Below are 116164 nucleotides of genomic sequence, written 5' to 3'. Positions count from 1 at the left end.
CTGATAAGAGAATTACTGTTCCTTATGAGTTTTTATAAGTGAGAGCATGTTGTGCTTTTTGCCGGTGGATCCATGTACTTTTATATAACCTCTGTCAGTGTTCCTTGTAAGCCTAATACTGTGCAGGTAATAGAAAGTGATACAAATAAAACCGGCAAAGTCAACTTGAACCAAAACAATAACAGTTTACCTATAAAGCTGAACATCAGCAGGTGCGATATGATGTGTTTATGTGTGTGTGTGTTTGTGTGTGCTTGTGCCTTAATGCAAACCCCACCCCTCATATTGTTTGCAAAACATACACACGCACACACGGTCACACACAACACGCTGCCGTCTGGTCTCTCTTATTTCTCATTTAAACACACTCTGGTTTCTCTCATCTTTCATTTCCATTTTTTTGGGCCAGTGGTAGATCAAAGAGAAGATGGTTAAATGCTATGTTTGCTGTTTTCAGTTTATTTCTAAAGGTTTTTTTTTTATGCAGCACCTATAGAGACGGCAGGTATGTAGAAATCCCAGCAGTGATTAACACACACCATTTCCTGTTTTCTAATATATCTGCTATGACTGTCAAATCTGTCAGCTGTGGTTGCACCTATTTGGATCAAGAGTAACTGCTCTTGGCCCTAATGTGTGGGGAGTGCCTACTGTTGTGAATACACTTCTGTCAATATGCAGACTGAATGAGTCACTGAACCTGCAGTGACCTTTTGTCTTGAATACACAAAACACCTGCTCAGAGGAGAATAACAAACATCAGGAGAAAATAGAGCAGCTATGAATGCTTTGTTTTATTTTTACCCCTAACAGTGTGTTTAATGTTAATCAAAAGCCCCCCTCCTACACACACTCCTCCCTGGACATCTCTGCACTGGCCCTGACTCACAGGTGTTTAGGGAAAAGAGAGATTGAGAAGGATAGATAGAAAGGTAGTTTTACCCTGATGAATCATCTTTGAGAGAATAGACGATCTTTGTCAGTGAAGGAGGGGACCGCCGTCTCCTAGCAACCAGCTGCAACAAACTACAAAGAGCCCGGCGCTAGCTTCGAGCTAACCAGCTATGCCTACAAGGAAAAGCAGCAACACTTTGTAATTTTCTTTTTTTTCAGCGGAAAAATGGTGAAACAGACGATACATATATTTGGTCGCATTAAACCCACTAAGAAAACTACGTCGGTAAGCAGACAGCTAAAACAACATTTAAACACACCTCAGTGGATAATGAATGCTAACGTCAGAGAGTATGCTTATTTAAGCTAGCTAATGTTGGCGTTATATCAACGGGGCCTCTCCAAAAACATTGCCTGCTGGGTTACATTCTCACCACGCCAAGTATCACAGGTTACAACGACATTTTAACACAAAACAAGACTGACTAACATAATACTAACGTTACTCAAATTGTGTTGACATTTTCTACACGTACCATAACTTTCACAACGGACAGTTGGGCTTGTCATAGCAGGGATAGCACAGGTGTAACTAATGACATTAATGGGCTGATTATGGCACCCTTCTTTTAAGCGTCCCAATAAATCAATCACATCAAGAGGTTACAATACAGCACCCAGGCCCTGGAGCTGGCACACCTGAGTGGAATGCAATTATTATTTTTAATTATACAGATGCTCATCTTGCTATGACATGAAAAAATAAAATGGGGGCCAGTATCAGTTTTAAGGTGTGTGAGTTAAAGATGCCAACAGCTAGTATTTTGTGCTGATGTTCAGTGCCTTTACATGTGACTGTTTAGGAGGAGGATTATATATGTAGCAATGAGAAGTATGAAAGTAGTATGTAAAAATAGAAAAAATAAAAATATGTGCATTATGTTACAATGTTTAACATTTAAAAAATATATCTGAGGTATGCCAAGTATGGAAGATGTGTAAGATAATAAAATATGTGCCCTATGCTACATTGCCAGGGTATGAAATTAACAAAATATTTTGGGGGCAATTTTGGCCCCCACAGTCTAAAAAATGGGGGCATTTTCAAAATGTTTGGGGGCCATCAAAAAATTGTAATTATGTTCTAACAATAAGCACATGAAAAGCAAAACCAACTAAGATAGTGTCTTCACCCTTCAGTAGAAACCACTATAAATGAAATAAATAATGGGTTACATAAAGTTATGGTTGCAAAATATCACTCAGATTTCCTATAATTCAACCAGTTTAAATGTGATGATTTAACCATTAATCTACTGATAGCAGTACTAATGTTTCACCACATTAGTTACTTTTACTGTTAAAAAGGCCAAATTACTATAAATTCCTTAGATGCAAACCTGGAAGTAAGTTAATTTAAAATTTAACATTCATTCTACCTTAATTTTTCATTAATTTGTCATTGTGTTGACACAGATCACCCAAGAAATGGTTAATTTAAACTTATGGTACAGCAAAGCCCCCTCCCCTTCTCTGTCAGATTACTCTCACGTAATCAGTGCAATCTCGTTGATCGTGTCTGGAAAATGAGTTGTAGACGTGACAGTAAATTAATTTAATGAAAATAAAATTATACTTTAATGTCAGATTGTAATACTGTTAAAAATATAAATACATATAGTTGTTTTGAAAACTTGGGGGCAATTTTGGCCCCTGGAACATGGCTTTTGGGGGCATTCTTGGATAAATTGCGGGCCAAATGGCCCGTGGCCCTTGCTAATTTCTGACACTGTACATTGCAGTGCAGAAAACTAGTATATGAAGTTTTAGAAATACTACAATGTGTGTATTATGCTACAGTATACAACACAATACAAAATAGAAAAAAGAATAAGACACATATATATAATATGTGAACCATATTATTAAATATACATTTAAGAGTGGTGCTGGTAAGAATAAATTAGTATACTGGAGAATATTGCACAGTTGAATAACTGCATTGAGTATTGCTGTAGTTGAATTATTGCACCAATTATATCACAGTTAAGACAGTGTTACAAACAGTTATTGTACCTTTAAGTCATTTGGCACAGTTGAAATATATTAAGTAAAATATATTATTCAATTATATGATACCAAAGATATTATATGTTTTAATAAATAAAAAAATATAGCATGTATTCTATAAACTGTATCATATCATCAAGGTGACATATCAATAAAGTTTAAAAAAAAATCAATTCCCCAACTCCTGGTAGGTTACTTAGATTTTTATTTCTTTTTTTTGCAATGAAGTAATGTGTTCACATGCTTCTAAGGGCCGTAATATACTTGCTGCTTGATCGAACGTACGCATACACAATGCGTACACAACGCACAACCACGGCGCGTTGTGTACGCAGCACTATGCAGCCAAAATGCACAATACTGGCGGTCACCACTTGGGACAGACAACAAAAATATAACCCGGAAATCGTGAAGAATCTCATGAGAAGAAGAAGGGTCTGGTCTGATCATCCGGTCGGGTCATTGTGCATTCACACCAGTGCCTCTAGCGGTTATACAAATATTGTATCTCGCGCGCACGTCGCTGTACCTTGTGTGGAGATGTGCATTCGACGCGTCAAACGAATGCAGATCACGTGTGGCAGCCATGATGCGGTCGCGTTGTTTGCAGCAAATATAATACGGCCCTTAGTCGTAATGTGGAAACAACATGGAGACTAAAATGAAGATGTGTTTTACTTTACTGCTCAGAGTGTTTAACATCCAAGTGAAGATTTCTGTTACTATCCAAGTGTGCTGAATCAGTTTTAAGCTTTATATCACAAAGTAATTTTATCCCAGACTTGTTGCTGCACCAGTACGTTCCCTAAAACCACTAAAATATTGCCTCTCCTTTGTTATCAGGGTTAATGCTAAAATCTTTTCTAAATAGTCTAGGTCACTCAACGTGGACAACAGCTACTGGTTACAACAAAATACTACAATGTAAATTACATGTGAGCAAAATTGAATATGCAGGATGTGAATTATCAAATTTTCTTATCATCAACCACACATTTACTTTTGTCCTCCATGTCTCTGCCTAATATGACGTCAACTTGCAATTCGTGTACCCAAATTTTCACTGACTTTCAGAGTTGTTAAATTTTCCAATGAGGAACCCATTTTTCTGATTATTCTGACAGCACATGAATGCAGGTTATGCTACACACATGCGTACTAATGTTCAGCTCCTATCAGATGGGCCTTCTTTATTGGATGCACATGTACAAAAACAAAAGTCAATTTCCATGAGAAACACCCCTGGCAGCACTTTACTCTCCCTAAAACCCTATTTATTGTGTGAGCACAACAGCTGATGGAAGAGATGATCAGATTACTTTGAGGGTTTCTGTGGCACTTTAGCTTGAGCTGACAATATCCAGCAAAATGAAATGAGCACAGCTACCTCCTTGGGGCTTTTTGAGCGTCTGCACATGTCCACGTGAAGACAGCAAAACAGTGGCGGTCAGGAGGCGATGCTGCAGGCAGAGCGACAGTGAAAAACAATCCAATCATTTAGGTCTTATCTTTTATACCTGAAACCCCGGAGACTTGTAATTGCATCGTCGTGTCCATTGGAAACATATGCCAGAACATATGTTGAAGCTGAAAACCCGAGGGTGGGGGTGTTTAGATTGACCCAGCCAGCCTCAATTTAAATGTCCTCTTCTGCTAGAGCTCAATCTATATTGGTTTAATGTTCCACAGTTTTTCTTTTCTCCCCTGGGGTGAAATTGCAGAACTTGCCTACACTGTACACTGATCATGATTGCTTGTTCAGTTCTGTTGCTTTCCACAAAATAAATGCTTCATAAACTCCATCTTTTTATTTCAGGGCTCGCATTTCCCCAACCACAAGTGGACAAACTTATATTTTAAACCTCACATAATGAATTGTCTTTGTATTTAAATTGGGCTGTATGTATGGCACCACATACCATAACATTATACAAGTAATAGAAACATAGCAGACTGATCTTTCAAAACAGTAGACGAATGCCTTTGTAGCTTCTTTTAAATACTCTCAAGATTTTCTCTTGTGGTAAATTTCCAAGCCCACAAGTCCATTGCCCTGTGATAAAAACAGTAGTGTGTAAGCCTTGTGCCACTGTAGGACTGACTCTACTGTTGTCTCTGGCTCCCTCAGGTGTACTCTGTGGACAATGAAGATCAGACAGGTGCTTCATTGGAGTTTGTGGTGCCCAGGGATTTGGCTGATGGTTTTGTTAACAACAAGAGGGAGTGCTACAAGTTCAGGTAGTTATATCTTTGTCTTTTCCATCTGCTTAGTTTAATTCCTCAGTCAGCCAACTAATTTGCCGTACAGACCAGTTCAGACCAAAGATTTGTGACAAGACGAAACTGTTGCAGAGAAAAGTTGCAGAGGTGTGTAAATTGCCTGGTCTGAGCTTGACTCAAGCTGGCTGATGGTGTCACCTGCAGCTCATCTGGTCAAATCGCCGGCAGCTGGTTTTAGAACGCAAATCAAGTCATCGGTTTCAACAGCCAATCGACTTGTAGTGGAGTCCACTGGTCAAGTCAATATGGTCAAAATGACCACAGGCGGCTTGTTCGCTTGCTGCGACAGGTGCTTTGTCTTGCCAAGCCCTCTATTTCTGTCCTCATGGTGTGAGGTCCCATTGACTGATTATTTGGCGCTGGTTATTTATGTATTTTCATTTCATCTCTACAAATTCAGCTGAAGCCAGTATCTCACTATCACTATCCTCATTTATATATTTTAAGAAGCTAGAAATTATATTGAGCCACAAAGTAAGTCTGAAAAACTGGAAATCAGAACAGAAGTACAAAGAGTTGTTGCCTAGTGATGATACACCGTCTCATCTTGTCACATTGGTGTGAACCAGCAGGTTTTTAGAACGTTTCAGAACAGCACGTTGCAAGTAGTTGCCTATTTCAACTCATCTCATCACACATCTTTGGTCTGAACCTGGCTTTACAAAACTGGTGGAGTCTTTGAATTCCACCATAATAATTTATACCCTTTTTATATCTACTAATGGTTATACGAAACTCTATCATTGACACTGTAGAGTAGTTTGAACTTGTAGGCAGTGAAAGCTTTATATTTGTTGCTCTAAATACCTTAGACTCTCTTTCCTGTGACCAGTCTCTGATCTGTTTTGTCCTGTATGTTAAAGCAACAGCAGTTTTGTTTATAGAAATAGAAATTAGATTAATAAGAAGTATCAGAACAATTAGTTACGGTCTTACGTGAGTGCAGAACATCAAAACAAGGACCACCTGTTTTATATATATATCTAAAACTGGGAAAAGCAAGAATATTGTAGATGACCACTTTAACTGTTGATTTTAATTATGGTCACAGGGACAGAACACCCCAAAATACATAATTTTCCTACCACCCATAGTGCTGTTTATCAGTCGTTTGTTGAGTTGGTATGTGTTGCCAAGTGTTTAAGATACCGGCTGTAAAGATGTCTGCCTTAGCCTTAGCTTGTGGTGTTTAAGGTGCCAAAAAATGCATTTGAATAACTCAACAGCAATGTCTCTTTCCAAAAATCATGACACGGTTACACGGGATAATCCACAGAACCTTGTTGTGAGCAGTTTCATGTAGGAACTATTTTTTTTTTTATTGAACTACACCTGCTAACCGTATCACCACATATAAATAAGTGTGTATCTTCTGCTAGCTCACTTAGCACCACTGAGCTAGCTAAAGGTACAGCTCAGCTGAGGAGCACGCCATTAATGTTTACATCTCGTGCTGTCACATGCACAAGCCTCTCGTCCATGAGTAGATGCACACTCCCTTCTGCGAGGTGATATGGTTCGATATGATATGGTTTGATTTTCATGCAGTTCTTTTAAATAACAAAACGCTGAAGCATAATATTTATGACCTATGATATGGTAGCCTGATAATCATTAAATATGCTCTGTGTGGGAAGCTCTCTCAGTAATAATAGGCGCAGTAAACCGCTGCAGCTTCCACACTCACTGCTCCTCCTGGTGGATAGACAGACCATTGCAACTGGTTTCTACAAATTAAACTTAGAGGCGTTACCAGTCGGCCCATATGTTCGACGTCATCGGTGACGACAGGGACCTGTCATGGATCGGTCAGGGCTCTACCATGAGCCAAACGGAAATTTGAAGTGGCTGCATCTGTAGTTCCATTTTATTCAAGAAAAGGCAGACATCTCTACGCCCAATATCTCAAACACTTGGCAATTAATACTAGAATGATCTAAACTAATAAATAATACTACAGGTGAGAGGAAAAATATGTAATTTTGATTTTGGGATGAACTGTCCCTTAAAGCTCATTTGAAATCAAGAGCTGAATCAATCATCTTACGTGTTCTTGCTTTTCCCAGTTTTACCAAACATAACAGGTGGTCATTGTTTTGATGTTCTACATTCACTTAAGCCTGTAGCTATTACACTTGCTTAGTTATGTTTAAGAGTGACTAGTGTTCAGAGTGAATAGAGATAACATACAGTGTAGAGGAAGGTGTGTTGCCCACCAGAATTTACACTCTCCAGGTTACATAAGAACTTTTCCCGTGAATAATTCATTCACCAGTTCTGTCAGTGCAGAGCCAGAACATCTGTTTAACGCTGGTGGTGAAAGCTGCAGCCTTATATACCCTCTGGGCAGGGCCCATGCCACGCTTCCAAGCCCTAAATTCACAGTTGGGGAGTCAGACAGCAGTGGACACTGAGAGCCCTCGAAAACCACAGAGTCTTTTAATAGCCTGTGGAGGTTCCCTTGTGCCCTTATAGAAATAAAATTTCCACATTTAACAATCTTCCTGGGCGGATTCCTCTCACATCACTCTCATCTTTCTGTGGGATAAAACATGATGGGCTGAGACTGCTTTAGAAAACAGAATGACTAAACTCCTCCTCATCCACTGGGGAAATTAAATAGACTGCTTTTTGTGCTTATTCACTCCTGCTGTGGGTAATTGTGTTGAGCCCTGAATGTTTGAGATAAAGCAGTGACATCCATTTTTACTGTTTGTTTTGGTGTCTTTGTTCTTCTCACTTTGATCCAGGTTCCTAAAGGTGTTTGATCAATCTGCCAGACAAGAAGAGATATTTGAAAACATAGCCAAACCAGTTGCAGACAGGTAAAATCTATCAGTTTTGAAAGTTGATGTCATGCATTTAAACTCCTTGTCAACCCTTAAAATTGCAACCTTTGATTATCCCGTTCACGAATGATCACTGCTCACCTGTCCCCAGCGATGCTCATCTCTCCACGTTGTAGGTCGGGCCACACAGGCTTCAGCCATCCTTGTTGACAGGAAGTCAGTAAAGCTCAGCTTTCTTTAAGATGGAAATGGAGGGTGTCTGTGAGTTTTGGCATGCTTTGCATACTTAAACCACTAAGTGGACTGAACTGGCAGGCAAGATGGCAAACTGTGCCATCGTGAGTGTGAGAACATTTTCAAGCCACAACACAGAGATATACTGTAGCTGCCTACTCATTTTGAGCTGTTCTTTAATTAGTCATGCATGAGGACCACATTCATTAGAGTAACCTGCTGAAAAATCGGGCCCTCAAGATCAACAACACAAGTCATTTGTCAGTGCTATTTAATTTAATGGATGGATTCACTTGGGCCTGTTTAAAATGTACAATGTTTGATGTATTTTGAATATTGATATGCCAAATATATCTGGAAAATTTGTTCAGCATAAGCATGTGTTGTCATTCATTGCCAATAGACTAGACCACAATTTTTAACCAATTTTTAGCCATTTTTTGATCAATAAAGTCAATAATTAATGAATAGTTGATCACTGAGTATGATGATCGAACAAAGCAGATTTCTTTTTATATTTTGGTTTGGCAACAGTGTGACCACCAGGAGTTTACTGTGAAGGTTTTAAAGGTCCTGTGACATTCTATACCTTTGATCCTCTTAGTTTTGGTTTCACATTGTAATTATGCAAGCACACTAAAGATTTATACCTGACATACCTATGCCCTGTCATTGTCGCCTATGCAAGCTGCAATCTCCCTATACTTGACACTGATAGGTCTGTAGACAGACTCTCCTTTCCTTTTACATCCGCTCTATCTCATCATCTGAGGAAATGATTGAACAGTGGCAGAGTTTTTCCAACCGACATCATTTTATGTAGCACTGTTTATGGACAAACTGAAACCTACACTGTACATTCACTAGCACTTGAAATCTACTGCTAGTTTCTCCTCTGCTCCGATCGCCAACACCTGTTTGCTCTGACCATCACTAAACCACACACTACACACTGAGGTACTACACTACCCTTATCACTTAACGATAGCTGGCCAAAACTTCTGTATTGGTCTGAAAGTCTGATTCATCCAAAAACCAGGAATGAACCAAACTATGCTTCAGTTTGATCTGGACTGAGGCAACTTCTTTTTGTCAAACCAAGCTTTGGCTATTTGGTTCAGACTGTGGTCTGGGGGAGATTTCACACCTGTAATTTTGGTTCTGATCAAACTGAAAAGTCCAAAAGTCCGACCAAATGAGGTAGGTGTGAAAAGTGCCCTGATGTAAGAAAAACAACTCCACTGGTGGAAGTTGAACCTAAAGGTTTACAGTTGGATATCAGCAAATATTTCAAGGTCATGCATCTCTACCAGATTTTTCTAGATGAATCTCATCTGGTTTTAATTTTGTTTTAATTCGTAGTAACTATAGATCCAACATGTTCATAATATAAGCACAACACCTCTCGTTTTGCATTTACATTTGTTTTCAATCTTCCAGGTAGCACAACAGCGAATTTTGTTTTGGTTCTTTACCTCTAAGATACCTCTACACACACATTTTCCCTCCATTCCAACAAAGGGGAACTCTTACAGTGTCTGTGAGAGCTTTAGCCTTGCCTTGACTTCATGTTAAATTAGACTGACTTCCAAAAGAGACAGCGGCCAAGAGGAGAGGGAATTCACTTGGAATTTCCTGTGATCAAATGTTGGTTGTGTTGTTGTTATGTGAGCGAGGTTCTTCCTCCCCTTCTCCAAACTCTGTCCTCCTGCCTCGATTTAGCCCTACCACCCCAGGATTCTGAGTCACAATAGGGGCTATTTTAGGAATCCAGCAAGTGCTTTGCATTATCTTTGCTATTAGAAGACATATAAACAACAGGGTGAGACGTCTGGATTGTCTGACTAAGGACTTGTGATGTTTTTGACCTGACTCACACAGGTTCACCGACTTGGGTATTAGGTTGTCCTCCCCAGCCAACCTTTTAACAGTTCCCCCTTTGTTGTGGCAGATGGCAAACATCAGATTAAAAAGTTTCAGTCACAACCAGGTCTTACCATATCATTTTGTGCCTTTTAGTCTTTGGTTTAACTATAACGTCTGCAGCCTAGGGGACACTAGTCATCCTGTCTGGCCATGACCATTCTGTCTCTCCAATCAGACATTTCTAAGTCCACTGTCAGTTCCTTGCCACCTCTGCAGGATGCATGTTAACACACTGAATGTTCTGAATTCCACAAAGTTTGAGCCCTTCAAATCCAGTCTCACCACACTGAGTAAAAGACATGGGGGTATGCAGGAAATAATTCTGCCTGTTCAACCCCCATTTCCTACTGAAATATGTTGCCTTCAGACACAATCACAGGAATAGGCTGAGACCTAGGCCTCATATCCTTGCTACAAAAAATATTACACGATACTGAAAGGCACTTTATCTGGGACCAATGTAGACTAAGCTTTGGGTGCTGATAACTATGAAGCTTATGTTGATGTTGACGTGGTCCCAGTTTCAGAAGCACGTCTGGTCACAGTAATCACAAACAGAATCAAATTTGGACTGACAGACTGTTTTTCCTAAAGCCCCTGTAGTCAGGAAACATTTATTCAGGTTTAGTCGGGAGTCACTTTGAATCGCAGCAGTTTCGCTGTCACCGCACTTAAACTCAGTTTCATGCACGCAGGCGCCTATCCTCTCAGCTAGCAATAACTGTCAGGTTGATGTTTTGGTTGGTACTCTGTCATACTTGGCGCACATCACGTTCAGCCAAAAGCTCTAACTCGTTTACTTGCACACTAGTCTCTGTCTCTACTGTGGTGTAACCGAAACCAGTCATTTCAACCCCAACACAGTAGTTTAAAAACAAACCAGCATTAATAGCTCCAGGAGAGGAAGAGCCAACGTAATGATGTTGGGCTGGCAAGGAAAACCCTCTATCTGCGCTGTAATCCCATTTCACAAGGCTGTGAAACCTGTAGCCCGAGTTCAAAGAGGAACAGGGGTCTGTTCAGTTTTATACTTAAACCTATTACATCAAAAGATTGGACCTACTGTACTGCTGCCTAGAAAAAGAACAGAAAGAGCAAGGATCTTCTGGATGATGACTTGCCAATCTCCAGGAAAGCTGAGGTGTAAACAGGAACAAGCATTGGGAAACGCCCAAGCCTCAGCGGCGTGGCTGAGGCCGCATCATTAGCACTGACATTAAACTAAACACAGAGCCTGTGTCTTTTCTCTCCTCTGCCAATCGTCTGCCATGACTCACGCCAGATTAAATGGATGCCCAATGGCCGTCCAGCAGACTAACCAACCACCATTCTCATGAGTGGACGCAGTGTTTTATATAAACTGACATGCAGTTTTTTCCCTTACCCTTCTTATGCAGGGCGTGGAATTATACAGCACACAAGAAGGGAAACCCACACACTGCTCTAATACTGGGTTGGCAGTTCCATTAGAATAAGTGAGAGGCTTAACTTTGTTTATAATTCATCTTGATAAATATAGTGTCACAGTATCCCTTTTTCTTGCAATTGGCAAGTCAGAGAGCATATAGTTTATCCTTACCTTTGATCCAAGCTCATGTATCAGAGGTCCCTCTGTCATTTTACTATTTCTTGCTGGTTTATTTCCAAGGCTACAGAACAGACATTTTTTGACAATTTATTTTACCTCATGAATAGCACCTCTTTGGATGTTCATTTCATTCAAATAGAACCAGATACTGTTGGTTTCCATGGCCCTGTGCACGTGCAGAAGGGCAGTTTGATGCCAAACCAAAATTTACCAGGCCCTGCCTAGTTGAATGGGTTTTGGGCCTTTTCCTTCACTCATAACTGCGAGACATTCCTCCCTCACCGGCAGATGTCTGTCGCCATAGCAGTTCTCCAGTCACTGCCATCTTTTCCTGTGGATTTAAAGTGTCAGATTCAATTCAGTCAGACTTTTGGTGTCTGCTTAGGGATATACTTGACAGTCCCTTGCACCCTTTCAAATTTAAAATAGTGGTGAAGGAGGCACACTGCTAATTATTTACTGACAAACAGATGAATTCTGATTTTTGTAGGTCATAGCATGTTCACGTCAGAGAAACTGTATTTTTAAGGACAAAATAGCTTTACTTTCCACTGTTAACGCTCAGTTAAGGTCTGTTTTGTTGTTTGGCTGCATATAATTAGCCCTCTAGATCACAGCAGTAAGCAAACACTGTTTAATTGCTATCATTTGTTCTTATGTTCACATAAACTTACAGTAGCATAGTTGTCCATAACCCTAGTGCCCTTACAAGAGTATCTACTCTACTGTAAAATGTGCTTGTCCTGCCACTTAAAGTGAATTTGCCAGTGTGAACACACTGGATGTGAAAGGAGCGCCTTGGTATCTGAATAAGCACAATATCGTCGGTTCAGTTCCAGACAAAAAAACCTTTGTTGCATTTCACACCCCTCCTGCACCCCCCATTTCCTGTCCACTTCTTCTCTATCGTCTATCCAATAAAGGCCCAGAAAATAATCTTTAAAAAGATGGATGTGGAGGAAATGAAATTTTGTATTAAATCTTCTTATCTACTTGATGTACAAAATGGAAAATAAGTACCACATGCTGTCTATTGTTGGTGTCCTTGGTATTACCATAGACTTTTTGTTTGTGATTTTTAAATTGTCAGCTGGGTAGCTATGTTCATGTATTTATCCTGGGGCTGGGTGATTTGGAGAATTTCAAATATCGCAATATATTTGACAAAATAGCTTGATATAGGTATTATGCTGACATTGTAGGGTTGACTATTGGTGCTTTCATGAGATATTTAGAAAATGAAATTTTTGTCATCAGTAACGTGGCAAAATGACATCACTTTACTGTAATGCAGCCTTTAAAACCAGGAAAAGACTAAGACAATGTCTGGTCTCATGTCATATGATATTGATGTAATATCAATATAATGCCCTAATTTGTCCATTCTAATAATTTGTTTTGTCATAATGTTTGTTGCATTCGTGGAAGTGCAACTTAAGTTAGTGTCCACAAAAGGAGCACAGTAATAGTAATTTGAAAAAAACCTGCAACTCATCACAAAACAACTGCTGGAATAAGCTTGACACCCAATTACATATTTATAGTGTGAGGCTCCTAATTGATAAGATTACATTAGATACTGTGCTGTTACTAAAGGTCAAGCACTGATCTCAGGCGTGTGCTTCTACCTTGAAAGCTTTTGTGAATAATGACCTTTGTATTTGTTGTGTGTGTGTGTGCGCAGTGTGTTGGCTGGCTATAATGGCACCATATTCGCCTATGGCCAGACAGGCAGCGGAAAGACCTTCACCATCACAGGAGGGGCCGAGCGCTACAGTGATCGTGGCATCATTCCCCGCACGCTTTCCTACCTGTACGAACGCTTCTCCCAGGTCAGCACAGCAGGGTTTGCCATGTTTTTTAAACATTTATTTAAGGTATCAGTTTCACTGGTACATGAAGGCCACACACACTGAAAATGTAAAATAGTATCCTACAGCCTCTCTCTACCATCATTAATTTCCCTGTACTGCAAAGCATCTAAATTTAATTGTTTGCTTTTGCCAATTGTCAGAAAGACTAAGATTTCCATCTTTATGCATCCAGTTTAATTTTACATACTATATGTTATGCTCCACAGGACAGCAGTATGGTTTACACCACACACATCTCCTACTTGGAGATATACAACGAGATGGGATACGACCTTCTGGACTCCCGCCATGAAGCATCTCGACTGGAGGATCTACCGTCAGTGTTCTTTTTGTTTTTTTAAGTTGTGCTACACTGATGCTATAGACATTTGAAAATGCAAAATTACAATCATATAGTGTATATTTAGCTTTGAGAACATGCACTTCTAGGGAATAGATGAAAAAATTTTAAAGCTGAAAAGACCAATCATCTCCTGGTTCCATTATTCTCTTAAACACTTGTGGGTTTAGTCAAGCCTTATTCCTGAACAGCCATTTGTCTGCCTGGCCTAGAGTTGGTGTGTGGTGAAATATGGAGACTCAAGTATTTACCACCTCACTGCGAACTGCCAACTGACATAATGAGACTGCAGGACAGCAATGGATGTGGTCAACCTGGCTGTAGACTCTGCCACTGGAGTTGAGAGCAAGAGGGTCATGTGGACAAACTGTTTTTCAGAGCTAGTCACTGCTGCAGCTGGTCTGGGAGGAATTCTTTTTTGTGTCCATCTGCATCTGTCTTCTCACTCTCTGTCTGTTGCTTCCCTCTCTGCCCTGCTCTATCTTTGAAAGACTGTTCACCATGTTCAATCCTGTTTCATTTTTTCTTTGTCTATATCCATCTTTCTTTGTAATTATAAATTCCATCTGTCTGAAAGTTTGTCTGTGTGTGATCTTATTTTTCTTTTTTTTTTACCTTTTTTGTCATACTCAATACTTACTCATCCCAAACTAGACTCTGGACTTCCTGGCGCAACATCGTCTTGGTACATCATTTTGGTGTTTGTCTTGTATTTTCTTGTACTAGTTCGATTTAAGTTTCTTCCCTCCTTTCACAGAGGATCCAGCTCAAGGTTTAGATACCCACAAATCACAGTCTTCTGGAAATAGACAGTGCCCGTTGTTAACCATGCTGTGGCCACACTTGCTGATTCAAGAAGAAGCTGTGGCACTAACAAATTTCTCTCTTTAACTGTTGGCCTTTCTTTTCTTTCTGACATTCTTGTACTTATTTTCTTCTGCATTATTTTCATCATGCTTTCAACAGTCCACCTTCTAAATGCTTGAAGTCCTTCTCCACTCAAATATGTATTTTTCTTATGTTTATGTTCCCTAAAATGTCTGACCTTAACTGACTTGTGTCTGTGCTAAGTTTGTCACTAGAGAGGTGTTTTACATTCCTGTACTGAGGGGCCACTTTCTAAAATCTGAGATTCACACATACATTTTCTACAACCATTAATGCTGCGTCAGCAAGCGAACAAACAGCAAAAATAAACTCAAATTACGGCCTCGCACTTGTATGCCTCTTTGAACCTGTGAAGTTGCAGTTACAGTCTATATCCATGTCAGTGAAAACATGGATGCGTCATGCACATCTTCCCCCTGGCAGCACAGAAGATCTATACAGTCAGCAGTTTCAAAGTGGGCACCCACGACTAGTGTCACCAATTCAGTATGTGACCAAGTGTCTCCACTTCTGTTTCTGAGTTATGATGAGTAATGGTCAGAAAAGTGTTTTCGCAAAAAAATTTGATGTCACAGTGAAACTGGCCTTTGACCTTTCAGATATAATATGTCACCACTTCATCATTTTATCCTATTAGACATTTGTGTGAAATTTTGTCTTTATTAGTATTCCATTGAATTCTAGTTATGGTCCAAAACCTGTTTTGTTAGGGTACAGTGATCTTGACCTTTGACCTTTAGCCATAAAATTCTTATAAGTACTAATACTAGGTCTAATTAGTAATAATTAGTACTTTCCTGAATTCAAGTGGATGTTTGTGCCAAATTTGAGAAAATTCCCTCAAGGCCTTCTTGAGATATTGTCTTCATGAAATAAGACAGAAGCAAGGTCACAGTGACCTCAACCTTTGACCACCAAATTCTAATAAGTTTGTGCCAATTTTGAAGAAATGTCTTGAAGGTGTTCTTGAGATATCGCCTAAACAAGAATGAGACGGATGCAAGGTCACGGTGGCGTTGACCTTTGACGTTTGTCTACCAAAACCTAATCGATCATTCTTGAGTCCAAGTGGATTTTTGTGCCAAATTTTAAAAAAAATCTCTTTCAAGTCATTCTTGAGATATTGCATTCACAAGAATAAGATGGATGGGCAGATGGACAGACAACTTGGAAACATAATGCCTCAAGCCACAGCTATCGCCAGCGGAGAAGCATTAAGATGCCAACCACACTTACCATTCTGATACGTCTGCTGTTGGTGCACAACAGACTCCTCTTCTGAGCCTGGGTCTGACTGAGGCACAGATGTGTATGGCTTAATCTCTCAGATGTATCCTGTAACGCAGATGCTAGCCATCTTGATGCGCACTGCTCTTTCACCAGTTAACCTAGCATGAGCAGCACTGGAGAAAGTGAAACTTACTGCAAGCAGATTTCTCAGTAAGAGAGAACGATAAGATCTGCTTCAAGGTCTTTTATTTTTTTAACTATTATGTGGGAAAACCATGTTAAACAAAATATAGGTATTAGTATATTTTTTAGGGACTTTAAAAGTCTCTAAATTGTCAACAACTATATCCTATTTTTATATTTGTGTAAAATACAATAATCAAATCCTTTTGATTTTGAGTTGGTGAGGCTGTTAAGGAAAATAACCCCGCCAGGGTACAGGCCTTTAATCACAGTAAGATGAATACTGTTTTATCAAACTACTTCAATTACCTACACATGTTAACATAATTATCCTCATGTGTTCTCCAGGCAGTCTCCCCTCTTTGACATCTCAATCCAGTAGCTATACTGTCACAACCCTGGCGGAGTGATGGAAATGATACGTTAAGATCACTAGAGTCATTTCAGCCCCATCTGTCTAAGCACACTTTGTTTCAAAGTGCTTGATGTGGGCAAGAACCAATCACCTGTTTGTTTTTAAAAGCAAGCCCTGTCTGTTATCAAGTTATGAACCCCCCGGTTAGATAAAGCACGTGTCAGACTGGGTCGCAGCCCACACTGACTTGCAGATGTGGTTTGTTTGGATTTCGATCTGAGTGAGGCCAAGGCGATGGGAGGGAAATGGATGACATAACTGACATAATTAGTTTTTCATAATTGCTTCAGTGTTGGATTATTTGGGTTCCAAATGGTTTTGTCCCGCTTTGTCATTTTTTATTCACTATTTCAGGTTATTTATTATGCTGGAATTTTCTTTAATGACATTTTTTTTCTTTTACAGAAGAGTAATGATCATGGAAGATCCAGACCAGAACATCCATCTCAGGAACCTGTCCATGCAACAGTCAGCAAACGAGGAGGAGGCTCTGAATCTGCTCTTCCTGGGTGACACCAATCGTATGATTGCAGAGGTAAGAAAGAGGGACACGCATGCTTCACCGCAAAGAGAAATGTACGATATGACTTCATCTTTGTAATTTACACACCATACATGCAGTGTTCTTTGTAAGAATTGTAGTCAGTAAGCAAAAATACATGACCACTCCCTCGATAAGTGGCATAAATGGTATTTTTTGTTCACAAATGCAATATGCACTCTACCTTAAGACCCTTCTAAAATATTATTTTGGTCCCCTGTGGTCCCTTTTACCATGTTTTTTTCCCAGTAAAACTAAGCATTCTCTCTGTAATTTCTGTTTATGTTGTGGTGGTTCTTTTCTACACTCAGACACCCAGACTCCCCACACGGTGGGTCAGCTTTTGCTTTGCAACCTGAGGTTTAGAGCAAAGGGCTGATCTCACCTTGTTTACTCTTGTTGCTAGTTTGTAAGTAAATAACTGTCAGTAAAAGTGAACTTGATAATCAGGTTTCAGTCAGAGACTTGCTTTTCATTTTTGCAGAGAATTTCAAAGTCAGTTTTTGATGTGGCCAGGTGTCGTTCATGAAACAAAACCGATCCAAAGGAAATAGTTATGGGATCCAAGATGGAATTTCTCCGGAACTCGGAACTGGGTTTAGTAGCTAGTACAGTCACATACCTTTTGTATGAGAAAATGTGCCTACAATACACATATTCCAGTGAACATACACTCTTAGAAATAAGGGTTCCAAAAGGGTTCTTCCTGAGCGGCTGAGGTTCCTCCCAGAACCATTTGCTTCTGAAGATGGTGTTAAAAGATCCTCACCCTCAAATATTTAAATGTTTACCCATGTGTCAGTTGATTCAGTTCATTTTATTTGTGTTTTGCCATGGTTGATATCCTTACCATTATTTCATGCCATACAAAAGTTAATTGCGAATCTGTATTGAACAGACTCTATGTTTATTGTTTAACAGGCGGAGATACTGTCCACTCTGCCAATATTCATCCTGGTAGCGTTGAGTTTCACTCCACCACTGAAATAGTAAAGGCTCGAGTGGTAGTTGTTTCTCCACCTCCTAAAAACATAATTGTAAACCATGAGTGTTGTGATTTGACCTGGGCCAAATCCACCCCTGTCCTTTAGGAGCCTAATGAATCCCAAGGCTGCTGAATTTGATTTTCTTGGCCCCAGGTTGAACTGTTAAACTAAAACCATGATTAGTGGAACAAAAAAAGGATTCTTGGTAGAAACCCCTTGGTGGTTCCTAGATTTACTCTTGTAATATCAAAAAGGTTTCATGGTAGAACCTCCTCAGTAGGTTCTAGGTGAAATCCTTTTGATATAGAGAGGGTTTTTGCTGAGGGCAATGGTAACTGTCTCAGAAAGTATTGTGGTTTCACAGTGGTATTACAGAATGTATATTATTATCAGTCAGAATGATGCTAAAAGGATTGAAAACATAAGGGTTATTTTTGGTTGAACAAATGTTTTATTGCTATGATTGAAACTTGAAACAATTTTGTTAATGGAAGTATGTGTAAAAAGTCTCCCCTTTGAAAGTAACTAAAATAAAGGAGAGATTCTCCATCCAGTTGCATTTTTTCCCAGTATTGTAGATAAGCAAATGTACACAGTATGATAACTGTCAACTTTTATATCAACAAAGCTATTCTCAGTAGACCATCCTGGAAGGGTTCTCAGAAGCTGTGAAGGTTCTGGAAAGAACACCCCCCCACACACACACACACACACTCCAGAGAGGGTTCTGGGTGGAGCCATTATACCACAAAAGGATCCTTTGTGGAACCTCTCACAGGGGGTTGAACCTTTTACAGATGGTTCTAGGTATAACTCTTTATGTTGGGTCCTAGGCAGAACCCTCCTACGGTGTTCCAGGTGAGAACTACCGGGAACTAAAAAGGGTTCTTCTTTCAGGACAGAACCCTATATGGTTCTAGTTGGCGCTTTTATATCTAAGAGTGAAGCCTATTGCCAAAACAATATTGCATTTGTTTTTTATCTACCTTGAGAACACACTCCCAGTGTCCATTGCTGTAAAACCTGGGGGTATATTTCAGTGGAAACACATTCTTGGATGTTACATTAGTGTGTTGATGAGGCAATCGAGATGTTTCACAGTTCAGAGGGGAGACCACATTACAGTCCACCCACACAAAGACTTTTGTGAACTCACCCTCTATGGGACTTCCCCATAAGAAAGTTTCTCTTGAACCCCGAGCAAACAAAGAACCATCAACATAGTCAATTTGTCACTGCCAGAATAATCCCAGAGGTCCTTGCTCCACATAGACTTCAAATAAAGTTAACACTAACGCTTTCTTTCTTCTCTTGCTCGGAGCCATGTGGATAAAAGATGACACATCCATTCAAGCCACACTCAGCAGACCATGAGCTCACTTACTTTGAGACTTGGCAATCCCCTCTACTCTTTCATTGGACAGGAAATAAAATACACCTTCTCAACTCCTCACCCTTTCTTCAACCTCACCGGGAAACATTTCCTCTCATCTGGTCTTTTTATTTTTTCTTTGTCCCTGTTTCCCTTCCCTTCACATGTGGGGATGCAGGGCCTGGATCTTTTCTCCCCTTTCTACATCCTCCTGAACTTGTGGGGGTGAGTAGGGTGCGTAGCAGGTGGTCCAAATGAAACTTCACTTTTAATCTTTTGAATCAGCAATCTTTAAGTGTTTCAGGGCTTGCAGCACCAGATCACCACTTTATGCTGACCCACTGCAGCACTGCGTGTGGTCAGCATGTGGTGCATGTAAGATCAACATGTGGTCAATTGAGAACACAGGAGAATAAAGGAAGTGACTCCAATGAGATTGCATTGTCCTGCTGTGTTTTCTCACAACTAAGACATTTTAATGCCCCTGTGTGGACACTATTTCCTCTGTGGACATGAACGCACAGTCTGTAACCATTTAAATATTCATCTGTACTTGATGTGCTTCTGTTCATACTCTTTAACTCTAAGAGTTGTTCAAGGACTTCTACAGAAACGTTTATATAACATCTGGTGATATCCAAATGAAGTTGTTATCTTGCACAATGCACGCACGTTGAAGGCTACACAAACAGTCTCTTGATTAATGCCACTGTAAGGACACAGTAACAACCAGAGATAAGAGCCAACAGTCACGTCTTATCTATTCACAGCTGCTACTGTGTTTGATTACTTTAAACTGTCATCCATGAGTGCTGCTATGGATTTTTACCATAGTATTTGCATTCACAGTCACATATGACACACTTAACTGAAATTCATGCAGCCCACGACAGCAGCCCTCCAATAAATTCCACCTTCATGAAAGTTAAAATGTTCAGTTTTTGTTGAAACTCTTTTAGAGAGGTGTTGATTCAATTCTATAGTAATTTTAAAGGATGTAGTTTGTGGTGCTGTTGAAGTGTATTTCATTATACAGAGTTGTTTCTTGTTTATCAACCCACCCACACCGATATAAATGTAGTTGATGCAATAAGAGAGCCACCCGTCTGTATAATTCAGTAAAGTTCAACATCACCAAAAGCTGAAACTTTAATTCATGAACTGCTTCAGCCATCAAAAATATAATTCAGTGTTTTTACTGTCCAAATTGCGAGTGGGCTCAAACTAGAGTAAAACCACGCTGATGCGGCACAGTAGCAAAAGTTGAACTTGACCTTGTTGCTTCAAGGCCACAGTGTTAAAGGAATACTTCACCTACAAAAGGACTCTTTTGTATATCAGTTGCTCACCTATTACCTTAAATTCATGAAAAAAGCTTTTTTTCCTGCTTGCCTCCACAGTGAATGAAGAATCCACAAAAAGGCGAACACTCATTCATAAATTAAACGGGAATGCATTTGACAGCAGCAAACCTATATCCAAACATTTGATTACAAACTCTCACACAACTTGTGCATTATAATCCAAGTCTCATTTATTCAGTCTTATGCTCATTACTTGCCAAACACATGCATCTTCTTAAAAGCATCAAGATTTAAAGCATGTCAGTACAAACAGTTTTATGGAACGGCTTGGTAGTGTGCTTGGACACGCACATGCATTTGAACTCTGGTCAATCGGAGCTCATACGTTCAAGTGCTTGGGCACACTCAGGGCGCGCTACTCAAAAGAGGAAGTGTTATATATTGTAACTTTTTAGTGAAAATGCACATGTTTAAGATGTACTGAGCATACAACTGGATCAATGAGACTTAGATTATACTGCACAAGTTGTGTGAGAGTTTGTAAAAGGACATTGTGAAATAGAAAACTTTGATTTTGTCACATAACTCCATGGTGAACAAAGAATCCAAAAAAGGCGAACATTCCTCATGAATTGAAGTCATTGGGATCCATGTTTAACCACAGCAAAACTATATCAAAGGGTGCATCTGTTTGGCAAATACTGAGCACAAGACTGGATAAATGAGACTTGTTGTGTGAGACTTTATAAACGGATGTTTTGGTATAAATTTGCTGTTGTAAAACATGTTACTATAATTCATCTGGAATGTTTGCCTATTTTGAATCAGTCATTCTCCGTGGAGGCCTTTGAGGAAAAGAAAGTTTTCTTTATGAGTTTAAGGTAATTGACAAATTGATGTGGAGTACATATTTCCACCAGCAGCAGGAGGCAGACTTCCTTGCATGCCATGCTGACAAGTTCTTGATGTGCACTTGCCATGACTTGACAATTGCTGCATCCACAACTGGATCCTGTAATGATATCACAGACTCCGCAGGCATCTGCCGCAGAACTTCTTCTGCAGATCTTTCACCACATCCTTGCTCACTGTCTTGGTGAACTTTGTGGCCTGGCAGAAGTCGTCAGTGATAGTGAGTCCCTCCATTGTCTGGTTGAGGGTGACACTTGGTCATCACTCTCATCATCAGCAGGGAAGCAGACAACCTAAGGTGGTTCAAGACATGCAGTGTAGATGTGTTTAATAGCTTTAACATTAATCTGCTCAAGTGTGTTCTTTTTTTCAAATATTTTAACTATATCTGGCCTAATGCCTAATGTCTTGTGTTCTCAGCTTTTTTTGCTGCAAGCTGAAATTGAATTGCACCAACACATTATCTTTAGATGCATTAAGAGGAAACTCTGAGAGTGGAAAGTGATTGGAATAGCAAGTACTGACAAGGAGAGTCCAAAAACGCCTGCTGGCTGTGGAGAATTTAACAAAACTTAGAGTACAGGCCAGTTATCAAGGACTGGCCAGCATTTGTTTGGTGTTGGTTGCTATGGAAAATAGCTGCCAGTGGTGAGACTGTAAAACTAATTCTTTAACATGGGACACTCTATCCTCACCCTTGACCCTCTGCTCAATCCTATTAGGTATGTGATCCCTTTTCAACATCTCAGGGCTGTTTCATATTACTTATAGGGATACCCTGAGGAGCAAACATGGTCGTGTGCAGAGTGAAGAGAATTTGGACTGAGGAAAGACATGACAGCAATGGGTTAAGATAGTGAAAGATCTGTGGCGAGCTGTCATGACCCTAACGGACAGGTGTTGGCACATTTACGCCAACAACAAGTCAGGGTCAGAGCACCTTTTAAGATTGAATGATCTGGTATGTCTGTGATGATGTTTTCAAGCAGAGAGGAAAAAAAGTCATGCCCATATCTCATATCAATGACCATTCCACGAAAGGAAAAGAATTTCAGACTTGATCAGAAGCTAATTCAAGTCAGGATGTACTATATCATCAACTCCTGGTGCTAATTAAAAGCTGTTATTTTAAAACACCATCATGTGTCCAGGCTGTCTTTGTGTTAAGGCACAAACAAGTAAACAGAAAGAAGTCTGTGATCAGCACTATGTCATTGAATGTCCATTTCCTGTGTTTATCCTCTCATGAGGAGGACCCATCCTCCTCTAGTTAATAAACCTTGTTTATGCACAGTGACTCATACTCTATTTCTGTCTCCTCCTGGTCTCAACCTGCCTTCTGCTATTCCAGTGACCATCTGAAAGCCAACCTCAGCTTTTGTAGCTGCCACCATGTGTTTACTGCTCATCGGTTACACATGGTGTGGCTTTGATCTCCAAACCAGCGGGAGCAAGAAAAAATAAGAATCAAAGGAAACATGTTTTTTTGTTGTTTCAAAGTGGAAAGCACCGCAGATGGAGATTAAAATTCCCTTTTTCTTCCTTTTTTTGTGTGTCCGCCATCTGCACCAATTTTGGAGGTTTTTTAGAATTCTCTCGCACAAGCTGAAAAACATTGCAGCATTTTCAAAATATTCTGGCACCACTCTTTTCTTCTCTCCTCTGCAGACTCCGATGAACCAGGCATCCACACGTTCCCACTGCATTTTCACTGTGTACTTGTGCAGGCGTGAGCCGGGCTCAGCCACTGTGCGGCGCTCCAAGCTCCACCTGGTGGACTTGGCCGGATCAGATCGAGTTAGCAAGACTGGCCTGAATGGGCAGCTGCTTACTGAGGCCAAGTACATCAACCTCTCCCTCCACTACTTGGAGCAGGTAGCCACTGTTGATACATATTTACTTATTACTTCTGCCAAAAAGGTTATGTTTTTGTTCTGTTTGTTTTTGTGTCTGTTAGTAGGATTACGGAAAAACTACCAGCCCAATTTTAATGAATGTAGTGCTGTGGACTTTGTCATTAATTTTTGCGGATTTCATGCCCCTGCTCTCCAAACATAATGTTTGTATGTTACGATTGGACAAACAACATTTCAGGCTGTAGCCAATCCCAGCACAGTAGTGTAGAGACTTGTCTCTTCCCTTATTTGCATAATGAAAAAGAAAATGTGTTAAGACAATAATACAGAATACATAAGACTGGGGAAATATTTTTTTTAGGGGGGAGATAAAGAGAAAAAAATAAATAAATACATTTAAAGTAAATAAATACATGGAAAAATAAATAAATACATAAAAAATTTATAAAAAAATAAATGAAAGGAAAAACTAAATGAAGTAGATAAAGTAAATAAAGATGCAAATTTAAACAGGTATGTCAATTTATGGCTTTTATCACTTAATTAATGCCTACATTTATTTTTTATATTATTTTTTTACATTTAAAAGCATTTTTTTTTTTTTTTTTGTATGTCATTTAGCCATTTATCTATTCATTTATGATTTTGGCAGCTTCTGTTCTCCATAAAAAGCCGGTGGAGGATGGTAAAGTTCAGTAGAGACAAAACACAGCCAGTTGTGTTATAACGCAATCCACATTCATGAGTACCAGTAATCCTCTGGGGCAGCCTACACATTTAGTTGCTCAAACTTCAGACAGAAAGCAGTTGTTATCATTTGACATAATTCTAGTAGTTTTGAAAATATATTCTGACATATAGTGGTTGCAGAAATTTGCACATCATAAAAGACTGGAATGGGGCGGCATGGTGGTGTGGTGGTTAGCACTGTCGCATCACAGCAAGAGGGTTGCCGGTTCGATCCCGGGTGTGGGAGCCCTTCTGTGCGGAGTTTGCATGTTCTCCCCGTGTCAGCGTGGGTTCTCTCCGGGCACTCCGGATTCCTCCCACAGTCCAAAGACATGCAGATTGGGGACTAGGTTAATTGATAACTCTAAATTGTCCGTAGGTGTGAATGTGAGTGTGAATGGTTGTCTGTCTCTATGTGTCAGCCCTGCGATAGTCTGGCGACCTGTCCAGGGTGTACCCTGCCTCTCGTCCAATGTCAGCTGGGATAGGTTCCAGCCCTCAAGAGGATGAATGAATGAATGAATGAATGAAAAGACTGGACTGTTGGCTTTGGCAGAGGTCTGCGCTCTCCACTTGCCCTTCCCAGTTTAAAATAATATATTGGACAAATTGTTTAATATTCAAAATATATTTGGTGCTGTTTATTAAATACACTTTGGCACAGAATACATTTTATTTGCTTCATTTACCGTGTGTGATTTGGCACAGCAAGTTTAATGCTTTCAACTATGAGAAACAAAAATAGTGTGTTTTGCTGATTCAGGCTACTTTATTTGTTCAGTCTACAATAACTTTCATTAATTTCATGTCAGACACTTGACATTGATTAATGGCCATCCTGTATAAACAGTTATGACCCACAAAGTTAGAGTGAGTAATGAAATTTCCTTTCAGGCATCATGTTACAATCAGGCATTTAATTTCCTACCTTCATCTCTGTCTTGCATGTCGGCCCTGTTCTCTTCAGGTGATCATAGCTTTGTCAGAGAAGAACCGCTCCCATATTCCCTACAGGAACTCCATGTTGACGTCTGTGCTGAGGGACAGCCTTGGGGGCAACTGCATGACGACCATGATTGCCACTATGGCAGTGGACAAGAGGAACCTTGATGTAAGGATGATGTGCCCATTGTAAGGCCATGTTCAGATAGAATAATCTGTGATATGCCAAAAAAAGAGGAGAAAGAAGGTTCTTGAGTAAATAATGTTAGAGCTACTCTACAAATCAAGTTAGCTTTGTCGATAGTGACTTGAAGTTTCTCTCCTGAAACATCCTCTTGGTGCTCTGGGTATTTAAACATTTTCAGACATTAAATACTTGGCATGTCATACAGTGTATCATGCTTCACAAAGACTGATAAAAAGCTGTGCTCTGTAAAGAATGTATAGATTATGAACATTTTATCATCTCTGTTGAGTCCTTGCATGCATGTGTCAAGTGAGTATTAAATGAAAGACTAACTGTTTTTTTTAGGAGTCCATCTCTACATGTCGCTTCGCTCAGCGCGTGGCTCTCATCAAGAACGAGGCAATATTGAATGAAGAACTGGATCCTGCCCTGGTGAGACAGCCAGACACTCGCTGCACTTCTCCACTCACTACAAATACCATAGCTTCACCACACAATCACACCACAGAAGCATGACTTAATGTGCTGTTTCATTATGGCCAGACCCTCCTCATAGCTTCCAGACCTTAAATTGATCGGTGAATGCAGTGAGAATCCAGCTCCTAAATGTAACTAAATGTTAACCCACCATGTGCTTAAATGCCCTCTTTGGGTTTCCAGCACCAAATTAGTTTTTCCAACGTCACACAGACATCCTCGAAGAAGCAGTTTTCCACCTTCAACACGTGGACGCCTGTCCATCTTGTGTTATTTAGACTGCTCACAGGTCCTGTTTGCATTCTCTCCCTGTATTGTTTACATGCCTCAAATTCTGTTATGGCATATTTTATCCCAGTACCTTACAGCCACTTGAGAAAGCATCCAGCTGGAGACTGGTGTGTGTATATATGTCTCTACACACATCCATGCAAGGAAGCATGCGTTCCTGCCCAGATGTTCAAGATCTGAGGCCATAGTGTAACATTTTTAAAATGAGAGTGGGCAGTCTGTTTACTTTGAGTAATTTTATTTAGTATCTTTATACTATGAATACGTTTTTATTTTAGTAAGACAGAGAAGAAGCCAAAGTAGGAGATGGAGAGCAGAGAAAGTCCTTGGATTGTGGCAACACATGTGGTTACAGAGGCCACTCAACATTTTTTCAGATAGGCCTTACACATACTTCCATAGCTGCCTTTTGAGAAATAGCAAATCTCATGATAGATTGGCTGAGCAGTTTGGCAGGTTAACTCTTGATGATGGTTTCCTTCCTTGACTTTCTCCTTTCACAATACTTGTCACAGCTTCCTTAGTGTGCCAGGAAGCAGACCTGGTAGTTGTTGTAAAGGTCCCACGGGGGATATACAGTAGTAAGTCATCATCACAGCTATATCCGCTTCCTCCCCTCCCACCCAGATCTGCCTGAGGATCAACTGCTACTGTATTACTGCTAGTGAGGACTTGGCTGGCCACTTGCAAACCCTACAGAGGTATTTTTAAGAGAGTCTGCGGCCGGCCCAGTAATTGTGACAGTGTCTGGCAGCTCCCAATTGGGTCCGGCACAGTTACAGCTCCAGGCAAACCCAAACTCCGCGGGCAAACTTCTTGTCTCCGTTTATGGCTCTTTAGTGTGTTTCACATTTCGTTCATTGCTCCCGTCTCTCTGTCTCTCCCTCTATCTCTCTCCCTGGTTTACTGAGGAAAAACTTAAAGCCTGCCGTGCAGTTTGCAGATTAGAATGATGTCATTTATTGCGGTTTGGGGTGACACTCAGATTCCCATTTTTGGCCTGCCACCGTCTGAAGGCACACTGTCTATTCTATTGGACATGCCGGCTGTGGTAATTGATTTGAAACCTGGAGTTTGCTTCTCGCAATCTTGCAGTCAGTGTTTGGGGTATCATTCTGACCACACACTGCCGTAATGGTCCTATACTGTAGCCTGCAGGTTACAAAATGCACTTCTTCAAAGCCTGAACAGCAGGAAACAGCCAGATCAGACAAAACATTTAACATGTCGTTCATGGACAGGGGGAAAAAAATGAGGTGTTGAAAGTGACCTGTGAATATAATGAAGTCAGCCACAGTGGCCACACCATATAAGGTTGGCTCTGTTGGTCTCTTTAAGAGCACTAAGGTCAGTCTTAATCCTCCATTTAAATCAGGCTGATCCTGGTCTACAGTCAGATTAAATTGTCAACGGTTATTGGATCTTTCATGATGCTCCTACCATCTCTTTTAAATTTCACGTGTGTACTTAAGGAAGCATTTTGTGTGCAGGGGTGCTTAGTATGTGCTGAACTGAATTGCCATCAAACTTATTTATGTAATACTGAAAGGCTTAAAAAGTTTTATCAAAACGGTCCCGGATTATGCTCATTTACGGGTTCATACTCGTATTTTAGATTTCTACCAGAACACTGGTTCTCAATTGGTGGGTCGTGGTCCAAAAGTGGGTCACGGGTCAATTTTGAATGGACTGCAAGTGACTCTGAAACGTGTCACGTTTGTAGAAAACACTTTATTTTTAAGTTCAGTGAATTTCTGGCTCAGAGCTTTTGTTGTGAAGTGTTGTTTCCTGCTGAAGAGGGAGTGACTAACGGACAATTACTTAACAGAGACAGCAAACTAGCTCGACAACATGGCCAAACATAAGTATGATGCTGAATGTATTAAACTTTGTGGACCTTGAACTAAAGACTAAGGAGAAATCTGGACCCTGGGGCTGGACCGATTTGGAACCACTGTACTAGAACATGTTTACATGATTTTTCTCAGACTGTCTGCCTGAATATACCTAATGTCACCCTCTTTTTGAAACGCTTCATTTTAGTGCCATTCTTTTTCTCTTGAGGCACCCCTTCCAAGATAGCCCAGTCTGCTCTTATAGGTCAGTGTTTCTGGGTCTTCTGCATCTGCAGTCAGTTTCTCTGCACCATCATTGCAACCAGAGAATGACGGCACTGTAGCAGCACTTCCTACCTTTATAAACCATTTCATCGTTATTGTGTTGCTTGGGCAAAAGCTTTGGTCCCTGATTACTTCCTGTCATCTACTGCATTAACTAGCATTCCAACAGGAAATAGCTTGTTTGCAATTCAGTGACTATTATGACTCATGAAATTCAGATGGAATGGCAAGAAGTGATATATCCATATGCTGCATGAATTGGAAGTAGAGGAATGTGACTACATAAAAGGGTTGGATGAACCTGAAGGCAGCAGGTATCAGAAAATTGATGCTCATGTTGGATGTGATCCATATAATACTAAGAAAAGTGATTTTTTTTTTCACAACTTGACAGATTTGCCGGGGTGGACACAATCGTTGTTACAAATTACCTCCTTTTCCAGACTCCCTAACATTACTAACATTACATGGCGAACCAATAAATGCATACAAGAGTGTAGTGGACTAAAACTGTTTTGTGTGACAAACTGAATGATTAATGACTGAAACAACTGCCGTCTTGTTTTTGGCCGATTGAGTAAATTTACTTGAGAATAACTGTCTTTTATATTTCAATTCTGTACAAGGACGCACCACTTTTAGGCTAACATCAGCTAACGTTAGCTAGCTTTGGTTACAATTCTGGTGAAATGCCATTAAAAATCTGGGTTGTGCCTAAAAATTTACCTTTAACATTAACATTTGATGTTACTCGACTCTGCTACTCCGGACTGAAGATAGAGGTTTTCGATCAACATCTGCTGCCGTTTCTCAGTGAGTTTTTATTCTGTTTCGTTTTGTTTTTTGACCCCTTCATGTCCTACTATTTTCAGGACATAAGGTGGCCGTTGTTTTTTACCAGTTTGATCATTTTAACAATAAACAGCACAAATCATAGACATTTGTGCAGTGTTATTTTGTTTTGTTGTTTTTACCTCCAGTTGCCTGCCCTCCATCTGGATAGTGCACCAATATACCAATATACAGTACAGGCCAAAAGTTTGGACACACCTTCTCATTCAATGCGTTTTCTTTATTTTCATGACTATTTACATTGTAGATTCTCACTGAAGGCATCAAAACTATGAATGAACACATGTGGAGTTATGTACTTAACAAAAAAAGGTGAAATAACTGAAAACATGTTTTATATTCTAGTTTCTTCAAAATAGCCACCCTTTGCTCTGATTACTGCTTTGCACACTCTTGGCATTCTCTCCATGAGCTTCAAGAGGTAGTCACCTGAAATGGTTTTCCAACAGTCTTGAAGGAGTTCCCAGAGGTGTTTAGCACTTGTTGGCCCCTTTGCCTTCACTCTGCGGTCCAGCTCACCCCAAACCATCTCGATTGGGTTCAGGTCCGGTGACTGTGGAGGCCAGGTCATCTGCCGCAGCACTCCATCACTCTCCTTCTTGGTCAAATAGCCCTTACACAGCCTGGAGGTGTGTTTGGGGTCATTGTCCTGTTGAAAAATAAATGATCGTCCAACTAAACGCAAACCGGATGGGATGGCATGTCGCTGCAGGATGCTGTGGTAGCCATGCTGGTTCAGTGTGCCTTCAATTTTGAATAAATCCCCAACAGTGTCACCAGCAAAACACCCCCACACCATCACACCTCCTCCTCCATGCTTCACAGTGGGAACCAGGCATGTGGAATCCATCCGTTCACCTTTTCTGCGTCTCACAAAGACACGGCGGTTGGAACCAAAGATCTCAAATTTGGACTCATCAGACCAAAGCACAGATTTCCACTGGTCTAATGTCCATTCCTTGTGTTTCTTGGCCCAAACAAATCTCTTCTGCTTGTTGCCTCTCCTTAGCAGTGGTTTCCTAGCAGCTATTTGACCATGAAGGCCTGATTGGCGCAGTCTCCTCTTAACAGTTGTTCTAGAGATGGGTCTGCTGCTAGAACTCTGTGTGGCATTCATCTGGTCTCTGATCTGAGCTGCTGTTAACTTGCCATTTCTGAGGCTGGTGACTCGGATGAACTTATCCTCAGAAGCAGAGGTGACTCTTGGTCTTCCTTTCCTGGGTCGGTCCTCATGTGTGCCAGTTTGGTTGTAGCGCTTGATGGTTTTTGCGACTCCACTTGGGGACACATTTAAAGTTTTTGCAATTTTCCGGACTGACTGACCTTCATTTCTTAAAGTAATGATGGCCACTTGTTTTTCTTTAGTTAGCTGATTGGTTCTTGCCATAATATGAATTTTAACAGTTGTCCAATAGGGCTGTCGGCTGTGTATTAACCTGACAAGAGTGTGCAAAGCAGTAATCAGAGCAAAGGGTGGCTATTTTGAAGAAACTAGAATATAAAACATGTTTTCAGTTATTTCACCTTTTTTTGTTAAGTACATAACTCCACATGTGTTCATTCATAGTTTTGATGCCTTCAGTGAGAATCTACAATGTAAATAGTCATGAAAATAAAGAAAACGCATTGAATGAGAAGGTGTGTCCAAACTTTTGGCCTGTACTGTACCTGTGACATCATAACGTCACAGAAGTCCTTATGGCTTGTTTAAGGCACAGTTTCTGAATGGATGATATGGACTGTGTGCATTTCTGTGTGGATTGAGTTTTGATACCTACAGTATTTATACAGCCCCTTTAATGCTCTACAATAAAAAAAGACATGGAAAGATTTTTTGCAATGTGGGACCTTTAAGGTGTTGTTATGCAGCTAAGCGTAGGGTAATAGGAGGCTGGGTGACCCTCCTGAACCTGGACTCTCCCTTCACTTAAAGACACTCACAACATCTTGCTTGAGAAGACAGCTCTGATTAGCACATACCTGTGAGTCAAACACAATCCTGCTTATAGCCCACTAGAGAGACATGTTTGGGAAGCGAGTGTGAAAATTCCTACGGGTGGTTGCTCTCCCAGGTTCCCTCATCTATCTCGTCTGAGAGCCTGGCTTTCGTTAGGACCGAAGATAGTTTGAAAGTATTTATGGTGTGATTCAGCAGCACAGTGCTCCTTGCCTTAGTCTAAAATGCCTGAATGGTGCCATACATAGAACACAGCCCATGTGTTATCATTTTGTTGTGAAGGATAAAAGACCTTGTGTAGGTGTAGTGGGAAACTATGACTCCTCTTTCTTCTCGAAAGAGGCCCCATAATAGCACCATGTTTGTGAGTGGCATACTATATAAGACATATGCATTTGAGGTGTAACCTGTGGTTATACTGCAGTTTATTGTGGGTGGTTTTCTGTACAGGATGGATAGTATATATTCAAGAAGAAGATGTATAATTTAAAGTTAGGGCTGTCTGTACAAGTCAGTTTAATGTTTCAAACTTAATTATGTAGCATGTTTGTCAGCTCATATAAAATAACACAGACATACTTGGAGGGTTGCTTTTTCCATCACCATAACAACCTGCACGTTGCATTACTGCACTGACTCGGGTTTCCATAGGATATGCTGCCATCACCAGTCACGTGGCCTTAGTCAGTTTTTATTCAAAGTGTATGGAAGCCTGCCGTGGTGTTGTGGTACCAGTGTGGGCTCGGCACTCTGAAATAGACTGCACGATTCCGCTGACCAACAACTGGCGGTCAGTTCCTCAGGATGCAGCTGGGAGAATTACATCAGACCATGGGCTCCAAAAAAGAGATACAGGGAGCGGCTCTGGTGAGGGATGGTCAGCTGTGATGTTAAAAAATATGATATGGGGTGGATTTGGGGTGAAATTTTTTGTTTAGCTCAGTGGCACCTGCCCAAAACCACACCGCAGGTCTGTTTCTTCTCAAGAGTGTCTTGATTTGACACTGTATGACTGCTTTTGACCTTCCAGTTAGAAAATGCGTTTGCTAGAAGTGCTGGTGCTCTGCTAAATTACTGACCTTTGACCTTGATTTAGTTTTTATTGAACATCCTAGCTCCCTTGCAGTTTTGTGTCAGGAGAGTCACTGTGACTCTGGCACACAGTCGCCACTGTCTGTTGTATTTGCTCTTTGCTGCTGAGACCGTTCCAGCCTTTCAGTCTGCTTTAGTATTTTGTGGTGTGGTCAGATTCAGTGGTGATAGTTAAGTGGGATTTATGCTGAAGAAAGAAGTATGTCATGTGAGAAAAAGAACAATTGCCACTTGTTTTTTTATGTGGTTTGGTGTGTTGTTTTGTGGTGCGATTTGTGCAGAATTCTTATTACAACTGGTCTGGCTTCCTTCCAATAACTACACCATCCATTGATTTTGGTGCTGGCCTACTTTCCCTACCATTAACATGTATTTACATGTCTCTGTTTAGATGTAATGTAGACTGGACCGACTCCCCTTTTTTTAGGGATTTGAAAATTGAATAAACAGCCAGTTGAAATCTTGTACAATTAGCTGCAGAAAAATCAAGCTGTAGGTTTTATCAGGCTAATCAGTCTCTATGGTCCGTCTGTTATGTACGTGACCTCTTTCACATTCAATCATAACACTTTAACTTCAAGTTACGACACGCTGCCAGTACCTGCTGAGCATCAGAATAAGGGTACATGTCAAGTGGGCTCGCCTCTAACCTCTTGCTCTCTGTGTGTGATGGGAGATTTAGGATTTAATCCCACTTAACAGGTCTGCTATATGAACAACAAAGAATTAAACATGAAAAGCGCAGTTAGTAATGTGGAGAACTGAGTGTTTGGCTTCAGAGGTGTAGAAGTAATGGCTTTGACTTCAGCAAGAGATACATTTGTACAATTCATCAAATATTCAGATAAATAGCTTTTACTTTGGGGTGTCATGCTGGGGCAGTGGTTAGCACTGCACTTCTGAGTTTGAACCTGCCAGTCGGCTGGGGCCCTTTGTGTGGAGTTTGCATGTTTTCCCTGTGTCAGCATGGGGTTTCTGATGATTCTCCAGCTTCCTCCCACAGTCCAAAGACATGAAGGTCAGGATAACTGGTGACTCTTAATAGCCCGTAGGTGTAAATGTGAGCGTGGATATTTGTTTAACTCTGTGTCAGCCCTGTGATAGTCTTGCAGCCCCTCCAGGGTGTACCCTGCCTCTCAAGTCTAAAGCACAAATTATTTTCCTGTTTTTTTAGGGTGCGCAGTCCAGTGCAAAATAATGAAAACACAGCACTTGTTTTGATGAGCAGGTAGGCTAATCAAACAAAAGGAAATCCGACACAACTGAGATATAAACAGTCTCCCACTATCTTGCCATCTCTTCCTCTTTCCAAAGCACACCAATTTAAAAGACCAATGGACCACTCGCTACAAGACAAGTCATTGTCATTATCATAACGTCAAAGATTGGTGTTGCACATAAAAAATGAACATAGCTAACGTTAGCTAGCTAACAACATTTTAACCCACAGTATGCAGAACTTACTTCAGTGTGCTTGCAGAGGTTAGAAGGGGAGTATTTAAAAGAAGACATCTCAGTGTTTTTCAGGAAGCAAAGCAAGCACTTTAATACTGCTGTCTTTTTTAGATTTTGGTGTAGAAAGTGACCAGATGTGGCCTGGGATTGTCACCTGAAGCTAACTCTTGTTCTGTTCCATCATCATCATGGTCCAAACCCAGGTGGTGCTTCTTTTTCTTCCAGGCAGCTGGCAACTTGGCATCTGCAGTAGAGTCGTTCCTCGCACGCTTCACCCCCTTACACTCAGTCCCCACATTTACCACATAGCATTACTTTGCAGTAATATTCAAACAATTATTTCAATTAAAATTGTTCTACTTCTATGAAGGTGTGAGTGAAGCAGATTGTTCATTAAGTGCAGTCTGTTGTATTTACGTAACCTGCTAGGCAAGCACATTGTCACTCCTCAATGGTGAAAAATAACTTTTCTTCAGACTATAACTCCCTGTAGCCATTTTGCTTTTACAATAGCCAGAGATCTTAATAAATTAGAGTGTAACCATACAGCGACAGCAAGAATGTCCATTCGTGACTCAATCAGAACCCTATTGAACAAATTCAAATAATAAATTATTACTTTTTTACTTTTTGGGCACAGTGATAGCCGTCATGCAGCTGCACATAACCTGTATTTCTAGGTCACCATCTTGTTTAATTCAATATATCATTAAAGCCAAATGTCAGGTGTTCCACATTACAAAATACAACATTGTTTTCATGTTCAGACCAGGAGAGGGATGTTCCTCTCTTACAATGTTTCAGCTCAACTGTTCCCACTCACGCCAGCCTGCCCCTGCCAACACCGGCCTCCTACATTACCCCACCAATTCTTCCAAATACATTCGCCATCATCAACCACCCCTCTGTGTCTGTGGCAGCTTTTGGGTGCAACAACAACTGAATGCAACCTTGGTCTCCTTCCAAAAAATGTGGTAAAATTATGTTGTTATGTTGTTGTCTGTTAAAATTCTAAATAATGTACTATTATGCAAGGGAGTAGGTTTGCATTATCATTTGCATTATCCTCACTCTAACAATTCTGTGCAAGAAAATACAGGACAAACTATGTCTCGAATTGATTCAGAGAGGGATAGTAGATTTCATTTTTCAAAACAGGATCATCACATATTAAACCTGATCAAAAGTGTCAATTCCTTTTGGTATTCCACCTCTGATGATGAGCAGCTCACTGCTCCTCTTCCTCCTGCTTCCTCCAGAGAGAGTCCCAAACAGGCATCTGTGTTTGTTGGATGGTCTGAAGGGGATACTACTATGTTAGCAGAGTAATAATGTCATGCACATTGCGCTATAGGGCAGGTAGATTTTCTTTCTTGAACCATTATGACTTTATTCTCATTGCATTACAGGTTTATTTTCAAAATGTTTTTTCATCGGATATTATAACTTTTTTCTCGCCTGTTCAGAGAACACATATATCTGAGACATGTTTTAAATGTTCAGATTGTTTTGAACATGAGTAGAAATCTTGCTTAATAGCTGAGCTAGACACGTCAGTTTCACAGGGATTAATTTGCTTAGTGTTAATCACTGTGCAGGGCATGCTTTTATCAGACTGGATCATTATATTGCTTCTTTTTTTGGTTCAAGTTTGGCTGCACAAACTAGAGCTCTGAGACACTCCAGTATCAAGTTGTACAACTGATCGATATGTTTATTTGAATGCCAACAGAAGCTTATGGTGTCCAGTGAGGTTATTGACAAGAGCGATGCAGCCAGAAAATAATGACCTGAACCTGTTATCACAGAAGTATATCACTTAAATAAGATTTTGAAAAGTTGACGCTCTTATTTAAAGAAGAATTTCTGTTTGCACATATAACTCAGATGAAAAAGAGACTAAACACATACAAGTGAGAATGTGGCTTCATGGACACATACTGTAATCATGAAAGAAAACATGCTTCTCCATGTGTGTTACTTGCAACTTGTTACTACCCACCCCTGCAGAAAAGCCAGTATACTGATATGAAATGGTTCTGTCCCATCAGAGGAGCCGCTGTTGTCAGATTAAATTCTGTATGGCTACTCCTACACATGTAATACAACTTAATTTATGTCCTGACTTTAGGTGCTAGATAGCAAGATGCCTGCTAATCCCTGCCTAGACTGAAATAAGGTCACTTAGACTGACCTCTATAGGTATGGACCCTTTCTGCAGGGAAAAAGTCATAAAGTGTCATATGTCAAGGCCAGGACCTGATCACATTTGTTTTTGTTGGATTCTCCTTTCATGCCTTAAATAGATTTTTGTCATATACTCAGATGTGAAAACATAAAAAGAATGTCCTGGTCCCGTCACATCATCTCTCATCGGATTATGATTTTTGACATTAATAGATATTTTTGCTGTCACTGTTTTTTATTTTTGTTTTGTCTTTTTTCAAAGATTTCTATAAGTACTTATTTAAAAAGCTATGTCTGGACTTGGTGAGATATTTTGCTTTTATATATACAGTAACCAGACACGGACAGCGGTTACTAACAGCAACCACCCCGTTGGCTCAGTGTGCAAGGCCTTAACCAAACACGTGTGGACAGACAGCAGTAGAAGGTTTTATGTGTACTTTTTTTTGCCACCATAGCTGTTTAATGCTAATTTATGTTTTTGCTTCCTGTATTTTCCCGCTGGAGCATCCAGTTGTCTGGAATCACTTAAGTTTGTCCTCAAAATGCATCGGCAAGATAAGCCGCAAGATCATTTTCAGAAGGATTGCCTCATCAGTTGGCAGCAGCGAAATAGCTTGTCTGCGGTGCTTGTGCATGAGTGTGTGTCTTAGCTTTGAACTGTAGGTTTCAAATGTGCACAGTTTTACATTGTGTGTACTGTATGTGCACATGCAGCAGACCTCTAACCCTGTCTTCTGTGTGTGTGTTTCAGCTAATTACCCATTTGAAGAGAGAGATCCAGTCTCTGAAGGAAGAGCTGGCCATGGTGACAGGAGAACAGAGAGATGACCAGCTTACTGCCGAGGAGATCCAGAAGTAAGTCACCTCATGTTCCTTGATTCCTAGTCCCTTCAATGTAGTCAGTCTCTCAGCATAACCTAGGTGGCCTGTGATGCTTTCTCTAGATTTAAACATAACAGATGAGGGGAGACAGCAAACTGTCTGACTCTGATTTAACTTCTTTCACTCCCACACCTCTCTACCATAGACCCATTTTTGTCTTTTTTAGGGGGGTCAGGGGATCTTTAGTGGAGGATAGCAGTTCAACAGTATATGTCACATAGGAGTAGTATACATCATCTGAAAGATGGGACCTTGAAGATTAATTTGATGTGCAGCTCTGCACTCTGTGTCTCTGTGTTTAAGTCATAAATATGTAATAAACATTGTGTTTTGCTTAGGCACCTTTTTAACTTTTAAAGGTTAGAGTAGGGATGCTATAGGTTAGCCATTTAATCGTTAAAGTGCCAAAAATGTTTTTGACTACAGACCCAAGTCTGTTTAGAGCTAGCTAGCAGCGTTGCACATTTGGCAATTACCGCTTGTAACGCCATCCTAACCTAACAGCATTACTGTGGACGCATTGTGTCTACACCACGGTCAACCTCAGTGACCTAGCAGTAATTACCGATTGAGCAACGCCGCCAGCTAGTTCCCAAGGCTAATGTTAGCTTACCAGTGGAGACCAGAGGGTGGGCAGTTGGCACTATGTTTCCCCATGTTAATGCAGTCAGCCGGCTGTCTGTCAGCAAGGCCGACAGAAAATAACATAAAGGCAAGACATTTACATTACAAATCATTCAAATTTCACCACCTCTAAATGTGTAACGCTTTGAAATATAGCACCAAAACTCACACTGAGTCAATGGAGTGTTGCACTACAAGAAAGGCCTCTTGTAGTTCACTTTTTTTTTATTCCTAAAAAATAACTGGTAACTTACCAGTTAATGGGTGTCAGGCTGTCGAAGCAACATGCATCCCTACTGGCATCCCTAATTTAGAGTGTGTAGGGGTTTAGAAACGTATGATGGAAGTACATGATGGTCATCTCCATGTTCAAATATGTCTTATAAGTTGTTGCAGCAATTTTTGGATTGATACCATTGGTTACACAGATTTGGTGCTAAATTTAAGCAGTTTTTAACCGTCTGAGAATTGATAAAAAATGTGCAAAAATCACTCCAAAATATCACATTAAGACACTAAGACCTTGAGGAACACCAGAGAGAAATCCATGCTGTGATTTGGAGTTAAAAACGTTGGATGGTGAGCACTTCTGTTCTGGAATTTCTTCAGAAACCCCCTAATTGTCAAAATACCTATAAAAGCCATCCATCCCCTGAATACATGGGGTCTCTAGTTTGTGGCTGTGGAGTTTCATGAGGCTGTTATTATCCAAGAGGTCTCAATAGGCCATTACAGTAATATCCATTTTAAAAAAGACTGTCTCACTACAGTGAAATGGCTACTGTGAAGGCTAACATCATCACACGTGAATAAAATTTGGCTTATTGAATCCACAAGAGTCTCAATTTTCCAGTCATACACAATTCATGCAACTCCAATACTGTTTAGGGCCCCCAGTATGGAGAAATTAAAGTCTGTAGAGGAAAATTTGTACTGCATGCAAAATGTTGCTTGCTTTTTGCCAAGAGCTGCATGGGTCTAGCGCAAAGTGGGCATATCTGTTAAGAGGAGACTTGTGGGGAGATTGTTTCTGCACTTCCAATAGAACCCATTCAGATGCCTTGAGGTGAGAGGTCAAACGACCCCTGTGAAAATATCCATGCCAGTTTTTCCCTCGCTGAAATTTATCCTAACTTCGGAGCGTTATTTGGCCCCCTTTCTGACAAGCTAGCATGATATTGTTGGCACCAGTAGATTCCTTAGGTCTTCTTATTTCATGTGATACCAGTATCTTCACTCCAAAACTCACTCTGCTACAGCCTGACAGGCAGTAATGATGGTCAAGGATGCAGGCGTCCTAGTGGGGTGGAAGAGGTTAAATAACAATGTTCTAGAGGAGCTCACAGGAGGCCCTTTGCCACAGGATCATAGGTTGTACAATATGAGTGTGTTTGTGTGTGCATAATGTTGTGATCTTTGCGATCCAGTCATTTCAGGACAGTGCAGATGTGAATAGTGATGTGTTGGCCCTGTCAGCCCTCTTGGAAGAGAGCAGATGGTCTTTTTTTGGACTGTGATTTGTATTTGTAATACTCAAAACCCCGAGATTCTTGAGCAAATATGTTTTGTGATTTATAAGTATTTGGGGTTTGCCTGAAGTGCCTACATAACTTATGCTGTTGGCTATGCATAGATACTGAGTTAAAACCTCACTCACTGAGGCTTAACCAGATCTAATGGAGTTTCCCAGGGCTCTGCTTCAGCCAGGACTGCTTTATTTCTGCTCTTATACTCAAATGACAGAGGGACTCAGCCAGTCAGGGCCAGAGTTCAGGCCAGAGGTTCCATCGAGGACTTGGCACATCACCTCTGCAGTGCTGATCTATTAACCGTGCCTAAGTCCCCTCAGTCCGCCTTTTTATTATTTCCTCTACCCGGGTGATTATCCTCGATTTCCCCCTGTTTGTGGTCAAACTCACACAGGGAACCTTTAATGATGTCTGTTGTGACCACACTCACTGGACATGCTGACTTTTTCTGTTGCTGTTTCCTCTCCGGTTTATGCCTTGAATCATCCCCAGCGCTGAGTGATTGCACATATCTTTGCTTATTAGCTGTCACATTTCCAAACGCTCATATATTCTCAGGCGTACAGATCTTAACCTTTCCAAAAGAATATTTTTCTGCCGTCTGTGCTTATTAAGATTCAGTATCAGTCCATTCCCATACTGAAGTCAATTTAAATTTATTTTCTAAATACAATATTAGTTTGCACAAATTCCTACATAACACATCACCTCACACCTTGGAAAGAATATCTGGAAACAATCAAATTCTAGTGTTTGAAAGATGATGGTTTTTCTCTCACAAAATATTGTGCATGGCACTGAAGGGCATTCTCCAGAGTCCAACTTTGTGTGCAGTGCCCTGAAAGAAGACCGCTACGTTTGTTTTAAGTCCTTCGTCATGTAAACCTAGCATGTTTCTACACTGAACATGTTGCAGTGGAAAAATGAAAACCGCACGTTGTCGTGCCTACATTGGATCCGTCTGGACAGTTGCCTGTTGGTCTTTTCCAGTGGCCGGTTCCAGAGGTTGAAGAACCAATGTTTGGACTATCATCCAGTGATAGTTTATCAACAGGCCGGCCCAGTGGAGCTGGAACACGCGTTTAAGTAAATAGTTTTCTTTGACCAGACCCACATTTTAAACATAAGAAGCACTTCTCATATATAAATATTAACTGTTTGAGTGCCTGTTGAGCTTGTGCTAAGTGTGATTGAGAAGGACTGTGACATGGAATGTGGCATGAGTTTAAGCTTTGGTAGGTTATTGGAAATTTTCTCTGTGTGTGTGTCTGTGTGTTTAGATTGGAAGAGTTAGTTAAGGCCTTTCTGGGCGACCCTGATCCAGACGTGACACTGTCATTGGGACCAGACATGAGAAAAATCCAGTACTGTTTCTTTCTGCTGAAGGTAATATATTTCCCGTAGTCTTTCCATGTACAGTATCTGCATGCAAGTCTCCCTGTATAACCTTCACTGTCTGTTCTTTCCATCCATCCATTGTGTCCTGTTGTTATTTTTGTTATTTCCTCTCCTGTCCATGACAAGATCCATGGGCCATTACCATGGTAGCGTGGCAGCAGAAGATATTTTCAGTACAGGTTGCTATACTGGTTCATTGAAATGGATGTTTCAGTTGGTCGATGTTAGTATGGAAGCAAAAAAGGGACGGAAGCACTTGAATTTTAACATGTTAAAACTTAAACACCACTGAGCTCGTAGCATTGAAATATCTGAGTTTGAAAATCATGTAATTAAATGTATTCGTTCTGAAATAAGAATGACATTTCTTGATTTGTAATTTCAAAAGCTTGAATGACTTTGAATCAGTCAAATTCAGATCGAAAGCTACATGTCAAAAAATTTCAGATAGGAACATCCGGGTACCTAGTACTGCATTGTCAAGGTTCAGTTAAATAGAGGATAGCGGTAGGCAGGCAGGTGGTTTAAACAAAAGGCAGGCTTTAATGCAGCTGGTAAAACACCTCCAAACTGAAGATACAGGCAGGCGTAACTCAAAGTCCAAAAGAAAGAGGAACCAAAACTAAACTGAAAACAAGCCAGGATGGCATTGTGATCATGGGGAAGCAATCCAACAAGGTACACAAAAGACTGAAAAACAAACCAGGGAATGGCACCATGCATGACCACAGACAAACTGACAAAGGACAAAGGGAAAGTCACAGGTACACAGAGGACTAAATACAAGAACAAGACAAAGCTGGAGAAGGTGGGCACAGGCAAAAGGAGGGAAACACGAGGAATGGCTGACGATGAAGACAACGAGGGTGTGGTAGGGAACATTAGGGTGGAACACTCTGGAACAGGGAAGGACTAACAAAACTGATACAATGCAGGAATGTATGAAAACAGGCAAAGGCAAGAAGTAAGACAAGACATGACACATGAGGAGTGACCTTCAGAGTTAAACAGGAAACAAACTATACACAAAACCTAGGAACATGACATGTATCAGCAGTCGAGCCTGAATGCAATCAAGCCGACTTCTGGCCTATCAGAGCACATTCTGTCAGTCATGTGAACCAAGAAAGTGGCTTGAAAAACCCAAAGATGACCACAAGGGAGAATGATAAGCTGTGTTAAAATTTCAAAATTAAGTATTCTGTGGCTCTTGAAGAAATTTATTTACCACTTTCTCTTATTTGTTTCATGTGCTAGTGCTTTATCCTCTCTGTAAGAGTGAAAGGCTGGAAGACAAAAATATAGAACACATCAGTGAGGTGTCAGAACAAAACTCTGCACATTTCCCTCTATCAACTCAGTAGTGACCAGCTGACCAATAACCTCCATTAAACAGCTCCCTCTACTGTCCTCTGCCAGGAAATGCTTTACATTTGAATGACCTAAAAGCTATGTAGATGGTTACTGTATCATCATCAATATCATAGATAGAATTTTATCACTTTTTTTCACAGAAAAGACTGATGAGAAAAATGATCTTATCCACAGGCCAAACCATAACCTAACTGTATATTGTGTGCCTAATTCTTGAGGCTATTGCTAGAAAGTGAAAATAATTTAAAATCCAGTGATGCCCAGTTATTTCCAGTGCTGCTGATTTTCCCACAGCCTGTTGTAAGTCTAGACACTTGGTGTTTTGCAGTTATTTGCCATCTAATTAGAGGCAAGATGTTATGTGACATGCATGTGTTCAAACCAGAACTTCTTAAGAATTTGCACAGCAGCTAAAAGACTTAGCCGAGACATATCTACAAACAACACACTGGTCTGAGCTCCTTTTCCTGTTGTATTTGTCAGTGCAGTGTGTCTCCCATAAAATGGTTATATAAATGAGAGCTGAAATATTTCAGCAAATGGATTATTCGATCAACAGAAAATTAACCACCAGTAATTCATAAATAGTATAATCAACTTACAAGCAAGCAAGCTAACATGCAACTGTGTTATTTGGAAGCTGATACTCAAACTTGTTTCAATTAATGTCATAATTGTGTTTCCTTTGTTTGTTTGTTTTTCTCATATTTTATTGAATTTTTATTTTTTAACAAACCAAAATTAAAAAACATTCATCTCAGAAACATGACACCCACTAAAAAATAATGCAAAATTAAGATAACTAATCTCATGGGTTACTAATTAAATATCTAGTAAGAGTAATAAAATAAAATAGATAACTAAGTAAAGAGTCCATGACAAGTAAAATTTGTACAAGCACGACATGTTTAACATTCTTTCTGTGAGACTACCACAACAATGCGGAGTGTCCATTCACTGTCCCATGTGACATTCCATGTCCACAGATAGTCTTCCAGCAAACAGATTCTTGTATTGCACCCAATCCACCTCCATCCTCATCTTTGTGACAGTCCCTCAAGAGCAGATTACTTCCTTTGTATTTTTTATAAAAGTAGAATCTGGGCATCATTTTGGGTTTGGCTCGATGCCCAATTCACTGACAATTTATCATGCAGACTGCCGTGGAAAAGGTTTGTAATTATATGTTGGTTGCCAAATGTTTGTAGAAAACACAAATTCTTAAAGTTTTGGTTTTGGAGAAAGTCAGATCAGTTATAGACTTTGTTCAACATTTCTCAAACAGCAGCCTATGGCCCACTGCTGCTAAATGAGCATAGGGAAAACACTGCGGTGCTCACACTGTTCTTGCACTCTGGTTTGGTTGGAGTTGGAGCAGCCACCAGAAGCAGTTCCAGATCCCACTTGAATGTCTGTTTATCTCTTCTTCAGTTTGTTATGATCCGCAAACTCTATCTCAGTTCAGTTTACATTCCTCTGAGCATCACCCGAGTCACACTTCAGTGATTCTGTAGGAATTTGGATATGGTTTGAATTTGATTTCTGTCCTCTTTGTTCTCGTCAGTGGCTAGCTCTTTCATGCTCAACACTCTGCTTATCCTTGGTTTAGGATGAAGTTCAAGCACCATGCATATCTGCAGTTTTATCTTTTCAGCACTGTGCACTTAGACGTGCAGTTTGACCACAATGATATACAGCTGAATGTATGATGTCACACTGCAGTGGTGGCATCCTCAGCCCAAACTCTGCTATCTTCTTCAGTGTGCTTCCAAACAGTGTATGTCCTCAAAATTTCCCGGGATCACCCTTATCCCTCCTCTGTGCCTTTCTCTTCTTCTGTGTCTTCTTCTCCATGTGGAAAAAACTGCAATCCTTTAACATGTTTCCCACCTGTCTTTAAACCTGGAGTATCATTGAAATGTTAGAGTTATATTGCAGATAGGGAAAAGAGGGGAATTTAATTAATGTTTAGGGAATATAAGGGAATTTAGAAGAGCACCACTTTCCAGGATGAGACCACAATTTCCAACTTGTTTACATTCATGGCATTAGATGGTTCTTTATATTGAATATGTTTTTCTCGAAAGCAAACCCAAGTGTAGTAGGCCATTCTCTGAACTTCTATTAGAGGTCAACAATCTTTCCTTTCTGTTTATTGTACAGATAATGATCATGGACAAGCAAGGTGGAGAAAATAGGCAGAGTGATGGGCGGGCGTCATCAGCAGCAACAGTGAGGGAAGCTGTAATTCAAGACTGCCACCACTGTGCAGCAGAAGTGACCAGATTAAAGGAGATGATGACGCAACGTGATAATGAGATCAGTATCCTTTGATGTGGTACAGCCATCAGGCTATTGATCATCAAGCTATAAAACATGAAATTTCTGCCACAGAAATGACATTCCTTCTGTTATATGGGGCATTGTACCGATTTTGTGCAAAGTGCTGTCCCTTACCAAAAAAACAACAAAAATAATAAAATTGAGTATTCAGACATAGATATTTACAAAGATGATGTTATGGCCTATTTAAACCCAGGACATTAAATGAGAAAGTGATATGCTAAATATATACAAAATCACCATTTATGGGGTACTTTCTATTGGGAAGTAGCTGTCCCCAACCCTGACCTCTAAAATTCAATTGATGTAAATAACACTTAAAACATTTTTCATATTTTTTTCAAAAGTCTAATTTAAAACATCTTTGTGATTAAGTTTAAACAGAAGTTGAAAGATTTAGATGTATTGTGGGATTAATTTTTAAATTAAGAAACTATGCTAAAAAAGTAGTGTCCCTTGTTTTCAAGTCACTACCGAAACACAAGAGTTTTAATGCTCTGGTTGAGTCTGGATTTTAGCCACACCCTTGAATTTCTGAGTCTGAAAATCAGTGTGTAACTTTTAAAGTTGTCACTACCGAACACATGTTCTCTTCAATTATGTAAAAATTTGGGGGGTTTATGCAAAATATTTGTTTGTTTGTTTGTTTTTCTGTGTGAACAACTCTTCAAACATGTGCTTGTTAGCCATGTGACTGCTAGCATTCTTTAGTTATCCTGAAAAATAGCTAGGAATGTCACTACCGAAACCTATGGTAAAGTTTCGGTAATGACATGATCATTTCAGTAGTGACACAATGGAATGGTCAGTAGTTAAACCCTATAATTTTGTGGTCCAAAGTCTTGCTCTTCTCTGCTCTGCTCTGCTCTCCTCTACTCTACCCTGGTCTACTCTACTCTGCTTTACTCTATACTCTTCTCTCCTCTACTCTGCTCTGTCCTACTCTGCTCTGCTTTGCTCTACTCTACTATACTCTGCTCTGTTCTGTTCTGTTCTGTTCTATTCTGCTCTACTATACTATACTCTGCTCTACTCTGCTCTGTTCTGTTCTACTCTGCCCTACTTTGCACTAATCTGCTCTGTTCTACTCTACTACACTCTGCTCTATTCTATAATCTGCTCTGCTCTACTCTACTATACTCTGCTCTATTCTATACTCTACTCTACTATGCTCTACTCTATTCTGCTCTGCTCTGCTCTACTCTACTATACTCTGCTCTATTCTATACTCTACTCTACTCTGCTATGCTCTACTCTATTCTGCTCTGCTCTACTCTGGTCTTCTCTACTCTATTCTGCTCTGCTCTACTATACTCTGCTCTATTCTATACTCTACTCTACTATGCTCTACTCTATTCTGCTCTGCTCTACTCTACTATACTCTGCTCTATTCTATACTCTACTCTACTCTACTATGCTCTACTCTATTCTGCTCTGCTCTACTCTACTATACTCTGCTCTATTCTATACTCTACTCTACTCTGCTATGCTCTACTCTATTCTGCTCTGCTCTACTCTGGTCTTCTCTACTCTATTCTGCTCTGCTCTACTCTACTATACTCTGCTCTATTCTATACTCTACTCTACTATGCTCTACTCTATTCTGCTCTGCTCTGCTCTACTCTACTATACTCTGCTCTATTCTATACTCTACTCTACTCTACTATGCTCTACTCTATTCTGCTCTGCTCTGCTCTACTCTACTATACTCTGCTCTATTCTATACTCTACTCTACTCTGCTATGCTCTACTCTATTCTGCTCTGCTCTACTCTGGTCTACTCTATTCTGCTCTGCTCTGCTCTACTATACTCTGCTCTATTCTATACTCTACTCTGCTCTACTCTATTCTGTTCTGCTCTGCTTTGCTATACTCTGCTCCATTCTATACTCTGCTCTACTCTACTCTACTATGCTCTACTCTACTCTATTCTGCTCTGCTTTGCTCTACTCTACTATACTCTGCCCTTCTATACTCTGCTCTACTCTGCTCTGTTCTACTCTGCTCTACTTTGCCCTTCTATACTCTACTCCACTATGCTCTGCTCTACTCTACTCTGCTCTGCTCTACTATACTCTGCTCTACTCTATTCTGCTCTACTTTGCTCTACTCTGCTCTACTCTGCTCTGCCCTCTCAAAAATTGAATTGTTTTATTGACCACAAAACATTTGTCTTTGAATTTGTAATTTCCACCATAAGGCATACATTTGAGGAAATATGATGCAACCTTAAAAACAGAATAATGGTCACTACCGAAACAGGACAGTCACTACCGAAACAGTGCAGTCACTACTGAAACACTGGGTGTTTTGTAAAAAATAAAGTATATTGAGTTATCAACTAAAGTATTAGGATGCTAATCGGTTACATTTATGTTCTGTTTCATCAATTATTAACTCTGAAAGCGTTATGCATTTTACAAAGAAAGACTGCATTTAGATTTTGAAGAATTCTATAATTTGAACTTAAACAAGGGAAGGAACAAGCATAACAGGTTGATATATATATTTTTTGTGTAATATAATACTATATGTTTCGGTAGTGACAAATTATGGGAGAGGAAAAACATTCCAAAACATTCTGAAAATACAATATAAAAATTTACAGTCATTTTACTAGATATGTGACCTTTACATATGGTACAATATATATAGGGACAAAGTTTTGGAAATAAAACATACAAAATTTCAAAATATTTCCAGCCTAACTTTGCACACATTCAGTAGAATGCCTCATATAAGTGAAAGGTTGTAATATTCCAAAGAACAAGTCTATAAGGATTCAATCTTGGAATCCATCAGTCGTTGGTCAGATTATGATGTAGCCCGTGGGGGCAACAGTGGATATTTGGATCTTGAGCGGGCCAAGACTTCCTCTTCTGTGCACTGGTGATTTTGGCTAATCTCTATAAACAGATATCTCCTAATTGCAGATTAATTTTTTTCAAAAGCTAATAAAAAGCTAAATCGCCATCTGATTACAGCCAGTGGGTAAGGAGAATTTTGGCCAATTTGTTCTGGATCTTTTTCTCTCCACATGATCTGTTTACCTGCTGCTCAATTGTGATGGCTCAATACTACTCAGAAAATAAATAGCAACCAGAGCACTTCTAATACCAATCTTGTCCATTATCTTACAGACTCTGCATTCATATGCAGATATCTGTTTAAAGGGGATTAGTACGGTTTAGATATACATGTGACTAGTACTAGAAGTGACCAATTTTACGTTGCATGTCTAAGGTAATGCTAAAATCCCCAACTATTATACTGGATGCATTATACGGTAAGTTTAAGATGTAAAGCAGAGATGCTGTATATTTACATAGATAGGATTTCAGTGCCAATACTGTCATTGCATTTTTGGTAAGGCAGTCTCAAAGTGGTATCTGCTAGTCTTTTGTTTATCATTGTGCTATGCTCAGTAAGAGTCAGGCTGCAGTGTGACACCACATTGTCTCCAGAACAGCTTCAACTACTCTCAGTGAAGCACTGATTTGCTATACGTGTTCAGATCTCTCTTACTGCTGCTGTAATGTATAGTGCAAAACAAAGTGTACTGCTGGATTCACAGTGGTGCAGGAATAAAGCTCCTGTTCACTACCAGAGAGACTCAGGTTTGACTCCCAGGCTTGTTTGTGTAAATTAAAGACAGCGAGAGTTGTCACCCTTTTTACCTCACTGTGACTGATTGGTTGGGGTGCGTGCACATGTAGAGTGTAACTGAAGGGGATGGCTTAAAAATGAAACAGTATAGGTTAAAAGAGGCGGCTGGCAACACTAAGGGAAGCACACTGGTGTCTACACCCTCTCCAGTGCACTTTGGGAATTTGCATTCCAAATTGATATAAAATGGGGGGAAAATTAGCAAAAATAAATTGAGCTGGTTTCCACTCCAGATTTGTGTCTGCTTCCAACAGTTTAATAACACTTACTGTTAAGAGTCAAATCTTTATTTGCAGAAAGGTATTTATCCTAAAGTAAATCTGCCTGTGTTATTGCATAGTTGGATTACAGCTCTTCTACACACACATAAATTATGAAATGTAAGGAGTCTTGCATTCATCACCAGTGCCCCAAAATACACATAAAATGTTGTTTTAATGTGTATGCTCAGAAAGATCTTCATCTAATGACTGCAGTTAATCATAATTACTATTAATCATAATCATGGTATTTGCATTTGAATATGATATTTCTAATAGCTTTATGGGATTACTCTTCCCTCAACCTCTCTTGCTGCGGCTTGTCATTAGATCACAGCACATTAGTTGGAAAATTGAGATGTCTGCTTGATTATTTAGCCACAAAAACCTCAGCTCTCCAAAATAAATAGAATATTATCATGCCGATATTTCACCGTAGTATTTCTTGGACCAAGTGTATGTAATGTGAAATCCTCTCGTCTTTGTAGATTTTCCCTCTCAAGATGTCATACATTGGTTTTCACATGATGCAAATGGAATTGCCACAATTGGTATTGTGCGTGTTTTAAAGGCCCATATTTCGGCCAGTAATGTATGCGCTTCGCTGACCATATTACCCTTATGTTCTTTCATTGTGAAGTTTGTATATAAATTAGCAGTAGCCTAAACTGTCAATCCCTCAGTCAGGGTGGTCTGTCTACAGCCTGTAACACTATAGTTTGGGTTGACCAACCCTGTAGGGATGACATCATTTCCAGCCAGAGCCCTAATAACCTTCTAGATTCAGACGATTTCTACAACTTAAGCTTGTATCCGCTAGCTAATCACCATGCTTTCCATGTCTGTATAACTGTCCCACCCCCTGCTCTGCTAAAACAGTTACTGGGAACCATCGGCTCCTGTAGTACAGGCTTACTGTTCCCAGACTGACGCTGAGTCCTCCCAGGGTTAATTATGGCGAGTTCCCTGTAAAACAAAAGATTTTATCTCTACCCTCTGCCACTGTGTGCTCCCATGCATGGTTGACTCTGCATGGGAGTGGGCACCTGGTAATGTTTAGTTGACTCTGCTTGAGTTATGACACATCCACCACTAACATGATGATAGAGCAACAAGGAGGACTAACAAACACTGCTGACTTTAAAGGAACACTTCACCCCCACAGTGACCGTTTGTATATCAATTACTCACCCTGTGTTACGCTGAATTCATGAAGGTAACTTTATTTTTCTTGCATGCCTCTGGTGAACAAAGAATCCACAAACGAAAGAAAATTCTTGATGAACTGAAGTAAAAGATCTGCATTTAACAACACCAAGACTATATCAAAACATTTATTTACAAAATCGCACTCAACTTGTGCAGTTGAATGTGTCATTATCCAGCTGTATGCTCATTGCAACTGAGCATTCACATGCATTTTCACTAAAACCATCCTTTTAAAACTGGACTAAAAGTGAAACTTAGCTACACTCTCTTCAAAGCCAGACTCCATTGACAAAAATTGTAATTTAACCTTGTAAAAACATGGGAGCTGCTTGTCTGCCTCTGCTTCGATCTGTTTTTTTGTCTGTATTATTGTGTGACTGAATAAATTAGACTTGGATTATACTGCACCAGTTGTGTAAGGGTTTGTAAATGGATGTTTTGCTGTTGTTAAATGCGGATCCCTTATAATCCAATTCATTATGAATTTCTCGTTTTTTTGATTCTTTGTTCACTGGTGGCACACTATAATTTTTTTCTCCACAGATTCAATACAGAATGAGTAATTGATACCCAAATGGTTGTTGTGTAGCAATGTATTCCTTTAAAGAGCAACATTGTACATGCCATGGAAAAATGCCTTGTAGCGTTTGGAATTTTCCAAATTTTGTCACTGTGTTAAAACATTATAAAGTCAAGTCCGTGAAATGTGTCTAAAAACTGTGCTTTCAAGGGTTTTTGTAAATCTGTGCTGACAATCTACAGAAAATCCCAAAGTGGAGCAGCAGTGGTGGAACGCATCCAAAACCCTCTAAATGAAACCCTGTGCGCTGTTTATGCTGTTGATTGCTGTTATTGTCATATGGTAATTGGCAGATGCAAGAACCAGAGCTGCTTTGAAAATGTGTCCTTGGTGCTGCATTTAAGAGTTTGTTACCCAACAGCATCTTATTAAAATAGAACCTGGATGGCTAATACTAGGCTCACGGGTTGTCAAAATAATTAAATTAATTGGGTAGCTGCTTTCATTATGTTGTTATTTAGCAGCAAATTCTTGAAGTCTTGGTCTTCGATGCTCTCATAGGTGTTATTATTGTCTACTGGCAGTGATCCAGGGACATAAAGTAACAACATTTTGGGGTAGAAAAAAATAGTAGCATTCACAACTAGCAGATTATTCCAGTTTATTTTCTCTTGGCTCACATATACTGTTGAATGTATCCAAGAAATGTTGGCTAATACTAAATCAGAATTGCAACAATGAGAAGGCACAGAGGTTATCTCACAGTGTGTTTACTGCATTGGCTAAGGTTTCCTGGAGTCCCTTAACAACTCTGGTCATTGTTCAGTATGATTTCTTACATCAAGACATGAATGCTCCAAATCCCAATCAATCAAAATAATGGTATACAATTTATTGCTCAAAGACTCCTATACTGAAAAAAATCTCTGGCTCATGGCTGTAGTAGTTAATGTAGTGGCATATAAGATATTAAGCTCCTTATTTTTAGCCACAGTGAAATATGTGGACATCTACCTGATGGACTGGCACAAAATCTGTCATCCATAGACAATGCACCTTAATTGCTTTGGGAAACCCCTTGACTTTTCATTCAGTGCCACCAGCAGGCTGACATTTTCTGCTTTACTGGTCAGGAAAGGCTGTGGGGACAATAAGGATAGCAGACGTAACTTTACTTTGCTTTAGTTGTGTTTTAGTGCGGAGAAAACATTCAGTATATTTAACCACTTTTCTAATGCTTCCTGACATTTCGACAGGTTGATGCCTTTAACCTTGTTCGGACCCCATAATTTGAATGTTTTTGCTGGGTCTGATGAAACAGCGGCTCATCAGGCTTGATATGTAATCATCATTACTGGTCCTGTTATAGTGTTCATGAATATGAATTGGGAGGGATTTATTGTTTGCTGGGTTCTGTCACTTGATTGTGACTTTGTGAGTCAGCTGTGTAACTCATCCATGTGGGTTTTGTGAGAACTCTGTATCCAAAAAGCAATTTCCAGAATTTTAAGTGGTCAAGCATAGATGCAGCCAAGGCCTCAGGTTTGCTGCCAGCTGCATACTCTATTAGCATATATGCAAATGAGTACTGATTAAATGAAATTACCTAAATCGCTCTTTTGCAGTTTGGAAATGTTTGCCTGGTCTTGGATTAAACCGGTTATAACTAAATATTTTATATAAAAGATAGAATAGTTCTGTTGACACAGCAGTTGATATTAGCATTGGCACATATTCTGTGTCTTATGAATGACTGGCATTAGTCAAGCCACCAGAGCATATAAATTTGACAATGTTTACAAAAGCAGTTGTTTTGGGGCCTCGTTGACTACTCATCCCTCAATTTCTATTCAGTTCTTGCATTCTGTTACATTCTTTGTTTTGGCTCTATAATCACCATGCTTATGCTCACCAGAGGTCACTGATTATGGGTCTCATTTCCTTGCCAGGGTCTGTTTAAAATGTGCATGTTGACAAGCTCAGCCTAATGAAGTGCTGGAGTTGAGGACTGTATGTCTTAGTATTATTTTATGTTCCCTGGAGTGGTGTTGGTCACTTTCAGTGTCAGCACAGGTATTTTTTAAGCTCCTTAGCAATTAGGTGCAGTTGTTATTTAAAGCTTTATCATGTATTGTGCATCTTTAAATATGCAAAGAAACAGTCACTTCATAAATCCCCTCATAAAAAGCATAAACATTCTTATTGGCACAGCACAGATTTGTAATATGTGCTTCATTATACTGTAGTTTTTTTTTTTTTAAAAAAAAAGCAGAGGGACAGTATTTGCAATGCAGATATACAGTATGGCAAAATTAAAATTAACCTTATCTTAATTAATATGCAGTGTCTGAACTGGGCATTACAACCCCAAAGTACAAATTTGCAGTAGAACATTTGTCAAGATTTCTTGCTCTGAGCAAAGGTGTTGCACAGATAAAAGTGACAGATGATCAGACTAACACTTTGTCATAGGCCAATATCCTCAGTTGGCTTGAGGCAAAACCTGAGGAGGGAACAGGGGTCTTGTTACGGAGAGCTCCCTAAGTCTAAAAAATCTTCTATCAGTTTATAATGACAGCACTGTTAAGTCTGTAAGGCATGGCAGTAAAAAATGGGAATAACTTCAACACCTGAATATAATGATTGAAAGGCTATTTAAACTGTTTGGTGACACTAAAAAAAATCAACTAAGAGTCCTTAAAAAGTGGGGTTTCTCTTTCCTCCACTGACACGATTAGTACCTCCAACTCCTGATAGCTAAAACTGAACTGATGCCTTTTGTGGTCCATGACAGCAAGCAAGCTAGCCAGTGCCAAGTGAGAGCTGTTGATATTATGGCTTGTCCATCTTGAGTAGCTTAATGATTCATTCTAAATGTAGATAAAGGCATGACGGCACAAGTGCAGACTGAAGTTTAAATAAGCACAAGGCATTTGTGCTCCAGAGAAAGGATCAGCGCTCTGTGAATAACCTCCTAAGCCCTATCATAAGCTATTATGGCAAGGCTCAACTATACAGACCAGTGAGCAGTGATAACTAACATGTCTTTGGGGTCATCAGGTGTGAACCACCTTTCACCAGTGTTTCGTCTAGTTGGTCCCACGACACCTCCAGGAGGCTAGACAGTGATCTCTGGCATCCCAAAGACACTCCCCTAATGCCAGCTCTCACTGCTCCTTGCACCGACCCCACAACCTCCTTTACCTAACCTATATTACAACATGGCTTTCCCATCCAAACAGCACTGCCACCTTGAACAAACCCAGGCTCCGTTTATGTAAGCTTCGGGGCGTGACCGTGCCGAGAGTAACTTTCCTAGCAAGAATCAAATTTACAGTTATAATTAAGATTTCTTAAGTTGAGAAAAGATACAAGGTCTGAGATAGGACAGGACACAGCCACAAGTTTAGAAACTGCTTCTGTACTAGAAAAATAGATTTTTTCCAAACTTTGAAACTTAAGTTAAAGGCACAGTGTGTAGGATTTAGTGGCATTTAGTGTTAAGGTTGCAGATCTAAAACATCTACCGTGTGCCAAACTTTTGGGAGAACTTCGGTGGCTGACGCAAAAAAGCAAATGGCCCTATCTAGAGCAAGTGTTCCGATTTGTCCATTCTGGGCTACTGAACAAGCAGTTAGGATATTTTTCTGTAATGAGGCCACATAGGCCTTCTCTTGTCTGAAAGGTGCTGGTTCTGTTTAACTAGATACTAACTGAACAGTGAGTGGATTTGCTATTAGTAGCTTCACTCCAATAGTATTTGTTTTCGAGACACCCACGATGTTCAAACCGTCCTCTAATACTGTAATTATAATCTAGCATCTTAAAAGATTTTGCATACTTGTATTGTATGGTACATTGAAATTGGAGCAATTTGTGGCACCACTGAGATTGGCACTGCACCTTTTCTAGCTGTGGTAATTTTAAAGGCATTTCTTTATTTCCTGTGATGTCTGCTTTATTGGACAGTATAATAGAGAGTGACAAGAAAGATGAGAAGGAGAGATGGAATGCACATCATGAGCTGAGCCCGACCACATTTTGAGTGCATGGCATGTGAAGCAGCCCACAGATCTGACGTGCAACCCCCAAGAGAAATTTTCATCCTATACTAGAAGTCTATGATGGTGTTCAGCATAAATGAAGATATCAGATGCCAGGGATCTCAATAATGGAAAAACCTGGTGAACAACAGTCTGAAGTAATGACTTGCATGAAACAATGACATAGGACCCGCAGAAACAGCCATATTTCTCTGTAAAACTTGGCTTCTATAGGTCATTTGGAATTGTGTCGAGTTTAGATTTTGGCAGTTTTGAGAAGAGTGCATGGTTGGTTTCATTGGAAACTGTAATTGGAGACTTGGTTCCCTCATGTTATTGTTCCCACTGACATCCCCTTTGTATTGGCTGACAGGAATATAAATTAACGTCTCCAGCTCCTTCAAAACTACGTCCATTCATCATCCAAAATAATGACATTCTGACTTTTTTTTTCTTTGAACATCCCAAATTATCTGCTGACCACCACAGTCTGGCCACAAGTAGATGTCTGCTAATCTCATGATAGGACCATGCTTGGAGAACAGACTAATGTGTTGTCTGTAAATTATGGGTTGTGATTAGGCCATCAAACACACTTCCATTTATAATGGAAAAACAGGCACACAGGAGGAGCTGAATGGATATTTTACGAGACTATAATGTTTTATTCATGTAGGTAATGTAAAGAAAGATCAAACTGAATGTTCAGCTGGATTTTTTCACAAGCGTACTTCTTATAGAATAACTTAAGCAAAGCTTTTGCCCCTTTACCTGCTAACATGAGCTTTGAATCCTTGCTTTCTGTTGATGTCTTAAAAGCAATCTTGGCAACTTTCTGTAAAATGGCTTGATCATGTTTTTCCCTTATATAGTTTCCCCATGCAATTCTAGTTCACACAATTACAATTTCCCCTCCATCGGCAGTCTTTATTGCAAAGAAAATGCCTCTGCTAGCACCGTCTTCTCCTTCCTCACCAGCAGAGGAAACATTGGCGAATTATGAGACAATAAGTCCCTGGGCACAGACATGCAGAAGGCCCCACAACTTCTTCTACATAGGAGTAAGACATACTGACTCGAGTTGTTTAGTATTTTTTTTATTATCTCTTTATAGTCATTATACATCTCTCTGTGGTTCTGTGTTGCTTTGTAGTCATTATGTGTCTCTGTGTAGTTGCTTTGCATCTCTTTGTTGTCAGTGTGTCTCTTTGTGGTGTTTTGGTGTCTTTGCAGTTGTTTTGTGTCCCTGTGGTCATATTGTGTTTATTTTTTAGTTATTTTCTGTCTCTTTGTAGTTGTTTTGTATCTCTTTGTAGTCATTGTGTGTCTCTTTGTAGTTGCTTTGTATCTCTTTGTAGTCATTGTGTGTCTCTTTGTAGTTGCTTTTTATCTATCTGTTGTTGTTTTGTATCTCTCTGTATTCATTGTGTGTCTTTGTAGCCATTTTGTGTCTCTTTGTAGTTGCTTTGCATCTCTTTGTAGTCATTCTGTTTCTCTTTGCATTTATTTTGTGTTTCTTTGTTGTCATTTGGAGTCTCTTTCTACATGCTTTGCATCTATATGTAGCCATTTTGAGTCTTTTTGCAATTGCTTTTCATCTCTGATAAATTTATTTTTAATCTCTTTGGAGTTGTCTTGTGTGTCTTTGTGGTCATTTCATGTCTCTTTGTAATTGCTTTGCATCTCTTTGTAGCCATTTTGAATGTCTTTGTGGTGGCTTTGCATCTCTTTATTGTGTTTTTAGCCTTTTATAGTAATTTTGTGTCTCTTTGTGGTTGTTTTGCCCCTTTGTAGTCATTGTGAGTCTCTGTGTCTCTCTTCAGCTGTCTGTGTGACATTTGGCAGTTGAAGGCCAGGCCCTGACACTTTGGGGCCCTGGGCCTGTGCCCAGCAAGTTTGTTCAGTAATTCATCCATGCTCCTGTAATACAGTAGGAGTCACTCTTCATTTCATGAAGCACAGCAACCAGGCGTCAATTTGATAATTGGATTTGAAAGTGCTGAATGTATCTGTGCTCTGCTGTATGCTTTATTATTGAAAAAGATGTGAGGCCAGCTGAAAGCAGTTTTAGCAGAAGGCAGTTGATCAAATACAGAATAGTGCTGTAGAGTTGGAAGCAAAGTACAGTACATGGAATGGAGGAAATGATTATAGTAAATTGTCCTCATGCATAGAGACATTGCACATGGAGCAGTGAAACGTGTCATGGCAATAAAAATGTGGAGGGATCTAAGAGGCAGTTCTTGCCTTTCAGCCTCCTCATGTAGACGCTCAATTACTCTGTCACACTCACACAGGCGCACCCAGATGAACAGACACAGCTACACTTGGATTCAAGTAGACAAACACATACATACAACATCATCAGTGAGAGAAGATTTTGTGGAATCTTGGTAGAGTATCTGCAGCCTCTCTGGCTCCTCTTCTCTCCACTGATTCATCCCAGACCATGGCATCTTCCCGAGCCCATAAGGTCAGACGCTGTGCACATGTCTGCACTCTGTCATTATTAAAAGCCCACAATGATGCCTGCTGCCTTCAAAAGAATACCTCACCCTCCAAATGGCCATTTGTGTATCTATTGCTCATCCCTCTGTTACCTTGAATTTGTTAAGAAAACTTTTTTTTTTCTGGTGTGCTTCCAGTGAACGAAGAATCCAAAAAATTGAGAAAATTCTCAATTTTAGAAGTCACGGGCAAACACGTTTAACAACTGCAAAACTGTAACAAAACATCCGGTTGCTAACTCTCACACAGCCAGTGCAACAGACAGCCCTTTCCTATTGGAAATTAAACTATAAGTGAAACTTATCTATGCTCTGTTCAAAGCCAGACTTCACTCACAAAAACAGAAATTTAACCTCGCTGAACACAGGAGCTGCTGGCTTGATCAGTCAGTCTATTTGTGTCGTTGTGTGACTGGTGTTTTAAAGGGTTAATTCGGTTTAACCAAAGTCATACAATACAATAACAGGATGAGCACTGATATACTACTGATATACTGGTACAGATGGTCACTGTGGAGATGTAGAATTCCTTTAAGAAATGGAAGCTTTCCTTCTCCTTTATATTGTTACCTTGGGGCTAACTTTCATGACAGTTCAGTCCAAAATTAACTGTTTTGAATATTTGAAAGAACCTTGCTTGTCCCCATAACCTAAAAGGGGTCTCCAGTGTTGTTTATTTGTACATCACATTTTAAGCACTGAACATCAATTGAAACAGGTCCTTTGGTATTCATGTGCAATTGAGTGAACAATCTCTTTTTCCATCCAGTACTTTGTCCAAAGGAAAGACGAGTAGAGTCCTTAACTCAGTGCCTACAGGTGTCCTTGTTAGGATGTTGAAGAAGGAGAAGAAAAGGGCCCAGGATGCTGCTGCTCAGCTGGCTGACATCAGCAACGGTCATAGCCTGGCCTCCCGGAGTGCCTCGAGGTTGTCAACAACGCCATCACTAAGGGAAGGAAACACTGACACCATCTCAGCCGATCATGAGGGACGAGCTATACAGTACATGAAAAGAGGTACTTGAAGAAACTTTAGTTTTTCATTTTATTTTGTTTTTTGTGGTGTTTCCAGATATGGTGTGATAGGAATATGGTGTAACTCTCTTTGCAATACAAAATGGGGTCTATCTAGCCATGCAGATAGGGTTTTGAGGTATCAGACTTCGCTTCCACCCCAGTTCCAATAAAAGCTGTCCACAGCAATGTGAGCTATCCAGAGTAGCAGGGACATTGTCTCTGGAAAAAGACGTTGCTGTTGAATCTTTGTCAAGAAGAAAGCAGGAAAAGCTCGCACACTGATCAGAAAAATGGATTGTCCACTGTTGAATCTTTGAAATGTCTTTTTGCCTGCTGCAAGCTCTGCGAAAAACATCACGCCCACTTTTATTGTATCAGGGTGGTGGAGAATTCTCACAACTGTGGTTAATAACAATCTGCGTGGTTATATAATGTCTTTAATTCACACTTTTGTTTGTTGTTTTTATTGTTGTTCGTATTGGGTGAACTAGACCTTTATGATTGCACTATTCAAGCAGCTTGGTGTCTCAGTGGTTTTTATTGTCATCTCACAGCAAGAAGGTTCTACCAGGTCCAACTGTGGCCTTTCTGTGAGGAGCATGCACTGTCCATGTTCTCATATGCATTTTAGGTATAAGGTGATACTCAGAAATGGAGTTGGTCCTTAGCGCTGCACTATTGCTGCTCACTGCTACTAAATAGTAAGATCGGTCAAAAGTATCCAATGGGAACTAGTAAAGCACTGGTATAAATTAAACACTTTTTCCAGATGTTTATTTCATTGAACATGACAGTTTGTCTGACCTGGAAGAAGTAAGGACTTTGTTATAAATCAGGCACTAAGAGTACAGACACATAATCTTTCTCAACTGAAATGCGGTCATAGTGATTTTCAGTGTGCCTGTGGGGCATGACAAATCCTTGATTTCTGGATTTCACTGCACAGCGAAGAGACTGACATCCCACAGCTCCCAACATTGTCTTATTTCTAAACAATGTCATCAGTGGGATTGCATGATGTATCGGGAGTTTCCTTTCAGAGGTCATTCAAGTGTCTTAGTGTAATCGTGTCGGCAGTTCAACATTGGACAGTACAGAATATTGAACCTGTAATTTGCTACTGATGAGTTTAAACCTATAATACTTACTGGAACCTGAAGCAGAGACCAGAGGGTCAAGAATGCTGTAATGTAAACACAAGAGACACTACTCAGACCTGACTGGGATAACATATCTGGATCCACTTCATTTGAGAAAACATCTAATACAAGGATACATATGCCTATATATCTCATATACTGTAACCAAACATGCCAGAGGATATTTAAAATTGGTGTTTTTTGGTGCATATATACAAATATTTTGCAAATATGATACGATTTCTCAGTTCCAGACTCAGTAACTGACAGATTACTTTCACATGTGGTCTTGAATTGAGTGTTATCACAGTGTTGCAGTTGATTAGCTTATCCCCATGTAGTTTTGCCATGGCACGTCTCTTCAGAGGGTCTTGACTTTAATGAAAGTACAATAAAGTCTCAGAGATGGCAGAGTTAGTAGCAGAGGCTTCAGACTGCAACCTCTCTTGGATTGTCAGTCTTCTTGTAACTTTCTTAGACATGAACTTGGTCTAAATGTAACAGGAATGTGGACTCTGCTGACAGTCAAGCCAATCAAGCTTTGGAATATACTGCCTAACCAGCGGCAGCATTTATTTGGCTTTTCCTGTTTAATTTTGGTTAAGTGGAGCCTTAAGTGTGATGATAAACCTGAGCCCTTATAACGAGCTCGGTCATAGCCATCGGGCACAGGAGTATGAGCCAGCAACTCATCACACTGAGGCCGCGCTCCTGTCTGTGCTAACCACAGCTCCCTCATCCTTTTTGACATTTTTGTGTAATGGTGCCCAGTGCGGTAATAAGGCCAGCGGAAAGGTAATTGCAAACAGGGTCTCTGAAAGAAGAGCCTATTAAAAAACAAACACATGTTTGAACTCAGTCCAGTCAGAATTAGTAAGCGAATCAGTCATTCGTCGAATGGACAATGAGGAGCGCTGTGATGGATGGCCATAAAGCTGTGGTCTATAAAACCACTGATAAATGATGTGCCATATGTGTTGGTCTCTCCCAGTGGTTTGTTATCTAAAAGGGAGCGAGCATGATCATTTGGGTCATCTCACCAGACGATTTGTTTTCACCTGCCCCCGCAAGTTCTCTTTCTTTCTCTCTTTCCCATTTTATGGGTCGTGATGACCTCTACGGGTTCGGCTTCCATTTGGTTGACCTTTGACTGAGTGGCATCTGCTGCTTTACAACCACATACTTAGACAATGATGAGAACTATTTTATAATGCTGTCTGTGTTTTATCAGCCCAGACACCAGAAGAAAATGACATTGTACATTTCTGCAAACCACAAATACATTACATTTGCAGATTTCATGTGTATCATATCAGTATTTCAAAAGTGGCATAGTATGTGAACTAACTTTGTCATCTGAAGGAGGGGGAGATGGTGAATAGCGTAACACCCAGGCGAGATGCCGACCAAGCTGCAGACCACTGTTCGAGACCAACAAACAACACTGGTTGTGATTAAGAGTGTCATTGCTGTGTTTGCAGCAGCTTTTTAGGCACCAAACATGGGTGTTTTGTAGCGACCTGTTGCTGTTTTTCAGATGAGGATAATGCAACAAAAAGCAGTTGTTTTTTACTGAGATGTCACTGTCTGTCCTGCTGGATTAGCGCCACAAAGGTGGTCATTTTTCACTGAGACATCGCTGCTTTTCCAGCCGGGATAGAGGCACGAATAGCTGTTTTTACTGACACGTTGTGTTTGCTGCAGGGATTGTGCCCCCAAAAACTGGGTTAGTGGGGGCCAAAACTATCTATTCCAAACATAACTAAGTGGTTTTTGTGCCTAAACCTAACCCCACATTAACCACAGTGTTACTTTCTGTTGCTGATGGCGTTGGTTTTTATATATTGCAGTATATGATCTTAAAAGAAAAGTATGCTTTATGTTTACTGCAAATTTAATGCTCACATTTTTACAATGTCTAATGGTCCTCATGACAAGAACCATAAACACCTACATGACCTACAGTATTTGAGTTGGTCTGATTTGCTGAATGCAATTCACAAAAGAGTTAAACTAAATCCAAACACTGAAATATTACATGTAAATAATCCAGCTGTTTGGTGGTCAAATACGAGAGGATATGGGTCGTTTCTGTCAGACTCACAAACACAAGTCATTGTGAAGAATTATCTAGGCTGTCATAATTCTTGAGTTCCTGAATAAAAGTTACTTCTGGCTAGGACACACAAAAAGTCATCAATACCGCCCTCAAAATGACATTTTCACGGCTGTTTCCTCCCATATTTAGTGATAGCTTATTGCATTTCATAGCCTACAAATAAAAGAAAACTGTTGACTTTGTGGAAATAGGCCCCTAGATGATTTTGACATACTGTGATCACCTACTCCTACGCCTTAGTTTTACCGAGAATTTACTATCGCACTTTCATTTATGAAGTGCTAACAACATGGACAGTGGGTTCCAGTGAAGAGCTACAGCACATATGATTCTAGTAGATGTCCTGCTATAGATATCAACACTTAAGTTTCATAATTTTCACAGGTGATCTTTCAAATCAGTGGCTGTTATGTCTGCTTAAAATCACTTAGTGTCACATGTCAGGCTCAACTCAGATTTTACCTTTGATAAATGAGACTTGGTCTAGTGAAGCTAATGCACTGTTTAGAGTTGTATCGTCACTTCCCTCATACATTAATTATGTATTCTGTTTTTTCAAGAACTTTGTCTGGAGAAGTTAAAATATTTCTGTTCCCAAATCATCCTCACAATGCCCTGGACAGATTTAAGAGGCATACTAACCTGTGAATGTTTCACATCAAAACTATTCATACCAGCGGAGATGCAACAGGTCTGCCATCGTCGTGACACTGCTGTGACATCCGTTTCACGCAACATGATTGGCTGATGCCTTTATTTGCAGTATGAAAGCTCACAAAATTGACCTCGTTTTGATGAAAAAAAATTACAGCGATTTTTCCCAGTGCAACATTTTCGTTTTGTGTGAAAGTACTCGTAACAAAAACAATTTGAAGAAATAAAAAGGCCTGCAGTATGTAAAGGTCTTTGCACACAGACTGTACAGTGACTTAATCACATACTTTTGCCAACAGCTTTGTATCTCATCGTCCAGTTTGTTGTGGAAAAGTTGCTAACCCCTCAAATATTCCCAGATCAAGCAGTCCCTTGCTAGCAGTTACATGTCCAGTCTGGAATGTTCACCCACTTTTCTCACACTTTGTGTCCCTTTCTGCTCTGTTTGCAACCAGCGATGTGGGAGAACACACTCCATCAGCTGTTGATTAGCAGGGAAAGCTTGATGCTGTCCAGAGAGGCTCTGCACTTTGGGAAGCAAAGGCTTTAAGAACACATTGAGCAGTTCCAGGAGGATCAGAGAAGACACTTCTCACACTTAAATATATCTGACTTTCACAGTGTGGAGTCCTGGAGCACACCTGGTGTCAAGGATTTTTTTTTTAAAACACCAGTTAATACTACAGTGTCAAAAGCTTTTGCAAGAGGCCATTACATTGTTTCATATTGAATTCCTCTTAAATATGCAAAATGTGCAAATATTAGAAACACACAATTGACACAGTTGTTTCATACAGTGCACTGTTATATATCTTGTGCCCCACATCTGGAGCGCCTATTTTCCATGACCCACTTGGAGACTCATAACCAAACTATATGCACATTAGATCATTGTTCTTTACTTGGTCCTAATTCAAAACAAATGCCCTACACTTATCCTTTCCCCATGCTCGATGGGTCACTGAATGTTTATGTATGTTTTAATTTAGGTTTAATCTGAGGGCGCCGCTGCTGTAGCCAACAGCCTGTATGGTTACGGTGAGGGTAATTGCTGTCCCCTGAAGATTATCTGTAAATGTAATGATGATGACCTTTCCATGGAAACCATTCATGCTGATTGAATGGTGTATAATCGACTCCTCTTTCCATAATGCATCCTTCTGTACCGGGCTCTTAGCTTTGCCAGCACAGAATAAAACATGAACATTAGGGATTTTTATTTTTTTTATTTTTCTTCCTGATGACCACTGTCTCTGCGGAAGCAGTCAGCACACATAACAAGACTACTCTGAGATGCCGCTGTGAGTTTTCCTGAGGTTAATTTATTGTCTTCAGATGAACCGTGTCTTCTGCTTGTGCTCCTGCAGTAAGATTGTTTTTATAGTGTAAAAAGTTCTCTAATGGATAGACAAGGTGTTCCTGTTGTAGTTCAGGCTGGTGAAGCCTTGTATTAAGCCCATAGAAAGTCAAAGGAGACTTGAGACTTACAGGGAGATTTAGATCTTACTGTAAATCCTGCTTGCATGTAATGAGACGCTGATGGTTCTACCAGGCCCTCCACACGTTTCTGTGATCTAAGCAGTAGCCTGAGACAAAAGGACACCTCAGTAAATCAAATACTGTTGTCCCCTGCAGGAGGCCACAGTAGTGGTACATACAATGTACCGGAAATATTATTTTCGTATTAAAAGTGCAATGAATAATACCCAAGCGGCAACCTGCCTCTATAGCTAATTTTCCCATTCATGACAACTGTGTGTAGGAGGGTATATAACCCACCTGTTTACATTTTATTGAGGCTTAAAGTTACTCATATTTAAGGCGCAGCTGCAGCTCCACCTCCACCCTTTTGTCCAAATTTGGTCACCTCTGGCTCTAAAAAACCAAGAGAGCAACAGTTGAAAACTCGAGGTTTCAACACGGGAGTCCACACACCAGTGGGTGATTTCAAGGTATTTTGTACAGTCTATGATAATGCCAAGTCACATGCTCCAAAGTTATGGGGGCCAGCCTTTCACCTCCGGGCTGACTCCTAGCTAACAGCAGGGTAAAAATAAGTAATACTCGACCAAATTTGTGAAATTCTAAGAGCTGGTCCAACTTACACTGCGGGTGTTTTGAATGATAAAAAAGGTTTGGTTGCCAATAGCTTCAGTCCTCTTTTTGTTCACAGTACTCCCTTAAACATGGGTTTCATCCAGATGGGTGTAGTTTTGCAGGATGTAGCAGTGCACGTTTCGCTTGTAGCAGCTGCAGCTCCATGACTATGTAGTCTCAGCCCGTGCTCTGAGTGTGCATTGATACTTTATATGGTAACGTATGTGCACCTTTGTAAGAATGCATAACAAAATTCCTGAATTATTCAGGTTATTGATGCAAGATACTCCACTGATATCAGAATACAAAGCCCTGTCTGAGAAGATTTTTGTTGTTGAACATAATTTAGTCCTAAATGTCAAAATATTTAAGCGCTGTGAAGTTGTGCATATTTTCCAACAAAATGTTATGATAGTCAATTTGAAACTTTATCAGCAGTTAGGTTAAAGTCATTTGGAAATCTGAAGAAGGTCTAGTTGCGGTTGCAGCCATGCCAGCAGTACAAGGAGCAAAACTCTAAGTGTATTTTTGTAAATTGGTGATCACAAAAAATAAAATCATCTCTGTTTGAAATTACAGTTAGGCAGGAGGTCTCCTGTAATTTAATCTTGTGGTTAAGGCTAAGATTAGGTTAATAAACGGCTTTTTAGGTAACAGTTTTTGCTAGCTTATCCAAAAAGTGGCGAGACTACCAACGACCCAGTGCAAGCTGACAAGAACCTCAGGCACACAACCCTCTGTGTGATGGAGGATGTAAGGCACCGCCTCTGGTGAAACTCTGTTTTGGGGGAGTCCCTTGTGTTTACTGTGCCACTAAATGAGAGCTGTACCTTCAGCTTGGACAGTTACACTGCTTTGTCTTCTTACGTTGGACTGAGGGCAGACTGGACGCCACAGTGACTCAGCAGCGCCTCTCAAGGTATAAGTGGTATTAGACAAGATGGGGCCGAGGCCAGCTGGTCAGCGATGTCATTTCAGTAGATATCTTAACGTAACACAGGGACGTCTTCAACATAAAGTCAAAACTGTTACTTCTTCACTCTCTATTGATTATGATAATTCATTTTTTGAATGTTTTAAACTAAAATTCTGTACATATCTTGCACATTTCACCTTTAACCACATACGTTTTTCTCCACAAACAGTTGGGGTCAGACATTTTTCTTTTCATAAATTGATGGAACAGTTTGGTCATACTTCACTTTGCTGGTATTTTTATTTCTAAAATTTGTTGAAACAGCAACAATAGTCACAACACATTCCTCTCCTGTAAAACCTCTGTGGTTTGTCAGCACACGAAGCACGGAAAAGAAGAATTAGGAAAGTTGGCCTAAGGTCCATGTGATCTCATTACCCCACAAATTATGTTAGTACAACATAATATGATGTCATATCACTCTTAGATATTCCTGGAATGTTGCTTTTTTTTCTTTTCTATTTTAACAAGAGTCGAACGGAGTGCATTTCCCTCAAGAAACCCCCTCAACTGATTTGTTGAGGTTGGCTCTTTCAACACAGTGTATGACTGTGAGATGTCTCCTGGTTTCAATCAGGACTTTCCAAAAATAAAGAAACAAAATTCCTGACTGTCCAACAATTAATCTCACATGAGTTACTGTCTTGTGTATGTCTTTGGGTAGAACAGCTTTGTCACAAAGATACACACATTTAAACAAGGATGGAAACTGGAAATCATTGTGAAGCTTTGGGTTTGGGTTGTTTTTTTTTTGTTTTTTTTTCGGAAATCTTACAAAATAATGCTGGTTTGTGTTCTTTTATAAGATTAGGTCATGCACTGTCCAGTTCTGTCTTACATAGTGTACCGGGAAATGCTGGCTTGTTGGAAACACAGACCTTGTTACTGTAAATTTGATTTGTCAGGTTGAGAAAGAGCTTTGATAGATTGGCTGATGTATCTGCGGGTGATTCTCTTCAGAGGAATGAGAATGCTCAACCAAACTTCTGAGAGTCAGTGTATCACCACAAAGCAACTTCACGTTTTTGAGTATGTGAAAAGTGACAAACGACCACACAGACTGATTATTATGGTACAGTTTTAATATTTACCTGCCAATATGATTTAGTGGCAACTAGTGATGCCTTGGTCGGGGGGTTTTTAAAACCTGCACCAATCCGGCCCATTTACGAGAGCCAACCCGCCCCGCCTGACCCATAAACATATGCATTAATCAATGCCCCAAACCCAAACTGCAAACCCACAAACTGTTTCTGGTAATGGGCTACTTGCTGTTGGCTATATTGTATGTCATTTCCAGTAAATATCACAATATAAAACGTGTGTTTTTAAAAAGTACAAACAACAGAAAGACAGCAATTACTCATCTTTTAAGTGGTTACATCTTAAGCCTCTGATCTCGAGTGCACAGCTGATAATCCATGTGGTTTGTTTACATTAGCGCACAGGTGATAGGTGCAGTGGTTTGTTAATATGACATTAGACTTGCTTGCTGTTATGACATGGTTTTAGACCTACATATTTGCAGAGGGAAATGTCTTTACCGAGCATTATGACTGGATAAAGGAAACCATGAGTGCAGGACCGAGTAAAGAGCTTGTTGTGTGAGGGAGACAGAGAGAGAAACAGAGAGAGGAGGAGAAGATGGTGGCTGGATCATTGTTTCTGTAAACTGTAAGAACTTACTCATAACGCTGCATTGTGACTTTATGACCCGCCTGCCCAAAACCCATGATATTTTCTAATGAGCTTACCTGGACTGTCCAAACTGCCTGACCCATGGGTCAACCTGTGACTGGGTCAACCTGTGCATCACTCGGAAAGCAACGGAAAACAATGGAAATGTGCTGCAAATGCCAAAACAAATACATTGACAGCAAACGCACTGCAAATACAGAAACAATTCAAAGTAATTAAAACAAAACAAAAAACAGATGCAATAGAAAAACGCTGCATATCTAGTCAATACAGCGAAAGGTCTCGGGGCCTCCAGGGGGAGCCACATGAATCTGTTGCCCTCTCATAATATTGTAAAAGGCCAAAGCCAATTGTAAAAGAATACATAACATTCATACCCCCAGGAAGCTTGAGGCCAACTTTGAAGTCAATTTTCCTCTTGACCAAAGAGTGTAATTACACCATTAGTAATGTCCTGTGGCCCAAAAAGACTTGTTCCTATTGACTTACATGGTGAAAGAGACATCTGTAAATCAGTGGATACATTTTTTGAGTGTCAGAAGCCCTGCGAAATGACTTATTTCACTATCGGGATTTAATCCATTCGCTTCAGTAACATTTGGAAGTCTACAAAACCTGCACAATTGACTCATTTTATCTTCGTTCATGGTAATGGAGTGTTAAACTGGAAGTAGCCAGCTCAGCCAGCAGAAGTCCCCTGTGTGCCTGCTCTTTGGGCCGTACAGTTTGGAAGCAGTGCCAATAATCCCTGGATCATCTGGGTACTTTTATTTGCAGCAGTTGAACCATTTCGGCTTTATGCGCCACTGAGCAACTTCCATGGCATTGAACAGGGTCCCACCTTCAAAGCTGTATCCAGGTCTCTTTATACATCCATGGTAACATTACATTTTTATGTTGCCTCTTTAGACCACTTTTCTTCCCACCTTAATATCAAACACACTCTCCCGTCTGGTCCCTCTGGGGTCGAAAATCAAAATATTCCGCTTTGAGCTCCCCCTAGAGGTCTGGAGTCCTGTGTTGATGGGGTATGCAGTGATTTTCTGTTGCATTCGATTTTTGGGTGTTTTTGACTTTGCATTGTTTCTGCATTTGCTGTTTATGTATTTGTTTTGGCTTTCTGCTGCACAATTCTATCATTTACAGAACGTTTTCATTGTATTTGTCTTGAATTTCCTGGATTTTTGTGTTTTTTAAATTGGTATAGTTTCTGAAGCTGCAGCATGTTTTTCCTTATGGAAATGTTTTGGGCCATTGTAGTGCTTTTGCCTTGTCGGCCACCATACCCCATAGAGTAAGTAGACCTTGTCTTGTCAGGTTTAAATAATAATAATCAGTAACATTAAAAACCACTACCTTCAATCTACAGTAGGTGAGCTACCTCTAAGACCCTGGTAATTAGCATCCTGACTCAATGGAGTGGGACACTTGATGGATAAAGTCATCACTAATGTTACTGGTTACACATTTTCTGCTGTGGCATGTCAAAATATTCACTGTAAAAAAAAAAAAAAAAAAAGGTCTGTGCTCGTTTTCAAAGTATATTCAGTGATATGAAATGTTGTTTAAAATATTTTACCTATGAAGACACCTTGCCACAGCAGAGGAGCTCAGTGTTGCCTTACACATTTGGCATAATGTCTTCTTTTCCCCTTCCCTTTTACACACAATGTGACCCTTCAGTCATTGGCAAATAGTCATTTTCAATTAAATCTGATGTTTGCAAATGCATATTTTAAGTAATCAGTGTGTTTTGGTTTATTCCTATAGTAAAAATATGAAGCAGATGTATAGCACTGTAAGAAAAATGCTCATTAAATTATATTACAAGCCTATAAAAAAAATCAACAATCAGCAGGATGTTATGTCCAAAATGATGTAGATTCCTCACTTGTGGCAAGTTGCCAAAGTCAGGTGGGGGGCATCCACCATGTAATGCTGGCATGCTCAGAGTTGCTGTTTGTATTTGTGTTTATGTTCTCTTAAAACAGTGAATGGCAGGCTAATAGACATTTAGATTTGTAATTACGTAGTAATAGGTGGTAGGTCAAAAGTATCAGTGGGGCTCGAGCTCGCATCTGGCTTCCAGATTGCAAGTACCTGTGGATGTGTGGGAATGTGTACAGCTCAGGGCTCAGGACCCGACACACCTTCCCTTAGATAGTTGATTTGTTTCAGTAGTATGACAGGCATGCAGTCTTGTTAGGATAGTAGTTCGGATAGGTTTGCGTTTAGATTTTAAAGTTTAGCAAATGTTTTCAGCATGGACCAAGTGATATTAACTGCAGCTTCATATGATTAGATTATTAATATTTGATCTTTTTGTATCAGGTCCACAGCTGTCTATGGGAAAGCAAGAGGCCTTTGAGATCTTCGTAAGAGACCATGAGGACCATGTGACCATTAAAGACAACAAGGAGCTACTCAAACAGAGGTCAGTGACCAGTAGGACAAGTTGTTGGGACAGTTTTGATAAATTTGCATGCTTATGTTGCCCAATTGCTGGCAGCCTTGTTCTGCAGTAGAAGAAGATATACTTTATTAATCCCCGAGTGGAGATTCAACTTTGTTCACTCGTCATATACACACAGACCCAAAATACACACACGCACAAACAGGACCTATACATGCATTAAACTTAGAGAGATGTCAGAGCAAAGGGGCTGCCCATGGACAGGTGTCCCAAGCAGTTGCTTGCTCAAGGGCACCTTGGCAGTGCCCAGGAGGCAAACTGGCACCTCTCCAGCTACCAATCCACGCTCCATATTTGGTCCAAACGGGGACTTGAACCGATGACCCTCCGGTTCGCAACCCTTCGGTCTCTATGGACTGAGCTACTTCCGTCCTCTGTATGAGCAATGTAAGCAGTGTCATATGTGGTATTTATGGTTAGCTCTCATTCAATGCTATTTTCTCATAAATCACAGAAAGTCATTTCAACACCCCTTATAGACCACATACAAACATATATGCTACTCATGCGTATACTGTACTGTACATGAAGGTTAGATTAAGAAAAAAGATGATGGTTTGCATTATAAATAATAATATATAATAATATAAAGTACAATTGTTATGTAAAGTGATTTGTCAGCCAATCCCCACTGAAAACATTTTTAGAAGCATTTTTGATGTCTGTCACTTGTGCGTCTCGTGGAAAAGATTTGCTTCCATTTTATTAAATGTATCAATCCACACTGACTCCATGAGGCTGCTGCTGACAGACAGCTGCATGTTTATGGAAGACAGACAGAGTCAGTGTGGAGTGGATGACAGGATGCTTACACAGTGCTCATGTCTCACTTGCGTCTCGCTTCTCGCAGGGATTCCCAGTGACGTAACGTGTGTAACGTGTACGTGACGTGACGTGACGTGACGTGACGTGACGTGATGTGAGGTTGTGACTTGTGTCCTGTGATTGTTTAACCCATGCATCTCCCTGACTTCCTACCAGATGTTATGACTTCTTTCTTTGCTCCAGTCGTAATTACAGCAGCCACTAGAGGTCACCACTTACTAGTGGGTCTAGCAGGCCCCTTCTAATCCATATCTGAGGCTACTAACCCCTGATAACAGTCATTCAATCGAGTGACAGCATTCAAAGCGGGCGCTCTATGAGCGTTTTCAAAAAATTCATAGATAGTTGTCAAAACATGACCAACCAAGCAAGTGCTGCACATTGGCCATTGAGGAGAACTTACAGTTGGCTATGTTTCATTTTCACTGGGACTGTTACAACTTGCAGAGGCTGCTAGGATTTAAAAATGTATTTACAACCTTTATTTAGTGCATGGCTATTTATGAGATGACAACATGTCAACAGAGATATGGTAATGTTTTATGCAGTACTTAACTACAAATACTTAATTCTTATTTGCCTTCAACATGAAAAAGATATTGCACATGGCAGGCTCATTGTTAGTTTACTACATTCAGTTTATTAAATGTCTCTTTTTGCTTCCATTGCCCATTAACACCTGTGTTTTTTTGAATAGGTCAGCTGAGGCCAAAGGAATTGGAAAGAAACTCAATGAGGCTAGAAGCAGAATAAGTAAGTTGTCTCTCTGCAGAAATCACATTACATTTAGAAGCTGTGAAAACATTCAATTTTACATTTCACTGTCATCATCATCATTATCCTAATGGCAAACAGAGACTATTTTGCAAGCCCTGAAGAACGCTGATAATTTCTGTTAACGTTCTCTGTGTCCCAGATGACACCAGCCTACCTGCCTGGAAAATCTTAATGAACAGAACACTGTCGGGGTTCTGTTTCCCTGGAGTGCAGAAATGTCGCTCAGCACATTCCTGAACTTTTCCAGGACTGAGAGGCGTTCTGATTTCCACCCACCTAGTCTTCCAACCTGTGCTTTTTACTAGCCTGGCTCAGGCTGTTTTATGACCACTTTGTAAGCACACCCCTGTGTTCTTCTCAGCAATGTCCTTGACAGGTAGCCTTACTATGCCAAAACCAGGCCTGGCATAAACCTTAGCTTCAGTCAATGCTGAGTGATTATGCAGTTTACCTCGGACTTTCTCTGTTGTGATCATACATATATATATATATATGTGTGTGTGTGTGTGTGTGTGTGTATATATATGTGTCTCATATATACTGTTAATGAGTTTGATGTCTTACACACCTGTCTGAGCAGCATTCTGAGAGCCTCGTTCTCTGAAAACTCCTCCAAAATCTATATGGGGTTAGTTTTTGCTCATTCATTTACGGTGCATAATATTATCAGTCCACTCAACCTCTCTTGTCCCGCTGGACTTCTCAAATAGTTTTCAGGCATATTAAGTGGAATGAATGTAGTCACAACAGGGATGACCAAAAACAGTCGAGAGATTGTTCACACCTCACTAAATTCCTTAATGAACGTAGAAGTCCCTGCTGGATGATCCACCATGAGCATTAAGCTAGACCCAGCATGCACCAGTTGGTCACAGAGTATTGTGGGTGTGTTTGATTAGGGTCACTTAACTTGCTCGCCAGGTGGTGCATTAATGTCGTGATAAATTTAGGAAGATGTGACTTTCTTTGTTTCCCTATCACGAGGTGCGGTGACGGTAACCATAACCCATATTGACGTCATCCTTAATCTTTTTTTGTTGCATTTTTATGCATTTTTTTGTACAGTTCACAAACTGCTAGGCCTGGCCAAGGAGTGACTGCATCCCTTGCACTTCATTACACGAGAGTCCTGCAGGGGTTCAGTTTTGCAAACAACCCACCCACACCCACACACACATCAGTACCAGAACCAACCGATGATTATAAGTTCCACGACCCGACTCGTCATGAAACACACAGGCTACACAGGCATCCACTTTAAAGGGCTTTATTTGCACTACTTTACTGTGGAATTAGATCATGTAATATGAATTCAAATCATAATCAAGCATGGCAGAAACCTCTTACTGGCTGCGCTTGATGCCAGGAGGGCGAGCAGGGTTATGTCGTAGGCTTTCATAGTTTAAGAAAATCCTGGCGGCTTGTTAGGCTTGATAATATGAGCTGATTTAAATGTTAAAAATACCACACAATCATTTTTTTATGTCTCCAGAAAAAGCAAACACATTTTTGTTTTCACCCACTGCCTGCCTGCATTTAGATCATTTTTACCCTTGCACGTACCTGTACATTTTTTACCTGTTAAACATTTTTTTTGCAGGTTACGTGGCAGGTAACTGCAGGTACCCTGCCTGGTGCAGGACTCTGCCTTAGACACCACTAGTGGGTGTTAACATATAAAACATGAATATTTTCCAGAATGTGTGTCACCTCTCTAGACATGAAGCTTTGTGGACCCCTGCCCTTCTGCAGCTGCAAACACACCAGCAGCTTCTTCTCTGATGCAGCTGCTGATTCATCTTCTTTCTTCTATTCCAGTCTCTCTCAGTTTATCTATACTGACTCATGTGACTTTGTTCTTACTCTGTAATGGATGCAACTTGAAATATAGCATGGTACAGTACTTGAACTTAAAGTCCCTTTAGGCACATTTTTAATATGTGATGTTGGGCCATACGAATAAAATTGTTTTGACTTGAAGTAAAAAAGAATACTTAAGTAAAATTAATGAAAAATATACTCAAGAATGGACACAAAATGACTTTGTTACAATCACAAGTAAATGTAATTCATTACTTCCACCCCAAAGTGTCTGTTTATTGCCTTTGTGATTATTTAATAAGATAAAAGAAAAGTCCTCATCATTGTTAAACATGACTCCATATTGATTTGTCACAGTACTATTAACTTTTTTTTCAGTAATGTATTATAATGAGTTACACAGGGCTACGTAAACACAAGCACTGTCCCCAGTGTCAATAAGTTTAAATGATTTCACTGCACTTTGGTTGAATTTTCCAGTAAACTCAAAGTAGTTACAATGTGTTATTAGGGCTCAATCTGGTTTGCATTTACTACTGCAAGCTACATTTATGAATTTCCCTGGACTGTGTGTGTTTGTGGCTCATTTCACATGCCATTGAAATGGATAGGTTTGCCTCACACCAGTGCCTGGCATCATCGCTGCCTCAGATCACGCTTGGTGGTTTGGTAGCATTCGGCTGTTACCCTCATACATGCCAGCGCACACTTATCACCCTCGGAATTCAGACTTTTTTTAGCATTCAGACAACTAGGTGCTGACACAGCCGTATATCAGACGTGTCATACATCACACAGACATCAGCTATGACATCATGTAGAATTTTAACTCTTCAAATATGCTCTGCAGACATCATCACTGTGTGGGTGTAGTATGGAGACACTAAATTTAGTAAATTATTGTAGTTTTTTTTTTATAAGATTTAACATTTGAATTCTTCACCTTTTTCAAATTTGGAACGATACTCACAAAACATCTTGATGCTGTCAGATATTATTACGTTGTTAGGTGCATGGGGCTGCATTCTTCCGAGATGAGAGACAGTGTTTTTAGTGGAAGGTGGTTGCCTCTTCTGGATGGAAAGTAGTACCATAATGTTTAGCTCAGTGTGTTTCCTTGCCATCTTGGAAGCCCTTCTTGGAAATTTTACACTACCTGTGTCTCATGGTTAATGTAGAACATGGAAACATTTAGCATAATATAGACAAAAGCCTTGTGCTGCTTTTTCTGATGGATGTACCCAGCATGAGGGTCAGTAGCAGGAGAGAAAGGGAGAGGCGGTAGCCCGTGGAGACATCAGTGTCTAAACATTTCCCTGGTTTACAGTATTGTTCTTGGCCACAGCATACGGCTCTGGAATCCAGTCCCACTGGAGGAGCATATACGTTCCAAGCCCTTAGGTCCAAAAAGTGCAAGGATATATATTTATTCAGAGGGATCAGCGATGCACATCTTCTGCTGCATAAAAGGTGTAGGGCAGCTGGAAATGAGCAGCGTCTCTTGATTTCTCTGCCAGATGTGGGGGGATTTATGCAGTAAAGTCTGAGATGAGGCATCTGGTAACTGCTTGGGTATCCCACATTCATCCTCTGCTCACCTTTGCTAAAGTGACCAAAAGACTCTCAGATAGATTTTATGGAAGGTCTGTTGGAGCCTAAAACATATATCAGTGCCAAGAAGATTGTTCCAAAGCACTTGAGAAGAAATACAGCAGGAAGAAAGTAACTTGATTTCTGTATTGCAGGTTGTCTATGTAATAAACAGCCACTAGATTTTACATGACTACTTACAGTGCTAATGTCATCAGCCGTTCATTAGAGTGGTTTCTATAATATTTCTGGTTTAGTATTAAAAACTCTTTATTTGTATGTTTCCTTTTAAATATGCAACTTTTGTGGTTGTAGGTTATTAGTCAAATTATAGATATGCACTTAAATAGATACTTTGCAGATTTTCAGCCAGCTCTGGATCATAACAGCGTGGGTAGTATGTGTAAATGAACTATGGTAAACTTCCCTCCATCTCACCAGCTCCCAAATCTTCCTGCTCATCTACCAGCTCAAACTGGTCCACTGTCTCTAGGGCTGTTGCCCAGACTACAGATTGTACTACCACATTTTTGTGTGCCCGCCACCAAAGATACAAAGAGTATAGAAGTGGAAAAGAGAACCGCCCCTCTCTCTCAAACTCAGACCAAACTCTGATGAAATAGTAAAACTAGGCAGTGCTGATTGAATATAAACGAGATTCTGTTACTATATTGCCTATTTCTCACCTCATATATCTTTCCTAACATATTTTAGTGCACTGTTTCGCTGTAGAACGACCGTTTGTGAACTGGAAGTGGCCGCCATACTGTTTTCTGTATTGTACAAACCGAGGCTGAAAAAACTGAGATCAAATGGTAAAATTAGACAATGCTGATCAAATATGAACCAATATTGTTTTACTACTTTATTTCTCATCTCTAATGTTTTCAGAAACATATTTCAGCTTGCTTTTTAACTGTAATTCCAGATTGTTTGTTGACAGCTGGCCACCATTTCGTTTCCTGTGTCAAAACAGCCAAGCTCGCATCCTAGTGGGAGTGTTTATTGGTCTGGTGCAGTGTAGTGCTTTCTGGTATTTGTAGGCTTCCTACCTCTTAAAGGGATAGTGCACCCAAAAATGAAAATTCAGCCATTATCTACTCACCCATATGCCGATGGAGGCTCAGGTGAAGTTTTAGAGTCCTCACATCACTTGCGGAGATCCAAGGGGAGAGTGGGTAGCAGCACAACTCCACCTAATGGAGGCTTACGGCGCCCCAGATTCAAACAGCCAAAAACACATAATTGAAACCACATATCTCCATACTGCTCATCCGTAGTGATCCAAGTGTCCTGAAGCCCCGACATAAAAATGTTGTTTGGAAAAACGTCATTTGAACTCTGTTGGGTGAGTAGATAATGGCTAAATTTTCATTTTTGGGTGCACTATCCTTTTAAGTAAGAACAAATGCCACAGTCTGTTTTCTGTTTTCTCTGTGCATATAGCACCAATATCAAAAGTATTTGTGCCTGCATAGAAAGCCCAGTTTTATGAAAAGACTGTCTTTCTAGCAGTGAAATACCTATTACTTTGTGTACTGACTTAAAGGGAAACACCACCTAAATTAAAATTTCCACAGTACAGTACAGTATGTTATTTCCATGGCCCAGGAAAATTCAGTCAATATTTATGAACATGAGCTACTCTCTCACATAGCCCAAAATCAGAGAAGTCTCAAACTTGTGATGTCATAGGGTATAAAATCTGGAGCTGCTCCATAGACAATGAATAGAAGGCTGATTGTATGACCCACAGAATGTTTATTCTCTTCTTTATACCCAAATGAGCTTTATTATATTATAATGTTCTCAGATCTGAAACAGAAATGTCCCATATACTCAGAACATTCTCCTGAGAGCTCTCAGTGTCAGCTAGAATGTCTTTCCCAATTCATGTATGTGGAGCGGCTCCACACTTTACACCCTATTTTTGGACTGTCTTGGACCATAGGCACAGAGTATGAATTTTGAAAATGGGCGTAGTTCCCTTGTAATGATGCATTCATTCTTCACATAGACTTGAATCAGCACCCACCCAGATACTGAGAAGCTGGATGGTACGTATGATCCTTGGATCTCCAGCTCACTGCGGTAATGTGCGGCATATCACGTTTAACCTCCAGGCCACGAAAATCACCAAATATTTATTGAGGCTTGTAGCTTGACACCGGCCTTTTAAGACGACGGCATGTCTCCCGACAATGTGGGGGGAACCCTGCATGGTTTGGAAGAGGTTGCGGTGTTGAGCCCACAGTCTTGTCCTGGAAGGGGGATAGGAGCACTCAAGTGTAATGAAGTATTGCAGCAAGCACACCGCACACCACTATTACTTGACACGTATGCAAATTAATCTTGTATGGAATTTTTCTCGTCATTGAAGGTCAGAAGCGCTGTTGAAATTGCAGTTTTTGGCACTTGAACAGGATCTTCTGACCAAATTCAGTCACCACTGAGATATGTATATTTTTAACAGTATGGCCAAGAGCAACAAAGTTTATTCTCACACCAGATTGCTTGAGCAGAATATAATATATCTGCATTATCATCTGGAACTGGGAGGACATCACTCGGGCATAAAGCACCTCCAATTGTTGCACTATGACCCTGCCAAATATAGGTAGTCATCATGTGTAACTGCTTGGCCTTGGGGTTTTAAAAAAGCTTCAGTGCATGCCATGACTGATGTAAGCCACACGGGTAGTGTTGGCCCATGTGCTCTTTATGTTTCTGTTAATGTGCTCCCAGCACTCCTTCACCCTGTCAACATGGCATACTCACGGCATAAATATTTCTTAATCCTTTTATGTTATTGTGAAAGTAGGAGACTATACATCGGTTAGTTATGGGTCATGTTAGAGAAAGTTGTGTCTGTTAGAAGACTTGGGCTGGCCACAATGTAAAGCCACAGGGCGTCTCAGCTCATTTACATTCTCAGCTACTTGAACTGCAGACATTGTGAGAGGGTTCCCAAACCCTGCTTCATGCTCCATAGGCATTAGGAAAAACAGTTTCATCGTGGGCACAATATGTCCCTGTGTGTCATTTGTTAAGTTTCACATCATCCATTCACGTCTCCACCGTCTGCTGAAACCCCCAAAAGTGGTCTGTGTTTAAAAAGGTGTTTTTTGAAAGATGAGCTTCTGTGTGTGTGTTTCGTGGGCAGATTGCAAAACATTTATCAGTGAAATGTTGAGCACTGATGTAAATCTCAACCTGGAGTCTGTAATAATAATATTGTTATATTTTATAAATCCCAGGATCTCTATGAGAGACTCCGCTATACTCAAGGTCACATCAGCAGGACAGATGTTTGTCTTAAATGCTTTCAGTGTCTTCATCTTCTCTTAAAGTGAGAGCTCTGATCCAGCTGTTTTATGGCACCATTAGAGGTGTTGCATGAAAAGGTAGCTCCCCACACTCTGTTTCTTTTTCAGCAAAATGATACTTCATCTGGATTTCTCATTTTTGAAGCTCAGACCTCGGCTTTTAGATTAGCGATAGCGTCGTATTACATAAAAAGCTACAGCACAGCGCTGTCTACTTGTATATAAGACCTGAGGGATTGTAATGGAAACTCACCACAGAACTGCCATTCAGTGACTCATTGTCTTTTATCTTGGTTGTTAATGTTACTCACTATGTGATAACCTGCCAATGTGAAATTATCTCCTTTTGTTGTCATATAGTAAATGCATCCCTGAATGTTCCAACACAAACTAATGTGGTCATTTAATGTGGACAGAAATGGCCTCAAATATGACCCATACAATAATCTCTAGTTCATTTACTTTACAGTTGGCCTTTGCCACTGAGGCATTGCTTCACAAACTCAATATCTTTAATGGGGCAATTAACTACATAAATTAGGGGAAGAGAAACAGTGAAAACAGAACACAAATTACTTACCCATATGTTAACCCGGTATTACTGCCACAAGAGAGGCAGTGACCCAAAAAGCCTCCCTCATGTTACTTCCTGGCTCAGTGGAGTCACAAAAGTTCATTCTGAGGACTGTGGAAGTGTGTAACTCAGCAGTACATCCTGTCCTAAGTTAATATCATTTTTAAGTTTTTTGTGTGAAGAGAATTCAGAGACAAGAAGAGATGTGTTTACAGTGACATCTCCTCGTGGACTAAAGGTTCAGACACACCAAACTAACATCAGAGAACCAGCGGCGAAGAAAGCCGCCTGCCGCATTGCTTCACATTGCCTGTATCTCATCCAAAAGGTTGCACATGAACACACCTCAGAGACTACAATCGACAGCCAGCTAGCAAAGACGTTCTGCGCCTGTGTGAAAGGAAATGCACCTCCTTGACATCAGGCGACGGTAGTCTGTAATTATCACTCAAAAAGGTAAACCAGAACACTGTCTTGACGCTAGTTAGCCAGTTAGCACTTATAAGAAAATGTTTCTGCTAAAGAGTTGAAGAGCTAAAGAAAAACAATCTTATCTTATATAACAAGTTTGTTTTGCTCTTGACTTCAGCTCTTTGTTTACATTCCTCACTTCCGTTTCTCTTCTTGTGCACTGAGCTGAACTGCCAATCAGAGTGATTTCATTCACCTATGGGCTCCGCCATCTCCAACGGCAGTTCAGCCTGATCAATCGACAGGAAAAAAAGTGACTAGCGTCAATGAGGGTCCACGGTTCGGGACACACCACACTGACGAGGGCGCCGGACGCTTATTGACGGTTCATCATTCACTGACGACTGACCGTCTGCTTGGTGTGTCAGGGTCTTAAGATCACAGCTATGGCTACGAGCTGCTACATTAAAGAGACTCTCCACCAGTTCTACCCATGAAGTTCGCTTTATTCATCACAATAAGTTAGCCTGTGGATAAAGTTATACAATCTCTTCTGTGGTTTCTTAGCTTGGACTTGAAGACTTGATTCTTTTTTACAAATGTGAGGCGTGAGGAAGGTGTTTAGTAGGCACTGAATCCTGAATTGTGGTGTGTGTTATCATCCAGCACCCTCAGTCATTCTTGCAATGAGTCATTGTATAATATTCAATGTATGTCTCTTTTTCAGAATAAAACTTTCTTACAAAAATGTTTTTTGATTTTTATTTTTATTTTTTTTTTCAAAACAACTGCTTTTCATTAGATATAACTTTTAAAACATGAACCTTAATTGTTATCCCAGGATCGGCAAAGATAGCTCTAATGTAATGTGTGGAGAATAAAGTTTAGGAGTTGGTCGATTCTAATCTTCACAGTGTATACAATGGATTTGTTAGTTTCAGGTGGTGGTAAAGTGGTATACTGTAACGGAACTCAAAAAAAAAAGACATACTTTGTCTTTTTTAATGTGGTAATGGGGGAAAATGTTTTAAAAATGTAATTTCTTTCTTTCTCAGATGAGTTGAAGAAGCAGTTGGAGGTGCAGAGGAGGCAGAGAGCAGCTCATGGTAAGATCAAACTGACAATAGATATTCCCACAGCAAAGCCTTAACCATGAGCACCATGATATCCAATTCTGTCTACCCACACACAGCTAAACAAGGCATGGACACTTGAAGCAATTAAATGCATCATGTGTTAAATCTCCACCTCGCACTCTTGCCTTTTATAGAACTTAGAATAAGGCCATGAAGTGATTTTTCTGCTCTTTTTTTTTTTTCAAAACAGTGTAAACAGCAAAAATCACCTGGAATCAGACCTTAACAAATATAATTTGGGCCGCTTTTCATAAATGGTCCTAAATCAGATACAGATCTGAGCAACAGCAGTCTGAATAGTCAAAGCGGAATTCATGCGACCTTTACATCACTCATAAATAGGTCCCTTAAATGAGTATGCTGCTGCAAGAGTCTTGTGGTCAGGCGCTGACAGATGTAGTTAAAAGTACTCTTTGACATCCAGAAATTTTGGATGAAATCTGTTTCAGTAAAGCCATTCACATCGCAGTTCCACCACTCCTGGCCCCGACTCCACATCCAGGCATGGCTCAGTACAGAAGCAGCAGCCATTGCTCCACAAAAAGTCATAATTAAAAATCTGGCTCCTTGGGACAACCTCTAGCTTACCTGGGAAAGAGTGTGCAGGATAAAGTCCTCGGCAGCAGCCTGGGTTCGATTCAAACCCGCAGCTGAGTGTCATTCTCCCTCTCTTACACCCCTTTCCTGTCACTCTAAAGCTATAGTAAAGGCAATAAAAAAGCCCTAAAGAAATATCTTTAAAAAAGTGCTTTCTGTCTGCTCATCTGCTAATGAATTTGCTTGTTTCCTCTGCACATCGACTTATAAATGACTGTAAGCAAGGACTCCAGTGGCCTCCATTTTTACGTCCTGTATGACAGCGTGCTGCATGTGACATCTTTCATACTGTTCATGTGCACATACAGGTGATTTCAGGACTAGAATCTGGAATCTGATATTGGCCACATTTAAAAAATAATGTTAACAGCCGAACAAAAAAAAATCGGATTTGAGCAGTAATTGAGCACTGAGGCTCACAGTTTAAACATAGCTTTACTGAGAATCCAGGTTTACACTCGGATTTGAATTCAGACAGCTGGCTCTGAGCTCAAGTATCAACTGACAAGATGAACAAAGCTGTCACAAATTTAAACTCTGTTTATCATCTTTTTGATATTGAATCCTTTCCGAGGTGGGCAGTAAACATTGTGATTGCTCTTTACTCTATGTATAACAGTGGCCACTTCAAAGCCTTTGCAGTAGTCCTTGCTGACTGAAAGCTTAGTGACCAAAAGACTGGGCGTCACAACTCTAAGACGCCTTCATTTACTCTTGGCTTACTGTTTTGATCAGTGACATACATGCTTTGATGAGGAAATCTGGTTGTAAAGCACACAAACATCCCCCTCCAGTTTAGGCACCAAAGGCTTTCCTTGTTATTTTGAGTCCCGCATCAGAGAACACTTCACAGCCGCCTGGCTTCTATTATCCAGGGCCAATGTTTAAAACACTGTCTTTGAAGGAAATCTCACGTGTTCACAATACACATTTAACAGCTTCTGGACTTAAAAAAAAAAGAAAACATTATGACTGTATTTGTGATTTTATCTGCAATATGTCCACATATTGTCTTTCTTCAAACCATGCCTTCTGTATATCCAACTCTACTATAGGTGTAATGGGGAATCACCCAGGAGTTGAGGAGGAGGTCGACCCAGTGGAAAAAAACCTGTGCAAACATATTAAGCAAGAAAAACAGGCGTGAGTGTAGTAAAAACTGCATTTTAATGTATTATATCCCAAATGTTTTCATAGTTTCTCCTCGATTAGATTGATTGGACACAGCTGATGCAGTGAAATGTGGACAAAAGATGAATTTAGTGCTGCTAATATCTGCCGTCAGGTACAACAGCGCCATTGGCCATCTAAAAGAGTTGAGGACAGAGATTGAGCACCTGCAGCTGTTGTTGGAGAGGGCAAAGGTCAAGCTCCAGAGGGATTTCCAGAAGTGGTGGAGCCAGGAGGCTTCCAGCATGCAGGTGAATGACCTTCCTTTTCTCTACCTATCTATGTGACAACACCACATAAAGCTTCTGTAAGCATGACATAATGGCAAGGCTAGTATGTCCAAGATATGTTTCTGAAATTAGCCAGGAAGCCATGTCTGTTCATCTACATCTTTGTATTTATGGATGTTTTCTTTTGTGTGTTTTCTGATTATTGGCCTCTATGGACACGTTAGTGTGTGCGTGTAAGTTGATATGCATGTGTCTGACTTCGGAGGCTTTTATGGCACCAGTGTGACCCTTGCAGCCTCTGTTCAGCATCACGCTGAATGGGCCCTGGTGGGAAGATATGTAGGAGGAAAATACACGGAAACTCATTTTTTACAGAATTCCATGTAACCCAAACAAGGGCCTGGAGAGCAGCTTAGAGACAACACAGCAGCAGCATCAATATGGTCTCAGCAGTTAGAAGGCTAACAAGGACAACATGTTCATGAGGTTTCTCAGCAACACAGTGGGGGATAAGATATGAGTCAGTGTTTATTTCGGTCCTAAATAATAATTTTGTGTTTAAAAGGACAGTTTGGGTTTTTTGAAGTGGGCTTGTATGAGGTACGTATCCATAATCAGTGTATTACATACAGAAGATGTCAGTCGGCCGACATGGAAGCTAAGCAATGTGCTGCTATGGACAGGGCCAGCACCAAATATATTTTAGCCACTTAAAAAAAAACAGTTTAAGTGTGCACACAGAATATTTTCACAGCTTCACCTTTCTGTCAGACAGCCCATGCCAGCAATGAAGCCATTAACAGCTTCAGTTTTCCATCTATGCTCTTGTCAAAGCCACCAGACTCCATTAGCAAAAATAATGTTTTTTTGCCTCATTGAACACAGGAGCTGCTGGTCTGCTGCAACCTCGATCAGTTAGTTTGTTTTTGTTACGGTGAAACTTTGGTGAATCTGAACTGATCCTTTTAAATGGCAAAGTCAACACTGACAAAAATAAGAGTTACTGATTGAGGCAGTTACACCAGCAGTTCTTCTGTTCAGCAATGTTAAATCACTGTTTTTCTCAATGGAGGCTGGCTTTGAAGAGAGTGACACAATGGCTTCAGTTCCCCATCGGAAATCATTGTCTGACGGTAAGGTAAAGTAGTGAAAATATTCTAAATATTGTGTACATATAAACTGATAATGATTTTTTTTAGGTGGCTAAAATATGTTTAATGCTGACCCCCCTACAGCAGTACATTGCTAAGATTCTGTGTCACACTCCTGCCTGTTTCTCCAAACTTGGGGCATGCCGACTGACATCTGTATGTGATACACTGAATATGGATAAGTACCTCATACAACCCTACTTTTAATGATCCGAACAATCCCTTTAAATAATTCAGGGACTTTTACACTGTGGTGAAGGACAGTGTTTGCGAAAGCTTGTAGCGTTTGTGCAGAAAGCTGAGTTTAAAATTCCCAAACTATGAATAACACAGAGTTAAGTCTCTGGTGTCACTCACACTTTGCTAGGCCTTGATGCCTGTTGTGCACATTTCGGAAACCAACCACAAAAAAGATGTTCAGCTGCAACATCTGACCAGCAGACACTGCTGGCGTTTATGCTTTGGTTTTGATCTTATGAATGGAGAACAATATCTCACTCACATCTGAGCTAGGTTTGGGAATTTATCACCAAATGACAAATAGAAAGAGGAGGAAGTCTGACAGACAGACCTGACGTGCAGTTTTTTGTCTTCCAAGCAGGAAATAGGCTGTTTTCCTCACCATTATTAAACAGCTTTGTTCGACTGTTTATTGTTCTGTTTTTGGAAAACAGTACATATGTAATTAATCAGACTTTGAGTAAGAGATATGATGGAGCTAGACAACACAAAATACCTGAGGTCTTCTGTTCCCTCAAACTGTATGTTACATATGGCCACATTGTGTTGGACTGTCATCAGGATGGAATGATATTTTTGCTAAGCAGTGTTTCAAAAAAAATGATTTTCTCACTGATTGTGACTAGGAGTCAGAGGCCACAGGCAGATGTCACACACGGTCGCCAAATGAAACCTTGCAGCCGTCTTCACCCAGCACTCCAGGATTTTGGTGAGACATTTTGACGATCTTGACTGTTTTTTGTCTCTCCGTCCTCCCGACAGATGTAAATGTAGACCTATTAAAAGTGTGGATGATTAGTTTTAGATGTAGTTATCGTGTCATTAACCATTAATTTAAGTATTCTCTACTGAGCCAACTGGTTACAAACAGAAAGCAGCCAAGTTACAAAAAGAAACACCTTCCCCTCACTGACTCATTCCCGCTCACTTCATTAATGTTATTTTTACCCTCTCACCATCTGTGCTTGAATAGCACTTCATTAATGGCCAACAACCTGCAGCTCCTCACTGTTTGTTTCCATGGAAGAAATTCTGAACAAATGTTGAAAGGTAATGTCATTGTGTTTTTTCGCCTCACCAATCAGTGCTCCCACTGTAATTTGCAATGACACAGGTGGTGTTTGACATCCCATATCACAAGTCTGCTATGGCAAAGGTTTAGACTTGGCAGATATTGTATCATATGCACAGAAACAATGACCACAATATATGTCCAGATGTTGTCTATCTTCACTCTTCAGACTGCATCAGGTAATCTGCAGGTGTTAAAATACATTTAATTAATTCAGTTTCCTCAACAACTTTATTTTTTTATTTATTAACATTTATTTAACCAGAGAAGACCTTCTGAGATTAAAATTCTATTTTTCAAGAGACAGGCAGCAACATAAAGTTACAACATAGAGCAAAAATACAAAATCAAAATACACATCTCTAAAACAAGCAATATAAAAGACCTCATGAGATAACTACAAAGAAAAGCCAAAAAGTATGTTAACATATGCTATAAGTGAACTATAAAAACACAAAACAGAGGCAACTACACATGATTACAAAGACCTGCTAAAATACAACCTGACTTTGGCATGCAACAGTGCTTTGAAATGGCCAAGAGGAACCAAAGAGTGCAACTTTAAGTCCCTCAGCAGAAGATTCCACATACAAGGAGCTACATACATAAATGCTGCTTTGCCAATAAAAACATGTTCTGTGAACACAGAGCATAGCTATTTTCATTTTCTAGCTTAATGTACACACATAAATATGCTGGAAGTAGGCCAAGAACAGCTCTGTAAACAAGAGAATGCTCATGGAAAAGTCTACGAAATTTTAAAAATGACCTTTGAATGTATTAAAAAGTTTTAACCTTGATTTACAAGTCGTGAATATTTTCTCTTTCCTGCTGTGGTTAGTTACAAATGTGTTTGTGTCTCATTGTGGACTGTCACAAAATGTTACTAACTTGTAAACTAACAGTTGAATGTTAAATCCTTTTCTTTGGGGTTTCAGCAGGCGCGCTGGATTCATTTCAGAAGTGGGGGAGCCAAAAAGTGCTGTGCGTCTGGGGCTTGTCACCGTGTGGGCGTGGCTACCTGTGTAATGTCCAGTTAATAATAGGGACTAGTTACAGGTGCGTAGTGATCAGGGATTGAAGTACAGCCTGAGTTGAGTGTGAGCTTACGCAACAGCGGCAACAGTGTGTTTTAGTGAAAGCAGCAGTATCTTGCAGCAAGTTACACGCTTGTCCTCTCTCATTAAAAAGATGGTGAAGAAAGACAAAGAGTCAGATAATGTATTTAATCACGAACTTTATCTTGGGAGGAAAAAAGCAAACAGTTTATTTCTTAACAGTGTTTGCATGAAACCTGAACACTTTATGGATAGGGTTGTGCCCAAATATTTGGATATTCGAATATTCGTTTCTATGGCTAGGTATTCGTTATGAAATTTTTTACATATTTTATATAGGCCTAGCTGTTTTTTCGTTATCTTTTGAATTTAATATGAATTATGGAACCTTTTTTTTTTTTTTTTTCTCCTCACCTTTCAACCGTCACCTTATCGTGATGGAGGAGTTTGAGTGCCCTAATGACCCTGAGAGCTGTGCTGACTGGGGCATTTCCCCTGGTAGGGTTTCCCATGGCAGATTGGTTCTGGGCGAAGGGTCAGACGAAGAACGGTTCAAAAGACCCTTCATAATGGAAAATAACAAGAGTTGGCGTACCCGGCCCGGAGGGTTACTGGGGCCCCGCCCTGGAGCCAGGCCTGGGGCTGGGGCCCATGGGCAAGCACCTGGTGACCGGGCCTTCGCCCATGGGGTCCGGCCGGGCCCAGCCCGAACCGGCTACATGGGCTCGTCCCCCTGCAGGCCCACCACCTGCAGAGGAATCCAGAAGGGTTTGGTGCAGTATGGATTGGGCAGCAGACCAAGGCGGGGGCCTTGGCGGTCCGATCCTCGGCTACGGAAGTTGGCTCTTGGGACATGGAATGTTACCTCTCTGGCGGGGAAGGAGCTGGAGCTTGTGGAAGAGGTTGAGCGCTACCGGCTAGATATAGTCGGCCTCATCTCGACACATAGTTCCGGCTCTGGAACCCAAGTCCTTGAGAGGGGTTGGACTCTCTCCTTTGCTGGAGTTGCTCCGGGTGAGAGGCGGAGGGCCGGGGTGGGCTTTCTGATACCCCCCAGACTCTCAGCCTGTACGTTGGGGTTCACCCCAGTGGACGAAAGGGTTGCATCCCTGCGCCTTCGGGTCGGGGAACGGGTCCTGACTGTTGTCTGTGCTTATGCGCCGAACAGCAGTTCAGAGTACCCGCCCTTTTTGGAGTCCCTGTGACGGGTGCTGGACAGTGCCCCGACCGGGGACTCCATTGTTCTGCTGGGGGACTTCAACGCTCACATGGACAATGACAGCAGGACCTGGAGGGGCGTGATTGGGAGGAACGGCCTGCCCGATCTGAACCCGAGTGGTGTGCAGTTATTGGACTTCTGTGCGGGTCGCAGTTTGGCCATAACTAACACCATGTTCGAGCATAAGGATGTCCATCGGTGCACGTGGCACCAGGACAGCCTAGGTCGCAGGTCAATGATTGACTTTGTAGTCGTATCATTTGACCTGCGACCATATGTTCTGGACACTCGGGTGAAGAGAGGAGCAGAGCTGTCAACTGATCACCACCTGGTGGTGAATTGGATCGGGCGGCAGGGGAGGATGCTGCGCAGACCTGGCAGGCCCAAACGAGCAGTGAGGGTATGCTGGGAATGCCTGGCGGGAGAACCTGTCAAGATGATCTTCAACTCCCACCTCCAGGAGAGCTTCGACCGCGTCCCGAGGGCAGAGGGGGACATTGAGTCCGAATGGGCCTTGTTCCGCTCTACCATTGTCGAGGCGGCTGTTGCGAGCTGTGGCCGCAAGGCCGCTGGGGCCAGTCGCGGCGGTAACCCCCGAACCCGCTGGTGGACACCAGAGATGAGGGGAGCCGTCAGGCTGAAGAAGGAGGCCTACAGGGCATGGTTGGTCTGTGGGTCTCCAGAAGCAGCTGACGGGTACCGGCGGGCCAAGCGGGGCGCAGCAGCGGCAGTCGCGGAGGCAAAAACTCGGGCGTGGGAGGAGTTCGGTGAGGCCATGGAGAAAGACTATCGATCGGCTCCAAAGAGGTTCTGGCAAACCGTCCGGCGCCTCAGGGGGGGAAGGCGGCAACTTGCTCACATTGTTTACAGTGGGGGCGGGGAGCTGCTGACGTCAACTGGGGACTTTGTCGGGCGGTGGAAGGAATACTTTGAGGAGCTCCTCAATCCCACCAACACGTATTCCAGTGAGGAAACGGAGCCGGGGGTCTCGGGGGCGGGTCGTCCAATTTCTGGGGCAGAAGCCACCAAGGTAGTGAAGGAACTACGCGGCGGCGGAGCCCCGGGGGTGGACGAGATTCGCCCTGGATACCTCAAGGCTCTGGATGTTGTAGGGCTGGTAGGTATCACACTCCTCAGCCTACCCGGTAAGGTCTACGCCAGGGTGCTGGAGAAGAGGGTCCGGTCGATAGTCGAACCTCGGATTGAGGAGGAGCAATGTGGTTTTCGTCCCGGACGCAGAAGCGTGGACCAGCTCTTTACCCTCGCCAGGATGTTGGAGGGGGCATGGGAGTTCGCCCAACCAGTCCACATGTGTTTTGTGAATTTGGAGAAGGCTTACGACCGTGTCCCCAGGGGCATCCTGTGGAGGGTGCTCCGGGAGTATGGGGTTGGTGGCCCTCTGCTAAGGGCCATCCAGTCCCTGTACTGAAGGAGCACGAGTCTGGTTCGCGTGGCTGGCAGTAAGTTGGACCTGTTCCCAGTGAAGGTTGGACTCCGCCAGGGCTACCCTTTGTCACCGGTTCTGTTCATAAGTTTCATGGACAGAATTTCTAGGCACAGCCGAGTGGTGGAGGGTGTCAGGTTCGGTGACGGGAGGATTTCGTCCCTGCTCTTTGCGGATGACGTGGTCCTCCTAGCTCCATCGAACAGTGACCTCCAGCTCTCGCTGGGACAGTTCGCAGCCAAGTGTGAAGTGGCTGGGATGAGAATCAGCACCTCCAAGTCTGAGGCCATGGTCCTCAGCCGGAAAAGGGTGGATTGCCCGCTCCAGGTCGGGGGGGAGGTCCTGCCTCAGGTGTAGGAGTTTAAGTATCTCGGGATCTTGTTCACGAGTGAGGGTAGAATGGAGCAGGAGATTGACAGGCGGATTGGGGCGGCGTCAGCAGTGATGCGGGCGCTTAACCCGGTCCGTTGTGGTGAAAAGGGAGCTTAGCCAGAAAGCGAAGCTCTCGATTTACCGGTCGATCTACGTTCCAACCCTCACCTATGGTCACGAGCTCTGGGTAGTGACCGAAAGAACGAGATCGTGAGTACAAGCGGCCGAAATGAGTTTCCTCTGCAGGGTGGCTGGGCTCAGCCTTAGAGATAGGGTAAGGAGCTCGGACATCCGGGAGGGACTTGGAGTAGAGCCGCTGCTAGGTGGAGTTGAGCCAGTTGAGGTGGTTCAGGCATCTGGTAAGGATGCCTCCCGGACGCCTCCCTTGGGAGGTGTTTCGGGCATGTCCAACCGGGAGGAGACCTCGGGGCCGCCCCAGGACACGCTGGAGGGATTACATCGCCCGGCTGGCCTGGGAACGCCCGGGGGTTCCCTCGGAAGAGCTGACGGAGGTGGCTGGGGAGAGGACTGTCTGGGCTTCTTTGCTGAGGCTGCTGCCCCCGCAACCCGGACCTGGATAAGCGGAGGAAGACGAGTACAAGTACGAGGAACCGTTTTTGTCAACGTTTGTTTCCCCCGTTTTGTACAATTAATTATTGTTTAAAGTTTCAACAAGTTTCTTTTGGAGTGCGTGACACGTGTGTTTTGAAAACGACCGCGGACTGTCACCTGCTCAACGCATCAGTACCTTCAGTTGCCGTGACAATAATAGCCTTATGATTATAATAATAATGTCAAACTATCATTTACAGACCGATTTAACAGACGATCACTGCTGCCCGACCCGAAGGTCCATTTGCTGGTCCCGTGGGTTACGGGTCAACCCGCGCATCACTGCTCAGCTCAGTCTATAAGGCTGTACACAACAGTAAGGCTATAGACATTATATTCCATTCAGGCCGGCAGAACCAGCAGCGCATCGGCTCTACAGTGCACGACACTGCTGATTAACCATTTTATTGCAGCACAGAGTGTCTGCCAGCAACCAATTACTTGCAGAGGCTTCCTACAACTTGTTTCAACGGTTCCGATTTAATCAGAAGACAAATTAAAGAGGATGACTAGCCAATGTGAAAATCAAAAGAAAGCATAGAATAATGTACTGAAGGAGACTGTTGTGCCATCACATTTTTTTGTGGTTTGAGGGCAAAGATCCGGTCGCCGCTGTGCAAAACTCCGCAATACAATTCTCAAACTTGATTGAAAATCAATTTCAGAGTGGGGCTGGTTCGGAACGGCGGTGTTTTGGAATGGAGGGCTGTCCCCTGTTGGAACGTTGTGCGCGCACAGCCCTTCACCACCTGGATCCTAAAATAAACACCTGTTTTATTACATAATCATGCTTCCGTGTTGCCCCATTCATAAATATCCTATTTCTGTCATTCAAGTAACAAGAATTATGGTTTAATACTCTTAATTATAACAGCCAACTTATTGAAAAATGACGGGTTTAAATCATTATTAAAATCCTGTCATAATTTAAATCCCGTCCCGGACATAACGTGCACGGTTTCGGGCCGGGTCGGGCTGGATTTTTTGGGCCTGATCTAAGCTCTCTTAGCCGCTCTCGTTTCCCCTGAGCCGCCTCAAGAAGTGCCTGCTCTCGCCCTGCAGCTACGTGGAGTCCCTCCTGATCAAAACGCCACACCACATCTTTGCGCAGCAGGTCCAGGACCTCTGTAGCCTATGTAGACAGGCAGGCTGCATATCACATCAAAAGCATAGATCTATGCATTCATGATATGAAAGAGATAAATGTAAGTCAGACAAATTGAGTTTAAATTCAGATTCTTTATTTTTTGTTTTATGTTTGTGTACTACAGAGCCGCGGAGGGGCATTGAGAAAAAAATAAAACACACCAGCGCTAGAAATGTTTGATTGCGAACCAGATAGGCCTACAATTTGGCTCGCTTTTTGATTTATTTCTATTTTTTATAACTGGGGAGTTCTTACAATACGGTGCCAGGGTTAGTGGGGATTAGTGCTAGGTGCTGTTCGATAGAGCCAGACGGCTGAGAGTCTACTCTATGCTCGAGGCTATACCAGGCTGGTGAGGCAGTAACAGGTGCGCACAATTGAGTGCCTGCTGGAGGCTGTATCTTTCTCGCTATGGCCCCTCTCTGTATTTTACCTACGGTATGAGTGGAAGTGAAGAGTGAAAGTCTTTTTTACCGTAAGTAATGTAATATAGGGACCTTTGATTCGGCTTAAAAATAATGTGGCAGGAGGGTAAAAGTGGGGGGGCCAATGGCCCCCTGGCCCCCCCGCTTCCGGCACCGTTGGGTTTCAGTCAGCTCTGTCAGATGTGTAGTAAACCGGTCACTACAGGGAGCTCATTGTCTTATACTTGTGAAATGTTGATTAACTGTCAATTATTAGTAACTTTTAATTTGTTTATCCATTGTCTTCCATTTATCTGGTTCCAGGTTTTATTAATGTAATTAATGTAATGTCTCATTGTGTCATGCGGATTACTGTTAATTTATTATGCTGATCTGTTCTGTACGACATCTATTGCACGTCTGTCCGTCCTGGAAGAGGGATCCCTCCTCAGTTGCTCTTCCTGAGGTTTCTACCGTTTTTTTTCCCCGTTAAAGGGGTTTTTTTGGGGAGTTTTTCCTTATCCGCTGTGAGGGTCTTAAGGACAGAGGGATGTCGTATGCTGTAAAGCCCTGTGAGGCAAATTGTGATTTGTGATATTGGGCTTTATAAATAAAATTGATTGATTGATTGATTGATTAATTAATTATATCAGCAGTAATCATTGTTATATGCTGCTGGGAAGTCTTCAGGCCAAAATCGTCCCTACTGGTTTCCATCATACTTTCCTTCTTTGACCAGTGTGATTGGGAAACAGGTATTAAATTGCATTCTAAGTGGAATTAAAAAAGATCTTACACATCTTAAATTTAATTTGACAAACCAGCAGAAACCCTGTGCATGAAATGTTAGAGTGCAAACTACTTTGCATTGTTGCTCCCTCTTGTGGTTAAGACATGTATGTGATAATACTGACAAACAAAAAGGTAGGTACTGTAAATACCTACTGTAGATTCAATGAATGCACCTATGGATCAGTATACAGATAATCTGTGGGATTATGTTGTAACAGTATAAATGAAATGCTCTCCTTACCTGTGATACAGCGCACCAGGTCTGAGCAGCGCTGTGAGAAACTCCCCAGCAGACCCAGACCCAAATCCAGACTGTTCCACTGCTCTTGTTCAAGAGCTCAGGTCAGCCTAGCTTCACTCAATCTCTTATTTGTTAACTATAAAGTACTATTGGATTAAACTGCCTGTCACACTTTGCCCTCATCATCATAAAATTGTAATTATTACATTTCAGGAGCTTCATCCCCAAAAGCGTACCTCCCATGACAGCTGTCCCAGCACGCCATGATAAGTCCCTGGATGGGAGGGTGACTGACTTCACTCCTTCATCTGAGTGGAGGTACATGGAGGGCTTGGCATGTTGGAAATGAATGGATAGCTTGGAAAACAACACATATGTTTTTTTCATGAAATTATGGCACATACATTAAATTTGTAGCCCTTTAAAACCAAAATTCAGGTCATATGACATTCTAAGTAAATCTCTGTGAAGTTATTATTCTGAAATAACTGGGGCCTCTGATGTCTAATTTTTAACCGTCACAATATTGCCTTTTTGATTGACCCAAGACCATAAAAATAATTGTACATAATGATAAACAATAAGTGAATTGTGTATTTTCACCACTGTGTGTACACTGCTTTCACGTCTATGCACAAAGGCAAACAGTAGCGTATTCCACATGTTTACAGTAGCTCTTAAATCTGTACATACAGCCTAGCCCTGTACATTTTATAGCTGTACGTTGTTTTCTCTCCACTTATGAATGCAGCCATAACTTTTTTATTTCTTTGTGAAGTAATGTCTCCAAACTCTATTAACAAATCAAAGAGCTGGGGTCTCGCTCGAACGCTGCTGCTGGAACTACCGTTTTACAACCACAGTAAAACACTCAGTGCATAACATATATGCTTTTGTTCATCTCTCCAGCAACCACTCATAGTACAGAGATGCTATTGTTTCATACAGAGGCTCTGTGATATGAGGAGCTGTTACCTGTTAAGGTTTTTAACTTGTTTCCTTAAAGCTTTTGAACGGTTGATACATTTAACCAAGGAGGTGTACAGAATGGTGAGGGGCTTTTGAGTTTATGCCCCCCTAACACAAACATATATAAAGTGAGAGCAATATAAAGTCCTGATTTGTGTTACAGAAACTGTGAAGAACTTGTGCTGATATTATCGAACTACATTGCACGTACTGTATGTACATTTCAGGGCCCTTTCCAACACCAACCTCTCATCCTCGTCAATACCCCTGACTGGAGACCAGCAGACTGATGCGGACATCCTGGCCTTTATCAGAGCCAGGCAAAAACTCCTCAACAGAGCAGGTAACACTCACACAGGGGTTGATGGCTGCACAACGTAGAGTCTTGGTTCTGCTTGAGGTTTCTGCCTGTTAAAAGAAAGTTTCTTCTTTAATTCATTTGATTCGTTGCATCTCTGTAAATGAAAAGAGTACAGCCTAGACCTGCTCTATGAGGAAAGTTTCCTGAGATAAGTTTTGTTATGATATGGTGCTATAAAAATAAACACTGACTATACTTGACACACATACATCTACTTCACTTTTGGGGACATAACTTGGATATCCTAACACTTACCCTAACCTTAACTTAACCCTAACATTAACAAAACTTTTGTACTCAGTTGCTCAAGCTGTCCCCAATTAACTGGTCTTAAGTCTGAACGTGTTTCCCAAGGTAGCAAACTTAGGCACACACACACACACACACATTCTTGTACTTTTAACTTTGTTAAGACCCTCATTGACATAATGCATTTCTTACCCCCTTACCATATCCTTAACCATCCCAACTAAATGCCTAGCCCCAACTCTTACCCTTACCCTAACCTAAACACTAATTCTAACCTGAACCCTAAAACCAAGTCTTAACTCTCAAACAGACCTTTGAAAAAGTGAGGACCGGCCAAAATGTCCTCACTTGGCAAAAATGTCCTCACTCTGTTGCTAAAATACGTTTTTTGGTCCTCACTATATAGCATTTAAAAGTACAAACACACAGACACACACAGCAAGAAATGATGTAAGCTTTCACACAATATGCATTTTGCATTCAACGCTGCCCTCTGGTGGTGTGATACCTTACAACACTTCACCATCAATGTATTGCTTCAAGCTTATTAGAGTTGTTTTTAATTAACATACACCACATTCTATAGTATATGATCCATATTAGAAACTACCTGTAACATTTTACACTTGATGAGCGACCACTTACAAGCTGAGAGTGATTTCAGATTCAGTTTTGCTTTTTCTGGCAGCAGTGCGTGATGAGTAGGGAATGTCTATTTTGGTCAGGATCCCATAATTTCACACAAACACCCTCACCCCCTTTGCAGCCTCACGTTTTCTAGCTCCACAGCGACTCATCTTTTGCTCTTACGTAGTTCCTCTCTCTGTTACACTCTCCCCTCTCCTTTGACCCTTGTGCAGCTGCTTACTTTGGCAGACAGAAAAGTGGACTTGGCTGTCTTGTGGCTTGCCACCAGATATGCAGAATGACTGAGGTCATGTGAACAGACGGAGCGCTGGCCAAATGAGCGGAGACAGCAGACAGAAAAACAGTCGGGCTGAGGAGCACATTTGCCCTCTTAAGTCTTTCTTTCTTTTCTTTCCCCACTTCAGGCAAGGAGGACTCATTTCATGCCTCTTTACCTTGGCATAGCGACTGTGTTTTGACAGGAAAGCCCCTCTCCTTGGTTGTTTGGTAACCCCTGTATGGTGCTATCCCTCCCATCAAAACAGCTTTTAAGTCACTAGTGCATGCTGGGAAGTGTAGGGAACCTGGCAATAAAAGAGACAGCCAGATTTCAGAGTGTAGGCTGTTATTGTAATTGAAGTCATACTTAGGGGATGTTTGATTCAGGGATTGTTACTCTGAGAATATTTTTTTTAGTTTTAGTTTTTAATTTTTAGGATCAAGAAAAGCTCTTTGTCTTGTCAAATTTCTAGATGGCTTATTTCTCAAACACTTCCAACTTGATGTCTAATCTGCCTTGTATTTTTTATGTATTTCAGACCAGCCTCAATAATAACATGAAGTTCTGATGAAGGCCTGAAGTTATCGTCATCTGACTGCTTGTGTGACTGCCACATCTGTCCTGAAAACGTAAATTAGACATGAATGACAATGTGTGGAGAAATCTCAACTGAGTCCAAAACATTTCTCATAAAAAGATCCCCCTGCCAAACACACATCCTGTCTGATTTTTACACACACTTGCTGGCCTCCCGGAAAGCACGCCAGTCATATAATGGGCAGCAGTATAAATCACAGCCTGTGCCGGCCATTTGATCTGAACAAATGTTGTCTCAAGATATCAGAGGAAGGAGCGGACAACAGGAAACCCGTCGGCTCCAGTAATGTGTTTAAAGAAGAAATGAATCATGACTATTTTAAATGGTCACAGGAAGTTTCCACATGCGTACATTTCATATTTGTGTCTGGTTTCATTTTATATGTACTTTGAACAACAGTGTAACACATGTTGGGTAAAATGTAAATAGAGGTATGTAGTATATTTGCAATAGTTTTCCTGATTGTTTCTGATATTCTGTAAAAAAGGATCTGCACAAATATCAATTGAAAAATAAATTTACACAAAATGCCATGGACCAAAATAGTGCAAGATGCCACAATTCTTATTACTGTAGTGCTTTGCAGCCTTTTATGAGTTACTTGGCCAGTGTACTTGACACTGACAAACACATAGTATGAGTTGTTTAGTCCCACATAGCAGCCCATCTGCCTTTATCTGCCACGTGATTTTAAACCCAGCAGGAGCTTTACATTTCTGTGAACATTCTGCTAGCCAAAGTTGGTGTTTTCTTTATTCATCACTAATGCTAAATCTCTTTCTTACAGCTCTTCCTTTACAGTAAGTCTCTTGCAAATGGCAGTTGTAGTATGGGGTTACTTTGGCAAATTTTGCATGAAATTCAACTGGAAATGACCCTGGAAATGACCTCTCTAATGGGAATCTGATGCATTTTTCAGCCTGGACCCTATTTTCTCCAAGTTTTTGTGTCTAAGTGACTAATGGGAACAACCAATTTTTTTATTGGTCCAGCATCAAATGAGAGTGATGCAGCCTGGAGCATGAAACAGGCTGCAGTGCAACCAGTAACCAGTCAGTTTTTATCCACTAAAGGTACATTGATGGTAAGCTTTTGCCTATTTGGCAGCTACCAGCTGCAGCGCTCTCACTTAGTATTGGGGGAATTTAAAAATTTGTTAAAAAATAAATAAATAATAATAATAATAAATAGAGTTGTTTCCATTAATTACTTACACACAAAAATATAGGGACATAGAGCCATAAGTTTACCTTTAAAAGAATACTTCACCAGCTAAATGACCATTTGTACACCAGTCATTCACAGCATCACCTTTTCTCCCATGCCTTCACAGTGAACGAATAATCCAAAAACGGCGAGCATTCCTCATGAACTGAAGTATTCAAAAACATTACTTTTTAAAACACAGCAGTACAAATAGTCTTACGCACATACAATTAGCTTGGCAAGCACGTGCAATACGCCCATGCTCAAGCACAGTCAGTGCGTGTTTTGTATCGTAACATAATAGCAAAGATGCATGTGTTGGGGAAGTATTGAGCATATATAAATGAGATTTGGATGAGTTATGTGAGAGTTTGTAAATGGATGTTTTGATATAGTTTTGCTCAATTGTGGACCCTGATTACCTCAATCCTTGAAGAATATCCACCTTTTTTGGATCCTCCATTCATCGTGGAGGTGAATAGTGATTTTGAGTGTGAATTATTCTTTTAAGGGAGTCTTTACACATGTTAGCCATGACAGGTATAAAGCCAACCACAATATTTGGTTGCATCATTAGTTATTATTCTAAGTCCATTAGTAGTCAAATTCATTCCACATACTACCAATACTAATCCACCCTTGTTATATTCCAAAGGCTGTATTGCGGAGATGACTGTGGCTCTAAGGGCTCCCTGAAATATGAGCCTATATTTGCAAGTGGCCTATTGCACAGTACATGTGGTGATACAAGCAAATTATATGTGCAGAATCAATTTTTATGCAGTGTTTTTACTAATGGTCCTTAATATTCATCTGTGCTCACTGCTATTCAGGCACACAGGGAGGTGGAGCCCATCCCAGCATGCACTGGGCAGTAGGCAGGTCTCCAGTCTGTGCAGAGCTTCCTTAAGATGCAGTATTTTAAATTCAAATTACAAACATTTCTTTGCATGGAGTATTGATCATTTTGTATTGAGCTGAATGATCATCACACAGTCAATTATGGCAACATTTAATCTGGTGGCTCAGTGTAGATAATATCACTCACTTAACATTAAATGAAACTATCCATACCCACTGAGTGCAGCATACCATACCATGACTTAAGGTCCGTTTCTACTGAAGAAGTTCCTGGTACCATTTGGGGGGCAGGAACTTTACAGGAACATCCTCTCCCTTGACCCTCTCAACCGCCGTGTCTCCACTGAGAGGGTGGAGTAGGAGGAAGGTTCCTGTGAAGTTACCAGGCTCTGGATGTGACGTAATCGTTGCACAACCATTTTGACCGGGGCAATGCGGCAAAGAAACAAACAAAGAAGAACAACAGCAAAGAAGAATAAGCAGAAGTAAGAAGAAGAAAGCAGACATAAGAAAGACGATTATCATCATGGAAGGAGCTGAGGTGGTTGCTGGGTTTCTGGCTCGTCTCTTCATTTACGTGGCAGTGGAAGCTATGAACGAGAGGAGAAGACGTCTGCTGAGTTTTAAAAATGCCGGTTATTTTGTCGCTTTCTGTTGACGTCACATCCCGCCTTGAGTATATCCAGTCAGCACCAAGTAAACCCCAAGCCCCACCCAGGAGTTTTTCGGGGCCGTTCTGAGTACCTATTCCGAGGCAGGGACTTGTTTAGCCCCTGTAAAAGTTCCAGAACTCTGTCCTTCAAGGGTGGTTCCTGCGGTGGAGACACGCACCAAAGGCCCCGGCCCCGTAAAATTACCCCAAAGTTCCTGCGGTGGAAACGGGCCTTTAGTCATACCAAAGATTAGAAAAACAACAACACTGGGCCACAGGGGGAGCCACAGCGATCGGTCACATTTAAGCCATTTTCAAGCATTTTTCTGTTGTTATAGCGCCACCCAGTTGCCAATTAGAGTTAAATTTCTCCAGTCACCTTGACGCACCCTGTTCTACATATCTACCAAGTTTAGTAAAAATCGATATGGTGGTTAGGCCTAGATAAGAAATTAGTTCTCTAGCGCCCCCATTTTGTTTGATGGGGTCAATAATGGAGGGGTCCCCTCAGATTATGTGTGGTCATATGCCTACAAAGTTGCGTGGTGATCGGTGAAACCCTTGAGATGTTATACACCTTTATGTGATGAGCCACGCCCTCCGCAATATTCATTGCCTTATAGAAGCTCAGTTTTAGTAAGTTTTCCAACTTTTGCCAAGAGGGAACTTTAGATATTGGTCCCTAGATTATGTTCACCGAGTTTCATGCAGATCAGTCAAACTTCCTAGGAAGAGATCGATTTGAAGTGTTTTTCAAAATCTACATAACCGGAAGTTATGGTTTCTTGGGGCAAATTTATTCCTCATGAGGAGAGGCATCTCTGTGCAAAGCTTCATGTCTCTACGACATACGGGGCATGAGATATGCCCATTCAAATTTTGCAATTTCATTCGGTTGCTATAGTGCCCCCCTTTGGCCAATTGATGTAATATTGCTTCATTCACATCCTCCCATGACCCTCTACCACTGTGCCAAATTTCACATGGATTGACCAGGTCAGTGAGGAGAAAAACGTGGAACAGACACACAGACAGAGTTTTCGTCATTATATAGTAAGATATTAGCATAGGACTGGCCGATTTACAATTTAGATTTTGAGTGGCCTAAAAGAAGTTAACAAACAGTTCTGCACTAAATGTATCACCATGTCACTACATCAGTATAAATTCCATCCCATCAGACAGCAATGGAGTTTCATGCCACTGCCCCAGACTCCTGACATTCACTGTATCCATCAACGTCAGCCTGTAATCAAAATCAGCCCATCCAGTCACGTCACAGCCTTTGCTACAGACCTACCCAAACATAAGACAACCTGTGAACACTGGGACAACCTGTTTGCATGGCTTTGCGTTGATTTGTTTGAAAGATAACAAGCAGCTGCACAATTTGCATCCAGGCAGAGTTGCCATGGAGAAGGAGCCTTCTTGGTCAAGTCATGGTATCTGTTATTTCTCTCAGTCACATCAATCACTGTCCTCCTGTCCTGTCTGTATTTAAGGCTCTTTTTAATTGATACCAAACTAGACACAAACTCCACAAACACTTCTACCTCCGACTAAATAGCAGCGGTAGCTAATGAAGGGTGTAACTATCAAATATAAGAAATGGCTTAGTTTAAAGAGCCAGCAAACTGTTTCCTTCAATAATGGGAATGTTCCTCCAACACACTCAATATTTTGGGTTTTCAGCAAAATTCCACCATTTCACATACAGTATATAGCATATCAGACTATTGTTCAGTTTCAAATGTCAACTCTGTTGTTAATCCTCATTAGTTTATGTAGATTTTGGCTCCCTTTTTGCAGACTCTCTGTGCTTTCATTTTGTTGTCTTTGTTTAGCAACTTTTGAACTGTCCTTCACCACATGCATGTTATCTCTCTATCAGCACAAATGCAGTAGTATAAAGCTGCCAGGAACCCAAAATACAAGAAAATAACCCACACCCATATAAGAATGCACACATACTTAGTCATAATGGCTTGAAATATTACTATAAAACAGTTCTAGATTGTAGAAATAAGGAGTAAGCCAGGTGAGGCCATGGTGTGAGTGATTTTAGATCAGCTATGGGACATTGTTAGGCACGATGGCTTATTTTTACTATACACACAAATGCAAGATGAAAATGTGAAAAATATAACTATAATATGGTTTATTTACATGTAAACTGATTTTATATTCTTTTTCATAGAAAGTCTATATGTGTTCAAAAAATATTTAATGGTTTACAGACCCCCACATCATAACTTTCAACTGGTTTTCTCAGCTTGTTTCCAGATGATACATATATATATATATATGTATATATATATATATGTATATACACACATATATATTCACCAATAAATATTTAGCCTCCAGATGGTGTGTTTATAAATTGCTGCCACATTAGGAATATATAGCGTGCTGCAGGGATGATGATTTTGTCTTTTTAGGCCGACCTGGAGGTTAGCATCAGCCTGATTGCATCGTCAAATAGTCGATTGAATTTTTCCACTGGATTTTGGATTATTGCAGAAAATCAGCTCTGTGGCAAACAAATGTTTATGATAGTAACGATACTGACTTACATTTTGTTCAGCAATATAACCTTCATAAATGAACACCACTTTTATGATTTTAGACACGTAAACACAGTCGCCAGGAATAAAAAACTAATGTTTGGCTACAAATGAACTACACCATGATGTCATCGGCATGATGACTTTTGCCCCCAATGCAAATTTATTTTTCCTAGGTTGGTGAAGGCATAATCCGCCCTACTTTACCTCACTCTGCTTCTGATTGGCTTACCCTGATATTCCCTAACCAAACGTATGCCTCTTTCTTAATCCTAACCAACCCAACCAATAAAGGAAACAAGTACTGGCCAATCAGAGGGAGAGTAGGGGGGCCATGCCTTTGCCTTCCAAGGAAAATAAAATTTGCATACCTAAGAATCTCTGGTCTTCTTAAGACCAATTATTAGCAGCCACCTTTTTAAAACAAATAAAGGCCTCAAAATTCAGGAGTGGGGTATTCACTGACATATTGATTTGTCGAACAAAATGTTAAAGTCTCTAGCTTGTGTTAACCACAGACTTTATTTGAGACATTTAACCAAAAACCCATTCATTAAAAACATAGACTTCAAGATAAAGGAACTGGAAGTGCTAAAATGGTAACTCATTTGCGGGATTTAGGACTCCTTCCTGCACTCTATCACATAATGTAGTGTGATATATGGCCATCAAAGAAATCCCATTGTTTACTATGTTCTCGCTACACTCTTACTCCACCCAAAATATAAGTTAGTTCTTTTTCAGGCAGGCCAACAGTGACTTTTGGACACCAACCTAACAGAGCAAGACTGAAAGTTTCGATAATCAATATAGCTGTAGTTGGGATCTACTCTAAACTCGATGGTTTTCTTACATCCTTTCAGGCATTTGTCAGCTCTCTCAACACTGCAGCCATAAAACCCCATTAGGTTCTCCAATGACACATCTTTCAACTCTTTGGTTTATGGCCCACAGTCAAGTAGTGCTCTCTACACCTCTCCAAAATTCAACAGCAACTTCTACATAGTAAATTCATCAATCGTCAAATGTCATCAATAGTTTGTGGCTGAAACACACTTTCCCAATAAAATGAGTCCCCACAATGTGGAATAGTACTGAAAGGTTCTGGTATCAGCACTCCACAACTGTGGGTGCACGGACAACCAACAGCAGCCAGGTAAAATATTAACTTTTGTTCTGCTGACAAGATGCTGCCACTGCTTCCTTATTAGTGGAAACGGTTGAGAGTGTATGCGCGTCCAGATGTCACCCTAATGGAGAAGAGGAGTTTGATCGTTACCCAAGCAACCCATAAGTCAAAGCCCAACATCTATGGTATTCTGACCAATCAGACTAAGAGCACTGCAACGAGATGTTTAACCTTTGGAGGATTATCCAGTTAGAGCTGTCATTCCCAAGATACTAAACACCAACTTTTTCTTGGTGTTGCCATAACAGCATTCTAATAGTCTCTCCGTTACTTTAAGTACATTTTTGTCTCCTTCTTGACGATTTCCTGTTTGCACTTTTGGAGAAGAATGTCACAGTGTACAGTAATGGATCTACCTTTGGGGAGCTACTCATAAGGTCTAAGATTTCATCAAGACTGTTGACTATAGACTGTTAGTCCTTCCTGAAGTGATTAACCTCTTTCCTGAGATTAAGCATCAGTCTTTGGGTCTATTCCGGTGCTGGAGGAGGTTGATGGCGAGGTTCCAGTTTGTGCCAGTCAAATTGAGCTGGACAGCATTTTTGGCTCTGGCCCACTTCACATATCTGCTGATTGGGGCCACCATCTTCCAGATCCTGGAGCGAGAGGCTGAGAACAACAACCGAAACCACTTCCAACTGGAGAAATTGAATTTCTTGGCTAACTACACCTGTCTGGATGGACCAGCCTTGGAGAAGTTTGTTGAGGTTCACTTTTTTTACAGTTCTTGAAGGAATTAAGTACAATGTACAATGGAGAGTTCTTGAAATGTGGAACATTCACAGTTTATTATGTGAGAGTAATCTGGATTTTGTCATTTTAGACCAAATTTGTCAGCTTCTTTTTAAATGCTTGTCTGTCTTTATCAAAATAGTCATGATTGACAATAGGTTGTATACAAGTCTGTACATCACTGAGTAAATATGAGGGCTCATTGAATTCTGAATGGCAGAGAAATTGACAGATCGATTTTATGATTGGGTTAGGTACATAGCAATAAATGGTGTTACAGTAACCTGACCTAAAAAATCAATAAGTGTGTCATAATCCAAAGTATTTACCAAAGTGATTGATAGAGTAAATGGTAGGCATTAGTGAGGTACGTGTGACCTTATTCTGGGATTTTAATACACTTCTTTGTGTGTTTGCAGGTTATTTTGGATGCCTGGGAAAAGGGAGTGAACCCCTCGGGTAACTCAACAAACCCCAGCAACTGGGATTTTAGTAGCTCCTTCTTTTTTGCAGGCACAGTAGTCACAACTATAGGTGAGCATTGTTACATATCCATCAGTGTTTGAACCGTTTGATGCGATACAGTAAGGACAAATCATTGTTTTCTCCACAGGCTATGGCAACCTCTCCCCCAGCACTGTATCTGGTCAAGTGTTTTGTGTGTTTTACGCACTGTGTGGAATCCCACTGAACCTGGCCTTCCTCAAACAACTGGGAAAATGTCTCACCATCCATCTGGGGCGACTGGAGAGGGGAATGGTCTCTGTTGTTCCACACAAGGTACTTACTGATTCCCATAGAGTCATAGTGGATTCACTTGAGAAATAAATAAGTAAATGATTTCTGCTCTGTTTTTCAGAACTAACAAGATTATTATCTCATTATTTTTAGAAAAACCAAAAATTTTCCATGAAATTCTTTCTTAAAATTCTGAGATAATAGTATTTGTTAATTCAGAAAAACAAAAGCAAAAATTTTGCATAAAAAGCATTGAATTCTTTCTCAGAAATACAATATAATTGTCTTGTTTATTCAGAGAAACAACACCATATTTTTTCATGAAAACCTTTGTCATTATTCTAAAACATCAACAACAATACTTTTTTTTTATAATTCTAAAATAAAAATCTTGTTTATTCTGAAAAGACGGGCAATTTTTGTTGTTTTTTATTTATTTTGTATTGTTTTATTTTTTTGTTATCTTAAGTGAATGCATCTTCCCTTGATTTCCCCCCAAAGCATCTGATTCATAGTCATTTTTGCTTTGCCTTTGATACAAATCACTGTACAGATTAAGATATGCCAAGAATAGGTAATGATCCTTTTTGTCATGCCCAACTGACGCCTATGGATCTCACATTTCTTTTCTAGCAAACAGTTGAGGCTCTGGCAGTGAGTTTGTTCTTCATCGCAGGCAGCGTGCTGTTTTTGGTCATCCCCCCTCTGCTGTTCAGTTATGTGGAAGGCTGGACGTTTGGCGAGGGCTTCTATTTCGCCTTCATTACTCTCAGCACCATTGGTTTTGGAGACTATGTGGTGGGTGAGTAGAGAGAGTGAACAAGCACTATGTGGTAGAAAGACCACAGCGGACCACAGTAGAAAAACAATGCCTTTTAATGTTTTGAGATAATTACTGTGTTGTCATTTTAATGTATAAAGCGAGACATGTTTCTGTCTGGGATTAATAAACATGTTCTAACAAGGTAATGTCGACTCTTGTAGGGACTGACCCAGGCAAGGATTACATCTCTCTGTACCGTAGCCTTGCAGGCATATGGATCATCTTTGCCTTGGCTTGGCTTGCTCTCATCCTCAACATAGGAGCCAGAATAATGGAGCATGCGATTGGCCTGACTCATCCAAGCTTTAAAAAACAAGAAGAGGAAGAGGACGTGTCATCCAGTAAACTAGAGGACACATCAAAGATCTGACAGTGGACTGTGGACGGGACTATCTACATGTAATATTCACTGTATAGAATATATTTAGTGTGACTGTTTTATTGTGATGCATGGTACAATAAGGAAGAGGATTGGGGCCACATGTGAAAAATGTATTTGAATTTTGAGTCAGAATTTGATTTAAGTCAAAATTCTGACTTTAAACTCAGTAATGTCAGAATTTTGAGTTTAAAGTCAAACTTCATGTGGCCCTGATCCTGCTGACCAATGTATCAGCTAATAGCAAAAAATGTTTTTGTAAGGTAGCCTATTCACCCCAGCATGTTTATTCTTTCTTTAAATGCTTGACTTTATAATTGTGTTTCATCTTGTGGAAAATTGGTTTATTATATTTTACAAAAAGCTGGAAAAACATTACAGGTTTTGTTTAACAATTCTACCTCAATTAAGCCAGAGTCAGAGTCAGTACAGCAGATCAGGGCCCGTATTTATCACACTTCTAAATATTACATTTAAGTTGCAAGTTGCAAGTTTCTTAAAGACTTACTTTTAAAATAAAATAATAGGACATTTATTTTTTTTTGTCAGCTTGATAAATAAAGGCCCAGAGTAAAAGTCTCTATACGAAAATGTGTATTTTGCCTCAGGTAGGAATCCTGTAATGTTTTTCCATCCTCGGACAACAGCAAGAGTTGTGAATAACTGCTGAACAATGAATCTGTGTCGTTTGTACTCTTTGTTTGTGTACTTTTTGTTAAATGTTGCCCCACTGCATTATTACAATGTTCTAATGTCACACTGCGCAACTGTCCGTGTGTATGCATGTTTGTGTGTGTGTGTGTGTGTGTGTGTGTGTGTGTGTGTGTGTGTGTGTGTGGTCATGTGACGCCACATCTGGGTTTGTGTACTGATGGTAAACTCCAGTGAATTGAGCACGGAGGGCTATCTTGAACAAACACATTAATCAAGATGGTGGTGTGAGGTTGATCTGAGAGCACACACAACTGATCCCAGAAAGGCAGCTGGAATACAGGAGGATGGATTTTGCCTGTCATCCATTTTTAATATGTTTACTTTATCCCTCATTAAGGAAGCAAAAACGGTCACTTTCTGTCTTAAATCAGTCCCGCAGTCACCAGAGGGAGAATGTTGGCATTGCACGTTTCTGTGAACCACGGATATGTTACATCTGAATTACATATGTAGCATATCAACATTTCTACAGTGAAGATGGTAGTAGCTTAAATTACATGTATGTGAGCTGACTTTAGGGGATGGTGGATGGTGCAGGGTGAGACGCCGCCTAGCAGCAGACCTACTGTTTGACAACAATCAACAAAAGCGGTTGTCTTTTACCGAGACATTGCTGCATTTCCAGCTGTGATTCCTAACCCTAACCAACTGGCTTTTGGTTAGGGTTGGTTGGTTTTAACATATTTGCTACATACGACACGTACAGATATTCCGTATCTGTGGTTTGAAAATATGTCAACATTTGTTCAGGCGACTGGGCTGACATAAACATAACTGAAAGTGAAATATAGTCTGATGTATCATGTGCAGTAGTTACTTCTCTCAGTTCTCGAGATTGCGCAGTGCCTCTAGAAACCACACCCCAACTACTGTAACTGGTCTTGAATTAACTCCCACCATAACTAATCAAACTCCATGACTTCATGGACAACGGCTCACTTTGGCCAGACACTCCAAAAATTGACCTCACCCATAGTCCTGCCTACAGCCCAACCTCTGTTAGTGTGTCTCTCCCTCTTCTTATTTTGCTCCACTGGATTTGCATGAAATGCCATTGGAGTGATTGAAACAGTAGTGCAGATGGAGGTTCATTTGCCTGCAATGCATGGAAAGACGAGAAGCCAAGCAGGTAAACTCTCAGTCCTCGCTTTCCCCCGGCTGCAGAGGTTGAGACGCTAAGCTTGCCTGGATCCAAAAGTGCCACCAGGGGAACCGAGATGGGAATAAAGGAAGTGTTCAACTTGGCGAGGGTGCCCTCCATCCTCATGCTCGGTGTGGTTTACATCACTTATGTGCTGATCGGCGGGGTGATTTTCTGGAAGTTGGAGGGAGATCTCGGAACGAAGGACATCAGTCTTTTACTGTCGCACAAAAAGAGGGTGCTCGCGACGTACACCTGTCTGAACCAAGAAGGCCTGGAGGAGGTGGCTCAGGTGAGGTGTGGGACATCAAAAGAGGCAGGTTAATAAAGTAGAATCCTCACCCCTTCTGCCAGGATGAGGACGCAGGGCCAGCCCAAGCCTCCATGGGGCCCTAAGCAAAATTTGATTTTGGGGCCCTCTATTACTGCCAATAATACTGATTATTGATCATTCACACACCTACTGTAAGTTATCTCATGTTCTACTCTAGCCATGTTTCCATCAGCCTGTTTAGATGCGCATCTAGAAGTATTGCATCGGAAAATTATGATGGAAACGCCATAATTCGAATTAAAATCCCCTCATTCGCACAAACTAAAATACGCTCGCTTTAGCAGGGTTTTGGTTGATTCGAAAAAATGTTGATTCGCAAAACGGGGGATGGAAACAGTTATGTTCGAATTAAGTCTGACGTAGCGCACCTCTCTCCATGGTGATATCCACACTCCGGGTCGGGAAGGCGGTAATGCATTTACAAGCTGGTTGCCAACCGCCAGAAAACGTACAAGAAGAAGAATGCAAGACTTGTTGTGTTTCCGGTTCTGCGGAAAACTCGCGCAAGTTAGTAGTTTTCACCAAAGTCCGTACATTTAATTGAAACACACAGGATTCGTATTTCTTTTAATGCACATTTCCCAATGATTCAAATCACTTTTGGATGGAAACATAGCCAGTGCCTCCTCCAAAATACTGTAACAGTGCTCCTGGGGAAGTTTCATGTAACTTATGAGCATAACTTAATAGGGAGTTGATGTAAAAGGAATATGTTTATTTACTCACATAAATTACTATGCTCTGCAGCAAACAACATATCTCAAACTATAAGTTAACTAAGTTAATTCATTAATGCAAAAACATATTGCTAGCAAACGTCACCGCATCTGTAATTAGTGTTAGTTGTTATTAAACATTTGGTAAAAAATGTTATCAAAAACGTTGTTTTGATGCCAAAAAGCGACCCAGAATATATACACCAAGAATCAACTTATTCAAAGTATTGCACAAACACAAAAACGTTAGCTTGAATAGTAAGCTATCTAACCTACCAGTTAAAAGAGAAATGTCTCTAGTTCTGAACTAATGTTAGCTAGCTAATTTGCTATTATAGGCTAACGTAGTTGGAACAAAATATCAACAATAATTAGGGACTTTCCTAATTTGAGGAAACTTTTCAAAATCTCTGTGACACCAAACGTTACATTACCAAGACATGCAAACATACCTTTATCCTGTTCTCTTGTTGAGAACAGGCTCTGATTGAAGGGAGAGCTAACCACGCCCACTTAGGAGACAGGAAGAGTAACCGTTTTCATAACATTGGATAAGCCCACGGTGGGGTATCTGCTTTATCCAATATCTCTGCTTATGCCTTGGGCCGGCTCTGTGAGGAGGGGATGTGGAAAATGTTTTAAACAGCAGTATAGGCTACACAGTCGTATAGATGTCAGCATGTTACACTCAGGTGCTAATTTCCTTTTGCCAGGGACATTCTAACATGTAAATGTAAGGGGGTCACTTCACAGTGACACAGCTAAAATCTGCTTGTATCCAAATCAGCCAGTCAGCCTGTGGCTTTTACAGAGAGACCACTGGATTTACATCTGGACCACTGCTTTTACACAGTTTCAGTAATTGACCGTTTACTCCTTTTAAGTGGCCAAAACAGCCACTTTTACTGATTTAAATAACTCATATTTACAAGTAGAAATTTGCTTAATTTGCTTAAACAATATCATCAAACTAATCTGTCACTAAAAACAGTTCCAAGCAATGGGCGGCCATTTGCAATCACTTGTAGGACAGCAGCAACTTCTCCCATGCAAATATCAGAAGGGGTGGAGCCAGATGTCCAAACCCTGGGGGGGGGGGGGGTGGGGTGGGGGGGGGGGGGGGGTCAAGTGGTATGTTCATCTGAGGATTTTTTTTTTTTCCCATTTAAGTATATGCACTATTTTTCAAACCATTTTAGATGATAAAATGTCAAAGAATCTGTACAAAACGTGATAGTTGCCAAAGAACAAAATCGTCCTGTAGAGCCTACATCCTCTTTTGGATCTAATTGTTCTGCAACTGTCTTCAACATTCTGAAACTATGATGCAACAAATGTTGAGGGTGACTAATTTTCGCTCCTGCCACCAAAAAAAGAGGCACAATATTTATGATGTTACTAGGAATTTTGTATAAACAGCGTCACTAATCTTAAAACCTATGTGCTAAAGACAGTGGCATAAGGTAGTTATGATAGGCTCCAGTGTGCGCTATTATGACAGGTCCTAGTGCATGCTATTGTGCACATATCGTCACATGATCAGAGACTTGACATTGGATAACATCAATATACCTATTACTCAGCAATCTGTATATCTTACTATATAATGACAAAAACTCTGTGTGTGTGTGTGTGTGTGTCTGTCTGTGTGTCTGTTCCACGTTTTTCTCCTCACTGACTTGGTCAATCCATGTGAAATTTGGCACAGTGGTAGAGGGTCATGGGAGGATGTGAATGAAGCAATATTACATCAATTGGCCAAAGGGGGGCGCTATAGCAACCGATTGAAATTGCAAACTTTGAATGGGCATATCTCATGCCCCGTATGTCGTAGAGACATGAAACTTTGCACAGAGATGCCTCTCCTCATGAGGAACAAATTTGCCTCTAAAACCCATAACTTCGGGTTATATAGATTTTCCACCATTTTGACCAATCTGCATGAAACTCGGTGAACATAATCTAGGAACCAATATCTAAAGGGGAACTGCCCATTGGTTCGACAGCCCATTGGTTTGACATCCCATTGTTCCGACCATATTAAACTCATTGTTCCGAAGTCCGTTCTGAAATCATCATGATGCCCTGTGGTTAAGGTCTGGTTAGGTTTAGGCACAAAAACCACTTGGTTAGGGTCAGGAAAAGATCATGGTGTGGGTTAAAATGAAAAACAAAGTGATAAACACATAAGCCGTGAGCCTGCTCCGCCTCAAGCCGGTCGCGGTGCACCATACGCCCGCCGCAAGCCATTCAGCACCGCGGACAGTCGGACTAATGGTTTGTCGAACCAATGACATGGACCCATCTAAAGTTCCCTCTTGGCAAAAGTTGGAAAACTTACTAAAACTGAGCTTCTATAAGGCAATGAATATTGCGGAGGGTGTGGCTCATCACATAAAGGTGTATAACATCTCAAGAGTTTCACCAATCATCACGCAACTTTGTAGGCATATGACCACAGATAATCTGAGGGGACCCCACCATTATTGACCCCATCAAACAAAATGGGGGTGCTAGAGAACTAATTTCTTATCTAGGCCTTACCGCCATATCGATTTTTACTAAACTTGGTAGATATGTAGAACAGGGCGTCTTAAGGTGACTGGAGAAATTTAACTCTAATTGGCAACTGGGTGGCGCTATAACAACAGAAAAATGCTTAAAAATGGCTGAAATGCGACAGATCGCTGTGGCTCCCCCTGTGGCCCAATGTTGTTGTTTTTTTCTAAGTTTTGGTATGACTAAGTTATGGTATGGTATGCTGTACATAATCACGGAAACTGTCAGCGTGTCATTCTGTCAGTCAGTCATTCTGTCTGTCCCATGTCAGAAAATATAAACATGACAGAGATGGGTTTGCCTTTTTCAAGGACATATATTGTAAATGGCAATTTTTTTAATATATATTTTTTATTTATATGTTTGGTTTTTTTTTATTTAATGAGAGCCCTTCTTTGAACACTGGCATATTTTCAAGGTGGCAATCACTCATAAGGGAGTTGGAGTTGGAGTTGGAGGGTTCACCCTTTCTATGGGCCCCCCACCTCACAGTCCCCAGTGCAACCACACTGCCTGCACTGTCTATATTTACACCCCTGGCTGCAGTAGAGTTCACAGAATAAAAGTTAAGCTGACATCTGCTACGTTTGAATCAAACCTTTAACATTCGGGGCTTTTGAGAAACCATTTGAGGTTGTTGTGCAATCCTTTTCTTAGGAACTGGTGAGATTTTGTTTTAGAACATCACACCCATTCTGGAGAAAAGCATGCTATGTTGCAAGCTATTTGCAGAGTAAGAAAAACAATAGATTGATTATTCATTTTGCCATCTGATGTGTGATCTTAGATTTGCATTGTGTTAAGACTGAAATCCGGGCAGGCCGTAGAGGAGGTGCGTCCTCAGCATATATTATGGTATGAAGATATCAGATTTAATTTCAATAAAGTCTGTTTCTGAAATCAGGCAACACTTGGGATAAGGAAGTACTACATCATAATTAATAATAAACTTGCAGTCTTAGATAACTAGGCCATAGGTCTCACACTGTTATGTATTTCTCTTGGAGTAATTTCCCACACTGGTGATGAACTCAAGAGTTTTATGTAACAGACTGTGTCAACATATCTGCTCTGCCTGACACAGTGCTGACAGGGGTCTGTGTGCCAACAGCTGTATTATATTGACCTAAAGACCCTGAAAGTTTTGGATCACTAAGTACAGGAGTTATATAACTGTGAGTCATAAAGACTGACCCAAGTCCATGGAATACGTCATCATTTCAAATGAGTAACCCAGTTGGGAATTCTTTTATCTCTTTCAGGTTGTTCAAGATGCGTCCAAGGTGGGCCTAAGTTTGAAAGGCAACTACACCACAGACGGCTTCTGGAAATTCACCAGTTCAGCTGTGTTTGCTGCCACTGTGGTCACAACTATAGGTCAGACACCATGGAATAAAACACAAGAGATTTTCAATCATGCCTCATCACCAGCCAATAGAATTGTTTGTGCAACCTAAACAACTATGATGTGATAATATCAGGCTTTAACCTGGTCAACACATCATATAAGCAGTTTTGAACTTATGTTGGAATCACTGAATCATTGTGTTTTTGTTACCTGGGAATGAGCCATTTTGTATCTACATATAGAGCGGGTCCTATTCAATGGATACTGCCATGTTGTTTCTACAGTAGCCCAGAACAGACAAATTAAACACTGGCTCTATATAGGGCCGTTTGTGTTTTTACTTCAGCCACCGTACTTCTCCTACACTCTTGACACACGGAAGTTTCAGGTCTGCAAGCTCACCTCTAGATGCTACTGAATCCCTCACACTGGACCTTTTAACGTTTGATTTATTGCCTAATTCTAGACCCAACAAAGTTGTTATTTTGTCAGTATGAATCATTTGGACTAATTTGAAAAATTACCATCTCATACAGCCTGTTTTAATTTATTTTCTTTTTTATTTTGAAGAATAGTGCTCCTCTTAGTTTTTTTCATTGTGTATTTATTTCAAGATGATTGTTAATGAACCTTTGGGGGCAATAATCAGTGAACCTGAGGACTAAGAATAAGCACTTGAACCTTCAGTATATTTGCCCAAATCTCAACTCTGTTTTGAATATCTATCTATAACATAACAATTTGGTTGGTAAAGCTCTGTGGAGGTGAAAAACTTTCTGCAATCAAGAGCCATCTGAGAGACTCATCCCTGAGCAGCAAAGTCCCTTATAGGCAAAAAGAATTGATTGAGTGATTAAACCACTTATTGAATGAGTTTTTCTTCTCCTTCCACCACACTAAGAGCTTATAGTTTTACAGGTTATGGGAACATGAGTCCGAGCTCTACTGCTGGCCAGATCTTCTGTGTGTTCTTTGCACTATTTGGTATCCCGCTCAACATGGTGGTGCTCAACAGGGTGGGCAAATACATGCTTGCTATAGAGAGGAACATCTCCGACTTCCTGGAGGGGAAGACCGGGCGAAGGGTGAGGAGATCTTTAATCTCTTAGTCTAACAGTGAAGTATGTTTCAGATCAATGTGGAATTTTTGGATTAGGGTGTAGCTGCATAGCTCCAGGCTCAGGCCCAGGTCCTCCATCAGACCCTGTACAGTTCCAAGCTTGGATAAGGAAATTGTGTACACCCTATGGTACCACCGTGATTTCACTAACCTTAGCTAGCGATGCTAATGTTGTCAGCAGACTAATGCTGAAGTAAGCTGAAATTATGTTAGTAACTCATAACTCATAAGCTTAGCACAGTTATTTACTGTTTTAATGTTACGTTACCTAACTTTATAAGGTACAGTTATATTTAAGTATTAGGTTGTATTGTTTACCATGGAGGGCAAACTAGTGACTAGCTAGCATATCTTAATGTGGCATTTCTAATATACTTATTTATTAAGGATAAGTATGACAATATAGCTGAAACATGAAACCTTACTGATTGATAAAAAAGCATGATAAACAGATGTGATTTAACTAACATGATTTTTCACCACCGGTCTGTGCCAGGCTTTGAAGCCAAGTTTTCTAGGGGCTAAACAGTGGAATTAAAACTTCTAGATCAAAAGGTTTTGGTCTGCAGATTTACATTGTGAAAAAGATATCTGTAAATCAGTGAATAATGTTTTTGATTGACTGACACATTTTTTTTTATATCTTTTTATTGATTTTCTTGAGCAACAATACAAATACAGATCAGTAGTACACATCTCTACAAGAGACAACCAGTGTGACCTAAGCGTCGAAGAAACAAGAGTAACATGGCAACTGGAACTTCATGTGATACAACAGTATTCGTATAGTGCCTATAACCCCCCCCATTCAGGGGAGTGTTGGGGTTTTGGGGCAAACCAAAAAGTGCTGTCAATGGGTCTGAGTTGATAGGTGTATTAAAAATCTCACTGAGAGATTTAAAAATATCCGACCAAAAGGCACTGAGCTGAGGACATGTCCAAAACATATGCAGGTGGTTAGCTGGGACTTGGTGACATCTGTTACATTCACTATTTTTGTCAGGGAATATTTTGGCAAGTACAGCATTAGTATAATGAGCTCTGAAAAGGATCTTGCATTGCAACAGGCCATGTCTTGCACATATGGATGAGGCGTGTACCAGACGTAGAATTTTGTCCCAGCTTTCGTCTGAGATTACAACACCAAGATCCTGTTCCCAAGAGAACTTGAGAGAGGCAGTCGGGGATGAATTCAGGGAGCTGATTCTGTCAAAAATAACAGAAACAACTCGCTTCTGGTTCGGTGACAGTGTAAGGAATTGGTCAATTTCGGCTTCAGGCAGGCGATTGGGAAAATGCGGAAATTGTTTCTGCACAAAATGACGAAAAAGGTGAGTGTTGGGCAGGTTGAATTTAGCAGAAAGCGCTGCAAAAGAGGAGAAGGAGTTGTTCTCGTATAAGTCGTTTGAAGCTATGAGACCATTAGCAGCCCAAAAACGAAAAGCAGGATCTGAAAGAGAGGGGGGGAAGATATGATTATTTAAGATTGGAGCACAGGTCAAAGCCCTGTGGAGTCCATAACGTTTCCGGAATTGGAGCCAGATCTTAATAGCGTCAGAGACAACAGGGTTGTTGGAGATGTTTGACAAATTAACAGGGAGTTGTGAGCATATTACAGAAGAGAGTGAGCTTTTGGATGAAGAGAGCTCTATGTGGACCCAGGGGGGGCAGTCAGCGAGTGAATTACAGTTAAGCCAGAAAAGGAGTTTTGCAATGTTACAGGCCCAGTAGTATTGATGAAAGTTTGGAAGGGCGAGGCCGCCTTCCGATTTGACTGACACATTTAACTCTCGGGATTTGATCCGATAACATTTTGAAAGTCTAGGAGAGCTACGCAATTAAATCATTTTATCCCCATTGAAGTTAGCAGGTGGCTAAACCAGAAGTTAGTCGCTCAGCTAAAAGTCTGTAGCGTGACCAACTTTTTTTGGCTTCACGAGCTGTTGAGGAATGAAAGGGACCCTGCCTCAAACATTGTATCCAGTTATGTTTATACATCCATAGTCCCAACACCAGAGGTAGGCCTCAGCCTGGAGCTCTGCAGCAGGACCCAATTTTGTCTCATACATTTCAAGTGGACAGATCCTTGGAACCTGACTTGTTTCTACCTTCTGTATCTCACTGCAGAAGTGTACCCGCTTTTTTGTCCACCTGGTGTCATACCTATCTGGAGCAGTGCTCTTCTTTGTTGTGCCCATGATTGTGTTCCAGCAGCACGAGGGCTGGACTTTCTCCCAAGCCATCTACTACTGTTTTATTACTCTGAGCACCATTGGCTTCGGAGACTTTGTGGCAGGTACAGTGCAGCAATCACACTTCAGTGCTGATGGTCAACAGAAAGTAGACTGCATAACTTAACTCTATTTCTTAGTGTTTCCTCAACACATTATGCTTTGCTTTGTATTAACTGATTCTTTCCTTCACAGACAGTAATCCAGACAAAACTTACCCAGAGTGGTACAGCATCCTCATGGCCTCATGGATCTTCTTTGGCCTGGCCTGGCTGGCCCTCCTCATCAACCACTCTATTGACATCCTGGAGCGACTCAACACTCACTGCAAACAGCGGTGGGGTGGACAGAAGCCAGAGGAAGAGTCTGGCACCACAGAGGGCGACAACCCAGAAACACAGCTGGAGGAGGAAGACGAGATCAAGAAGCCTCCAGTGAGTCAGTAAACTAAGGAAAAGGTGAAGATTCCCGAGAGTTGACCTAATTATAGAATTATCTCTCTGTAGATCAAGACGTGGGAAACAGGCATAATTTATGGGTTATGGCCAAGTCATGGCAGGATGTTTGTGTGTGTGTGTGTGTGTGTGTGTGTGTGTGTAACAAGACTGTAAATGTTGAGAGTCTGAGATGATTAAATATGTGACTGTGCATTGGTTTGTCAGTTTTAATCCCTTTCTCTTTATCTGCCGCTAAAATATTGACTCATTTTTGTTGAGTTTGTTTGTTTGTTTGTTTGTTTGACGGCATGCAACATCCACATGCTGTTTACTCTGTTAGCACTTTGTTTCCCAATCTGTAAACACGTTACTCTTCACTCTCACATGCTTGTTAGTCTACTTGGTTGATAAAGAATATCCTCTCCCAGTGAGTGGCACACCTTTCTGACCACAAACCAAGTCATTTACCAACTCAGTGGCATTTTGAAATTGTTTGTCTGAGCCTACCTGGTACTTCTGAATGACTGTTGATGCCCACAATCAAAACCACAGTCAATTGCAAATACATGTAAATAATGTGATTTGTTTTGCAACATAGATGTACTTGAATAAGTCTGTCTTGTTTACTGACTTGTTGACTTGTTGGAAATGAACATCCAAAAATAATAGATTTATCGTCAACATATTTTCAGGGGAAATTGGTGGTATTTAAGTATCTAAAGATTCTGTGTGCAACATTCAGAGCATTAATAAAGCAGCAAACCACTATTTGCTGTAAAGATATAGTGGTGTAATGGTGTCCTGAGTAGAGAATGAAGTCAACCGGGCCCCAGGAACAGTGCCAGGTTTTGAAGCCAATCTGACATGGTTGCCAAAATGTACAATTACAACTTCTGGGTCTGTCACATGATGCCATTGGACTTACATTTGGAAAGAGACATCTGTAAGTCAGTGGATAAATTTTTTTGAGTGTCAAAATGACCCATGTCACTATCAGGACTTGATCCAAACAGTCCGAAACATTTTGAAAGTCTAGAATAGCAGCATGATTAAGTAATTTTATCCTCATTCTAATTAGCATAGGGCTAAGCCAGAGGTTAGCCGCTCGGCTGGTCTCTAGTCAGAAGACAATGATACCCAGTGTTAAGGCAAATTTATTTATAAATTTCAGTAACAAGGCAACTCAAAATGGTCAATGATGCAGAAGTTCTGTCTGATTTTATACCTGGGAGACTGAACTCTTTTGGCTTCATGCGCTGCTGAGCAACTTTCATGGGAATGAACATAGCTCCACCATGTGTTTTAATCCGAGCTTCTCTGTGGATTGTTGCGGTAAACCTGTTCTGCTGCGTTTGCATGTTAATGCCTGTTAGCTCATGGCAACTACTTTGCACGCTGTTGATATGGCCGTTACCACTGATATCAGGACGGCAATGTTGTGGAAGCGCAGTGTCCACTCTCCAGGTACCCCCTGGTTAACACTGTTAGCTCTGTAAGCACTGTTGCTGTTGTTGAGCGCTGTTTATGGAGTTTGCCTCGTTAGCTGCTAGCAGCGGGCTCACCCACCTCCATGTTGAGAACTGTGTAGAGACAACTCATCTGCTCTGAATTTTGCATAGAACCCCTTTAAATAATTGTAATGCAATAAATAACTTTACACAAGGCAAGTTTATTTACATTGCACATTTAATTGTATTTCACTCAGATTTGAAGTACTTGTAATAAGTATTGTTCTGACAATAGTTGTTGACAACACTTTAAACATAATATTAAAATACAAACAATTAATATCTTAATATACCAATACTGAAAGCTTTTTACTGTACTTTGTTTGCTTTTAACTTTATGTGATTGAAACTTGCTTGAACCCTGTTGCAATCTTGAGTTGATGCAGCATATTAATACTGAAGAAATTCTGTACTATTATTATTTTTATTTTACTTTAAATTTTTACATATTCATTCACAGCCTGTAGGATAGCATAGCTGCTCTGTGCTGAAATTAGCTTTGTGTCCACTAGGTGGCATTACTATACTAACACTAGAGAATTGAAGCATTCAAACCAGAGGTAAAGCAGTAAATACTCACTGTATAGTGAATAATATTGTTATCGTAGAAACCATAGTGATCACATCCTCACATACAATACCTTGCTACTTTTCACATTTTTACGTTTCACTCAAAAGGATATATAAACCCAAACACAATCTATACAGCAACTTTCATTAAATGTAATTTCTTTTCCTTATTGCATATTTAAATAAATGTGTACAGTCATGATTTCATAACATGTTTTTGCTTTTTTGCTGCATAGTTTTCCTGACAAAGTCCCAGAATAGAACAATACAGGACCTAAAGGCACAAACGCCTCTTGAGGCTCATATATCACAGAGCAAGGCCGGCAACACTGAGGAGGAGTGAATGACAAAGACAGACGGCAGCAGCAGCAGCAGGGACGAGAGGGTGGAAAATGAGAGAGTGCTGCTGGGGAGATGGCTAGTAAGACAAGGACAAGTTGGTGCAAAAGGGGAGATATTCGAGGGAAAGTGCAAAATTCCAGACAGTAAAGGGATGAAGGATTTCTGTTTTTTTAGCTGTATGGACAGTGGGAAGTATGAAAGG

At 40.8% G+C, this 116164-nt stretch overlaps 2 protein-coding genes across 2 annotated transcripts; both read left to right on the top strand.

Moving 5' to 3' along the window:
- Positions 1-1044: 1044 nt before the first annotated feature.
- kif6 (kinesin family member 6) lies at positions 1045-94327 on the top strand. The gene is made up of 23 exons (XM_033642343.2): positions 1045-1180; positions 5093-5202; positions 7995-8069; positions 13466-13613; positions 13862-13971; positions 17117-17246; positions 23495-23701; positions 25379-25522; positions 25886-25972; positions 36726-36829; positions 40290-40395; positions 43945-44104; positions 57149-57346; positions 68361-68463; positions 70025-70080; positions 78882-78932; positions 80615-80702; positions 80845-80980; positions 82977-83059; positions 90723-90812; positions 90925-91029; positions 91908-92023; positions 93736-94327. The coding sequence occupies exons 1-23, from the start codon at positions 1121-1123 to the stop codon at positions 93747-93749; spliced, it is 2481 nt and encodes an 826-aa protein (XP_033498234.2). The 5' UTR covers positions 1045-1120; the 3' UTR covers positions 93750-94327.
- Positions 94328-100428: 6101 nt separating this feature from the next.
- On the top strand, positions 100429-115830 carry LOC117267223 (uncharacterized). Its single transcript, XM_078175407.1, has 10 exons — positions 100429-100977; positions 101422-101536; positions 101616-101782; positions 102374-102542; positions 102725-102928; positions 104821-105089; positions 109669-109783; positions 110673-110839; positions 113002-113170; positions 113301-115830. Exons 1-10 carry the CDS (start codon positions 100765-100767, stop codon positions 113549-113551), a joined length of 1839 nt encoding a protein of 612 aa, XP_078031533.1. The 5' UTR covers positions 100429-100764; the 3' UTR covers positions 113552-115830.
- Positions 115831-116164: the final 334 nt, after the last annotated feature.

This window comes from Epinephelus lanceolatus, chromosome 15 (genome assembly GCF_041903045.1).
Source record: "Epinephelus lanceolatus isolate andai-2023 chromosome 15, ASM4190304v1, whole genome shotgun sequence".
Lineage (NCBI taxonomy): Eukaryota > Metazoa > Chordata > Actinopteri > Perciformes > Serranidae > Epinephelus > Epinephelus lanceolatus.
The sequence above is the reverse complement of the archived record's forward strand: the minus strand, read 5'-3'. Positions and strand labels throughout refer to the sequence as shown.

Coding starts and splice junctions, on each gene's coding strand:
- kif6 (XM_033642343.2), top strand. CDS start 1,121: ATGGTGAAACAGACGATACATATATTTGGTCGCATTAAACCCACTAAG. Junction 5,203..7,994: donor AGGGAGTGCTACAAGTTCAG/GTAGTTATATCT, acceptor ACTTTGATCCAG/GTTCCTAAAGGTGTTTGATC. Junction 13,614..13,861: donor TGTACGAACGCTTCTCCCAG/GTCAGCACAGCA, acceptor TATGCTCCACAG/GACAGCAGTATGGTTTACAC.
- LOC117267223 (XM_078175407.1), top strand. CDS start 100,765: ATGGCGAGGTTCCAGTTTGTGCCAGTCAAATTGAGCTGGACAGCATTT. Junction 101,537..101,615: donor CACAGTAGTCACAACTATAG/GTGAGCATTGTT, acceptor TTTTCTCCACAG/GCTATGGCAACCTCTCCCCC. Junction 110,840..113,001: donor AGGGGAAGACCGGGCGAAGG/GTGAGGAGATCT, acceptor ATCTCACTGCAG/AAGTGTACCCGCTTTTTTGT.